Source organism: Diplotaxodon limnothrissa, linkage group LG17 (assembly GCF_057381915.1).
Source record: "Diplotaxodon limnothrissa isolate DT_005_m linkage group LG17, D_limnothrissa_male_GT1.1, whole genome shotgun sequence".
NCBI lineage: Eukaryota > Metazoa > Chordata > Actinopteri > Cichliformes > Cichlidae > Diplotaxodon > Diplotaxodon limnothrissa.
In genome coordinates, this window is record NC_140612.1 from 38,559,633 (window position 1) to 38,668,930 (window position 109,298).

General features: G+C 41.3%; 6 protein-coding genes and 1 pseudogene across 7 annotated transcripts; 2 read left to right on the plus strand and 5 right to left on the minus strand.

The window, feature by feature from the left end:
- Positions 1 to 2,092: 2,092 nt before the first annotated feature.
- bcat1 (branched chain amino-acid transaminase 1, cytosolic) lies at positions 2,093 to 14,895 on the minus strand. Its single transcript, XM_085376229.1, has 10 exons — positions 14,866 to 14,895; positions 12,397 to 12,591; positions 11,948 to 12,058; positions 11,701 to 11,820; positions 11,455 to 11,615; positions 11,126 to 11,268; positions 10,467 to 10,552; positions 10,083 to 10,223; positions 7,253 to 7,324; positions 2,093 to 2,131 (listed from the first exon to the last, which is right to left on the minus strand). Exons 1-10 carry the CDS (start codon positions 14,893 to 14,895, stop codon positions 2,093 to 2,095), a joined length of 1,098 nt encoding a protein of 365 aa, XP_085232355.1.
- Positions 14,896 to 16,845: 1,950 nt separating this feature from the next.
- Positions 16,846 to 43,905, plus strand: irag2 (inositol 1,4,5-triphosphate receptor associated 2). The gene is made up of 38 exons (XM_085376010.1): positions 16,846 to 17,509; positions 18,757 to 18,867; positions 19,693 to 19,873; positions 20,571 to 20,632; positions 20,777 to 20,852; positions 21,004 to 21,162; positions 21,261 to 21,378; positions 21,809 to 21,859; positions 22,020 to 22,097; positions 22,289 to 22,345; positions 22,497 to 22,556; positions 22,890 to 22,954; positions 23,142 to 23,235; positions 24,065 to 24,208; positions 24,358 to 24,453; positions 25,130 to 25,281; positions 26,578 to 26,689; positions 27,633 to 27,912; positions 29,209 to 29,261; positions 31,570 to 31,669; positions 32,289 to 32,469; positions 33,404 to 33,485; positions 36,340 to 36,386; positions 36,499 to 36,587; positions 36,713 to 36,849; positions 37,478 to 37,562; positions 37,652 to 37,694; positions 37,778 to 37,805; positions 38,130 to 38,270; positions 38,607 to 38,741; positions 38,826 to 38,973; positions 39,234 to 39,277; positions 39,387 to 39,452; positions 40,057 to 40,115; positions 40,352 to 40,450; positions 41,444 to 41,569; positions 43,053 to 43,201; positions 43,763 to 43,905. The coding sequence occupies exons 1-38, from the start codon at positions 16,849 to 16,851 to the stop codon at positions 43,903 to 43,905; spliced, it is 4,512 nt and encodes a 1,503-aa protein (XP_085232136.1). The 5' UTR covers positions 16,846 to 16,848.
- A 727-nt stretch (positions 43,906 to 44,632) lies between these two features.
- dnai7 (dynein axonemal intermediate chain 7) lies at positions 44,633 to 55,547 on the minus strand. The gene is made up of 16 exons (XM_085375558.1): positions 55,503 to 55,547; positions 54,175 to 54,192; positions 53,903 to 53,981; positions 52,803 to 52,891; positions 52,588 to 52,692; positions 52,363 to 52,500; positions 51,991 to 52,125; positions 51,783 to 51,886; positions 50,802 to 50,990; positions 50,619 to 50,725; positions 48,654 to 48,814; positions 48,414 to 48,573; positions 48,127 to 48,341; positions 47,874 to 48,032; positions 46,962 to 47,075; positions 44,633 to 44,908 (listed from the first exon to the last, which is right to left on the minus strand). Exons 1-16 carry the CDS (start codon positions 55,545 to 55,547, stop codon positions 44,633 to 44,635), a joined length of 2,094 nt encoding a protein of 697 aa, XP_085231684.1.
- A 30-nt stretch (positions 55,548 to 55,577) lies between these two features.
- Positions 55,578 to 56,628, plus strand: lyrm5a (LYR motif containing 5a). The gene is made up of 3 exons (XM_085376044.1): positions 55,578 to 55,631; positions 55,837 to 55,892; positions 55,980 to 56,628. Exons 2-3 carry the CDS (start codon positions 55,848 to 55,850, stop codon positions 56,190 to 56,192), a joined length of 258 nt encoding a protein of 85 aa, XP_085232170.1. The 5' UTR covers positions 55,578 to 55,631; positions 55,837 to 55,847; the 3' UTR covers positions 56,193 to 56,628.
- A 1,342-nt stretch (positions 56,629 to 57,970) lies between these two features.
- On the minus strand, positions 57,971 to 64,471 carry LOC146615408 (sodium-coupled monocarboxylate transporter 1-like). The gene is made up of 17 exons (XM_085376341.1): positions 64,165 to 64,471; positions 63,683 to 63,802; positions 63,443 to 63,508; positions 63,284 to 63,335; positions 63,124 to 63,191; positions 62,260 to 62,298; positions 61,717 to 61,832; positions 61,449 to 61,589; positions 60,996 to 61,125; positions 60,814 to 60,902; positions 60,578 to 60,687; positions 60,050 to 60,117; positions 59,818 to 59,904; positions 58,781 to 58,995; positions 58,558 to 58,655; positions 58,392 to 58,480; positions 57,971 to 58,309 (listed from the first exon to the last, which is right to left on the minus strand). Exons 1-17 carry the CDS (start codon positions 64,387 to 64,389, stop codon positions 58,205 to 58,207), a joined length of 1,818 nt encoding a protein of 605 aa, XP_085232467.1. The 5' UTR covers positions 64,390 to 64,471; the 3' UTR covers positions 57,971 to 58,204.
- An 8,274-nt stretch (positions 64,472 to 72,745) lies between these two features.
- On the minus strand, positions 72,746 to 81,801 carry LOC146615409 (sodium-coupled monocarboxylate transporter 1-like; annotated as a pseudogene). The gene is made up of 15 exons (XR_014907005.1): positions 81,469 to 81,801; positions 80,986 to 81,105; positions 80,751 to 80,816; positions 80,589 to 80,640; positions 80,429 to 80,496; positions 79,358 to 79,601; positions 76,830 to 76,959; positions 76,649 to 76,737; positions 76,413 to 76,522; positions 76,219 to 76,286; positions 75,962 to 76,048; positions 73,858 to 74,072; positions 73,387 to 73,484; positions 73,166 to 73,254; positions 72,746 to 73,083 (listed from the first exon to the last, which is right to left on the minus strand). The product of XR_014907005.1 is annotated as a sodium-coupled monocarboxylate transporter 1-like (transcript).
- An 8,425-nt stretch (positions 81,802 to 90,226) lies between these two features.
- LOC146615410 (sodium-coupled monocarboxylate transporter 1-like) lies at positions 90,227 to 98,258 on the minus strand. The gene is made up of 17 exons (XM_085376342.1): positions 97,915 to 98,258; positions 97,433 to 97,552; positions 97,242 to 97,307; positions 97,080 to 97,131; positions 96,920 to 96,987; positions 95,985 to 96,023; positions 95,435 to 95,550; positions 95,178 to 95,318; positions 94,724 to 94,853; positions 94,542 to 94,630; positions 94,306 to 94,415; positions 94,107 to 94,174; positions 93,529 to 93,615; positions 91,250 to 91,464; positions 90,770 to 90,867; positions 90,548 to 90,636; positions 90,227 to 90,465 (listed from the first exon to the last, which is right to left on the minus strand). Exons 1-17 carry the CDS (start codon positions 98,137 to 98,139, stop codon positions 90,361 to 90,363), a joined length of 1,818 nt encoding a protein of 605 aa, XP_085232468.1. The 5' UTR covers positions 98,140 to 98,258; the 3' UTR covers positions 90,227 to 90,360.
- Positions 98,259 to 109,298: the final 11,040 nt, after the last annotated feature.

Sequence of the window (109,298 nt, forward strand, 5' to 3'; positions counted from 1 at the left end):
ATGTTGACTTGCATCGGCACCGCAAACGTCTCAGTGAAAAAGAAGTAGTGATTTCCAGCACACACACAGAGTATCATGTGTTCCATTCAAAGGGTCTTTCTTTGTCAAGGACAGGGTCTTTTGAATGGAACATCTTCCTCACATTGAAAATACAGAGGTGAGATGCATGTGGGACTGCATCCTTCTTCTTACACCTCATACGTTTTCCTACATATCTGCCAAACCAAGAGAGCTAGAAAGAGTTCAGTTCATTTATTAGATGTGCAAATAAAAGAAGGAAATAAGTTTTCCTTCCATGATGTGTGGTAAGACCCCATAGAGAATCTTTGAATACAGCTACGTGTTAGGTGCTGTGACGGTGAGAGACTGATGCATTTCTCGTGTTACATTAAGAACTGTGAGGCTACAGCCAGCAGCCAGTAAAACTCAGCAATTAACATATTATATCTAATTTTGATAAAGCTTTATCTTAAGGTACACATATTCACCATTAACTTGTGGCTTATAGGCATGTACATTTGTAGCTTATTTGCCCTTTATTAACCATTAGAAAACATTTATTATTATTATTGACTTATTCTTCCAAAACCAAACTCTGTGTCCTCTGAGACATTAGCTGAGTTTGCCCTTAATAACCTCCTAATCACTGCTTATTGATTATAAGAGTCAAACTGCTAGTAAGCTAGTTATGGACAAGAGCTCAATTTACAAGCTAAGTTTAAAACATGGCTAATTACACAGTATTAACAGTTTCTAGTCAGTTTCATCAGAGTAGTCTATATTTAAGTGGAACCGTTATCATGATTTCCAGTTCCATATTTTTATTTTCTATTTTTTCACCATTCAAAATATTACTCGAGTGATGTCCGCGTACTTAGATCTGTTTCCTAACTCCTATTGGAGGCGTTAATCAAACTGGATGAAACTTGCTATAAAAACTGCTGAATGTTCCAGGATTATCAATATCTATATAGCTTTTGGGAATCATAACTTTTTTTTATAACACTCAAATTTATATATTTATATATATATATATATATATATATATATATTAGATCACATGCATGTTATGAGCATGCGTAGGTGTATGCTGTTGACATATATGTTACGTATACCTGCACATTGGTGCTTCGTAATACATGTTGTTAAACTATTTTTTTAGTGGAATGTGTTGTCATGGTTATTTGCAAACAGGTGTTAATCAAGAGGTGACACTAATAGCGCCTGTAACTGATGTATGCTGCAAAGAAGAAGGACAATAACAATAACTATGTTCTTATTATTTATTATTCATTCTTACAGAGAGGCTGTGTTATTCATCACTGTTTGTTTTATTCAATAATATAATGAAGATAAAAAGAAAAATATCACAATTAACATACATGTCTGTGTTTTTATACATGATCGTAAAAATACGCACTGCAGGCCTGCTAATGACCAATGAAAGGCCTGTAGGTGCTTTTTGGTAGTATTTCTTCATTTTCTTAAAGAGGCCTTGATGCAGTTCATCACCTGAATGGAAAAAGATGTTTCTGCACCCTGTAAGGTCAAAGCTGCTAGTGACCAAAGTAAGTTTTTCATACCACACTGTATACCTTTTTACAACCAGTTTCAATAAGCAACACTAACCAACCAGTCAGGGAAGACACCTTTGTTTCTGTTCTGTTTCTGTTCAGCTTCCTGGTTCATCATACAGAAAATGAAAATTTTACTTCCAACACAACTTTAATATGTTTAAAACATAAGCATCCTTGACAGAAATTGACTTTTAAGTTCATGTTTTTATTTTAGACCTCACGAGTTCAAGACATTTTGTAGCAACTTTGAAATTCTTACGCAGTCATGTGAAACTTATCAACGCTGGGATGCTGGGAAGAAGTTACAGAGCAAGTCCTCATGGCGGGGATAATGTAAGTTATTGTGCAGCATTGCATGAGACGTTATCCTACTTTATTAACTACTTTGGACAGTTCTGTGTTTGTGTTAAATTTAAGTGTAAACCTAAGTAAAGGAGTCACTTATATTGCAGTTAAATTCCAAATATTGCACATACTTTACATTGCTTCACTGTGTCCAGGCTCCTTCGACACTGCTACACCATGAAAGTCCAATCACTAGGTGTGCGTCCGTACTGCAACAGAACCAAGGTCACGAAAAGGTTACGTGAAAATCTGGTCCTTTGGGGCCCGCACAGAAGAAAATTCATGCCACTAAGTACTAAACTTCTCTCGCCTCAATCTGCTTAATTGCGAGCGCAACACAAATCAAAAAATGAACTCAAATATCCGTAAGCGAATCTGCAAACTCAGCCGCCAAACGGAACACAACACAACACAGAGAAAGGAACTATAATAAAAAATCAAAACAAAATGTTCCCCAATCCGTGACAGCTGCGGAGACAAATCCAATTATTTGTGTCTCATGTTGCAAATTTGTTCTAATGGTCGAAGTGAGAAAGTAAATAAACGCCTGCGAAGGGGAAACAAAAGAATGTGATTTCTAATTAACTTGAAAGAGAAACAGCAGGGCGACTTAGTAAACCCATCTTTCATCTGCTGCCTCAGACCACTCGTTTGTTTGTTGCACAATGTTGTCTTCAAGAGGGGCGGGAGGAAGAGCGTGTGTGGGGGGCTAACACTGCACTGCTTCCCTCCAAATGAAATGTCAACAGATTTAACAGCGCTGCGGAAGGAGCGCAGCGTTTTCCAGCGTTTTGTCAATTTTATTGTTCATTAAGCTACGCACCCCCCCACCCTCCAACCCCGTCCCCTCGCCCCTCTTCCCCCAAATCCTCTTCTTCCTCCTCCTCTCGCACTTGTTCGAGGCTTCATTTGCAGCATCTTGGCTTTGAAGATCACAAAAGGCTGAGGCAATAATTGGGTTTGTGCAATTACGACAAGCTTAATGAGAGAATTCGGGAGTTTGTCTTTGCCCCTATCTGCAACTCTCCATTAGGCCAGCGACTGTCTCTACTCTGTCGACGAAGGAGGATGTTATCGCACACAAAGATGGCGGCAGTGCATTTGTCGCACATATCACTTACAAGGCCTGGATGATGGAGAGAGGAGATATGCTAATTGACCAGCGCAGACTTGCAAATACAAACAAAAAAACAAACAGAGAGCAGAGAAAGTAAAGAGAAGAAGACAGACAGAAGGCAAGTTGAAGCGATAAACTAATCAAAGTGCTTAGAGGACATTTAGGAGACCAAGAAGACATAATATCTTTATAACACTGTAATGCAGTAGTGAGGCCTCCAATGCAAATGTAGTCAAAATAACTGATTCTGCTTTGAAAGTCCTTCAGTTTCTGCAGTCCAGAATGTCAGAACACCGAAGGATGTAGGAGATGTGATCAACAGTTAAGGTAACTGACCTTTAAGAATCATAAACCCTTAGATGACTTAATATCTCCCACACAAGTCCAGACAGCTGCCATCTTTTAGTTTGTTTGCAGGAAGTTTCATTCTGATCACTATACTGTGCACTATGTGATTTCATCAGTGGTGATAACGCATATGGGTCTATAGCTATGCAGTTGCATAGGCCAGCACTGGAGCAGTTGAGAGGCACCACCAAAGGCACAGGAGGATCAGTCCGAGTGTACACCAGCACACAGCTCATTGAAAACAAAGTGGGCCCTATGTGACCCTCAGTGTAAAATGAGTACAAGTGCAGAAGTAAAAGTGCAAGAGCACAACAAAGTAGCAGCCACGAGTAGTAGACGTAGTAGTAGACGACGATCTCGAAGGAGAAGTTCAAGTCAGATGCTGGGTGGCTATGGTTCTGGAGGTAAAGCATGTCATCTGCTAAATGGAAGCCTGGTTGCTCCAATCTGAATGCCAAAGTATCCATAGGCAAGAGTAAAGTGCCAAATAAGACCAGTCCATTTAAGATTTTTAATTTATTGGTAGAAGCCACTGAATTTTATAATACCGCCTCCTGTAGTTTCACATCCAGCACACAGAAAACATGCAGAAATGTTTTATTTATTTTGGTTTTTTAATTTATCTGCTGTACCACTGAAGACATTCTCTGTTATGATTACGCCCATGTCTTGTCTGTCCCTGCCTGTTCTGTTTCTTATATTCCATTTTCATTTCTGAAATTGCACATCTTCGACTACTTTCACTTTGCTATAGTGACTCTCACCAGAGATGTGAGTGAAGGAGTTGAGGAAGAGACGGGAGTCAAGTCAACTGGCACTTAATATGAGACATCTGTCCTTTGGAGCCTCTTTTTAAAGCGATGTCAGTCAAATATTATATGTGTCACAACTGCATCATAGATTTTTTTGGTTGGAGCTCAAACAAAACACATTACTGCTGGGATTGGTTTACGGGTCACAGTCAAGAGGATGGAGAACAGAGGAGATGAGGAAGCAAATTAGAGAAGTGAGATAACCTTTTCTCTTTTGTTACTGCTTGATGTCACTTTCTGTTTAACTTGGTAGTGTTGTGTTTATTGGAGCGCTTCCTGTTTTTCTGATTCCCAGACTGTTTCCCCTGTTTCCTATTAGCTACTAATGTGTCAGTTTACCCTCCACCTGCCTGCCTGCTTGTGTCTTGGAGTTGTTCCCAGTTGCTTCCCTTTTGGTTTGCTCTCATTAATTATCACCCATTCGGATCATTGATTTTTCTCTGTTATAAATACTTTGCCTGGACTTTTATTAGACTCATCCTGCTACTTCCCTGCAGGGGCATTAATTGTTTTTTTTCTCTCCATTCAAGCTCATTATAGTTTCATTTGCTACCTGCCTCCCTATTTGCTTTTTCCTTACGAGTGTAAACTGACACATACAACTGGTTCTGAAGCCTATTCATAGATTAATTCAAATATCCTAGACTAAGCCTTATGATTTTAAATGCCTTTTTTAAAGCCTAGTTATCTAAAGTAATGGACAGTGCAGAAGAGAGGAAGAGAGTGCAGACAGGGTGGAGACGAGTGTCAGGAGAAAGATGGCAACAAGAGTGAAAGGGAAGGTTTACATGATGGTAGTGAGACCTGCTATGATGTATAGTTTGGAGATGGTGGCACTAACAAAAAGCCAGGGGGCCAAGCTAGATGTGGAAGAGTTGATTTTCCCTGGGACAGACAAGACAGGACAAGAAATGAGTGCATTAAAGAGACAGCTCAGATTGATTGGTTTGGAGACAAAAAAAAAACCAAGACTGAGATAGTTTGGACATGTGCAGAGGAGGGATAATGGAATACTGGACAAAAGATGTTGAAAATGGAGCTGCCAAGCAAGAGGAAAAGACGAAGAGGAAGATTCATAGGGTGAGATGGAGCAAGATGATACCCTGTGAGAGAGCCAAGAGAGCTTTAGGCCTATTTAGACCTCAAGCTGCATCACATTGTGTATGGAGAATAGCTTTGATACTAAACATACACTATATTACCAAATCATTGAATTCAGGTGTTCCAATCATTCCCACAGGCGTATAAACCTTCCAGTCATGAACTGTCCTCGCTACAAAATGTTCCACAGTGGAAGTGATTGGGAATGACAGCATCTCAGCCAGAAGTGGTAGGACAAGTAAAATCACAGAAGCACATAGTGTGCAGAGGTCGCTGACTTTCTGCAGTCAGTCGCTACAGACCTCCAAACTTCATGTGGCCTTCAGACTAGCTTCATGGAATGGGCTTCCATGGCTGAGCAGCCGCATCCAAGCCTTACCTCACTAAGTGCATTGGAAAGTGATGGATGCAATGGTGTAAAGCAGAGGACTATAGACCAGTGGAGACGTGCTCCCTGGAGCGATGAATCACACTTCTCCTTCAGATAATCTGAGTTTGGCGGCTGCCAGGAGAATGGTACTCACCTGACTGCATTGTGCAAAGTGAAGGGGGACTATGGTGTGGGGCTGTTTTTCGGGAGTTGGGCCTGACTCCTTAGTTGAAATGAACTCTTAATGCTTCAGCATTCCAAGAAATGTTGGACATTTTTTTCCAAGCTTTGTGGGAACAGTTTGGAGATGGTCCAACATGACTGTGGACAATTGCACAAAGCAAGCTCCATAAAGACATGGATGAGCCAGTTTGGGCTGAAAGAACTTGACTGGCTTGCACAGAGTCCTGACCTCAGTCTAACAGAACACTTCTGGGATGAATTAGACTGAAGACTGCAAGCCAGGCTTTCTCGCCTAACTTTAGGGGCTGAGATCAAAAATGTGCTTCTGTAAAAATGGTCAAAAGTTCCCATAAACACACTCAACCGGCTGCAAAGGGTGGGCCAACATCATGTGAAAACTAAGAATAGGATGTTACTTAAGTTCATATGTATGTGAAGGCAGACCAGCAAATACCTTTGGCTATATACTGTACGTCAGTTTGTTTCTATAACATGTAGGATGTTGAGGTCATCTGTTAAGCATGCACAGGTACATTTCAGTTGAAAACACTGTTTGAGGACAAAATGCACTGTGCTGAGAACTAACAAGGAACTAAAGTAAGGATCACACTCAAGCTCATATCGCTGCTAATAGGCTCATTGCACAGCACAATAACAGAAAGAAGGCAATACACAACAGCCTCATTAACACAAATCTAGCCTTCAGCAAAGCATATTATGAATCTCTTTAAACCTGCAGTGCTGAGTAGACTTTAAATGTGACCTGATTATAGGCCATGTACAATATTACCAAGTCATTACTCATTACTTAATGAGATATTTCACTTATTATGTACTTACAGCAAAATAATGGAATCGGTGGGTGTATGATAAATAACGACCGATGGGGGTTTGTTCAAAAAATAACAGTTTAATAGTTTTATCTCAATGACTTACATAATAACCACTCAGATAACCGTTCTGTAATGCAATTATGGAGATGCAAGATAAGTGAATATTTGGAGGGAATATTTGTTTTTAATAGGTCTTGCCTTTCATCAGCCACATTAATCATTTAATTTAGTAACATTTCCATTTATTTGCCTTTTTTCCAGCGAAACCTTTTAGTTGTTGTCTACCAAAAGTGAGTAACTAACAAGCCAGGCCTGTGACAAATTATAACACTGCTGTCATTTAGCCCAGTAAATCCAGCTCCCATCTTTTATTTTGTAGGATACTGCTCAAGTTAGAGTGTTTCGCATTACTGAAGGCTTTATTCAAAGTAATTTAATAATACTTGAGAGAAGAATCCTTGGGGTAAAAGGAGTGTAAAGAACATAAATGTTCAATCAGCTGTTACTAAGCTCGAGCAGGCATCTGTGGGAAAACAGTGTCAGCATATGTGTGGGCATCCACCTACCTGTATATCCGTGAGTTCTTTTGTGAGCCGTGATGTCACTGACTGCTTATCTCGACAGGGGATATGCAAGTTCTAAAACACACAGTTTTAATAATTTTATTGTCTCTGCAAATCAACTTGTTGTAAAATAAGTTTAGAGAAAAGGGTGAACATTAAGTGAGCAGATGGAGTTAACGCAAGAGGCCACAGGGTTCTGGTCACAGGATACCATGAGCCTCATTATTCAAAGCAATCCCTATAAGTATTAAAGTATGCTATTTTCATATTAAACCATTAATCAAATACAGATGGTGGAGCAGGCTTTTTTCCTTACATTATAATTTCTTAAAGGGAAATGTAATCACAAAATGTATATTTCTTTAAGCTGTGATTAAGCAGAATGTGACATGGCAAAACTTTTTGCAAAGTGATGCGCTGTATACTCACTGGCCACTTTATTAGATATACTTATTCAACAGCTCATCCCCACGTTGACATGCTAAAGCTCAAAGTGAGCATCAGGATGGAGGAAAAAAGGCCATTTAAGGAAATTTGCCATCATTATTGGTGCGTTTCAGAGAATGCTGATCTACTGGGATTTTTCCACACAACCAACTCTGGGGTTTACAGGAAATCATCTGAAAAAATGAAAATATCCACTGAGCCGTAGTTCTCTGGGGGTAAATGCCTTGTTGATGTCAGGGGTTGCAGGAGAATGGTCAGATTGCTTTGAGCTGGTACGAAGGCAACAGTGACAAAAACTGCTTGTTCCAACCATGATATGCAAAAGAGCATGTCGAGCCTTGAACCAGATGCTGCAGCAGCAGAAGACCACAGCAGGTGCCAGACTTATCAGTTAAGAAATTACTGGTGACCGCCCGCAGTGCTGGTCAAGTTACTTGAACATAGTAATTACATAGTGAGTAATTACTGATTTCTTTTTCAAGAAAGTAATCCAGTTACTTTGTTCAAATGAAATCAAATTAAAATTCAAACCTATTTTCTGCATATTCCAGCATATAAAATAAAATAATGTTTTGTGTTTACACTCACTCTTTCAAATAGATGCAAGTAAAACACAGCAAACAATAAATAAAATCAAAGACTCAGCGGCACTAAGTCCTGTTGCTCTTAAATCTATTGTCAGCTGTTTAGCAGGAGTGGGATGGGTGGAGGTTTGTGCTGTGCCGCAGTGGTCATGTCAGTGGGGGGGATCCGGGGGTTTCTCTGTGAATGTCACATTCCCGTGGCAGCGTGCTCGGTGCTTGTTCAGATTTAAAGTTTCATTTTTCACTGTCGAAAGACGTTTTCTTCCCACGCAGAGCGTACAGCAGACGTCAGTGTTTTTAGTCACTTTTTACGGAATCAAACTCAAATTAATGTAAGTACGTCCAAGCTTTAAACGCTGCATGGTCGTACTCTCTCCTGCACTCCATAATATCCACTGTTGATCTGCACACGTCTGTTGCTGCCACGGATGTCGCGCTCGGACGTCATTGTCATGAGACACTCTCACACACAAAATCACGGTTTACTGATGCAGTAACGCAGCGTGCTTATGGGAAACTAACAGTAATCTAATTACTTTTTTTTGCAATAGTAATACCTTACTTTACTCATTACTTGAAAAAAGTAATCAGATTACAGTAACGTGTTACTTTTAACACATTACTGGTAGATTCACCAATGGCATCATTTTAGAAATCCTACGTTCCTTCATTCTTGAATTATCAGATTCAAAAGATTTCAGTAAACTTTTGAAAACTTGACCTCTGACCTTGAAGTCACTGAGATTCGAACTCGTTCAAGATTTTTAGTGGCTGCACCGTTGCTCCGGTCTCAAAATTATCTTGTGCAAAGCGTCCTTGGGTTTCTTGAAAACCGCCATACAACCGCCATACAAATCTAAGTTATTATAATTACTTAGATTTATAATTAAAATAAATACCCCATCAAATTTTACAGCTGAGCAGTAAAAGGGAAACTGAGGCTACAATTTGCATGGGCTAAAACAAAAACATAAAACAGAAGACTGGAAAAATGTCGTTAGGTGGTAGAGTCAGAACAAAATGAAACTGTGGATCCATCCTGTCTGTGGTGTAACAGTGTGGAGGATATGTTTTAGAACATACTGAACTCCTTAGTACCAACTAAGCATCATTTAAGTACCACTGCCTACCTGAGCACTGTTGCTGACTGTCTCTTTGCCTTTATGTCCACAGTGTATCCACCAACTAATGGCTGCTTCCATCAGGATAACATTCCCTGTCACAAAACTCAAATCATGTCAAATTGGCTTCTTGAACATGACGATGAGTTCACTGTTCAACCAAGCCTCCACATTCACAGATCTCAGTGCCTTTTCGATGTGGTGATACAGGAGATTCCCATCACAGATGTGCAGCCGACAAATCTGCAACAGCTATGTTATGCTACTTGTTGAATTGTTGAATCTGTGCCAAAAAGAATTAACGCAGTTCTCAAGGTAAACCTGAAGGAAGAACTAGTAAGATGTACCTAATAAAGTGGCTAGTGAGTGTAAGAATACCAAGTTAGCTAAACTTGCTATTTAGCCCAAGATTCCCAGGAGTCCCAGGATTTTATGATCACACTTCACTGGTGGTTATCATTAAATACTGTTAGTATATTCAACTAACATTTTTAAAACTATAGCATTTGCTGCAAAATTTGAATAAAGTGAAATATCTTTAACAAAAACACGTTTCAGTATCTTTAGTGATCCACACTACAGTACATTAAGTGTATATACACTTAATGTATGATTGGATTTAATGTATATAAATTAGTTTCAGACAGGAAACATGTTGTTTGTCCCTCATGCCTACAGTACCTCTCCCAGGTAGACAATGTGTCCAATAGGGCAGATCATGCAGGCAGTCCCGCTGCCAAACATCTCTTTGACCCGCTGCTGTTTGAGAGCACAGCATAGCTGGCTCATGGTGAGGTAGCGCTCTGTCACTTTAAACTCACCCTGAAAAAAACAGAACAGCAATCTTTTGAAAATGTGTTCATGCACTGTAACCTTTGAGATATGTCATCAGCATCTGTTGTGCTGCTGTTGTTAAAAGTGTGTTCATCTGTCCATCAAACAATAGAGAGTCAGGCATGCAGCTACTGATATCAAACCAACTTCACAGATTACATGAAATTTTACACAGGAAATCTCATTTTCTTTTAAAAATATGCACATCTGGACTCTATGTGTGTCTGTTACCCATTTCCTGGTTAGTTCGAGGATGCTCCGTCGAGTAATGCCTGGGAGAATGATGCCATCCAGAGGTGGAGTTGCAAGCTCCTCCTCTATTAGAAAAAGAAAAACATTATTTGATATAATAAAAAATAAAAGAAATATGAGGTTTTTTGGCAATATTTTCTCACTGTTGTTATGGATAGACTGTATATTAAAAGATAACCTTGTACCCTTTGATGTAAAACCTGGTTTTGTGGACTGTTATGAAGCCTCAACCTAAGAGCAGTTCCACTTCCTGTTAGACCCACTGTACAAAAATGGTTGAAATTGAGCAATTTACAAAATGGACACATTAGTAAAGAAGGTTTAAAACTAGCAACAAAAACCATAAACACATCAGAAAAGTGTTTACTGAGGCAATAAATCAAGTGACTAGCAGTGTAGTTTCCTCACAGCCATCCAAAGAGCTTTAAGTTCTTTCTTTGACTAGAAAGGTCACCACTTCCTGCTTATTAGACAGACGTAGGTTTATGTCCATCGTTTCTATACAGTGCTTTAAACCTACATTATTTCTAATGACCAGCAGGGGGTGACTTTTGTGTGTAATTCTCCCATACCAAACATACGGAGCCCTTGAAAGTAGCGTCATCGTTATTAAGATACAGTCTCTGCAACTGACCAACCTCCATCCTGATTGATCCAGTGCAGGAAAATATTCATAGTTCCTGCCTCAGTTATCTGGTGGTCCTGTCCATACAGCCAGAGCACCTGCTGACACCCGTAATCATCTGCTTCGTACTGGGCAAACAGGGAGCATCCATAGTTCCTGTGGAAATCCAAAGTAAGATCATTAGGATACACCTGTAAAAAAAAGACTTGATCGTTCTGCGTGTTATACATACCCACACTGTAAAATCTTAATTACCAAATCAAACTAAGTCTTATATCAGAGTGCCATGGCTGATATCTTAGGAAATTTAAGCAAGCTTTCATGCAGTATGCATCTACCCACCCTCCCATCTTGCAGTCTCCAGTTCCTCCTTTCCAGGCCCGTGTGTATTTTGGGTCAGCCCACAGGGAGATGGCATCTGCCTCAGAGTTGAAATAAGAGCCAGCTTGACACAAGATCACATACAGCAAGGCACGGCCAGGCCGCTTTACGCCCAGAGAAGGCTGCCATAAACACATTAAGGAAATTAAATTGTTTTTCAGTTTTAGAAAACATTCGCCCCCACAAGAACGTCACCATCCTCCTCACCTCAGTGCTAATAAATGTTGGCCTTATGTACAGACTTGCTGAGTCTGATTGAGGAACCCAGTCCTGGTCAATCTCTACCAATCTCCTGATACACTCCAGCAACTCTGTCTGATCAAAGGCCTGGAGGAGTGAGACAACAAAAGACAGAGGGCGATAGCAAAAACCTATTCATCATTGTTTTTCCCCAGCTCATTCGTTCATTTATTCCCACATTAAGCCCCTTTGTTTTTCTCTACATCCATCTTACAGGCAGACAAGCTCTCTTGGCAGAGTCAGCCATGCGGCTCATGTTGAGCATCGGTCGGAAGAGACGCAGTCGGCTGTCATCTCCGCGGTATACCTTGAAGCCTTCAAACAGCTATTGAGAATACAGAGAACATTGAAAATACTGAATTCTCTTTAACCCTGATGGCTTTTTAACCACACATTCAAACTGTAAACTGAAATAATGCCAACAGCTTTATTCTGTTAGTATATGCATTTATTTTACTGCAGTACAGATTAATTGTTTATTCCATTAAAGCTCAGTGTGCTATTGTCCATTAGTCAGAATTTTACAAATTTTGTCTTTACTCAGTACCAAATTAAAATAGGTGTTAAAAACAGCCTGGTATAACATAAATAAGAATTTGAAATGTGAATCATGCAAAGCTACTCTAGTAAGCTACTCTTAAAATAAGGAGGGGTTTGGTGTACCTGAATGCCATAATGTAGTGAGGAACAGGCTGGGTGGAGGGAAAGATTTGTGAACGGCCTGATGAACGGGGCTTGCCAGCCCTCAGTCACGCTCCACTCGACAGTCAGCATGTGGTCAGTGAAGACAGTCCCGAAGTCAACCACATGTGGCTTGGTTTTTAGAGCTGGGGACAGCTGAACAGCCAGGTCAACTGCCTGGTTAAAAACACAGAGCAGAATTATTATTATTTCTTTTTTAAAATAAAGGGATGCATGAATCTGAATCCAAGCTGTGTTAACATTTACGTTTGCGATCACATTTCACCAACTGATCCACTAATCAGGGAAAAGCGCTCCCTGCAAAGTCTCATGAGCGCACTTTCTGATCATAAGCATATAATCTGCATGCTGTGGCTTTCTTTGCAATCCTCACCTCTCCTCACAGACAAATGCAGCACATTAAATCATGTTATATAGAAAATAAAGTACTCCTTGTGTCATGCTTCATTAGTGATACAAAACAACAGGACGATGCAGTATCTAGCACACAGCTGCACCATTTTTGCACTGTTCATTTTGAAGTTGACCTTTGTGACCCTGCCCACAACAACTGGTGCTCCTACCTAAATGCTGGCTCTCATTTGGCTATTAAAGTATTTTCAGTGGCTTTGAAGCATTTATGTCACGACACTGGAATGCAGGTGCCGTCATCAGTGCACCGCATCTGGAATAGCCCGATTTTGGTAACAGACATTGATTGTCTCTGAGACCCACTGTGTTCATAAACAGGCCGTGGCTATGCTTTGCTACCATGCTAGACCATATTACCCCATCCATGTTTGGCCACCAGGGGTTGTTGTAACACCAACATCGATACAAGGTAATTCAAGAACTGGACAGTTAACCTCCAGTGATATGGCTTTATAATTAAATCAGTGGGACTGGAACACACAAATGAGAACTGCATTCAAAAGCAAAGCAATATTTATCCCCCTAGAAGCTCTCTGTCTCAACTAGACCACCCAGAGGTCAAAGATCAGTGGGTTAAGTATGAAACAGAACAGCATCAAATTAACACTGACGCCTTGAATATGAGTCATCCAGTCTCTGAGTCCGTGATGTCACCAAGCTACCTCTGTGTTGCTGCAGTGACAGCAGGTTGAGAGAGATGTGAAAGATTTATCAAGAACTATGTGAAAAAAAGGAACAGTTGGGAGTGCTGTCCTTTCCTGCTGTTCAGCAAGACGGAATAATGTGATCCTTCTTTTGAAGAGACACTTCCTGCTGGCCAGCAGTCAGTTGTGTGTTGGAATTGGCCAGGATTAGATCGGCACTTTATCCACTCCCTTCTGGTGCAGACGGTTACTTGCGCCATAATCCCAGATTACAGTTCCGGTGGCTAGTGGTGAGTGACCGCAGTACGAGCACTGCGTGAAATTGATTAGAGGAGTGCAGTTATTCTGTTTTTCAATCATTCTGAACATAAATACACAAATGTGATGCACGTCTTCTCTGCAGACAAACCAAAGTATTAGCTCCTATGTCGCACACCTTCACAGAACAGCACCGGAACGCAGTGGTAGTTTTAGAATGTGACAGCATGCACCGTCCTCAGAATGAGCCATAATCCTTCTTCGCTGCTATCTGCATCCAGCCAGTGTTCGGCTGGGATTAAATGGCTATAAATATGAATGTAGCTGAGTGTCTACAATGTGCAAGAAGAAGAAAGAAGGCAGCACAGGGCGTCTGACCTGGGTACTCCCACTACAAGGCAAATTGAGTCCCTTCCTGTGAGGTGCCTTTCAAATATCTGACCTGTCAGAAAATAAGAGGTTTCAGGATAGAACCGATGGAGACGCTCAGGTACCAAACATACAGGTCAAACTGCAACACATAACTCCAACTTTACATTTCTTTCAATGGAAGTGAAAGTTGGCAGACATCTCCAAGCCCGGGCCAGTGTGCGTCTGCACATGTCCACCCTAATCGCTACCTGAGCCTGCTATCTACTGCTCAGGTGGTCAGGGTCAGAAAACAAGCAAAGCCCCAGCTACTTAGCGTGAGCTGGGAAAGTGGATTCTGCTGAGCAGGCTGCACTTGTGACAAGAACCAGAATGCACTACATATCCCCCCTCCCTCCTCTTTCTCCCTTCTCTAAAAATGGCAGCATCATCAAAAGAAAAGGCTTACTCGGGTTGACAACAAATGGACTTCTTTAAGTGCTGGGATTTGTTGGGATTCGTTTTTCAAGTGTTCGTCGTCACAATATGAACGCCGGTTCATGACTGACTCTCAAGGCCTTTCGGCGCTGCCCTTGGCAACATGAAGAAAAGCAGCGGAACCGGAGTATCTACTCTGTAGGGGAACGGGGAAGATTTTTAGGTGCTGAGAAGCCGAGGAATCACCAAGATGCTACACCTGGAGCTGCTACTGAGGGTAGGTGTCTTTAAGACATTGATAGAATTCAGACACATGAATTTGATTCATTACCTTGAAGCTCTGAGTACTGTCGTCAGCCATTCGGGTGGTGGCTCGGTCGCAGATGCGTCCCTGAAAACAGTGACAACAATCTAAACAATATCAAGATGGCAATAAAAATCAACAGCATACAAATGTGTCTGGATTGTACAAGTTTTTATTCATATAACCTGGGAAAGTTGCTTTAGTCAGGGGGAGCAATAAACCCCCTTTCACATTACTAATTAAAGTGGCTTGTTTTGATATATAATGTACTGGACTCTTATTTCTACTGAACAACATCATCAGAGCTGCTGACTGTGTGAGTTTGTGTTATACTGTATATTGCGACATTTCTCTTTAAAATAATTAGCTGAGTGTGAAATGCTGATATTGTCACTGCAACTCTTTGTGTTTGTCACACTTGGTTAAGAGGTGGGATTACAGGAAATAGAGATGAGATAGGAAATGTGCTTACTACCAGACTAAAGAACAAACATGGTCACTGACATTTAACAGTGCTTTAATAGTGATACGTTACCTTGAGAGAGGAGACGTCACACCTGAGGTCGCTGTGATGGCAGTGAAGCCGGCACTAGACCTCCAAGTTGTACTTGTTAAACCGCTTACACTTAATCTCTCGAATTGAAACCAGTCCCATAACTGAGTTGTACTGGCAACAAAAATCAAATGAACCCACCTTGTGTTACAGGCAGGAAATAAGTCTCTTTCTCTCTTTCTATTCTCTTTATTTGACCTGTTCTATTTTATTGTATTGGTAATGGAAATAAGGTTATAGGACTGTGTCTGAGTGTGGAGGGGAGTAGGCTTGTGGGACACAATTAAAGGAATGACTATAAAGCGAGACTAACGTACTGTTAGCCTGCTACACTGAGTGCTGTGTCCCCTTGAAACCACAGGGAGGGGGTGCTGACTCACTTTTTAGAGTCAGAAACACCCACCGACGTTTTAACTCCTTCTGCCTCGAGCTTCCAACTACCTGTGCGCGTGCTCAGCTTGAGCATCTGGACAGTTGGCCAAACATTTTGTGGCGGATTCGATCATACGAGATTAAAAAGGTAACAAATATCTGCATATGTATGAATATTGAACAAGGATATTTAAAGAGGTTTGCATGTGCATGACTGACTTTAAATGTTCCTATAGCACAGTTTTTTTGCGTAGATATGCGTACAATTAGTAGCTCGTTCTGTACATTTAGTATAATTAAATGACGCCCACTTTTAAACTTAAATGAAACGGGGTGTATTAAAAGAACAAAACAAACAAACCTGAAAGCTTTGCTAAAAACACACACAGAGACAAAAAAAAAAAACGCTTTTGTGTATTTTTTTTAAATCTCAAGCTAACTCTGGAATTAATTGGCTCGTTCTCACACCTGTGCGCCAAAGTAGGTGAATCATCGAATCTGAACACATTTGTTTGAATCTGTTAGCATCATGAGATGCTACCGTTTTACAGCCTTGTAGACTGGTTGGTATATAACACTGTATATCCTCCTGTTACATTCATGCCTTATTAAACTATTTGGGCTTTTAGTTAATTTTAATAGATTACTCTTTCCTTTTAAAAGATATCTTCCTGCTTATTTACCCTTCCTAACACTGAACCTCTAAATATTTGGATAACTTGAATGATCACATAGCTCATTTTTGTTATTTGGTTCCTCCAAAAAACAAGAAAAAAAAAAATCCCCAGTCGTTCTTATATAACACTATTCACGCTGTAGTTCTATTTGCCCATTATCTGCTTCTAACCTTGGAGTTAGTCCAACCAAAGATAAGCTGTCATATACGTGGTGAATGTGCTATTTATCCAGTGCTTCATGGTGTTATGCTGCTCAGTGTTTGTGGTTTCCCTGCTGAAAAACCTGTTTGATATTGCAAGGTTCTATTTTAATTCATTTTTATCAAAACGGTACTTTCTTGTCCTTTTTTCAGACTTCAGCCTCTCCTCTAGCCAGGAAACCAACATCACACCCTCGCCATCAGCAGCATGGACTATTGCACACCTCAGCCGTCGCGCCGGCACAATCCCGTGGACAGCATCTGCCGCAAACTGCAGACGATTCAGTGGCGCGGTGACCGAGAGCCCAATTCACCTTTCCAGATTCCCAAACTGTCCTCCAACAGTTACGACAGCCCTCAGTGTGGCCTCAGGCACAACTTGGAAGCCATCCTGAAGAAAGGGACCCTCCATAGAGACAACAGGGAGAAGGAGAAAACGAGAGAGATGGGGATGCCGAGCAGAGCAGCTTCCCAGCATTCCTCTGTCCTTCTGACCACACCTTCCACTCCTACATGCAACCGCTCCACACCAGCTAATGTCACATACACTATCACTAGTACTTTGGGGGAGCGGCGATGTGCTGATGGAAGTGATTTAAGACAAGTTAAAACGTGGCAGGGGTATTGTTCGACCCCCACGGGCCAGTCCAAGGACTCCCCTTACTTTACATTCACACGAGGACCTCAGTCAGCACAGCCTGATAGCGAGAGGCCGAGCAGGAGCCCACCTTTGTCTCGTAACTTCACCCAAAGTCGCAGCACCCTCTCCTACAACGTCAACTTCAGTTCTGCAGACAATACAAACCCTGCTGAGTGTGAGCTACCCTACCCAGCTCTGGTTGTGAAAAGACTGTCTATGGGAGATGGAGGTAGGGTGCAGAAGTAGCTTCACTGATCATTAAAACTGTCAGTTGACAAAAATTATCTTTGCACAAAAACTGTTACATCAGCAATAGATCCTCGAAAATGATTGTAGTCACGAAGCTGTGGATTAGAAAAGCATGGAGATGTCAAACTGCAGATTTACTTCTGAATTAAAAGTCTGAATTAAAACCGCTTGTGAACAAACGACCTCAGCAAGGCATGCTTACCAATCGAGCAAAGCAGACTGCCCCAGGGCTTCAGAAGCCTTGCCATGCTTCAGGTATAATATAATAGTTGTGGACTCCTATTGTGCAGGATACACAATGGGGGCAAATGTTAAACTGGATTCTGATTTATTAACCCATCTTTAAAAATAGGTTAAAATATGCAGTACAGTGTTTACAGTACATTAACATTACCTAATCCTTAGTTTCAAAGTAAGCATAAAAAAAGTGATTTTTAAGTGGCAGGCATCAACATGAAAGCTTCAGTGCAAAAATATGTCTTAGAGCCGAGGCTGGCTTTGTTACTCAAAGCGGTACCTCTAGAGGTTAATGTGTTTTACTTCACAATGCCCTCTTTATGCCATCACAGACAGGGTTTGAACAACTAGCACTTTGGAAGTGTGTAATGTCATGTACTGGAGCATCTCTACCTTGTCCTCTGCTGGCACAGTGCTTTTTGTCAGAGAAGGAGCACTCTGGATTTTCCTGCCCAGCATTGGTCCTCTGCAGTCGGGATGAACAGCAGGAGTGACTACAAGAAAATCATGAACTATTTCTTTAAGTCCTTGTCTTGAGGAGGGTGTCACTGTTTTTGTTTGGACTTTCTTCCTCCGCACTGGAACTAAATCAATCAGTAAATCTTGCCACATATCAAACATCGGGCCAGTTAGAATTCCTGGATGGAAGCGGCTGTAAGAGTGAGAGGAAAGAGTGGCAGAAATTTGGCCCAAGAGCTTTTGTTTAGTCACTGGTGCTGGTTCAGAACTAGTTTTCAGACAGAAACTATGTAACATTTTCAGATTTTTGCTTCCAGACGGTTTAATTTAAATTCAAGACTGTAGATTATTAATTAAAAGCAATAATTACTAGCTGTAGTTCTGAAGTGACTTTCCTTTTGTGACTCTGTAATGGATAATGTTTCCTCGTTATACTGTCACACACTCCGTGCTGTACCTGCAGGAAAATGTATCATGTGCTTTCTTTGCTACACAGCTGAATATTCTCTGTGTTTGGTGTGTTTTCTTCAGGGCCTTCAGTTGCCTCCGAAAAAGGGAAGGAGAATATGGCTGAAGTCAGTCTTATCTGTGAAGAGAATCTGCTCGACACCATCTTCCATGCTTGTGATACCCAGCGCAGAGGTACGGCCGTATGTGCTCGCACAGTAATCAGTCAGTCAGGCACTAGCCATTAGCTCAATACAGAAGCCTAACAATGAATTTTAAGTCGCTACTTAGCGTAGTGCAACAGTGCCTCTTTTGTACAGACTGCAGAAGTCATTTCTTCAGCTTAAAACATTTGCATAGTATCAGTCCTCTCTGCGCCTTCCTCTTGTGCCTGCTTTTGCTCACAGCCACTCTCACATCTCAGAATGTGAAAATGTTTCTTCTGCTTTTTTACAGAAGCTTCTGTGTTTTCTGACATGTTAGTGATTTTCTGCTGTGACTCATGGTGCTGCATGGATGGCATATTAATAGACAGAGAGAGGGGTTTTTGTTTTTTGCCTCTTTCTTCTGTTTATAAAACCATTTTTAAACAGTTAGACAAACCTAAAAAATATCTTTTTTTTATAACCACCAAATCTGATTAAATCCAAGGTTGCAGTCTCTTCTTGTGTTCGGGCTACTCAGGTGATTTTCAGAAAAATGGTGCGCAGACCTTTTTTCTGATTACTGTCTGAAGCTTGTTGAGTAAAGTCGGCACTGAGAAATGTGTGAAACCAACCACCAAAAAGTTAACTGTGGCTCAGTCACTATGGTTACTGCTTTTGCTGCCTACACCTATAACCACAATCTGTCACAATGTATCTGGGGGTGTTTAACTGTGCAAAGAAAGAAAATCTCAACTTGAAATGAACAAGAATATAAAAAGTGTCTTCAGCTTTATGATCGGATAAAGTTCTTTTATATCTTGAACATCAAAGTGTATCTAACGGGTCTTTTTTCTCCCCCCTATTATTTTTCTAGGGAAAGTGTATGTGTCCCATATTGTGGACTATCTGCGTCACACCACCAGTCGCAGCTCTGAAGATAGCGGATTGGAGGAACTTTGCAACATGCTGGATCCAGAACACAAAGACGTGTCAATTGATCTGGACACATACCATGCTGTCATGAGAGAGTGGATCGATGACTGCCGCAACAATGGGTACTAGAAAATGTTACAGTTATATTTCAGAAATATGTATGTCGAAAGCTTTTCAGTTTAAAAAGGAAAAAAAAAGCTAAGGATTTGTTAGGTCTGCAATTTTATGGTGAAACCAATCAGACATTGTGAGATTTGCAGTATGAATGTGAACATCCTGGAGCATCTGATAAGGTGTCCTAATGGCAGTAGGCTTCACATCTACTTGATGCTTAATATTTCCATATATAAAAAAGAAATCACCTTTAAGGCATTCTTGTAGGATGAGCTAAACTAAATATCCACTCACAAGTGGATTTCAGAAAAAAATATTTAGTTTGTTTTAGGTGAAGCCATGGAAAATTAACGTTTTGCATCTTAGTCTGATGTGTGGGCTGGTTAAAGTGACATTGCATGAAGTGAGAGTAACTGCTGCATGACGTATCTTTTTACTGGTGCGTCTTGTTACTGAGTAGAAAAGAAGGGTGTCTTCATCATCATCATCTGACAACGAAGGTTGCTTAGATATAGATAGAGAATCTATCGATCTAGTTGCCTGCTTATAATATTAATATTGACTGTGTGCCAGTCGGAGAGCTCTCTCTAAAATGCTGTCAGTATGTTTGTGGATAAAGTAAAGAGTAGTTAGTGCCTTCCAAATTCTGGCGAAGATCATAAAACTACCTTATCTTAATGTGTTGTCCTCTCTGGTTTATCTCAGGGAACGGCCAACAGAAGATGACATCACCCAGGAATCAGTAAAACTCAGAGACAGCCTGTGTGGTGAATTTCCATATGATCACATACATGATTGTTTTTTTATACCCTTTATGTTGTGTGTATGGGTCCAGTGTTGGTGACACCAGGAGCTTAATTGATGTAATATATGTTGGATTGTGATTTTTATTTATTTATTATTTTCCCCAGCCAGGAGGTCGATGTTGTTTAATGTGACCTCAGGAAGCTTGGAGGCATTTGGAGGGGAGGCATCCAGAGTTGAATTGTAAGAGATTTTTTGTGCAATACCGAGTGTTTGTTTATAATGTGACCTGTTACTGCCTATATTTGTCTGTGACCACCTACGCATGCCCTTGATCTATAAAGCTAAGATACATTATGCCTGCATGTGTGTATTTGTGTGTTTTCTTCCTCAGTGAAACATCAGAGCTGGTGTACTGTGTTGCTGACCTCCAGATGAGCAACCAAAAGCTGCAGGAGGAGGTAAAAAAGCTCAAGCAGGTGGTGGAGAGCATGGAGGAGAGTAACCAGAAGCTTGCGGAGGAAAACGAGGAGCTACACAATCAAGCAAAAATGTAAGATGCTTTTATGCGCATGTAAACATACAGAACACAGACACGGTATTAGAGCAGTCACAGTAGTAATGTCCATTTGTACTTGTCGTCTTTGACAGTAACCAGCAGCTGGCACAGAAGGAGAAGATGTTGAAGGAGGAGGTGGAAGAGATGAAGGCCACTCTGAGCTGTACGGAGGAAGGCAGAGCCCGTGCCTCCGCACACAGCAAACATGTGGTGAGTCAAAAGTGTTGAAATAGAATCGTCTTATTATTTTCTTTTCCGCTGCCTTGCAGCAGTTTTCAGTCAGTTATGGTAGTTTTATGAAACTTGTGAGTTTTTTCTTTTGTTTTAAACTGAGCACTTTCTTGTTTGAGATCTTTTTAAATGTCTTATTTGAAATCAGTTTCTCTTTAGCAAACAGGTGGTTGAAATATGGACAGCTGGTGTTAATATTCAGAATGAGATCTTTTCTGATTGGATGATGAGATTTATTTGCTATGTGCAGGTTTGTATACAGTATGTACCATAACTTGTGAGGACGCATTTATAATAGTAATCTGTAGTTTAGGGCAAACACTCAGAATATATAACAGAGCCAAACGCAATAATGGCCTATGTCTTTTTAATGTTTATTATATTGATTTTATTTTATTTTTTTATCCAGGAGAGAGAGAACCAGAGTCTCATCGCTAAGATTGCTTCTCTTCAGGAAGAGGTGATGATTATAGCACAGTTCACAGTGAAACGAATGACCTTACTGCACGCACACCAGTAGCACTCAGCAATTCCTAGCCCTCTTGCGTAGTATAATGTCACAAGTTTGTTCATGAAAGGATGTGTCCAGCTGCTCTAACTCCCCTCTGATGGTTCCTCAGAACTTTAAGGTCACTATGGAGACAGATGAGCTTCAGAGGAGAATAACGGAGCTGTGTGATATTAACGCTGACCTTCAGGTACCTTTACTGTAAAATATACTTTTATATTTTGAACTGTTATTTTATCTCTCTCTCTCTGTGCTTCACTCAAATATGCCCTCAGTTCTGTATTTGACGATATCTGCAGCGCTCATTGTATTTCTGTTTCTGCCATGTTTAACTTGCTGTGCTTTCTTTATATTATGTAACTGCTCTTTTCTTGTCCTCAGATGCAGATTCACTCTTTTGACGCAGTCATTAGTGAAAAGGATGCAGTGATAGTAGAGGTCAGTACCTAATCTTGTTGAATTTTTATTTTATTGTTGCTGATTATCTTTAGAATCTTGCATAATGATATAAAATGAGTGTTTTTGGGGTTTTTTTGTTTTGTTTTTTCAAAAAACTCCCACATTTTGTGTCATTTGCATTCTTATACAGAAAAGCAGACAGATAGATGAGCTGAAGGCAGCAGTGGAGGAATACTCTTCCATTACAGAGGTTGGTGTGCTCAACATCCTATCAGCTCTTGAGTTTCTACCTTGCTTGATTTTTTTTTTTTTGTTGTTGTTATTTATAGACAGAAATATGTCACTGAAGACAAAAAGCCTTCAGCGACATATTCCTGTCCTCTGTATTAGTCATCAGTGACACGCTAGCAGTTTGGTGTGTTGGGTTCAGATGTGGGAATGAAATCACCTGCCCTCTATCCAAACACGCGCCTCATGGCCCGCATGTTTATTGTAGTGTAGAAAGGGTAGACTGCACGGACTGCCTTTAACTATCTAATGGGTTGGGATGACTCATGATTGCGTTATCTGTTGTTGACTCCAGCTGCTGAGGGTGGACAAGAACAAGCTGGAGAGGCAGATGCAGATGATTCTCCCAGACTTGGCTGGGTGAGTGAACCACAAATAACCTGAAAATAGAAATTTGAGTTTAAATGTTTAGACTGAGGATTGAGGGACAACTAAGACAAAATGGATTGAAAAGTTTTATTTTGTGTGCACATTTCATCGTCACTTTTTCTATTAAGTGTCTTTTTCTTAACCTGAACATCAATTCCCTTTCTCCTGTCTCTTGCAGGGCTAGTCTTTCTTTGTCAGTGGCTTATCGGATGAACCAGAGCAGCTCGGGATCCTTGCAAACAGAGCTCGCTCTGGCACAGTCACCACTGGAGGTCAGCACTCTCATGCTCTGTCTCATTTATTCATCTTTCTTTTATGCCTTGTATTACTGCCACTTCTACCTGCTTTCTGCTGCTGCTTCATTAATGTATCCATCTAGTGTTGTTTTAGCTTGAAGTTTGATGTTTACTCTTATTTCTTTGCACAATGTTTTCAGTATCTGGTCTTTTGCTTCTGATGGTGAATGAACTGTTCTTTGATGATTAGTCTTTTCCAGAGTGTCTCACATAATCGGTACACATTGCAAAGCAACACAAACCGCTGTCCTAACATCTGATGCAGCCATTCACAGGCCGCATACTTAAGAGACCACCTTCTTTAATCCGTAAGGCCAGCAATGTTGTGGGGATGGAGCTGGACTACCTCAAGGTGGTGTCGGAGAGGCGGATGCTGTCCAAGATAAAGACAATGTTGGATAACACCTCCCACCCACTCCATGACATGCTGGTCAGTCACAGGAGCTCGTTCAGTGAGAGACTGAGATTACCGAAAAGCACCACTGAACGACACAGGAAATCTTTCCTGCCTGTGGCCATCTCCCTGTACAACGCATCCACTTAACACACTGGTTACTGCTACAACTACACATGTTTCTTTTCCAGCTATTTATTTATGAGTGACTTATGTATGTATATATATGTATATATTGTACTATTCTTAGTTAGCATGTTGTCTGTCTTGTCTTAATGTTGGTTTATAATGGAGCACTGTAACAAAAAATAATTTCCCCCAGGGATCAATAAAGTATTCTGATTCTCTGCAATAATTATTTTTAAGAAAGCCTTTGACTTGTTCATATAAATCTATTGCCCCTGTCTACAGGCTCCCCATGGAGTTGACTATTTGTCCACTACAAGCTTTGCCTCCCCACTGGATGAGACTCTGGACAGGGAGGTGCTGCTGATGCTGCAGGGACCCAGCCCTGAACACATGGCACTGGAGTTCAAAAACCTCATAAATAAACTGGTAAACCAGTCTCTCTTATGTTGTATAACATTCAGCGTTTTCATTTCTAACTGCACCTATTTGGAATTTGAGGTGTAGAGATGAAGTTGAGTTGCTGAGGGTTGTGTGATCCTGTCTTGAAGTATTCCTCTTTCACTTTTGTCTCTCAGAAAAGGGACTTCAGAAAAGAAACCGACTCTGTCTTAACTTCAGTTAGAGTTTTGTTAGATGACCACACACAGACAGAAGGCGACACCAGTCTTCAGGTGAGATACACTTTTACATTCACATTTTGAACTTTACAGTCAGCATCAGCCTAGCTAATAATGCTGTCAGTGTTGACCACAGAATAAGTGTCTGTGTACATTTCTGGGTCTGAGTAATTCAAGTCTGCAGATGGCTATACTTTTTAAAATATGAGTCATAAAATTATATAAATTATTCTTCCTCCACCTGTTGCTCTCTTTTTTTCCATTTATCACAGCCTATCTGCTCTTTCTATCCTTCCCACCCACCATTTCTGGTCTCGAGAGCTCTCACTTATATAACTCTCCAACAGGCCCCATCCAAGCAGTGCTGTTTAGTCAGTGTTTTACTGTGAGCACAACCCACTTCCCCCTCCTCTTTCACTCTTTCTGTGTCTCTCTCGCTCACTCTCTCTCTGTTTCTCTTCCCCCCTCCTCCTGCATTGTTGCCACTCTGCATTCATTAGCCACGTTCTGCCATAAAGCAGTAAACATGCCAAATGAGACAGAAATCATTAGTGTACCTGAGCTGTGCCAGTGTGTGTTTTGCTGGTTCTTCAGCGTGCTAGCTGTCACGGAAAGAGTTTGTGTCAGTTAGGTGTCACAACTTTTGGGGGCGTAAAAGACACCCAGCTATTAAATCTGCGGCCTTTTTACTCGAGCGAGAGGCTCACCCCTCAGCCTCATCTTCCTACAGACTGTGCAGGCCGAGCTGGATGCACGTAGGGCAGACTGGGTCCTCAGCCTGGACCAGCTGGCCCAGTACACTGACTCACTGGAGAAAGAGCTGATCAAAATGGCCGGAAACATGAGGAGGTCCCGCACTGAGATCCTCCACCTTTCTGTCAGGTGAGTACATCTTTGCTGTATGCGCTGCCTGTTCATGTGTAGCTGTGCATGTGAAAAAAGGTGGGCAGTCAGAACCGAGCGATCCGTTAAACACTAACGGCAGTTCTCGTTTTGAGTCTGGTATGAGAGAGGAGGTGGATGAAAGATTAATGCCAGGGGAAATCGATGTAAGAGAGCAGAATTCCAGTGGATCTTGTGGCGGCTAATCAAAGACGACTTGCTTTTAAGGTAGGGAAACTTTTTTTTTTTTTGAGGCGGAGTTGTTTTGAGTAGCCGTGATCTCATTGGTTGAATTAAACACTTATAGGCAGAGCTAAAAGGGAAATATCCTGCTAAAGTAATACTGGCACCACTGAAGATAATGAAGACTACAAGCTGGTTAAGCATAGCAGCGTAATCACTGATTTAAATGCAGTCTAGACATAATGAGTTCCCAAGGTTAGCTGATTAGACTAGCTGACCTTTCAAGTCCATACACTATCTGCATAGGCTTGTTAGGATGCTTACAAGACTTCAGGTTTTGTTTGCTTCATGGTGCTTTCCTGGTAACATGTCAATTTTAGCTAAGCTCTACTTTTGGGTCATCTGAGCAGTGTTTCTAAAACCTTGATTAGTCTAGATAAATAACCGCTGCAGGTGTCACTGAGGGGGGGCTCTGCTTGTCCAGGCTCTGTTTCAGTTGGGCAGTCAGTTGTTGTAGTGAATGGAGGAAAGACCCGTTAATCATCCTGACCTCAGTGACCATAGAGGGCCTGCCTCACTAAGTTGGGTCTGGGCCATTCCTGGATTGTATTCTGACTCTGGATGGATTTGTCTTGCATTCTACGCGTGTCTGTTGATGTGTGTTCATAGAAACGGCCGTCCCCTTTGGATATATATAACAGGGTTTGGTCTGGTGCACCACAAGACCAGAGGGAGAGAGCTGGTCAGACTGTCCACCTGGGATTTAGAAGCTCAGCTGTCAGGGTGATCTTGTTTGGGGGTGGGGGGGAAGAAACTGCAGAGGGCTCACTGTAGGTTTAGTTCTGGATCACTTGAAAGTCTAGACTGTTACAGACTGAAGGAAGCATTACTGGGCCAGTCGGAGAACTGGCGCTGGTCACCCTGGGCAACAGAATGGGACACTGCATGGGCCTGCGGATTGGGTACAGTATGTCCGCTGTACTTTCTACTAGGATCTGCTTGCATGGGCTTGGATAAGTCTTCAGACAGTTTAGATGTAGCTACCCCATCTTTTCTTGTTAAACTAATAATGCTTGAGCTGTTATTAATGTGGCACCGTGTAATTGCATACAGGGTGCAGGAGCAGGAGAACCAGAAGCGGCAGCTGTGTGAGGAGCTCGAGCAGCTAAAGACCCCTCAGGATAGCAGAGAGGCCTCATGCCAGACACCTGCACTAGAAGAGGAGGTCAGAAAACAGGGGATGGGGCTCATTATGCTTTATTTTATTAAGTTTTATGCCATAAACGATTGCAGACCCTTGCTTTCACCATTCCTAGAAAAAATCTTCATCTATAGTCTGTGTGCATAATTATTTGCATATTCAATGAGTAAGACTGAAGTGTGATGTACACCATCTGACAGATCACTTTGCACTTTTTAAATCCTCTCTCAGCTGGGGTTAGAAAATAATCAGATGTAATAATATATATGTATGCTCTTTTTACATTATTACCAGTAACCACAATGTGTGTGCATCACTGGAGAGACAGCTCGCACTGTATTCAGACAGATGGAGTAGAGATAGTAGAGGAGAGCTTACTGCGAGCTGGCGACTGAAGTGGACATGTGCACCCCCGCACATAAATACACATGCACGCAGAATCAGATGCAAGCACACACCTACGCACTGCTAATAACACGCTGACGCATACTTGAACATTTCCATTCCAACACCATTGTTTTACTCTAAAAAGGAATATGTGAGGTGCTGATGTACCTCACACAAATGCATATGTGTATATGTTTATACAGCAACCATATACATGCATACAGTAACCAGGCTGTCCATAACAAATAAGCTTTAAGTTTTAGATATTTTACAGGATAGCCCTGAATTAAACCAGGCTGCTGTGGACGTCTTCTACATCAAGCTGGCATGTTTGAGAGCTTTTCTTACTGTAAATACTGTATTTTGTTTTATGGTGATAGTTCTCATAATACCTAAGTGTGTAGTTTGTTTGACCAGAAGCAGCAATAGCTGTACAGAAACTTGGCATCAAAAAGATATTTTTTTGTAACTGTAACTATGCCACCTTCAGTCCTCCAGATGTTTTTTTTTTTTTTCTTTTTTTACTAGAGTGGGTTTTGAAATGCTTCTGCAAATTTCACTTTTGCATTTTTATTTTTAGGTTGGAGATGACTTGGACTGGGACGAGGAATTTGCTATTCAAGATTTCCTTAAGAATGAGCTAGCAGAGAGAAATTGCCAAGTACATGACGGGCAAAGAGAAGAGAGGCTCGAGGAAACGGGAGATAAAATAACAGACAGAGGTGAAGAGGAGGACGCAGAGGAGAGGTGGACAGTGGTGGATAGCGGCGGGGAGGGAGACGTGAGGGACACATCAACTCCGCTGTCTGTTGTCACAGTGGAGGCCCAATCTGGGCAGGGCACAGTGGGAGAAGGTCGAGGTGAGTGAGGACAAGAGTTAGGCATAACGACAACTGCTCACGCTTTAAAGACTCACAGGGTGTTGATTTTGAGTTGGCTTTAAACAAGAACAAATATTCCTCGTTATCTCAAGGAAAGTTGAGACCTTTGAGGAGTTTTCCTTGAGCCCTTAATATCCAGTGTTCAGCATAACTGGCCCAGAGCTAACTGGAACCTCTTGGCCAAGCCAAATAGAGCTAAATATAGTTCAGTATTTTTCTAGCCTTGCTGTGACCCATGTGTTCTCCCTCTTCCTAGCTCTGGATTAAATGCAGGAGAATCGACTGTTTAAAAATGAAATATGAGCTAGCGTCATGGAGCACGAATGTGATCTGATACATCCTGTAAATGTTTAGCAAGAAAGTATTGAAGCAATTGTTTGAATGGGAACTTTTCCAATCTAAAATTATAGCTAATGATTTGTTAATTTGCAAAACTCTAACTGAAGTGTTCTTCCAAGCAGAAGTTGTTATAGACAGCATATTTTATCTACACGGAGGTTGTTTAACCAGGTTATTGATTTGAGAACATTTACAGACAATGCCAATTTTTTTCAGTGACCTTGAATTCACATATACCTCCAGTGACGAATCAGTCTACGCTGTATATGATAAACTCTTAACAGATTACCATTGTCTTTGAGTGCTGATTTATTTGTGCGTGTGTGTGAGATAAACTGGATTATTCCCCAGTAATTCATGGGAGTCAGCTACCTTTAGAACCAGTACAGTACTCGCTCACTGTCTTACTGTAAGGATGCTCAATCTCTGAGGCCATTCTAAGCAGACCCCTGCCTTCTATGGTTGTTGTGGCCCTGGGCTTCTAAAGGTTCAGTGAGGGAATGTGTGTGTGTGTGTGTGTGCGTATGTCAACACAGCACGAGAAATCCTCTCTTCCTCAAGATCCTTCTATGGCCAGGTGTGTGACTGGTCTGAGGCCATGAAGTGAGCACAGTAATCCCCATTCCTCTGTCTGCATGAGCGGTTGGCAGGCCGAGAAACAGAAAACAAGTGTGCAAGTGTGGTCATTAATGCCACCTTAGCCATGGATGGTATTTTAACCCCTTTGCCCCTCCCTCGGCTCAGTTCTTTACATAATAGACTGTCTGACCTTTTATGGCGACAGTGCAGTTGGTTTGTGAATTAACCCCAGGATGGATTTGACAGGGCTCTGGGTTCTCAGCGATCAGCCTCGTTGTTTTGTCATTTTTCTCAGCCTCCTCCTTTCTCCTCTCATTTCTTTGTTTCATTTTTTTTCTCATCTTCCCTCTGTCCCAGGTTCTGCAGCCTGTAGTGAGTCAGAGCCAGAGGTGACCTGTCAACCTTTGCAGGTACATTGAAATTAGGTGCTCACTACATTTGAATTTGAAGGTCATTTTTTAACTTTTGCTCTTATTATGCTTGATCAAAAGATTCACTTGAAATGACACAACTTGGTTAACAGGCTCTAATGTTAAGTTATGCTGAAGCCAAATAAGAATACATCTTGGTGGGATGTTGCAGAATGAAACCCCATTTAAAAAAAAAAAAATAACAGGTTTTCTTTCCTTGAAACATATTTTTAATCAAGATTCTCAAATGTATTTTTAATTAAAATCAACATGGCCAAATTCATATTTGATGGCACATGTGACAAATGGGTACATAAGTATGTCCTATATCATTAGATGTAGCTGTTAAAAGAGATCTAAAAGCATTGCCGTGGAATTTGGGATCGCCTTAGCTGACTAGCTAAAACTGAGACTGTTGCTAACACTTTAGCATCTGAAACCTTTGATTACCTAGAGCAGGGGTGTCCAACTCCAGGCCTCGAGTGCCAGTGTCCTGCAGGTTTTAGATCGCACCCTGGGTTAACACACCTGAATCGAATGATTAGTTCATTACCAGGCCTCTGGAGAACTTCGGAAATGCTGAGGAGTCATTAAATCAGCTGTGATGGATCATGGACACATCTAAAACCTGCAGGACACCAGCACTCGAGGCTTGGAATTGCCTACCCCTGACCTAGAGTAATGTGACCTGTCTGAATACCTGCTCAGATTTTGCTGTTAAGAATACATGTCCGCCATTCAATAGATGGCTTTCTTTAAAGGGGGTAAACTAAAAAGATTTTTTTTTTTCTAAACCATCTATCTGAAGAATGTGGATTGTGAAATCAATTTACTCTGGCTGTCTTTCCTCTATGACTCCCCACTCCACTCTCAACTATTACTGATGTTGATCTCTTGAGCAAGACACTGAATCATCAGCAACTCTGCCAACAGTAGATGAGACTTCAGCAGCACGGTTCCATTAAGCTGATTTGATGCTTATTGCACCTTCCACGGTTCATTTAAGTCAGGGGTGCCCAATCCCGGTCCTCGAGAGCTACCGTCCTGCAGCTTTTAGATGCATCCCTACTCCAACACAGCTGAATCAAATGGTTTGATCTCTTCAGCATGCCATCATGTTTGGCAAAGGCCTGATAACAAGCCATTCATTTGATTCAGGTGTGTGGGAACAAGGATGCATCTGAAAGCTGCAGGACGGTAGCTCTCGAGGACCGGGATTGGGCACCCCTGATTTAAGTTGTTAATATTTAATTTGGCTGCAGTTGAAAATATAACCATATCTGTCACATGCGACTGCAATGAAGTAATATAATGCTTCATATTATTAACAAACTCAGTTTGGATGACCCAGCATCAGTTGGCAGTGGTCAACGGCAATAATAATTACGCAACTAGCATTTGTGACAATCTGTGGTGTTTGAAGTTTTGCAGAGGTCATTGTCGGCATATTTCTGTCATATTAACTGTACGGAAGTAACTTTCTGTTAAGAGCAGTGACTCTTTCATTGAAGTCTACCTATTCAGGGATCCTTTTGACTTATTAAATTTCAAGGTCTTTAGCTGCAAATAACTGCTTTGAATGTGCTGAAATCTCAGTTTCTTCTGCCTGTCATTGACGGCTGTCTCTAGTTTTTTACTCCACTAAATAAGAATTTATGATGTAAGATATTAAACAGTGTCTGTCTTCCTTTCCCTGTCCTCTTCTGTCATTTGCCTACCAAATTGCTCGTCACATATTATTCACAGCCTCTACATACAGTCAGCAGTCTGCATGCTTGTACAGAAACTGCTTTTTTAAATTTTATTTTTTTAATAAATATAGGTTGTCACTGATGAAACGCTACGATCACACTGATGTGAAAGGGAAAAGTAGCTATAATCTTGGTGTCTTGCACTTGCTTATCTTGCATGTTATGAATTCTTCCCACTTGCTCACTGTTTAATTAATTTCATGCCTGTGAGGTTGATAAAACCAATTTAATCACTCATCAATGCTAGCATTATGAAAGTGATGTTTGCTTTTGAATTTCTATGATGATGACAGTAATTGGGGGTCTTTCCAGCAGCCCATCAACGATGGGGCAGACTCTTTGTGCTTTCTGTCATCTGTAAGATTTTGTTGACTTATGTAATGTCTCCTCATTTGACAGAGATTTGTTTCTATTGACTGTGTGCCTGCTGTTTTAGTATATGGTGTGTGCTGTTTAGTGTGCTGCTTATTTGATCTTTTCACTCCTTTTCTCTTTTTTTGAATATTTGTCAATATTTCTGTGTGCGTGTGTGCACTTTTTTTTTTCCTTCCTTCCAGGAAGACGCAGTGGTACCACTGAGCTCCCACTCACAAGCTGTCAGCGTTACACAGCCAGAGGCGGATGCTCTCCCCGATCTGCCCCACTCAGAAAATAACGGTAAGACCTCCTCCTCTGTCTCTGTATTACACTTGAAGTGCTGATTACTTGCTATCTTTCTGTTTCACTTTCCTCTCCCCCTGCTGTCAGCTAGACTCCAGTTCAACTGTTTGCATTTACACCTTAACCAGAGTGAGTCATTTCCTGAATGGCTTGGTATGCTGTTTGTTTAGACAAGACAAGGCTTTACTAAATCGTGCAAGATGATCACATGCTACTAAGTAGTCACATCACTTATGTTTTTAATGACCTTATGCTGTGTTTATTTTGGTTGAACTTGTATTTGGTAAGCAAACCCTGCATTACTGTTTCTTGTTATCTTTGTCCTATCCTATTTTATTTACTGGATAAGGAAGTTGCAAAATTAACTTTTTTATGATGATTATTGTGGTTAAGTATGACCTAGAGAGGGGAAATGTGGTACTAATGCGTTAAAATGGTTTCTCTGTATATGTGTAATTATAACTAATGCTCATGTACTGTAAACTACACGCAGTTTGAACTGAATTAAGTGCAAAATATTACAAAAGAGAAACTCGTAATTGTGAAATATCCTATTATATTCACATTACTTCATACTGATAGTCTATAAATAAACTAACTTTGGCTCTTGTATCAGCAGGTGCAGAGGCTTGTGAAAATGGACAGTCTGACTCCTGTGGTCCAGCTGAAACTTTGAGAAACTCACCTGATCAGAACCAAACTATAACTCCTGTTAGCACCCCTCCCACAGCAGCTGATATGGTTTCTCCCAACAGCACCTCACCTGGATCAGATGAGACCATTAGCCAGACTGAGAGGTGACTGACAAACATTTGACTTTGCTACCAGGAAAAAAGAAAAAAAAAAGACTCTTGGATTGCTGTCATTGACTTTTTTATCATTGCCACTAGGGGGTGCCAAATAATAGAATTTTGAAGTTGTTTGCAAGAAAGACAGTTGTAATAGCTTACATTAAATTGTGAGGCTAGTTTGTTGCAATCAGTTCACAAGACTTGATAGAGCTGCAAAACAAAGATACTTTGTGTTTATTTGTGCTGATAGAGTGAGAGTCATCAATGTGCAAATGGGAATTTCCAAAAGACAGAATATGATAATGAAATTGAAGAGAACCAGAGGATTACTTATCACTGATGATCAACTAGTGATGTGGTAATTTGAATATATTGTGAATTGCAACCACATCTAGTGTGAAAGTTGGTATGAAATGGAGATGAACATTTCCTGGTCAGCCTTTTCCTTCAGTGCCACTGAAAAGGATCATTGTGTGAGGTCTGAACTGGTAAACCTCACCTGGGGCACAGAAAACACGTCTCTTTAGTACACAATATAATTTTGTCACTCAGTCTCACATGGTTATTCTTGCATAGCAGCATAAACGGCCTCTTTTGAATTGGAACTTGAAAGGAATTATCAGTAGTCACAATAGTCATAACTGAAGCAGTCTTTCATGAAGTTTGAACATTTCCCTGCGACTTGGGCAACATTTGCTAGTCAAATGGGCGTTTTCATTGCTGTGGGAGGAGTGCAAAGGCTAATTGGTATCTCTGTGCCCATGCTTTGCATAGGCACAGTCTACCTCCACAGAGATGAAGTCTGTTCCTCATCTCTCTTGCTGCCTTTCACTGTGTCAGTTATTAGCTAGCTAGAAAGTTTATCAGGCATATCAATAAAGAATCCAAAAATGGACAGTACCTAAAAGTTGATCTCTGATCTTTCAACTGTTGTCGGCAGCCAGCCAACCAGTGTGGACCACGAAGGAGAAGAGAAGAGAGGCAAGGTGGACTCAACTGCCGGAGACATGAGCTATATTAAGGTTAGTAGCAGAAGAGAAGTGCTTTAATGCATAAATGAAAACAATTTCCTCTCATCTTTTCAGCGCCCACTCATGACTACTTCCCCTTCCTCTTTTTGACACACTTTTTCTGTTTGCAACTTTGTGTGTGTTGAGTCAGTGAAGGTGTATTATAAAGGGAGGTGGAGTTCAACAGGCTGGGCAGGGGCTGGGTTTTCCTTAGAAAAGTGAAAAGGTATGTGATCAGACTGATCAAGCTAGTTACATCAGGAGTTATGGGCTTGACTGTCAGCTTCCCTCAGCTCTGTTAACATACAAGGCAAGTGTGTTATACCTCATACTGCTCATCAAAGTCTGTGTTAAAGTTCTTTACTTCAAGATGTCTCAGGTTTGTGTAGTTCATAAAAAACGATGAAAAATCTAATATCTGTCAGAGCATGTTGAAATCGGTAAAGTTTACAGGCAAAGAAGTTTATACATAGTAGCTTAATCAAAACAAAATTAAGTTTTGTATTCATTGAAAAAGTATTAGATATGAGATCTCAACACAGTCTTTAATTTTTTAAACAAGAATTTAACTCAAATATAATTAATCACAATCTGAACGTGTGTGTTCTTTAGCATTTTTGCTCAACAAGTTAGTTACACAGTTACTTGACTGCTATTTATTAGTTATTTTTACCTCTTAATTTATTGGTTGGTCTTGAATGACTTCTGTGTCCAGATGAATGGGTTTTAAAAGTACATTTTTGCAAATTACATTCCTTTGTTTGGAGATTTGGAACCATAGATGTCTGAGTTGTTTCACCACGGCTATTGTACGTCCTGCTCTCTGCCAGATCTGTCGGTTTGTTTTTAGTCTCCTACTTGATGTTAACTTTATGGCCTGCCACCCTACTGAGAGATAGTGATTGTTTTTATTTTTATGGCCAGGTCAGTGTTTATAACTAAGAATTGGGGCCTTTTATCTTTTTTAAAGTTGAGTATTCTATTTGAACCCTATTATTCAAATATATTCAAACTGTAATTTTACTTGTAAATGAATCCATTTTCATAGGACTTCGTTCATATTGACAACAAGAATATAAATAAAGTCAACCATATTATTTATCCCAATAGTGGCACTTTTTATTTAGTTTCAATTGGATGTGACACAGCATGCGAAAACCTGACTAGTCTAAAATTTCCCAGATTAATATGAAAAAAACAAACAAATGAATAAACACATTTATTTTGTTGATCAATCATTGTTTATTTTTTTAGGACTTTTTGACTTGACAATGTCAAACTGTTCATTCTTTGATTAATAACTGCAAAAAGATACTCACAGCATGTTTAGAAATGATAAAATTTAACTGAATTTAAAAACTTGTTTTGTACTAAGTTTACAAGAAATTGTTCATCGATCCCAATGTCGACACCGTCACCGTCCTAGGCCAAAGAAGCAAAAGTTGCCAGCATCATCAAGGGTGCAGATTTTGCTTGCGGATTGTCCAGGTTTCACCCCTAAGCCCGTGTCGCTGCACTGAGCAGGGGCTCCTGTCTCGCAACCGAAAGGTTTTCTCAATGATGAGAATGGTGTGCTGCAGCTTGTGCATCAGAAACTGTTCGGTACTCTACATTTTCAGGCATTGTTTTTAGAGATATTTGTAGACTGCTGCAAGATGATAAGCATTGCAGATCCTGGAAAGTCCAGGTCTAAAGTCTAAATGCAGCATTACAAATTGGAAATCTAGCACCACAAGAAGAACGTTTAATCAGATTAATGTATTCACAATGTGTGGTGCTGTAGTGGTTTTTCACCTCACAGCACGAGAGTAATTTGAGAAGCCCTGTGATAGACCAGAGTGTCCAGAGTGCACACTTCCTGTCACTCAGTGGCAGTGTAAATGATGCGTGACAGACCCGACCACATTTTCAACGCCTTTCTGCACTTTTATTCTCCGGTTGTCGTAACTTTACACTCTAAGCTGCAGCTTCCCAGCAGCTAGCCGCGCACATCAACAACAACATCGGGACCCAGTTCATTCTCCTTTTATGCCGGGGAGGTGTGATGAGCTGTTTGAGCTCAGATGTATCGCCTCCCCTGCAGCCACGCCTCAAACCTTTCCACCTTTTGCTTTGGGTGTAAAATGGTGTTGAGAGTCCAAATAAAAGGAGACTGTTGCATCAGGAAGGGATTCTGATGTAAAAGCTTGAAAACATCCGCATGTTTCATGATGTGGACCACCTCCAGTGCTGTTGGTCAACAGGATGTCGGTGAAAACTGTGCTACAGTTGGCCGAAGACAAAGGAAGAGGAGAGGAGTAAGGCCTCTTTGGAGGAAGCCAGAGTAGAAAAGACAGGAACATGGTGGTGAGAGTAGGGCTCAAATTTGGCTGTTGTCACCGAGGAGGATGCTGCGCTGGGATTATTCGCTCTGGCGACCCCTAAAGCAGCAGCCAAATAAAGAAGCAGTTGTGTCAGAAGTCATATTATCTACACTTATTACACAATATCCTACTGCTTTGGTCTGAGCTCTCACCTTGCTACGTTGTATGAGTGTATTCATACAACTGTGTGCACACAGTCCGCCTCCACTACTTAGCACTGTGCCAGTGTTAACTGTGCACTCTTCTCGGCAACACACACTCATAAAACAGCAGAGCTCTCCATGTAGCTCCACATTATATAAGGAATCAATCCAGTCTTTCTGTTCCACACGCTGTACAGCTTAGATAGCATTTCACTGCCATGGGACAGGTACGCTACATGTACACGAACATTTATGTGCATGCAGCTTTTAACAATTTCTTGGGACCGAAAATGTGCTTCAAGGCCACCTTGTGTTTTTTCTCATCCTTTTCTTTGTCGCTTTTAATTCGGTCCATCTTAGAGCCTAAGCCAGGACCAGTCGGCCAGCAGATCACCAGCTGAGGACAGGTGAGTGGTTCAACGTCAGCTTGGAGAAAACTTTGTTTCAAAAAATACCATAAATAGACGTAAAAGTGTAGGTTGCTATAATACTGTGTAAGTAAAAGTATATATTTTCAAGCACAAGCCTGCTACCTGTGCTGGTGGAAGAAGAGGAGACTGTGCAGGACGGTGCAGCTGGGGTTCCAAAAGCAGAGCCCAGCATGGCAGGTAAAGAACTATTTACAGATATGCGTGCTGGAACAAGAAATGAACCACAACCAGAAATGGCTATGCTTTTTGTTCGTGCGTCTGTGTGTAACTTTAACCACCCACACAGCAAGTCTTCTTTCCAGGGACAGGCCGGCTCATCAGCAGCAAGCTAACCACCCTCTCTGACAGCAGTCCTCCTCAGTCGGCATCATCTGTCACACACACCAGTCAATCAGGGAGTGGCATGGCCAGTACGGTCTCTGGTCCAAGCCATTCAGAGGTTAGTGAAGGAAAAAAGGACAAAAATAGGCGAGAACTAGTAAGACCTGCACACTGACTTTGCTCTTAACTGCTTAACTCCACTTATAAATATTACTTTTAAAGTAATTTGAACTTTAGTTTTCTTCTTAAGGCCTTGGAGAAAGGTAGTGGATATCTTAAATTTTTAGCTTTCCCACCACATGTAGTCAGATTCTATCTTTAAAAAAACAAAAAAAAAACAAAAAACAAATTAAAATGTATAAAATAAAAATCTTACAGCATTTTGAAATACAAAGCTGTAAGATGGCACCATTAAGGTGACATTTGACTGGACCGTGAAGAGAAATGCAGCTTTTCTTGCTGAGTGAGTGTGTGCGTGTAATCATGTGAACACTTGTCTATGACCACGAGAGAGGGAGGAAGAGAGTTTGAGTTTTACCTCTACTCAGGATCGGATCATTCAGAATCTAGAGCCAAGTGCACAACCAGCTGTGTTGACTCTTCAGCTCCAATTCATTATGTAAAAAGTAGTGAAATCCATGAGAAATACTGGTGTTGAAGAGAATTTGAGTATGGAAGAATCGGACTCTGAAGCAAAGCGGGACGAGAAAGAAACTGAGACTGGAATGTTTGTACCGATCTTGCAGGAGCTGACTCGCACCGTGGAGGCCGTTAAGGAGCACAAGGTTCAGGAGGACCAAAATGTAGCCAGCATGGCCACGGACACGGAAAGTATGTTTAAAATATTTCTTGTATTAAAATGCATTTTTAATATTCATGGACTTGAATGACTGCATGCACGCTTTTTGGTTTCCTTATAGCTGAGATGTTAGTCATTCCTGACACTTTCAAAGATAAGAACAAGTAAGACAACTTATCATTCCAACATAATCTGTAAATCATTCGTATGCACATGAAGTTTTCTGATCTTGTCTTTCTGTCTACAGCCTGTCACCTAGTGATAAGGAGATTGAGGTATGTATACCACTGGATCCTGCACGTGTTTGCCTTTTAACCTTGTAAAAAAATGGTGTGTCCATGTAGAATGCTAGTAAGTTTTACTTTATAGTACTTTATTGCTTACTTTATAACTATTTTTTTTCATCAAGTCTATTAAATTCTCTTGAAATATGAAGTGTGTGCATGTGGAAGTTTCACAACTTCAATGGTGTAACTTTTCTGCTGGTCCAGAACCGCTGTCGATGTTAAGGTAGAACGTATGGAAATGTACTTTATACTATTTTGAGGTGGTGTTTGGGTACTTCTTTTCAGACTAAAGTGCCTCTCTTCTGTTTTCAGGCAGAGTTCCAGCGTCTGGCACTGGGGTTTAAGTGTGACATGTTCACTTTGGAGAAGAGGCTCAGGCTAGAGGAGAGGTCACGTGACCTAGCCGAGGAGAACGTCCGCAAAGAAGTGTCCAGCTGTCAGGGCTTACTGCAGGTGTGTGTGTGCAGCTGTTGAGCGCACACTCTTTTTTTTTTTTTTTTTTTTTTTTCCCTTTGTGTGTGATTGAAGTTGCAATATATTGTGTAATTATTGGTTTCACTGAGTAAAAGGGCTGACAGGTGCAAAGGTCACGAGAGCTTCGAAGTGTAGTGGAGTGAATGTGGACAATGGTTTTAATGTATTTTGTACGATTTATTTAATATATGTTAATAATAATATAAATAAGAAAATGTATATGTTGAAATAAAAAAATAAACTGAGGAAATTGTATGATATTTTCTCGCTGGTTCTTCAGCTCTCTCTTTTCACTTTTCCTTTTTTTCTGCTTAGGCTCTTAGTCCTCTTTGTGACAATGACAACCAATCAATGGAGATCATCCAGAGGCTCCAGAAAAACCTGGATATTCTCATCCAGTCCATGACTAGGGTGTCCAGTCGCTCTGAGATGCTAGGAGCGATTCATCAGGTAAGTGGAGAATTTAAACATGTTTTCTGCATAACAAGGAAACTTTTTCATTATTCAATGGTTTCCTTTGTTTGGGATTTGCAGGAGAGTCGTATTGGAAAGGCTGTGGAGGTAATGATTCAGCACGTGGAGAACCTCAGGAGATTGTACACCAAAGAGCATGCTGAGCTGCTGGAACTGCGGGAGACGCTCATGCAGAATGAGAGGTCGTTTGGATCACAAACAGAAAAAGGTTGTACCCTTTTTCTGTTAGACATACAAAGTCTGACCGTAGCATACAATAGGTTGTAAACTCCTGCAAACTCATAATTACTTTTTATATACCAAGTTAAATGCCAAATATGCACTGGGCCTTGCAATGAATGCTTTTGTAGCTGTCCTCACATGAACCACTATACTCACTAGAGTAGAGACTCAGGAATCAGGTCTGTGTAGATTGTGATACATGTGATATTTTGCATGCAAGGGTAACCTATATGTTCCTCTTTCCAGATGACTTCCGTGAAAGAAGGAAACAGTCATCACAGTACAACAAGGTGGATTACACACAATTTCATCATGATCATTTATTCAAATTTCTGTTGACTGTTTTTTAATCCTGTAAATTACAATATTTATTTACCACCACCGCGCGTGCTCTCATAGACAGCCCGGCGGAGCAGCATGATAACAATTTCTCGTGCTGGCCCAGGCAACATGCATTTTGACACAGTGAGTATCAGTTGCAAGACTCTACATCATCACATTGGAAATATGTTACATTATGTTTTTGTTTCTCCACTGTATGTATAATTTCCAAAGATGCAGCTTTCCTTATATTTTAAAGTCTGAACTCAATATTTCAGCTTGAAAATCATTCATTCTTAAGTAATTATTGAAACTGAGAACTTTGGATCAAGTGGAATGCAGCTAGCTAGCTCATTGGATGACGGTATCCTGCAAAGGCTGGCATTTTGTAGTTTGTAATTGTAGTTTTTCTGTAGTCCACAAGTTATTTAAAATGTAAATAAAATAAATTTCAAAGGTGTTTGTGAAGCAGTCTTCTCTTAGGTGTGCTTTTTCTATAAAATGACAGGAGGTATAATAGTGTAAAGTGAAAACTGAAATTACATTTTCACACTGTACTTGGACTGTATTTGTAGTTAGACAAACTGCAGTTGTCCTTGACATGTAAAACGTAGGGAAAGTTAAATGAACTAAGAGCAACAAGCAGAGCATTGATACAGAAAATGTATTCAGACAAAATATGATTGTGGTTAAGTTTTATTTAAGAGTATGGTTTTCATGATGGCTTGATTTGTCCCCCCCAACACAGTCCAAAACACAAGATGGCTCAGAGGTTGAATCGGAACGACTGACCAGACGGTCCCCATGGTGGGTGGGTGTGTGTGTGTGTGTGTGTGTGTGTGTTAAATTATCTTCAAGTTAAGTTACAACAAAATGTATACTCTGTATATAAAGGCAGTGTGGGTTTTTTTTTTTTTTTTTTGGGACTCCTTTTACAGCAAGATTTGAGGGTTCTGGTTGGTTATTAATTCCACCAAGGCTTGTTGCATCATGACTTGAGGGTTGTTGTTGTTATGCCCCTATGTGATAACGTTGGTTTACAGGAATGTGGCAGGGAAGATCACAGCGCGTCCCCCACTCAAACGTTTTAGTAGCTCTGTGCCCTGGGTCGACACTGAAGAGCCCTCGCTTGTGATGAAGGGGTAAGACGTGTGAGGAGGAGGATACTGCACTGGCTGCATCACCAAAGTTCTTTTAGCGCAGACCCTGATGCATAAAAATGGCGGCTCTTAGGTGCAATATTGGTTACAGTATAAGTTTATGCAGAAATAATTTTGATTGTCAACAGCAGATGTTATTGAGAACAAAACAAGAGAATTTTGTTAGTGAGAGAGTGCTGACTGACTTTGTGGGTATTAAAAAGAGAATAGTGAAGCTAGTTAGCAGAAACAAAGTCGAAAGCACAAACCGCAGAGACAGCAAACCACACAGCAGCCATCTTTCATGCATCTGGTCCATCCACATTTGCTTGGGAAAGTATTTGTCTGAAGCCTCTTTTCTATATGATTCAAGATTCAAAGTGTTTATTGTCATGTGTCCAAAGAAAAAAAGGCATTTCTTTGTGCAATGAAGTTCTTTCTTTGCTGTCCACACACAGATGCCAATTAATATATAAATAGAACAGATAAAATACAAATAGTACTAATAAATAAAAGAAGACAAAAAAAAGACAAAATATTGAAGTGACACATCTTTGCTGTGGACATTTGTGACATGTTTGTTTTTCTTATGGGGCACCGTATGCTTTCACATGTTTGGAAAACTAATGTAAAAGCTAATGCTAAAGATGGTGGAAGTCAAGCGCTGAATAATCTCCAAATAACTGAAAGGTTGTGAAATTGCTTTATGGCTTTGTGCTATATTTAAGCATATACTCTGCATTGCTGGGAATGAACTGATTCATGCAAAACAAATTATAATTTCAAACATGACTTCATGTCTGAGAAATTACTGGTCTGCAGGAGGTGAATATAATTCCATGACTGCTGCAGGGGTGTCTCTCTGCTTGCTTTTGTTAGCTTCATATGCATGACTTTGGCATGTGTGCACACAAAATTGTGGTTTTGTAGCAATGGTCATATGTCATTGTGCAGCTCAAAAGTTTGTTTGAATGCCTAACCCGTGCATGCCCACAGGACAGCCTGCAACAACACAGACTGCCAGTCCGAGGAAGAGCAGAAGGAGGAGACAGTGGTGGAGAGGAGGTCCAGTCTCAGTGAGCTGGGCAGCAAACTCACCTCACTCATTCTGCCCCTTAAGACGTTAGTCCAACTAAATGCCCACCGCTACCGTACGGTAGCACTACTGTCTGCCAACAAACCAAGAGACTGACACATGGTGAAAGAGTTGATCATTTGGTTGTGCTCAGGTTCCAGTAGTTGTAACCTGAACGTCTTGTGATATCAGAGTTCATAAGTGGCATATTAATGTTTTTATTTTAGAATGGAATAACCGCTTCATTGCCACTTATGAACTTTCACTAGTTACTGAAATTTTGTGATTGTATAGAGATATTGCATCATAAATCAATAGTCATGTAACATTTTGGCATTAATGATGATATCAATTTTAAGACACCATCCCCATTTATACTATTTGGTCAACACTGCCCTGCTGCTGTGTATAATGATAACGGAGGCCTGGGTCAAAGTATCATTAATACCAGAAATGTAATGTGTCTTTAACATCTGATGTTCACATCCTTTTGTTTCAAAACTTTGAGGACGTTGTGGGACCTAAGTGATGAAACTCTTTCATGATGTAGATCTGTGCTGGACTAGCTTCTATGCTCAAGGGGCTCAGAGGCTTTTGTTTGAAATTCATCATTTCCTTCAGCTGGAGACTTTGTGTGTTTTTGTTTGTTTTTGGATGTGTTCTTTTTAATGCATGCTTTTTTATGTGTTGTGTTATGACTTGTTTCTGCATTTTTTTTTTTTTGATTCAACGTGATAACCAGTCCAAGTTCTCCAGGCTTGCTTTTGTCATCTACTAACATGCTCGGCCACCTGTTTTATGTGCAAACCTTGGCCTGTTCCTTTGTTTTCGTGAGGTGACAGATCATGCAAACTATGCAGATCAGGTGTTGTTCTGAACTATCCTTTCCTCTTTTCCTCCCTTTACATCTCTCAGGAATCAGGATGAGCTCTTTGTAATGCTGTAAGTGTGTTGGGAGAAAATACAAAGTGGGAAGTGATTGTGGATTCTGACTTTGTCTAAGGGGGGAAAACACTATTAATGCATGCAAAAGGCCTATGTTTATCTGGAAGGAGTGCCAGTCAAAGGCCACTTACGACCTTGCACGGACTCTAAATTGAAGCGGCATTCCTGCTGTTGACAGATCTCAGGCCAAAATTATCTGTTGCCTTTGCCTGATAAGCTAATGCTGAAATCCAGCTCAGTGCCAACTGCTATTAACAACTGCTGACATCTTTCTATGCTAACAGTGATGTGTATGGTTGTGCTTTGATGCAGTTATAAGATGGGTGGTTTAATGCACTTAACTGCATTTAAATTGTAATTTTAGCCAAGTCACAGCTAATTTACTGCCTGCTGTAATTAAGTTACCACAAATGACCAACAGATTTTACTGTGTTCATGACAGTGTCCTGAAATAAGCTAACTACGTCACAAGTATTTTTGGTAACTTAAGTCTTTCGCTTTATCTTTTTAACATTTTATCTTTTTTTTCCCGTAGTAACCATGTCTTACCTAGTTCGTGTCATAACGTTATTTCGTTTTCTTTAGGCCTAGCCCTTCATCCAGCCCTACATCTACAGAACCAGGAGCGGCCCAGTCTCTGTCCCATAGTTTAACCAGTTCCCGGACGGCAGCAGCAGTAGCCAGAGGTGGCAGGGGTCTTTGGCTTTGGCTAGCCATGATGGTGCTCCTAGCGGGTAGGCTCCTTTTGTTACCATTACTGGTTTAAACCTAGGAGAACCACTCCATTGACTGTATATAAAGGACAGACCGTGACATCTTCCACTCGTTTGTCATGCCCCCACCTTGAAGTCTCAACGTTGATGCTTTGGCAACCCCTAAGTTGTGTAATAATGGTAAAGTTATTTTGGCAAATAAACTCCTTTATTGAGGGCCTAAGCATGCTTGGAAATTCATGAAACTTTACATACCTGTTGATAGTTGGTCTAATTGCAAAATCTTCCTCCACCTGCGTTTTTAATATCGCCCCTTGTTCAGTTTTTCTGAAAATGTGCCATCAAAATCAAAACTGCCATATATGCATTTGACACCAATATTGTACTTTGTTCTTGATACCGTGCGTTTTAAATCTTTACCTAGTATTTTTCAGATAAATTGCATCAAGGTACCCAGCAATAGCACAGCTGTAACATTCAAGTAAAACATCAATAATTCAGAGATTGTTATCCATGCAGAAGTGGGGGTGTTTTCTTAATTAAACAAAGGATTCTTATTGTTATCATTGTTTATTTGCATAGGTCTCCTGGCACTGCTGGCCAGCCTGGTGATGCAGCCAGCCGTAGACGCAGCCCCTGTAGGGACCGGGGACTCCTGGATGACCATCCAGCAGCTGCTGTGGCCCTACACAGGGCTCCGGTACAATGGCCAGCCCCCTGTCTAGTCGAAGTCCTGAGGGTCGATGGTGCTAGTGCTCATCAGCCCTCCAGAGATATTTATTGCACTGGGAGAGCAGAGGCTGTTGGGATGTTTACTGTGCCTGCAAATTCCTATAAGACTTGCATCGACAGCACAGGCCTGGCCTCAGGAATAGTTAACCCCATAGAGGAGTTTATGCATCACATTATGTTTGCTAAATAAGATTATCTGTGTGTATGCATGTGTGATAGTGCTGCTCAGCTGTTCAGTGAGCTGCTCCACCTGTGGCTTTTTAAACACATTTTATGTACTTGAGGATGCAGGAGAATACCAGCATTTTTAATGGAATTTTACCTCATCGGTTGCTGAGGACAGTTTATAACTTAACTCTTTAAACACTGGTAATAAAACTCTTAAGTGTTTATGAAGTCTATATTTATGAGTTTGCTAGTTTTGAGTGGAAAATGTGATTATGAGTTTTAACTTGTATTTCTGCATTATTACAGTTTCAACACAAACGTTTTTTTTTGTTTGTTTTTTTTTTTGTATTTTCCATCTTCAAGTTTTTGCTGTGGTTGCCACAACTTCATACACTTTTGTATGTTCCAAAGGAGATGCGTGGATCTTTTCACAAATAAAGTAGCCAATTCTACAATAGAAGATGTGTGTTATGTGTATCCAAGTGTACAATTCAAATTCAGCTCTCTCGTTGTTGTATTTAGTCGTGCATTTTTAAGTTTATTTCACTGGGATTATGAATACATCAGGGGCCTTGTGGCACAAAGCAGGCTCTGCACTGTGTCGACAAACAAATGATGGGAATTTCTGGTCCGAGCGACGCCATCAGGACTCATGGTGTCCTGAAGCAAGTGGATGAAGGTGGAGTGAAACTCGCTGCCAGGATAATGATCTGGAGAAAAAGCTTCACTTGTTTCTGTGATCGCCAGCTTTCGACTCCTCTGAGCTCCCAGAAGGTACAGACTCCATGAGTCCTTGGGCACGGGGGAGGGATTGTGGTGCTCACACACCTGGCAAAGAGAGTTTTGCAAGTTGATGTAACATTAAAGCATATTAAATGTTAGCCAATTTCATCTCTGTTCTGTCTGCTCAACTATGGTCAGTAACCTTTTGGTGAGAATCAGGTAGTCACAAGTTAATATCACTTTTGCTTCTTGGTTTCGTGTTCTATAAAAAGCCTACTGTTTTACCTTTTTCATAGCTCTGGCTGCGTAAAGGTTGATGTTAAGAGAACCCAGGTGGTAGTCTGCTTTAATCTAGAGCTGCACTAGAGAGAATGGTAATTGGAGACTGCAGCCAAACCACAATTGTTGCAACTGTGTGCCGTGTCCTTGACTTTGAAATGGCTGCTTCAGAGACCGGGCCCAGGTCTGAGACCACATGCGGGGGGAGGGTGAATTGACAATTACATAAAATCGGGTTTTCAATAATACCACAATTACCTGTGATAGCTCTCAAATCTACTGCTGTCTGCATCAGACATGTGATTCTATAGCAGAGCCTGGGGCAGAAAACAGAAAGCAATTCAGATAAACAAGACCGGGCCGAAGGAGACTCAATATGTTTGTTTGCCGTCTGTGTTAATGTGCTGTTACTCTGCTACATGTGTAAATGCATGCATCTGTCTGAGCTTCTCTGCAGTGTGTGAAACTGAATTGGTGTTATGCAACAGAGCTGCTGTCACACATCCTGCAGTTAGAAACTGAAGGCATCGCTCAACAAATGTTACGCACACAATTTGTGGTGCAGCTGGTAAGACCAGCTAGACTTCTCAATTAAAAGGTAAACTCTAACCTGACCTTCATTCGCTTCATGATTCTGTAAAACGTGTTCACTTATTTATCAATTCTCAAATTGAACGTCTGCTGTTGGTCTTAGTACATGGAAGAAGATGCCTCCTCCTCTACATGGAGTTTTAAAGTTAAAAAAAAAAAGAAAAATAATGGTAATGAGATACAGATAACATTCACCTCACTTTACTCTACGTACCATAAAGTGGTACAGCTGGCCAAGTAGCACTAAGTAGACACAGGATTTAATTCTGGTAATTTAAAATATTTGAATTGCGTTTGCCAGTTTCTCGAGTAGAGAGGATAACGCTGTTCATACTGCATATTAAACTAACACAGTCCCCAAACAGCTGCATTTTGACAGAGATGTTATGTAAATGCATCTATTAAGGAAGTAAAAGAAAACCTTAAAATTTCCTGTCTTTGCACACTGCTGAGAAAACATTTCTAAAGAGATGTTTCAAATCTCTAAAACCCTGAATACTGAAACCTGCTCTGCCCATTATAATAAAAATGATAGGTTGCCAAAACAAGACACATCCTTGTATGCATCATTTGTCCAACATCTCCCCCGCCTCCCTCCGATGCTTCTTTGAGTTCTGCTGTTTAATTAAATCCCAGTGTTACTGCACAGCAGGAATACACGAGGCTCAGCTCTAAACACTCAGAGGACTGAGTAAAGAATGACAGGACGGAGCCAAAGTTATGTCTCGCTCTCCACTTTGAGCCAATCGGGTGTATTAATTATGCAATCGTTCTGAAAACATGTCCACCTCCCATTCTAAATAACTAAACACGTTTTTTAGTTTTAAAATTCAGCACAGTTTATGCAAAATTTTCTGGCACAAACTTTAGTAATTCACGTTTTCTTGGTTCATTAATTGATCAGGTAGCAGAGTCGTGCTAATTGGTACAGACTGACTCCAGTTGATTACAGCATGTTTGCATTTGTAAAGTGGATGGCGATTAATCGCAAACCTTCACCAATCTCTTTGAGAGGGATTGCAGTCGGTCCGAATCAGGCAGAGACAGGTTACCTCCCACCTGGCAACATGCTGAATCTCCTTGCAACCAAAAGTGGTCCCCACAACTTCTTGTGGTCATTCCCAGGTAGCAAAAATATTTTCAGCACAATCACTCACCAGCCACAGTTTTTTCTCCTGCTCGCACAGAGGTAGCCGTTCTATTTTTACTCTAGTGTGACTGAGGCCTTAAGTAGATAATGGAGTAAAATACTACATTGCATAAAGTGTATCTATGTGTGAGAGAGTACCTGCATGACCAGATGCTCAGCTCCACATTTAGCATTCCACTTGCTCCACGAGAATGCACAGGCAGAGGAAAAGAGGGCCATCTGTTCGTAGGCAGCGTGCTGTGTGAGTGGGTCCTGAAGAGGACAGAAACCCCACAGATCATTTCGTAATTCTTAATACTGCAAAAACACAATAATTAAATTGTTGTTTAAAACTACATATCAGGACCGCTTCAGGCAGCCCTGTGTAAATGCAGACAAACGTATTTATCTTATGATTTCATGGGACACTTACATGCACTGTGTAATACAAACTTTGGTTCAAACCTTTTAACGTAATGCTACCATCAGGTGAAAATCTCACCAACCAAGTCACACGCTAACTGACATTTCCGTCTGTAGTCATTTATATTTGGTGTAGGGCTGTCAATGCTAACGCTAACGCAGTCATCGCAAATAACGCTATTTACTTTTTTTTTTTTTTTTTTTTTTTTAGCGCAATCAACCCATCTGGAGCGCAGAATGACTCAAAATCCCTGAAATGTCTCTGTCAATGCATTTTGGGCAGTTTGTCCAGTCTGCGCTCCAGATGGGTTGATTGCGTTAAAAATTTTAATCGTCATGACGCATTAACGCCTTAATGTTGACAGCCCTAATTGGTGACATGAAAAGCACTTATTCACTTCTTCAGTCAGATGAATGAAAAGATGCACAACAACTGGGGGTAGTCTGAGCTGCTTAAATAGTGGGTACCATGTGAAATATCAGCCGAACCTTGTTTTTCAATCTCCTCATTTAAAGGGGCGTTCAAGTCCATTTTTCCATTCTGAAACCCATTTGACTTCATAAAATGCATTTCAATCTTTGAAGGATTCTTATTAAGCTTCTCATATTAGCGTCTCAAATTTAGCATCTTGGTTTTGTGTTGCAGACCTTGGCAGTGCTGCTGACGTATTTGTGCGCGTATTCATTCACAAAGATGTTGACCCCAGCGTCGACCATGGCCTTCTGCAGGTCCGAGCCACTCATCCACTTTCCGATGAGGTGAGAGAGCCCCCCCTCTTGCTCTGATTGCAGCATACATTTATTATCCTATCAGTGACACAGATGCACAAATTGTAACAGTTAAGCCACATCTCCTGTTTATTTCCTGCGTCTTGCGTCCACAGTGCTCCTGCCGTCTTACCTGAATAGTGATGCTGATGTTTATGAACGCCCCGTTGACAGTGTAGAGAGCAGAGTCCTGGCCCAGTGGCCGGAGCTCCCAGCTCTGAAAAGGAAGGTTGGCGTAGGTTTTCTGCATCAGCGCAAACGCTTGGAAGGAGTCCATCTTGAAAGAGATTTTGGCCTCAGACTCATCATAGGAGATGTCGGTGATACCATCCATCCTCCACTGCTTACCTTTGGGAGTAGACAGTTTCAATATCTTTGACTTTGTGGGGTCTTTCAGATGTATTTCAGAGTGTGGTATACCTGCAGCATCCCAGCGAGCCACTTGTGGAGCTTCCAAGAAGACAACAGAGTCGGGCAGTGTCACAGACACCCCAATAAGAGGACAGGGGAGAGCCTCGTGGCCATCCAAACCAGACTTCTCAGCCTGATAAGAGAAGACCTGCATACCTGTCCTCAACACCTACAAACAAAAACAGGCATGCACTTTGAGTACAAGTGAGGTTTGATCTCATGCTAGCTGGAAGACCCTTATCTCTTCACCTGCACAAATTTCCAGCCATGGGCATATTGAATTTGAGGTGGGAGGTGAAACGCATCATAGTAGAATACTCCACCCAGAGGTGTGTACTCCATCAAGTCTACCACCTGGGCAACAGGGTTGATCACTGTGTGCTCCTCCGGGGGACCAATCGGATCCCTGACTGGTGAACAGACAGACAGAACTGTCATTAAGGCTTTTAGAAGAACCGCTGGTTAATTTGTCTGTGGAAATAAACACATTCTTTCTAAGCTAAGTTTACAATAATCATTGACATAGAGTTAGTTGTGACATAGTGTGATATGTATTTTTAAAACGAGTTTAGTTTATGTGCTTGCTTTTTACAGTGGGGCAAAAAAGTATTTAGTCAGCCACCGATTGTGCAAGTTCCCCCACCTAAAATGATGACAGAGGTCAGTAATTTGCACCAGAGGTACACTTCAACTGTGAGAGACAGAATGTGAAAGAAAAATCCATGAATTCACATGGTAGGATTTGTAAAGAATTTATTCGTAAATCAGGGTGGAAAATAAGTATTTGGTCAATAACAAAAATACAACTCAATACTTTGTAACATAACCTTTGTTGGCAATAACAGAGGTCAAACGTTTACTATAGGTCTTTACCAGGTTTGCACACACAGTAGCTGGTATTTTGGCCCATTCCTCCATGCAGATCTTCTCGAGAGCAGTGATGTTTTGGGGCTGTCGCCGAGCAACACGGACTTTCAACTCCCGCCACAGATTTTCTATGGGGTTGAGGTCTGGAGACTGGCTAGGCCACTCCAGGACTTTCAAATGCTTCTTACGGAGCCACTCCTTTGTTGCCCGGGCGGTGTGTTTTGGATCATTGTCATGTTGGAAGACCCAGCCTCGTTTCATCTTCAAAGTTCTCACTGATGGAAGGAGGTTTTGGCTCAAAATCTCACGATACATGGCCCCATTCATTCTGTCCTTAACACGGATCAGTCGTCCTGTCCCCTTGGCAGAAAAACAGCCCCATAGCATGATGTTTCCACCCCCATGCTTCACAGTAGGTATGGTGTTCTTGGGATGCAACTCAGTATTCTTCTTCCTCCAAACACGACGAGTTGAGTTTATACCAAAAAGTTCTACTTTGGTTTCATCTGACCACATGACATTCTCCCAATCCTCTGCTGTATCATCCATGTGCTCTCTGGCAAACTTCAGACGGGCCTGGACATGCACTGGCTTCAGCAGCGGAACACGTCTGGCACTGCGGGATTTGATTCCCTGCCGTTGTAGTGTGTTACTGATGGTGACCTTTGTTACTTTGGTCCCAGCTCTCTGCAGGTCATTCACCAGGTCCCCCCGTGTGGTTCTGGGATCTTTGCTCACCGTTCTCATGATCATTTTGACCCCACGGGATGAGATCTTGCGTGGAGCCCCAGATCGAGGGAGATTATCAGTGGTCTTGTATGTCTTCCATTTTCTGATGATTGCTCCCACAGTTGATTTCTTCACACCAAGCTGCTTGCCTATTGTAGATTCACTCTTCCCAGTCTGGTGCAGGTCTACAATACTTTTCCTGGTGTCCTTCGAAAGCTCTTTGGTCTTGGCCATGGCGGAGTTTGGAGTCTGACTGTTTGAGGCTGTGGACAGGTGTCTTTTATACAGATGAGTTCAAACAGGTGCCATTCATACAGGTAACGAGTGGGGGACAGAAAAGCTTCTTACAGAAGACGTTACAGGTCTGTGAGAGCCAGAGATTTTCCATGTTTGAGGTGACCAAATACTTATTTTCCACCCTAATTTACGAATAAATTCTTTACAAATCCTACCATGTGGATTCATGGATTTTTTTTCTTTCACATTCTGTCTCTCACAGTTGAAGTGTACCTCTGGTGCAAATTACTGACCTCTGTCATCATTTTAAGTGGGGGAACTTGCACAATCGGTGGCTGACTAAATACTTTTTTGCCCCACTGTATTTAAAGACCATCTTACCATCAAGTGCCTCCATCAGTGTTTGGACGTGGCTCACTTGGCTCTCTTCAGGCTCTGGACTGCTCCTCCTTGACCACAGACTGGCTGCACTCTGTGAGATGTGCATTCTATAGGAAGGAAAAGAACCCAGTAAATGAAGGAACCCACAACAGAAGCTTTCATCTTACCTCCCTCTCGCCTAACCTTTGGGTGGACTGCATCGCCGGGTAGACCCTGTTGCTGAGTGTGTGTGTTCTCAGATGAGTCATCCTGGCTAATGAAGATAGGTGGTCATACCGGGTGTGGAGGATGCGCACAGCAATGTCACTCACAGCCAGCTGCTTGGGAAGCTCAAAGCTGAGGCCTGCCTCACTGAAGCTGACACTCTTAAACCTGGATGGACCAGGTAGAAACACAAAGAGGAATAAAACATCAGCCTGTGTACCTACAGGCAACATTTGTACAAGTCTGTGTTTAGGTACTGTCCACAAATTTCATCTTCATCATAAGGCACAGCTACAAATGATTGACTTTCTTTAACGTTGGAATGATGTTCATTTCTAGCACCATATTTCTATTTTTGGATGGGCAGCATCAGAAGGAAAATGTGGGAGCCAGCGACATTTGGCAGATCATGGTGGTGGTCCCCCTGTTCAAAAGGGGTTTCAGGAGTTCGTGGACAATTAGCCCATTGCTGCTGGATGAGATGATGAGGCGTTTCTGGCATGTCCTACTAGGATACCCTGGGCTGACCTAGAACATGCTGAAAAGATGTCTTTAGTGTCTCTCTGCTGGCTTGGAAATGCCTCAGTGTCCCCCCAGATGAACTGGAGGAGTTGGCAAGGGTCTGGCTGTCTCTGTTTAGACTGCTGCCCCTGCAACCCAAACCTAGATAAGCAGCAGAAGATGGGTGGACAGACGGACAGTTGGTCTGTCTGTCTAACCGCTGTCTGGCTTCCTTCCCGCTCACTTAAACCAACTTTCTTCTGAATGGCTGCTAAAGAGAGGGTTGAGCTTCTGTGCTCACTCCTAGAACTGAAGAGTCTGAAGTGTGAGCGTTGACTCAAAGAGATTCCTTACACATACACTGATTTCACCATGTGAAACTTTAATATGAGCATCCACCACTGTAACAGTGGATATATAACAGAATGAAATTCTAAGATGATAGCTTTATGAACAAACCTTGGAATCTTATTGAGGTTGGCCCAGAGACATAGTGTAATGTTGTCATCTTTGATCACAGTCTGCATGTTGCCTGTCTCAGTGCTGACGTTTTCACTGGCACTCTGAAACCATGGACACGCAGGGTTTTGGACTTATTGCTATATTGTTACTATAAATCAAACTGCATCCTGATGTGTTATCATAGGAATAATCAGGTATCTTGTACCTTAAGGATCTCTTCAGTAGCAAGGTGGTGTTTTGAGTGAATTAGCTCCTGCAAATTTATGAGAACCTTCTGGTACTTCTGGCCCTCCTGGGGATCTGTAACATCTTTGAGGAAATCTTCCAACTCATCTACCAGCTGTAAGAACAGATTTGTTATGTTAGAACACACAGCAGATAACTCACTTGAAGACAAGGCTTTAGTTACCTCTATTTTTAATAGCTCGAGCTACTTTTGTCCTGTGCTTAATTTTTCATCCTGATTATTATCACTTAATTATTGCCAGTTAACATAAAGAAAATTGTTGCTGGTTATTATCTGATAATAGGGAAATAAAATAACCTTACTGTCATTGATCAACAAACACATACAGACCTGCAGAGCAAGATTACACTGCTGGAGCACAAGCGTGATGTTGACCTCAGGGTCATCTCTCCATGAACTCATGTATGTATTCATCTCTTTCTGTACTGCTGGGTCTGGTGCACCGTCGCAACGCATGTATCGCTCCCACTGGACACAAAGCATACACTGCCAGAAATCCATCAGGGAAAAAGAAAATGTCCATATCTACTGGACAGAATGCTTGTGGATCCACACCTTGGCTGTCTCCACAGCTTCAGTTTTCCATTTGGTTACTGCAGTATGATTCTCCTCCAGTAGATGGTGCAGTTCCTTCAACTCGGCCTCTCTGCGCTCTAGGTCCTGTCAGAGAAAGACATCCAAGCACACAAAGCATTCCCAAGTACTCTTCTGTGTATGTACATTTCTTCTTTTATGCTTCATTTAGGGTTAATATTAAACTGGGCTCTTACCTTTAGCTCAAGCCTTTCCACTTCCTTCTGCTTTCTCTCTCTTTCCACTCTCTCCTGTTCTTCTCTTTCTGCCCTGATCCGGGCTTCCTCTACAATGTACATGTTACAGATACAGTGCTAACAGAGAACACATCCACCAACAAGCGCCTATCTCTCCTACTCATAAACAGCTACATAGAGCAGTAGATCAGTTGGGATCCCTCACTTCCTGATACCCTGAACAGTTTCTTCTCCAGATTGACAACACTAATGGAGGTGCAACCGTTGCTCCCCTTCAACTAGAGGAGCAGCATCAGCCCCTGATCCTGCAGCTCCACTAAGTGACTTGTTCTCTGAAGAGAACTAACACTAACAAAGCTGCAAAACCGGAAAAGGTGTCAGGGAGGACATGTGCTGACCAGCTGGCTGGGGTCTTTTTGGACATTTTCAATCTGTCTCTGCAACTTTATACTATCCCTGTCTGCCTTAGGTCCTCCATCATTGTGCCTGTGCCAAAAAAAAAATCAGCTGTGGCCTGCCTAAATGATTACTGCCTAGTCGCACTGACCCCAGTCATCATGAAGTTCTTTGAGAGGATCCTCCAAAGACACATTAAGCAGCTAACAGACCTCAATTCAGTATAAGCTGGCAGACTGCAAAGGAAGGCCAGCCATATTGCTGCTGACCCCACTCACCCGGGACACGAACTGTTCATACCTTTGCCATCTAGGAAATGGTATAGATACATAAAGACCACTACCACCCGGCTGAGGGACAGCTATTTTTCCAAGAGCTGTGAAAGCCATCCGTCCACCTGCCCTTCCCCATGGACCACCTGCACGAACACTCACATCCAGTCACTTTACTCTAAAGACTGCTAAAGGCTTCTGCATTTATCTTTTTTTAAGTAAATCTTATTTATCTTTTCTACATTTTCTTTATTACCGAGAGCACCATTGCAATTTTTGTTACGTTCTAGCAACATAATGACAATGAACAAATCTTGAGAGAAGCTCAAAAAGTGTAACAGATTCATTTTTTTAAAAGTCAATTTCCCTTTAAAGTCTCAGTGCCAGAAACGCCACCTACACTGGAGGTTTAAATTAAGAGAGACTGCTCACCTTCCTCTCGAAGTCTCCTCTCCTCCTCCTCTTGCTGCCGCTTTGTCCTCTGAGCCTTGGACACCTTACCGGCCTTCTTCTGTGGCATCAGAGCATTGCAAGTGTAGTTTAACAGTGACAGTTCAGTGTGTACCTACTAGCAAATGGATATATTGCTGAAGAGAACGAAGCAGCGAGAAAGAGAGTAAGGAAGCTTCCTGTGTGTATCTTGAGCTGAGTTCTGTGTCTAATTGTCAAAGACAGACGATGTACTGACTGCCTGTTGCTCATACCTGTTGTTTCTTGGGAAGCTTTCATTCACAGGAAAAAAAGAGAGAAAGTTACAGAATGTCATGTTTCACAACAGAAATTCAAGAAACTATGTATCTATCTATATCTATATACACTATAGATAGATATAGAGAGGTGGGGAGTAACTAAATACAAATATTTTGTTACAGTACTTATGTAGAAAATCCAGGTACTTTACTTAATTATTTATTTTTCTGACACCCTTTTACTTTTACTGCCTACATTTCCAGAAGTAGTGCAGGTGACCTTTTGTGTTAGTGGAACTTCATAATCTAGCTAGCGCTAAGTGGCAGGTAATTTCAAATTCAACATTTCTATCAGCTAAAACACAGACTGTTTATTTACGGTTTTATTTCACAGGGAGAGAAAAGACTGTGAAATAACTTCACACTTAAGCTGATGATGTTTAGATTAATTCACTGAACTTTATACTGTCTACTGTAAAGACAATCTAATGAGTAGAGGAGTGGTGTCCGTGTCAGTGTAGAGGATGGACATCACCCAGGACATCTTGTGAAAACTGCTGACATCTTGCTAAATTCAGTTGTGTAAATTCACAAAGAGCAGCAGGTCAGCTGACCACAGCATGTACACAAATAAAATCTACTGAATCTCACATTAGACATTATTATGAGGTGTAATTCTTTTCCCTTTGCTGAGCCACTCCACAGATCTTAGTGTCCCCCACCTGCTGAATCTCACTTTAAAATCAAGAGTTAATGTTTAAATGTGGAGGCAACAGAAAACCGCTTCTTTTTTTCTTTTTTTAAATATTCCTTTCCACTGCATTGGGTCCTATATAACACATTCAAACTGGGCATATTCACTGGGATTATAATTTATGTTATTGTATTAATTTAGATTATTGTATTTGTGTTATCATGTACTAATAGTATAATGATATTATATTAATATAGCAGGAGGTTCAGTTTCCTTGTTAGAATTGTCCTACAAAGAGCTACTTTCTTTCTTGGAGTACATTTCAGAGCCTGTACTTTTCCTCTTTTGAGTAAAACAGTTGCTTCAGTGCTTCAACTATTGGTGGAGCATTTTTTTAACCCAGGTATCTGTACTACTTAGTTGTTCTACTTAAGTAAAGAAAGTCTGTACTTTTGCCACCTCTGTATATAAAGAGAGAGAGAGAGAGAGAAAGTGTCGAAGTTAAGAACTACGAAACTGTATTTCGTACAGTAAACTAATAGGTTACTACGTAATTGCGCTAACTGGTAGCCTGTAATCACATAGACCTTTAAAAATAATATTTAAGTTGGTCTATTATAAGGAAATAATAGAGGGGAAAAACCCTCACCATGTTCGTCCGCGCGTCTGGGTAACCGTGGCAACCTATACGCATGCGTACTTGCTATGTTTTTTATTTGCGACAGAACGAAACGACGTGCGACAACGTGCACTACGGAGTTGTCCCTTGCATTCATAGGTAAGGACGCAAGGAAAAGACATTTTTCTCTTCATTGGCGTACATAATATAACACGTGTAAATGTCAATTTGTTGCGCTTGGCATAAATGCGGTGCTCTACATGGTAATTCGTAAGCTAGCTGCTAAGCTAAACTTAATTTTGTGTAATGGTTTCTGTGTGCTCTCTCTCCTGACCTTCCCTTTCTCCTCTTCTCGTTTCAAAAGTGTGAAAGGCCATGTCCAACCCTTTAAAAACTGAAGTTATCAGGCTGTACAAAAATGTAAGTAAACTGGTGTTAAGAGAAACAACGCTGGGTGGTGTGCAATGCTGCAGAGCTTTAAAAATATGTGTCTCCTCTCCAAACAAGCTCCTGTATCTCGGCCGTGAATACCCTCAGGGAGCAGCGTACTTCAAACAGCGCCTGAAGTCAGCATTCATGAAGCATAAAGACGTTACCGACCCGGAGAAGATCAAACAGCTGGTGGCCCGGGGGGATCATGTCATTAAGGAGCTAGAAGCTCTGTATTTCCTCCGAAAATATCGGGCCATGAAAAAAAGATACTATGAACCCGAAAAATAATGGCACACGCTGATAGCTCCAAGTGGTTTTCCTGGATTACAGTGTGGTAATCGGTTATTTCGGATTCACAAACACCTTTTAACACCTACCGGGTCCAAAACAAAGAACAGAATTTACATCAGCTGCTCCTTTATTAAACTCAACTAAGGTTGCCTCTGAAAGGGAAATAAAATCCTCATCTCTGGGTGTTGCAAAGCGATCATCACTGTCATTGATATTTTGTACCTAAGGCCACTCTTTCAATTTCATATACTGTTTGTAAGCCTAGAATATGTTTTATGCATTCTTTGTCCCATTGTCACATTTTAGTGTATTTAAAACAAATGCTTCACCAGATGAGTTACCCAGTGTTTACACCAAGGTGTCCAAATTGTAACATTGATCATTTGTACAAGAGGTTGTGTACTTTTTTTTTTTTAAAGCAGCTGTCTTTAATGTAATACGTGAGTTTTAGAATGTATTTCAGTGTATATATTTGTAAATACATGCTCACATTTTTTGAGAAATAAGTGTACATGGGAATGGATTCATGTGCTGTTACACAAAAGGCAAACATAAATGTTACAGATTTCTTAGAGTGGTGTCTCGTGTCATAATAAACCACAAACACAGCTTAGTGTTACTTATTCCTGCTATTGCAATCAACCTAAACCTTGCAGATCTAGTGTCAGTCTGCATGGATTCTGAAAAAGGAAGTTTTCATGAGACTATGAAATCCTATGACACAGTACTTGGCATGATTCAATGGGTTGTAGACCCACCTTTAGCACCAATAGCTTGAAATAATGTTTTCTTGAGGACTTATTCAGTCTCTCACATTCCTGTGGAGGAATCTTGGCTCCTTCTCTTTTCAGTGTTGCTTCGGTTTATTGAGGTTTGCAGGTATTTGTTCATGCAGCGCTCTGCTAAGATCCTGCTGCAGTGTTTTAATTGAGCTGATGTCTAGACCTTGACTGGACCATTGCAACACCTGTCTCTTCTTTTTAGGCCATTCTGTTATAGATTAGCTGGTGTTATTTCATGATCCAATTTGGTCCAAGCTTTAACTGCCGGGCACACAGAAGGTTTCATATCTTACTCTAAAATGCTTTGGTATACAGAGGAGTTCATTGTGACTCTGAATGCAAGGTGCCCGGGTCCTGTAGCTGGAAAACGAGCCCAAATCATGACCACTGGGCTTGACAATTGTCATGAGGTGGTTGTGTTGAAGTGCTATGTTTCACTTTTTGCAAAATGCGGAGCTGCTGTGTTTCTGAAGGACAATGGTCACGTCGTCTTGTGACATTTGAGTTAATAAACCGAAGCTAAAAAAACTTTATGACTCATAATAAATAGCATCAAAACTACCTTGAATGTATTCATTGCCTGTTTGTGTGGATTGTATCCTGTGGATGTTTCAGACAAGTCTGCGTTGCCCTCCTGGTCAGAGAAATTCAAACATTCCAGAAAGAGAGGAACACTTATGTTTGAACTATTTCGACTATTCCTTCCACAGCATGTCTTTCATCCTGTCTTCCTTCTCTCACCCCAACCGGTCGCAGCAGATGGCCCCGCCCCTCCCTGAGCCTGGTTCTGCTGGAGGTTTCTTCCTGTTAAAAGGGAGTTTTTCCTTCCCACTGTTGCCAAAGCGCTTGCTCATAGGGGGTCATATGACTGTTGGGTTTTTCTCTGTATGTATTATTGTAGGGTCTACCTTACAATATAAAGCACCTTGAGGTGACTGTTGCTGTGATTTGGCGCTGTATAAATAAAATTGAATTGAATTGAAATGTTTATCATGTGGCTTTTTATTAATAACGTGTTAATCTAAACAATACAGACAGAAATCATCATTGTACACAAGTAGATATTTGAGAGAAGTGCTTTCTACTTTTTGCTGAATCACTGGAAAAATAAAAGCACGATTGTCTCGCTGACAACTCAGTTCCTTTGGTCTCATTTCTTATGAAGTAAGGTGATTACAATCCTGGATTTGAGCATTGCAGCAGCTCTGTCTTCAGCTGTATCGGTCGTTAAAAAGATGAGACACGGATATCGTTGTCAATTTTCCCATGTGCAGGTTTATTGATTCCATCCTCCTTGTTTGGCAGACCAACATTGTCTGTTCCTCCCATGACCTAAGGAAGGAAAAGTACAAGGCAGAATTGAGCACCTGTCTTCAGTCTGTTGCTTTTGATACCTTTGCTCTTCAGCACGTACCCCATCTTTGACACGTTTGAACAGGTGATAAGAAAGAGTGTCTTCTTTCATTAGCATAAGTCTTGGGTCCACCGTCTCCCTCAATCCCCCTGAAATGATAAGTGGAAGAAACAATAAGAAAATGATATCACAGTTCCAATGGCAAAATCTTTTCTTTTTTTCTTACCTGTCAAGAGACTGATGATTATTCCAACAATAATAGCTGTTAAACCTCCAATGACACCGAAGTAAAGGTAGGATGGAGAGTGCCACTGAACCGCATGTCTGGTGGTGAGAGAAATTAGTTTTTTCTCATATGTCCTTTATTTATATTATAGGAAAGCTCGGTCATCCCATCTCACCAGGCAATATTATATTAATTGATCTAACACAGACTGAACCACACTTACATGTCATCAGTATTCTGTCCTGGGGTTGTGGTAAAAAGACTTGGTTCTGTTGGCAGTGGGGTAGTCCAATTGAGACTGCCACCAGAAGTAAATTTACAACCCTCAGTGCTCAGCGAGAGAGGTCGGGTCATCTCAGGAGGAGAAGGGGATATCAATTCTCCAATGGTCACAGACACAGCTACAGCCAAACCTGCCACGAGGCCCCATAGGCCTCCCTGTGGACAAATATAAGGAGCTTCATGAAATATATATTACATAGACCAACAGTCAAAAATGTTTGTCAGAGTCGAGTGTCACTCAACGCTCAGGCTCATTTTTCAATATTATTTTCAGTTTGACAGCAGAACTATGTAAGCGAAAACGGATGATTTCTGAGTTCATTTATACAGTTCCAAATCACAACAAAAACTTGGTTGGAGGCACTTTATATTGTAAGGTAAAGGCCCTACAATCCAGAGAGATGGATTAGAACTAGATGATGAATAATAACTAATGATTTGTTACAAAGTGGTGTGTAACCACAGAGAGTGGAAGTGGAAATGCTCAACCAGCAAGCCCCCATCAACGCCGCGCAACCAAGAGACGGCTCAGCACCTGATCCAATCTTAACAATAAGCTCAAAAAGATCAATCTCAACAAATTATAAAATCCTGCGAGTTGGTTCCACTGAACAGGGTCAATTGATGGGGTTTTACAGCTATGCAGTAAAAACAAACAAACAAAAATAAATAAATAAAAAAATATAAAGATTATAGTTGGTTTTTAAAGGTATTTGGTAATTGTTATTTTTTTTCATGCCGTTAACATTTTTTAAACATTGAACATTAATAAGGGTGGCTTTTTATACTGTAAATACCGTATAAGAAAAAAAATGCTCCCTGCACTATGTTATACGATGACAGGTTGATGCAATACAGTTGAAACAATGATACAAATGTCGATTCTTTCATGCTACCAAGGGCTGATTTTGGCCAGATTTTGAGATCCCTGGAGGTAGAAATTTTCAAATGAAAATACCAAAATGAGAATGGACTTACTTTGGAGTTGACAAATGGACAGAGGACACCCAAACTGAACAGACCGAGTAAAGGACCCCCAGTGACCCCACCAATGATGGACACTGCCTGTTTGAAGAGACCTGCAGCTCAAAAAACACTTTAAAAATGGTTGAATTTACTGAGGTGAGGTGCTTTCTAATAAACAACAACAACGTTCCTGAATGTGTTTGCCTGAAAACACTGACAGCTCTGCATTAACAGATCCCTCTACCTGCATCATATGTCCCATGAGTGATGCCAGTCCAGCCATAGCAACGCAGACAATTCCAAAAAACACACCTGCAAAAACATCACATCACAAAATGACATTTTTATCGACTACCAGCCACATCCACAAAACAGAGATTAGTTTAATCTAACATAACATGCAGCTTACACTGGGGCAAAAAAAAGCATTTAGTCAGCCACCAATTTTGCAAGTTCTCCCACTTAAAAACATGAGAGGACTGTAATTTTCATCATAGATTTTTAAAGAATTTATTTGCAAATTATGGTGGAAAATAAGTATTTGGTCAACAACAAAAGTTCATCTCAATACTTTGTTATATACCATTTGTTGGCAATGACAGAGGTCAAACGTTTTCTGTAAATCTTCACAAGGTTTTCTCATTTTGTCTCTCATAGTTGAGATATACCTATGATGAAAATTACAGGCCTCTCTTGCACAATTGGTGGCTGACTAAATACTCTTTTGCCCCACTGTATATCATAAACAAACAACAGGAAACTTGTTATTTACTCAGCCCTTTGGAGATCAAGAGAAGCTTTTTCTCAGATAGTTTAATGCGTGGTTTGATCAGGTCCTCCGTGGTCACTGCAGCCATTGCGTTGATTGAAGTAGAAACTGTGCTGAACATGAAGAAATGAACCATGTTTACTCTGGACTAATGGACATAACTGACACTTCAAATGTGGCACAGCTTTAAATGTTACATGCAACATGAATAAAAATATATCAAATTATGTTGTATGAACCTCAGAGAGGCACTATATACTGCAGCAAAAAATAGTCCTGGAAGCCCTTGGTGATCTGCCAAGATATCCATCACCAAATAAGGCAACAGCTGTAAAGGGAAAAAAAGATTTTTATTTTAAGATCATAAAATAACTTGAATAAAAACAAACATCCTGTGGTTTCTTTGTTTATGTGTATGGACCTGATCAGGTGATGAAACTTGTCCAGCTTTCCATGGGTCACAGTTCTTATAGAACGAATAAAGACACAGCCCTGAAATCACTGACGATGTCAGGGTGCAAGCTAGGCCTAACACGTTGATGAAGAGAGCTCTGAAAAAACACAACACGAAAAAGTGACGTATGCAAACAAAAATCAGTGTAGCATAGCAAACGAGATTATATTTCTTATCACTGTATGCTGATGATGTCATCATTTATCATAGCTATCTTTTCCGAGTTTATGATAAGAACGTGTCATTTGCCAGCAAACCCCACCAATGTTGTGCCTTTGGCTGAATCAGAATTTACATAGATGTGGAAATAGACGTGTCATATATCGTTGTTTATTGGTGTTTTTTTAATTATTAGTATTTTAATTATTAGTTTTGCAAGCTAAACAGGAAGGAAGGAATACATTCCTTTGAATCACTCACAATCTGGCATGTTTAATGCTCTTGCAGGAGTTGTATCTCTGAACTTGAGGTTGGTAGGTCCCATAAACTGCACTCCAACCAAATGTCCCTCCGATGACTAGTGTCCAAAAAGTGTGTCTTCTCAGAGGGTTTATGTCAAAGCTGGGATTACAAAATGAAAGCATGATTTTAGTATAACACACACACACACACACACACACACACACACACACACACACACACACACACACACACACACACACACACACACACACACACATATACTCACTCCACAAAGTTAATTCTTCCTCCTTCTTGGGCATCTGACAAGATAGTGGAGATTCCTCCTTTTAAGATCACACTTTTGATTATAACAGACATGTAGCCTGCAAACATTATTCCAATCTGGAAGAAAAATCAGAGATTTGTTTGGTTGGCAGATCTGTATTCTGTAACTATGTTGACAGATTTTGGTCCCAGTTATCAAATTCTTGCTAATTTACATGAATACTGCAAAGAATCAAGACATGACTCAAACGTGGTTGTGGTGTCGATAAAATTAGACTGAAACCTGATTGCAATTTAATTCAGTTTTACTTACATAGAATATGGAATATATTTATATGGTTCCAAATCATAACAAAAGGACATTATATTGTAAGATAAAGACCCTACAATCCAGAGAAAATGCCAGCAATCAAATGGCAGTGTGAACCAAAAAACTCCCTTTTAACAGGAAGAAACGTGAACGTCAGGAAGGGGCAGCCATCTACCACAACTATTTGGAGGCATTTGTGTATTTTTTTTCGTTTTATTTGATCCAGAACCCTACCTGAACAACATCTGTCCACACCACAGCTTTCAGGCCACCCTGTAACAAACGCCACAAAACAAGAAAAATCTCTGTCAAAAAGGTTAGGAAGCTGTATTTATGAACAGAATGCATAACGTGGAAATATGTGACCGTATTCTGTAGTAGAACATTTTCAGAAAGCACAAGTGATGGGAATAACGGCGTCACTAACGACGTTACTTTTTTCAGTAATAAGTACATTAATAAGGGGGGGACAGGACAAAGGACAAGCTATGGAAAAGTGCCAGAGATTACTAACAACTAATGCATCCACAGGCAGCTGTATACCTCTGTTTAATCTGCAATGGAGCAAAGTGAAAATTTGTCCTGTCTGAAGAGTCACATTTTTTGTGGAGACTGTTGAAAAGCTGAAGTCCTAGATTACCCATGAATGAGAAAACACTGTGCTCTGTAAACTACAGCAACTGGTTTCTAAGCTTTCAAATGTTTGCAGACTTTTAGAAAAAAAAAAACAGGTGACGCAACACATTATGCAATCACGGTTTCAACTTTTGACCCTTAGTGATTGCAGGTGAAAACATCAAATTTTAAAAATGGGCACATATTTTTCATGAAACAAAACAAATCATTTGAATTAAATCATCCAAATGAAAAAGTCAAGAAATCAGAGGTGATGTTACATGAGAGATATTTTGTTTTAAAGGGTAAATGGGAAGGGGACCTCGTGAATTTTAGGAAAATGTAAATATTCTCATTTAATCTCTGCTGAATGTGAAAGTGGGGGTCTCTTAAGGTTCCTGGCTTAGTGATGCTCGATGAGGTTCGACTGACAATGTGATGCACTGCAGTGTGTGTGTCGTATGTAATAAATGTTTTACTAACCAGTGCACAATACAAAGTACAAACAGTGGCTGTCGAAATAATCCCACCCCACAGGTTCATACCAGTCACTGCAAAAAGAAGGGAAATTCATTAACAGGGGAAACACTCTTGTTCAAGATCCCTTCACGAACTTAACTGCTGTGAACTGGAGCTGACATACCTTGGTTCAAAGCCAGAGCTGGAGCATAAATTACAAGTCCAGTGTAGAGCAACTGTGGCAAAAAGTTAGAAAGTCACAACAACATGTCTCTGCTGATACCAACGTAGTTTTATGTGCAGAAGTCAAAGCACTACAAAGATTGAACCACTGGCTTCTTACTGCGTTAAAAAAGAAGATCAGCATTCCCAGGAGACGAGTAGCTCTGCTGAAACGCAGCTCCAGATACTTGGCAGAGACCAGACAGAGAAAAGACGCATATTGATACTGATACATGAAACTCCTAGTTCCCCTCACTCCCTCCAATTCAAAGCTAGTACTTTGTACACTTACTGACAGGTGTAGCCCAGCCAACAGTTTAAAATATAGCTAAAATAATGTTGTAAACAAAACCGCAGTTACCTCATATGTGGTGTTGATGGCCAGTCTGTAGAAAACTGGGAGAAAGACCTCGGATGTGTACACCACTGCTATTACATAGGAAATACTTAAATAGCCAAATATGGCTCCGTAGCGATACACCTACGGACAGGTTGAAAAAGATTTATGGAAACACAAAATAGCAAAACAGCTGGTTGGCTGGTGAAACTTTGCCGGAGATCATTTGAAACGCTGATGCTGCTGATACTGAACGAGCTTTGGAGCAACATATGAACAGTGCTGAACTCTGGTGAGTAACACGAAAACTTTAAATTCGTTATTTGATTTGTTTGAAATTGAAAGCAGTGCACTCAAAGTAATGCTCGGTTAGCTGACTCCAGCCGTCTTCTAATGCACAGAAATCACAGTTTTACGCATTTTATAAAATTCTAATTTAAGCTCTGAATAAATGTTTGTGCGCTGAGGAAGCTGAGTGCAGATCCAGGACAGTCCCGACACGTTACCTCGGCTGGGTTGGAGAGCACAGTGACGGATGACATGTAGCTGGCAGTGAGGGACATGGAGACAGCCAGGGCATTGAGTTTTCGGCCCCCAGTTAAAAAGTCCCTGGAGTTTCCTTGTTTCCTGCTTCTCCAGGCGTAATAAAAACCAACAGCAGCAGACAGGAGCAGAACGACAGCAAACACTACATAGTCTGCTGCCACGAGCAAGTGAGCATCCCCAGACATTTTATCAGTCGGAGCAAAACTGAAATAAAGCTAAAGCGTTTATCAGGCAGTGCTTTGTAGATCACTGGGAAGGCGGTGTCATCACCTCCAGGTAGTCTATTGAACTGTAAGTTAAATTATTCCAGACAGTGCGCGCACGTGTCCTTTCAGGTTAACTTGACACTCAAAGTTAATGAAAAAAGTTTAGAAGTTAGAGTTAGAACAGAAACACATAAAACCCTCTGTGATATTTGAAGGTTTGATAACCAGTTATTGCATTTAAGACACACTGCTATGGCCTCCTAAACGCCTTTATTACACTTGTTTAAGACTCTGCCCCACGTGATATCTTTAGGAAAAGTGAGCAGCATAAACTTTGGACTTTTAACTGTATTTCAATAAGTTTCACAGTTTTCCCAGAGCAAGTCTTGTTAACTTGGGGAGATGTTTCCCAAGTGACTCAACATTTAAGTTGGCTCAATGTTTTGAATGTGGCCTCAACCATGATAGGAGTGCTGCAGACAAATTATCTGATCATACATATGTAATGAAATCAAGGCAGGAGGAAAAAGTCACAGACATATTGTGGAGTTGCAACCCGTTCTCACTACCAGGTCAGCTATAGAAACACACAACACTCCGATACCGCAACCTGCAACAACATCGTGTAACAACTGACATTTTAATCATGAAGATTTATTAACTAATTCAGCTTTAGCCTCAGTCACATACCAGTGCTCAAAGGACAGAGTTCATTATGTACTGTGAACAGATCAGGTACGTACTCAGTGCTCTAGGGATGTAAAGCAATTGACTGTCAGTCAGTGTGACATTTGGCTTGATCATTTGTGTTGGTGATGGATGAGACTGTGCTGAGTTTAATAAAAGTTATTAAAATGTCTGCAAATCATGCACTTAACATTTGACAATTATCATCATTGTTTATTTATCAGTTATCATTTAAGTGATGGAAACAGCTGGGAAACAAGCTGCATTAAGTAAACTATGTGGCCCAGAGGTGGGAAGTAACAAAGTACACTGTTAGACTTTTCATCGCCACTTTACGGTAACATACTGGCGTCACTGTTGCCAGCATCATACCGTGACGCCGTGTTACGGTAGCTTTCCGTTCTGCAGGATGATACCGTTTTTTGCTGGTGTGGTATAATACTCTTGGACAAATTATGGTAACGCACCGTAGCCTTTTTTACGACATAACGACATCACGGCGTCACTGTCGCCAGTGAGATACTGTTATGTCGTTATGTCGTAAATTACGTCAACAAAGTAACATCATACTGTGATTAAGACATTGGTATACTACCGTTTATTCACGGTTTGTCACTGTAAGCCCGCTGCAAGGTAATAAACTGCAATATATTAACCAGTAACTTACCGTTATCACGCATCATTACCAAAAATATTCATCTCTGCTAGAGGATACCGTGTCCCAACAGGCGGTCATTTACTGTTTAACAGGTCGTAATTTACCGTAATTTCAGTTAACAGTAACATACTGTAAGAGACTGGAGGATTCCAAAAAAATGGATGGATGGATAGATAGATAGATAGATAGATAGATAGATAGATAGATAGATAGATAGATAGATAGATAGATAGATAGATAGATAGATAGACACACACAAAATATAATTCATGTGCTTTGCACCACTTTATTTCAATTCTGATTTTTCCCTGCTGAAATACACATTTCCAAAATCAAAAACTGAAAAGAACTGAAAACATATTTTCATTGAGGAAGCACTTGTTTTTACTAAACCATGTAATACATTATTTCCTCAGATGGTTGTACAAACAATAACGATATTATGTCATATCCATATCATGGCAGACAACATATGCTCAAGTGTTGGGTTTTCTTAGTTATATTTTGTAGGGTCTTAAACCTACAATGTGAAGTGCCTTGGCATTCATTTTGTTGGCACCATACAAATAAACTGAATTGTAATGAATATAATATCAAGCCCCACACTTCTGCCTTTTGTCCAAAATACTGGCTCACACCACCAAATCAATGCACAAAACAGGGTCCACAAGGACATGGATAAGGGTGTGTGGTGTGAAGTAACTTGACTGTCCTGCACTGAACCCTGATCTTGCTTTGTGGACTGAGTTCATTGATTTGTAGGGTGAGCCAATACATGTGACAATTAAAGTGTAAGTAGCTGAAATAATTTTTAACAAACGGGTAAAAGAAGGGAAAAAAATCAAAACTGTCGCACTCAAAAAAACCTATTGGACAGAGACAGCGTCTTGCAAGATGGCAAGAGAGCTTGTCTTCATTGTTGTTCGTCTTGTGTAAATGTCCAGAAAGCATGGGCCATGGATCATCTGTGGAAACACGGGTAACAACACATTGGACACTTAAATTATACAAGAAATTCACTAAAAATGGCAAAAACAGTTACCTAATTTGAAGTTCTCCACTCAAATTCAGTAAGCCGCTGGAGGAAAGTTGTGACATGAGGGTTAATGTGAACAACCTTTCGCTTCAGTCCTTCTGCTTGTCCCAACCTTGGAGGTACATTTTGTTCCCTCTTCAATTCAGTTCAATTCAATTTTATTTATATAGCGCCAAATCACAACAAAAGTCGCCTCAAGGCGCTTCATCAGGGTTTATCCTTACAAAAAACCTTGCACACGCTGACTCCTGGTATTCCAGGTTCAATACATAGAATGAACCAAAGAAGACTGACATTGCATCAGCAAAGATGTTCTCTTTGTCCAGCTCAACAATTACACGGCCCTCTGCACTCACCATCCAGCAGGTGGCGGTCATTGAACTTTGTCCTTAAATGTACAGGGGCAACATGTTGTCATTATGCAACATAAAATAATTTCAATACTTCACTTCTTCACACTGTCTAGATAGTCATAAAGCAAATAGCTATGTACAGTTAATTATTAATGGCCTTATGTACATAAGTCCATTTTAACATATTATAATTGTACATAATTGGGAATTATTTTGCACATTAAACACACCTAACAAAGAGTCAGCCCAGTTAAATTACCGGAGATGAATCAACTGTATGGTTATTTTGGAGTTATAGTTTGTGCTGCTGTTAAACTTTACAGTATTGACTTCAGTATTTCTGCTGTTGGTGTAGCTAGACTACTATGTTGATCAGTAATATGTAATGTGAAATTTGATATTGTTACTTTGCTGGATTCACTGAGACACATGTCCAACAACCTTGGTTTATAAAGGAAATTACAGAAATTTGAGCTAACAAAACAGAGGCTGGATACCTGTGTCCACGAAAAGCTCCTGTGCCAAACAGAAATTTTAATATGGTCTAATCAGCTCTATTTCATGAATGACTTCTTACCAAGCATAATCAGCCTTGGGGTGCTTGGCAGGCTTTTAACATGCAAACTGAACAATATAAATTTGCGTGCACTGAAGCCACAAAATTTAGAAATACACATAGTTGCAAAAAGTTCAGTGACCAATTACCTTTCCTAAGTGACATATGCAATGCAAAAAATAAGAGTATTGTCAATAGGGACCAATTCCCAGTTTTTACATGATCAAAATTATTCACAAAAGGCTTCAATAAACAGAAAATGTGTGCCGACAAGAGAACAGTGCAGAAAAATGAAAAGATATTTGAGCTCGACGCTTTAATGGGTTTAACATGACTTAGTCAGCACTCCGCACCATACAGGTAGTACAAGCACACCTGAAAACACTGACCAGCTAACAGCTTTAAGCATTTGGGCGCAACCTAGTTCACCGATTCACCTGCTGGAAACGTCCAAGTTTCTATCAAGTCTCATAAATCCATCGGCAACTATTACCAAACTAGTCTTTTGAGTCTCCACATTCATAGATATTGACATTTTGTCTTAGCATTTGAATGAAAATATCCTGGTAGGGTAGCTTAAAAGTCAAAACAAACAGTAATAAGAACGCATTTCGGACTTCTCTCGAATAAGTGAAAAAACACTTACCTTCAGACTGATTAGCAGGTTCCGATCAAACTTTAATGTGTCCCATGCCAGTCCGTTTTAGGGAAAAAGTGTTAAGTGGTTTCATTTAATTTTGAGATACTCCCGCATGGATGAGCAATTTGGAGTCTAGCAGAGTTATCACGAATAGCATATGATCTTCAGATATAATCCAATCAACCTTGCATTTAACCTGATTGAACATCCAGTTACCTCTGACTACTTCTAAGTTGCACATGTTAACGGTCTCATCATTACTCTGTGCTGCAGCGAACTGGATCTGTAGCACAGAATAGTTGATGGCCATGTTGTTCTCCTGCTTTGCAGCTTTATTTGAGATTTAAAAAGTACCACCTTATACAAAACAAATGAAGGTCCAGTATAAGAAAGAATAAGAAGAGAAAAAAAGGAACACCCTGCTAAATGAAGCCATTTTTAAACATTACTCTAAATGTAGCCATTAGTTTTTGTTGCTGGCCATACAAAAAATAAGTATACTTCAATCATATTCCCCAAGTATACCTTACCTAGTACGTATTCTAATAATGCTTCTTGGGACTATATTGGCTCCCGTTTTAGTATTCTTGAAATTAACTTTTAGATGTACTTTTTGTTCACCATATTGTACTAGTGTAAAGTGTAGAAGTAAATTTAAATCTAATTTGATATACAAAGAGGTGTTTACAAAGGTTATAAAGCTAGTTATGTAGCTATTTGGTGGTTACGTGTTTTGATATTTACATGTTTACATGTTTGAATGTTTAGACATGCATGTTCAAACCAGTAATAAGTATGTGTTATATCTACCTGGTTGTTTTCCCTGTTTTGATCTGAGTAAGATTTCCTGGCTTCTGAGAGGCCAGTGAAGTATTCATGAGGGCGGCACACAGGAAGTGTGGGTTGTTGTTGCCGTGTGCTAAAAGTAAAGAGGCTGCTAAAAAGTTATCCGTCTCCGTCTTGCTGTTCCTAATTATTCAGAGAGATTCCAAACCATCTAGTGAACCCTCACGTTACACTAGCATAATGTCATAATGTCTACAAGAGTATAGTTAAAATATACTCGACTCTATCACAATACTAACCTTACAAGTATACTATTAATTAATAGTATTAATAATGTTTCACATTGTTTGAATAAACAAATACATTTATTAATATATGAGGTTCCATTCAGTTCAAGGAATTAAATTTTAGTGTGGCTGTTAAAAATTGTGATCGTGGCTCAAGAGTTGGGAGTTCGCCTTGTAATCGGAAGGTTGCTGGTTCGAGCCCCGGCTTGGGCAGTCTCGGTCGTTGTGTCCTTGGGCAAGACACTTCACCCGTTGCCTACTGGTGGTGGTCAGAGGGCCCGGTGGCGCCAGTGTCCGGCAGCCTCGCCTCTGTCAGTGCGCCCCAGGGTGGCTGTGGCTGCAATGTAGCTGCCATCACCAGTGTGTGAATGTGTGTGTGAATATAATCTCAGTAACATCACCAATTGTTACATTTGCTGTATTTTACAGCTGTTTCCATGAGTACGGTGAGTTACCGTAAAAATAATGTAATCTCATGGAATTTTCCCACAATTACATGCAAATAACGCGGTTCACCTTTTGCATGCTTTTTTTTTAAACAGCGCATTGTATTCTGCGCTCTGATTGGCTGTAGACCATTGTCAATCAATCTCCTCGTGCGGTGTCATAAAAAAAAACTCTGAAGCGCTGTACTGTATGTTTGTAAGTTTTCTCCCCGACAAACACATCAACATTTTGCACTGTGAAAGGCACCTGCGGGTGCCTTTGGTTTAATCCCATAATACGGGATTTCTTTTTCTACGAAGGTTTGAACTTTGAGTGTTTAAACAAGAGAGAAAAGTTTGAAAATGTTCATGCCTGTCTGAGAAAAGTGTATAAAGGGTGTAGTGGGTGTTTTTACAGCCTTAAAACGTGGATTTCACCTATCGCAGGTTATTTTTAGAACGTAACTTTCGCGATAAACGAGGGATCACGGTATTTCAAAGAAAATGTTTCACCAGATGAGTTACCCCAGTGTTTACACGGAGGTGTCCAGATTGTAACATTCATAATTTGTAAAAGAGGTTGTGTACTTCTTTTTTTTTTAAAGCAGCTATCTTTCTGTCAACTGACTGAAGCTTATTTAATGTAATATTTGAGTTTTGAAATGTATCTCTTTTTTATTTTTTATTTTTTTTTCTTTCTTTCTTTCTTTCTTTCTTTTCTTTTTTTTTATTAGGGGGAGGGCTGTCCCGTTTTGGTTCTTTAGCCGCTTAGAACTGATGTCTAATGGCCAACAAAGATACCCAACGGATTTACTTTACCTTACTTTACATAGTCTTGCCGTATTGGTCCACTTGATCGACCTTTGTTGTTATTATTTATTTTATTTTATTTTATTTTCAGTTGTTACACATGGGACAAACATGGCTGAGGGATAGGAAAGGGACAAAGAAAGATGAAGGAAAAGAAAAACAAAGGGGAACAGGGACAGTGAGAAAGGGCACTTAAAAAGAAAAAAAATCTCCCGGATCACCTGTCAAGGAAAAAAAAGAAAACAAGAGAAAACAAGCAAAAAGAGAGCAACATAATAAACACAGCACCATCGCATTAATCTAGCTAAGTGTAAATAACAGTAAATATTAAATATTGGATGATGTCTTGCAGCACCCAGGACCGACAGCGCACAATGTGCTTTGAGGTGGCAGCCAAGAAAGATGTAGTTTGTGTCTGTGAACAGTGAACACCTGTGTACACAACTGCGTGCACACCTGTGTGGATCAGTGCTGGTGTCAGTCTCACAGCCATTTAAAAGATACAGTTGGATTCTGAAAAGGGGGGTTCTCATAGGGCTATGAAATCTTACACTGCATCTTTCAGTAGGTTGTAGACCCACCTTTAGTAGCAATAACTTGAAATAATGTTTTCTTGAGGACTTATTCAGTCTCTCACATTCCTGTGGAGGAATCTTGGCTCCTTCTCTTTTCAGTATTGCTTCAGTTTGCAGGTATTTGTTCATGCAGAGCTCTGCTAAGATCCTGCCACAGTGTTTTAATTGAGCTGATGTCTGGAGTTTGGACCACTGCAACACCAGACTCTTCTTTTTTGGCCATTCTGTTATAGACTAGCTGGTGTTATTTCATGAAACAATTTGGTCCAAGCTTTAACTGTTGGCCAGAAAGATGGTTTCATATCTTACTATTGAATACTTTGGCATACAGAGGAGTTTGATTGTCTCTGACGGCAAGGTGCCCGGGTCCTGTCGCTGGAAATAGAGCCCAAATTGTAACCTCTCCACCACCGGGCTTGACAATTGTCATGAGGTGGTTGTGTTGAAGTGCTATGTTTAACTTTTGCAAATATGTGGCGCTGTTGTCTTTCTGAAGGATAATGGTCACGTCGTCTTGTGGTTTGTTCAGATTCCGCTTTGTGAGCCTGAACCATGCTGCCATGTTCATTTTTATGAAAAAGAGAGCCTGAGGAGTAGCTCTTGGATTTCTTTTCTTCTTTAAGGTCATTGCTGATGTTCCTCCTCCTTAGCATTGTGTAAAACACATACCTCACTGCTCCAGACCTGTAAGCTTCTGCTTTTATAGAGGTGGTCACACTTGCTGATAATCAGTTAATCAAATGCTTTTAATTAGGAGCACACAGTTGCTACACACCCTGCTAATTCCTACGGATTTAGTATGGGTGTATTTAATTTTTTCGCACATTGAATCTGCATTGTGGATTAGTTTTTGTCAGATATAAAATGATGCAGTATGTGCATCAGATGTCGTTCATCTGATGTTGCACTTTATTAATTTTAAGATACATTAAGCACTAGATTATTTTTTGCTGCTCTAATATGTAAAACCATACCATTAAAGATGGTGTAATTTCTTTTCACCATTACTGTAGCTTTCAGAGTTTCTTGACATTTGGGTTAATAAACCAAAGCTAAAAAAGCTTTGTGACTCATAATAAATAGCATCAAAACTACCTTGAATGTATTCATTGCCTGTTTGTGTGGATTGTATCCTGTGGATGTTTCATTAAAGTCTACGTTTCCCTCCTGGTCAGAGAAATTCAAACATTCCAGAAAGAGAGGAACACTTATGTTTGAACTATTCCGACTATTCCTTCCACAGCATGTCTTTCATCCTGTCTTCCTTCTTTCACTCCATCGCAGCAGATGGCCCCGCCCCTCCTTGAGCCTGGTTCTGCTGGAGGTTTCTTCCTGTTAAAAGGGAGTTTTTCCTTCCCTCTGTCGCCAAAGCGCTTGCACAGGGGTCATATGATTGTTGGGTTTTTCTCTGTATGTATTATTGTAGGGTCTACCTTACAATATAAAGTGCCTTGAAGCTTTTGTTGTGATTTGGCGCTGTATAAATAAAACTGAATTGAATTGAAATGTTTATCATGTGGCTTTTTATTAATAATGTGTTAATCTAAACAATAGAAACATGCAATCATCATGTACACAAGTAGATATTTGAAAGTGCTTTCTACTTTTTACTGAGTCACTGGAAAAATAAAAACATTATTGTCTCACTGACAACTCAGTTCCTTTGGTCTCATTTCTTATGAAGTCAGATGAGTACAATCCTGGATTTGAGCTTTACAGCAGCTTTGTTGTGAAATTCTTCAGCTGTATCAGTCATTAAAAAGATGAGACACGGGTATTGTTGTCAAATTTCCCTACTGCAGGTTTATTGATTCCATCCTCCTTGTTTGGCTGACCAACATTGTCTGTTCCTCCCATGACCTAAGGAAGGAAAAGTATAAGACAGAATTGAGCGCCTGTCATCAGTCGGTTGCTTTTGATACCTTTGCTCTTCAGCACGTACCCCATCTTTGACACGTTTGAACAGGTGATAAGAAAGAGTGTCTTCTTTCATTAGCATAAGTCTTGGGTCCACCGTCTCCCTCAATCCCCCTGAAATGATGAGTGGAAGAACAAAACCAAAACGTCCTTATGAAACAATAAGAAAATGAGATCACAGATCCATTCCCAAGTACAGGTAATTAATGACAAAATCTTTATTTATTTTATTTCATTTTTTTGTACCTGTCAAGAGACTGATGATTATTCCAACAATAACAGATGTTAAACCTCCAATGACACAGAAGTAAAGGTAGGATGGAGAGTGCCACTGAACCGCATGTCTGGTGGTGAGAGATTAGTAGATATCTTGTTAACAAATGTCTTATTAATGTAATTACACCATATTATGAAAGTATTCTGAAGGCTACAAAGGAATTTGTGAAGACAGTTTGCAAATGAAAAATATATTCAACAAGACTACAGTGCCACTGCGAGCTTGGCTAAAAACCAGCAGTAGGATACTTGGCACATTTATGCTTTCCACCAGGTTTATTATCATTATTATTATTATTATTATTATTATTATTAATGACCTCACAACACTTTTTTTTACTTTACTATACTTTCGTTTATTATAGGAAAGCTCGGTCATCCCATCTCACCAGGCAATATTTCATTCATTCATTCATTCAAGACAGACCAGACCACACTTACATGTCATCAGTATTCTGTCCTGGGGTTGTGGTAAAAAGACTTGGTTCTGTTGGCAGTGGGGTAGTCCAATTGAAACTGCTACCAGTAGTAAAGTTACAACCCTCAGTGCTCAGAAAGAGAGGTCGGGTCATCTCAGGAGGAGAAGGGGATATCATCCCTATAATGCTCACAGAGACAGCTGCAGCCAATCCTGTCACGAGACCACATAGACCTCCCTGTGGACAAATATCAGAATCTTTATTGCCATTGCGCTTTTGAACAACAAAAACTGCATGTAAACCCATTCAGTACAAGTGGAAGGGGGCACTGTTAAGAGAAACAAGTATTGTTCTGGCTCCTTAAGAGTCACCACTCATGTTATGTAGTGTTATACAAGTTCATGCAATCTTTATTCGTTTCTGGCACACTGTTCATTTTTTGACATTCTACCGGAAGTGCTACTTCTCATTACTTCCTGTCTAACGGGAGAAGGACAGTTTGCTACTCCTGTGCCTGTCTATGCTGCCTCTTAAGTAGTAATGTTGTGTTTTACCGGTGAATGTTTAGCACTAACTGCCGTGTGTTTTTTGTGATATTTTGAGAAAGTAAATTGACTCAATGATGTGCTTTATTAGTCATTAGCCTAAATGCTAATTAGCGCTAGCTAACCGCTAACGTTAGCTTGTTAGCTTGTTTCGTTCTGCTTTGCTTTGCATAGTAACAGGTCATAGCATCTTCTAATTGTAAGAATGTTTGCTTATATTAGCTCACATGGGATATTTTGTGCTTATTTACAGTTTTACCATTCATGTATTTCAAGAAAGCCATGCTATGCATCCAATCAAATAAATCCACCAGAAAGGAACAACGGGTGTGGTTTTTCTACATGGGATGATGGTTGTCTGTCTGCCTAGTTAAGTGCGAGGGCAGAACAAGTATAGATGTACAATAAATTTTAAACAAAGAAAAAAAAATAGTACGTACAAGTCTGTATACAAGAATGTACAAGTGAGAATACGGTTGCCACACAGTGCTTCAGTCCTCAGAATATTTCACAGTTCCTTCGAAATATTGCACAATTAAAAGACGAACAAGAATATTACACAGTTAAATAGAAAAAAAATATTGCACAGTTGAAGGTTGTGTTTTTGCAGTGGCTTATCTCCCGAGTGTATTTATAAATGCAACAGCCCTGGCGTATGTGCTGTTTCTGTCTGTTTGTTTTGGCCTTAATTGTCCAGTACCGCCTTCCTGAGGGTAACAGCTGGAACAGGTGATGTGTGGGGTGGGATGTGTCCTTCTGGATGCTGTAGGCTTTCCTGTGGCAGCAGGACCTGTACACCTCCTCCAGGGAAGAGTACAGCTCTTGATCACAGCTGATGATCCTCTGTGCTGTGTTGATGACCCTCTGGAGTGATGCTTACTCCTAAGCAATACTGCTGGCAAACCACACTGGGATGCAGTATGTCAGTGTACTTTCAATGGAGCACCTGTAGAAGGACACTAGCAGCTCCTTGGCTAAGGCGTTGTTCTTCAGGACGCTCAGGAAGTGGAGTCGCTGCTGTGCCTACTTGATCATAGCTGTGGTGTTTGTTTTCCAGGACAGGTCACCACCCAGGTGCAGGCCCAGGAGTCAGAGACCCTCTCCAAACAGTCCCCATTAATGTGTATGGGCTGGGGGTCAGATTTGTTCCTTCTGAGGTCAACTACTATTTCTTTGGGGTTTTTTTGGTATTGACGACCAGATTGTTTCAGCTGCACCTTGATGACATATTTTCGACTTCATCCCTGTATGCAGACTCATCTCCCGTCGTGATGAGCCCAATCACAGTTGTGTCATCAGCAAACTTGTTAAAGTTAATATTTACAGCATACGAATGTTGGATGGGTGGGTGGGGGGTGCAGTCGTGAGTGTATAGAGCGTACAGCAGGGGACTCGGCACACATCCCTGAGTTTGGTCATTATTATTTTTATCCTGCTGTTAACATTTTTTTTAAAACATTAAGCATTTAATAAAGTGTTTTTTAATACTGTTAATAAGAAAAATGCTCCCGTACTATGTTATACGATGATAAATTGATGTTAGGTTGATTTAGGAAAATACCAAAATGAGAATGGACTTACTTTGGAGTTGACAAATGGACAGAGGACACCCAAACTGAACAGACCGAGTAAAGGACCCCCAGTGACCCCACCAATGATGGACACTGCCTGTTTGAAGAGACCTGCAGCTCAAAAAACACTTTAAGAATGGTCGTATTTACTGAGGTGAAAAATTTACTTATTTACGTAACTAACATGCTTTCTAATAAACAACAACAACGTTCCTGGATGTGTTTGCCTGAACACATTGACAGCTCTGCATTAACAGATCCCTCTACCTGCATCATATGTCCCATGAGTGATGCCAGTCCAGCCATGGCAACGCATACAATTCCAAAAAACACACCTGCAAAAACATCACATCACAAAATGACATTTTTATCGACTACCAGCCGCATCCATGTAGCAGTAATTAATCTAATATAACATGCAGTCTGTGTTATAAACAAACAACAGGAAACTCGTTATTTACTCAGCCCTTTGGAGATTAAGAGAAGCTTTTTCTCAGATAGTTTAATGCGTGGTTTGATCAGGTCCTCCGTGGTCACTGCAGCCATTGCGTTGATTGAAGTAGAAACTGTGCTGAACATGAAGAAATGAACCATGTTTACTCTGGACTAATGGACATAACTGACACTTCAAATGTGGCACAGCTTTAAATGTTACATGCAACATGAATAAAAATATATCAAATTATGTTGTATGAACCTCAGAGAGGCACTATAGACTGCAGCAAAAAATAGTCCTGGAAGACCTTGGTGATCTGCCAAGATATCCATCACCAAATAAGGCAACAGCTGTAAAGGAAAAAAAGATTTTTATTTTAAGATCATAAAATAACTTGAATAAAAACAAACATCCTGTGGTTTCTTTGTTTATGTGTATGGACCTGATCAGGTGATGAAACTTGTCCAGCTTTCCATGGGTCACAGTTCTTATAGAATGAATAAAGACACAGCCCTGAAATCACTGACGATGTCAGGGTGCAAGCTAGGCCTAACACGTTGATGAAGAGAGCTCTGAAAAAACACAACACGAAAAAGTGACGTATGCAAACAAAAATCAGTGTAGCATAGCAAACGAGATTATATTTCTTATCACTGTATGCTGATGATGTCTAAAACGATAACTCAATATGAAGAATGTGAATGAAGTTGGAGTTAATTGAATAAGGATCCATTATTTTTTGTTTCATTTATTTTATTTACTTATCTTTTCTCCTCGTTACTATGTGGAGTGTAGGGCCGTGCAGAGAGGTTTAAAGGGGCGGGTGCTCAAAGTTAAAAAGGGGCACATTGAACCAGGTTGAATAACAACAACACACATTCATCAAGAATCTAATATGGGAAGGGCAGGGCTGTGTTGATCTGAGACTGTAGAAAAAGTCCATAGGAGAGATGGTAGCTGATTAAACAAGTGTCATGAGATAATAACAAAATGCAAAGATTGGTGACAGCGCTTGGAACCATAAGGCAACAAAAAACTGTGAGAAATAATTTAGGCTCTGCCTGTGATTCACTCTTTGCTTCTCTTCTTCCTTCCATCCCATCATTTCATATATCACTCTCCACTTGCTGTCTATCTGAGAACAAGGCACAACTTGCTATTGCAATAAACTATAATCTAATTATCCACACCTAACAACTCTTGCACTTAATCTATAATAAAATGATGACAGAAAAATGTTATAGCACTGCCTTTAGTAGCCTCACACAGCTCCTGCTGTTTCCTCCTCATGTCCTTACCAGGCATGTCTGGACAATGTTATATCATGAGTAATATTTTTTTTAAAAATCCATCTAAATGAAACACACACATGCACGCACACACAATGACATTTTAGACCTTCTTCAGAATACTGTATATACTATGGGCATCATGGTGCTGATCCAGAATCTTTTTTTTTAAATTTATTTATTACTAGAGCTACAATAATAAAGCAATGAGGAGGGGGAAGTAATAAATATGAAATAATGTCATTATGATGATTCCATTTGTTTCACTATCCACTCTGTGCAGGGGCAAAGCTTATTACATGTTTAAACTGTAGAGATACAATCATTTTACTGCTGTAAAATCCAAATTTTGTCTTATTTAAAATATAAATCTAATATAATCTGCTTCTTAATGTATGTTCTTTAAAATACAGCGTGTGTTTTTTTAATGTATTATAATTATTATAATGCATAATTATGTGGACATGCATATTAGATCGTTTTTTAGTGAAATATAATCCCTCCAGAAAGGCAGGAAAAGCCCGGAAACTTACTTTAAAACTAAATATGTTCCCTAAAACGGTGACAGAGCTACAGACCCATGACAGCCTTACACAGGTAGCCAGCAGCTATGACCAGCACTACCTGTGCAGTTAATAAAAGGACAGGTAATGTTTGTCACGTTGTTGCACACACAGCACGCTCGTTTCAGTTCGTCAGTTGAAACAAGACAACTTACCAACGTGTACGTAATAAGCTAATACTCCTGGGTGCTACACACTACAGTGTACGCTGTACACCTACTTACTGGTTTTGTCGCATCAGTCTGTGTCTCTGAGTTAACTTGTGTTTCTCCTACAGCTCCGGACCGCTAAAAATGCGCGTGCTCTTTGTGAGCTCGTTCCCGTCTCGTAACCAGCGCGTTCTGCCGTCGAGGGCGATCATTGGTTAAATGTGATCATGTGACTGATGCAAGCCAGATCCTTTTATTTAGCAAAACTGTGATTAATAGTTAAATATTATTGTTGAGGGGCACAGACAGGACTCCGCACGCACACACACATAAAAAAAAAAAAAAAAATTTTTTTTTAAAAAGTTGCCTTATCAAAAGGGCACTTTGGGCACCCATCAGGAAAGGGGCGGGTGCTCAAGCCCCTCTAGCCCCTCCTCTGCACGTGCCTGGTGGAGTGGTATATTCTGATTGTAAATTTGTTGTTTGGTTTGAGTTAGGACTGGAAATAAGTGTTAATGTTAGTTTGTTCCTTGACTTTTGGTGCCCACTTGCGAAATAAGTTGGATTGTAGATAGGGGGCAGGGTTTAATAAGAATATATTCTTCTGCCTGCTCCTTTTCACACGTGGTTGCAGTGCTTTACTGACAGAAAGTGTAGTTGGTTTGTTTGAAAGAACTAACTGTGGAAACTGTTGACCAAGTGTGAAATAAATAATTAAATTAAATTAAATTAAATTATGTCATCATTTATAATAGCTTCATAGCTATCTTTTCCGAGTTTATGATAAGAACGTGTCATTTGCCAGCAAACCCCACCAATGTAGTGTCTTTGGCTGAATCAGAATTTACATAGATGTGGAATTAGACGTGTCATATATTGTTGCTTTTTTAAAAAATTTTTTTTATTATTATTATTTTAATTTTGCAAGCTAAACAGGAAGGAAGGAATACATTCCTTTGAATCACTCACAATCTGGCATGTTTAATGCTCTTGCAGGAGTTGTATCTCTGAACTTGAGGTTGGTAGGTCCCATAAACTGCACTCCAACCAACTGAACCAAAAAACTCCCTTTTAACAGGAAGAAACGTGAACGTCAGGAAGGGGCAGCCATCTACCACAACTATTTGGAGGCATTTGTGTATTTTTTTTCGTTTTATTTGATCCAGAACCCTACCTGAACAACATCTGTCCACACCACAGCTTTCAGGCCACCCTGTAACAAACGCCACAAAACAAGAAAAATCTCTGTCAAAAAGGTTAGGAAGCTGTATTTATGAACAGAATGCATAACGTGGAAATATGTGACCGTATTCTGTAGTAGAACATTTTCAGAAAGCACAAGTGATGGGAATAACGGCGTCACTAACGACGTTACTTTTTTCAGTAACAAGTACATTAATAAGGGGGGGACAGGACAATGGACAGGCGAAGGAAAAGTGCCAGAGATTACTAACAACTAATGCATCGACAGACAGCTGTATACCTCTGTTTAATCTGCAGTGGAGCAAAGTGAAAATTTGTCCTGTCTGAAGAGTCACATTTTTTGTGGAGACTGTTGAAAAGCTGAAGTCCTAGATTACCCATGAATGAGAAAACACTGTGCTCTGTAAACTACAACAACTGGTTTCTAAGCTTTCAAATGTTTGCAGACTTTTAGAAAAAAAAAAAAACAGGTGACGCAACACATTATGCAATCACGGTTTCAACTTTTGACCCTTAGTGATTGCAGGTGAAAACATCAAATTTTAAAAATGGGCACATATTTTTCATGAAACAAAACAAATCATTTGAATTAAATCATCCAAATGAAAACGTCAAGAAATCAGAGGTGATGTTACATGAGAGATATTTTGTTTTAAAGGGTAAATGGGAAGGGGACCTCGTGAATTTTAGGAAAATGTAAATATTCTCATTTAATCTCTGCTGAATGTGAAAGTGGGGGTCTCTTAAGGTTCCTGGCTTAGTGATGCTCGATGAGGTTCGACTGACAATGTGATGCACTGCAGTGTGTGTGTCGTATGTAATAAATGTTTTACTAACCAGTGCACAATACAAAGTACAAACAGTGGCTGTCGAAATAATCCCACCCCACAGGTTCATACCAGTCACTGCAAAAAGAAGGGAAATTCATTAACAGGGGAAACACTCTTGTTCAAGATCCCTTCACGAACTTAACTGCTGTGAACTGGAGCTGACATACCTTGGTTCAAAGCCAGAGCTGGAGCATAAATTACAAGTCCAGTGTAGAGCAACTGTGGCAAAAAGTTAGAAAGTCACAGCAACAACATGTCTCTGCTGATACCAACGTAGTTTTATGTGCAGAAGTCAAAGCACTACAAAGATTGAACCACTGGCTTCTTACTGCGTTAAAAAAGAAGATCAGCATTCCCAGGAGACGAGTGGCTCTGCTGAAACGCAGCTCCAGATACTTGGCAGACACCAGACAGAGAAAAGACGCATATTGATACTGATACATGAAACTTCTAGTTCCCCTCACTCCCTCCAAAGCTAGTACTTTGTACACTTACTGACAGGTGTAGCCCAGCTAACAGTTTAAAATATAGCTAAAATAATGTTGAAAACAAAACCACAGTTACCTCATATGTGCTGTTGATGGCCAGTCTGTAGAAAACTGGGAGAAAGACCTCGGATGTGTACACCACTGCTATTACATAGGAAATACTTAAATAGCCAAATATGGCTCCGTAGCGATACACCTACGGAAAAGGTTTAAAAAGATTTATGGAAACACAAAATAGCAAAACAGCTGGTTGGCTGGTGAAACTTTGCCGGAGATCATTTGAAACGCTGATGCTGCTGATACTGAACGAGCTTTGGAGCAACATATGAACAGTGCTGAACTCTGGTGAGTAACACGAAAACTTTAAATTCGTTATTTGATTTGTTTGAAATTGAAAGCGGTGCACTCAAAGTAATGCTCGGTTAGCTGACTCCAGCCGTCTTCTAATGCACAGAAATCACAGTTTTACGCATTTTATAAAATTCTAATTTAAGCTCTGAATAAATGTTTGTGCGCTGAGGAAGCTGAGTGCAGATCCAGGACAGTCCCGACACGTTACCTCGGCTGGGTTGGAGAGCACAGTGACGGATGATATGTAGCTGGCAGTGAGGGACATGGAGACAGCCAGGGCATTGAGTTTTCGGCCCCCAGTTAAAAAGTCCCTGGAGGTTCCTTGTCTCCTGCTTCTCCAGGCGTAATAAAAACCAACAGCAGCAGACAGGAGCAGAACGACAGCAAACACCACATAGTCTGCTGCCACGAGCAAGTGAGCATCCCCAGACATTTTATCAGTCGGAGCAAAACTGAAATAAAGCTAAAGCGTTTATCAGGCAGTGCTTTGTAGATCACTGGGAAGGCGGTGTCATCACCTCCAGGTAGTCTATTAAACTGTAAGATAAATTATTCCAGACGGTGCGCGCACGCGTCCTTTCAGGTTAAGCTCAAAGTTAATGAATAAAGTCTAGAATTTAGAGTTTGAACCCAAACACATAACACTTGGGTAGCAATAGTGCTTTGTGCCACCACCAGAAAACTATCAGAAAACTGGATGCATGTGGCTGGTGGATGTCAGACAGGGACGTGCTCTTTGTCCTGGGATTTGGTTCATTTCTGCAAATTACACTGTGTTTCAATTCAATTCAATTCAATTCAATTTTATTTATATAGCGCCAAATCACAACAAAAGTCGCCTCAAGGCGCTTCATAGATACAGAGAAAAACCCAACAATCATATGACCCCCTATGAGCAAGCACTTTGGCGACAGTGGGAAGGAAAAACTCCCTTTTAACAGGAAGAAACCTCCGGCAGAACCAGGCTCAGGGAGGGGCGGGGCCATCTGCTGCGACCGGTTGGGGTGAGAGAAGGAAGACAGGATAAAAGACATGCTGTGGAAGAGAGACAGAGGTTAATAACAGATATGATTCAATGCAGAGAGGTCTGTTAATACATAGTGAGTGAGAAAGGTGACTGGAAAGGAAAAACTCAATGCATCATGGGAATCCCCGGCAGCCTACGTCTATTGCAGCATAACTAAGGGAGGATTCAGGGTCACCTGGTCCAGCCCTAACTATATGCTTTAGCAAAAAGGAAAGTTTGAAGCCTAATCTTGAAAGTAGAGATAGTGTCTGTCTCCTGAATCCAAACTGGAAGCTGGTTCCACAGAAGAGGGGCCTGAAAACTGAAGGCTCTGCCTCCCATTCTACTTTTAAATAGGAACAACAAGTAGGCCTGCAGAGCGAGAGCGAAGTGCTCTAATAGGGTGATATGGTGATATGGGCCTGATTATTTAAGACCTTGTATGTGAGGAGCAGGATTTTGAATTCAATTCTGGATTTAACAGGAAGCCAATGAAGGGAAGCCAAAACAGGAGAAATCTGCTCTCTCTTTCTAGTCCCTGTCAGGCTTTTCAGGGAGTTTTTAGGACATCCTGATCATAATGAATTACAGTCGTCCAGCCTCAAAGTAATAAATGCATGAACTAGTTTTTCAGCGTCACTCTGAGACAGGATACTTCTAATTTTAGAGATGTTGCGCAAATAGAAGAAAGCAGTCTTACATATTTGTTTAATATGTGCATTAAAGGACATGTCTTGGTAAAAAATGACTCCAAGGTTCCTCATAGCGTTGCTGGAGGCCAAGGTAATGCCATCCAGCGTAAGAATCTGGTTAGATACCATATTTCTAAGATTTTCAGGGCCGAGTACAATAACCTCAGTTTGATCTGAAAGTTAGAGTTCATCCAGGTCTTTATGTCTTTAAGACATTCCTGCAGTTTAACTAACAGGTGTGTGTTATCTGGCTTCACAGATAGAAAGAGTTGTGTGTCATCTGCATAGCAATAAAAATGTATGCTATGTCTTTTAATGATGCTGCCTAGGGGAAGCATGTATAATGTAAACAGAATTGGTCCCAGCACTGAACCCTGTGGAACTCCATTATTAACCTTATCGTGTGAAGAGGACTCTCCATTTACATGCACAAACTGGAGTCTATTAGATAGATATGATACAAACCACTGCAGTACAGTACCTGTAATACCTACAGCATGTTCTAATCGCTCTAATAGGATATTATGGTCGACAGTATCGAACGCTGCACTGAGGTCTAACAGGACAAGCACAGAGATGAGTCCACTGTCAGAGGCCATAAGAAGATCATTTGTAACCTTCACTAAAGCTGTTTCTGTGCTGTGATGAGCTCTGAAACCTGACTGAAACTCTTCAAATAAGCCATTCCTCTGCAGATGATCTGTTAGCTGTTTGACAACTACTCTTTCAAGGAGTTTTGATATGAAAGGAAGGTTGGAGATTGGCCTAAAATTAGCTAAGACAGCTGGGTCTAGAGATGCTTTTTGAGTAAAGGTTTAACTACAGCCAGCTTGAAGGCCTGTGGTACATAGCCGATCATATTTAAGATTGAAGCATTAATTAATGGCAGGACTTCTTTGAGCAGTTTTGTAGGAATGGGACCTAAAAGACACAATGATAGTTTGGAGGAAGTAATTATTGAAGTTAACTCAGAAAGATCAATTGGAGAAAAAGAGTCTAACTTAACATCAATGGTACTGAAAGTAGCTGTAGATAATATTACATCTGTGAGATGATTATGGGTATTTTTTTCCTCTAATGGTTAAGATTTTATTTGTAAAGAAAGTCATGAAGTCATTACTAGTTAACATTAAAGGGATGGTTGGCTCAACAGTACTCTGACTTTTTGTCAGCCTGGCTACAGTGCTGAAGAGAAACCTGGGGTTGTTCTTATTTTCTTCAATCAGTGATGAGTAGTAAGATGTTCTGGCTTTGGCTAGGGCCTTTTGTTTTATAAAGCAGCAAACTATTTCTCCAGTCTAAACGATGATCTTCTAAATTTGTGACACACCATTTCCTCTCCACCTTAAGAATTATCTGCTTTAGGCTATGTGTTTGAGAATTATACCACGAAGTCAGGTACTTCAGATTTGAGGCCTTAGTTTTCACCGGAGCTACAGTATCCAGAGTCGTACGCAGTGAGGAGGTAAAATTATTAACAAGATAATCGACCTCTGTTGGAGTAGCGTTCAGGTAGCTGCTCTGCTCTGTGTTGGTACAGGGCATTGAAGATGATAACAGTGGGTAGATTATATGCTTAAACTTAGTTACAGCGCTTTCAGAAAGACATCTACTGTGATAAAGTCTACTCTCCACTGCTGTGTAATCAATTATTGTAAATTTAAATGTTATCAGGAAATGATCAGTGGGAGAGAGTTTTCAGGAAATACTGCTAAATGTTCAGTTTCTATGCCATATGTTAAAACAAGATCTAGAGTGTGATTAAAGTGGTGGGTGGGTTCTTTTACATTTTGAGAGAAGCCAATTAAGTCTAATAACAGATTAAATGCTGTATTGAAGCTGTCATTTTTAGCATCTACATTGATGTTAAAATCACCCACAATAATTATTTTATTTGAGCTGAGCACTAAATCAGACAGAAAGTCTGAGGAATCAGACAGAAAGTCTGTGTAAGGCCCAGGTGGACGATAAATGATAACAAGACTGGTTTTTGCGTTTTACAGCTGGGGTGGACAAGGCTAAGCATCAGGTTTTCAAATGAATTAACAGTCTATTCTTCATGAAGACTCAGACAAAGACGTGACAAGCCCGGAGAAGATCAAACAGCTGGTGGTCCAGGGGGAATCATGTCATTAAGGAGCTAGAAGCTCTGCATTTCCTTTGAAAATATCGGGCTATGAAAAAAAGACGACCCCCATTGCTGACGCTGAAACGTTTGTGTGGGTTGCCATGACAACGCCACAAGTGCGTCTCAAATTGTTATATTGTTTTCTATTTGTTTTCCTTTATTTAGTACTGATGTTTGTGTACTCACTCACCCCCTCCCTCCTGGCTCACAGCTTCTTCTTCTTGGTTAGCAACCAATGTTAAGGAGCATTACCGCCCTCTGGCACACAGCTCAGTGGACATTTAGATGAGAAAATATATATTTGACATATTTGAGGAAAATACTAATAAAATAAAATATAAATAAAATAAATGTTCCCTTTAAAAAAAAATTTCTCTATAAAAATAGTTGATTTTTTCTTTTTCAATCACTCATCTGAGTGATTTTCAATCTCTACTAGATTGAAAATGTGACGTCATTTCCGGGGTAAAACCCCAAAGGATTGTAGGTACGAGTGGCAAGCGGTACTAGCGCATGCAGGCGTTCACATGAAAACAGTCACACAACGATAAAAAGAAACACAAGAATGGCAAGAAGCTGTTGTATTATTAACTGCAATAGCCTGTCGCATGACAGCCACGGGAAGCCGATGGGTAAAGAGATCGGTTGTTATCGGATTCCGTCATGGAAGAGAAATTGTTCAAGCCATGTTTCCGAAGTAACAAAGAGCCGACGGATGGTCTGGATTGCAGCCATTCCAAGACCAAATATAATGTCTCCGGTAGCGGTTTTAGATACGGGCGGTTGCCCGGGGCGGCATCGTCGTGGGGGGCGGCATCACGGATATCGGCAAAAAAAAAATAAAAAATTGCTCGTACTTATGCTGCCCCGACATCAGCCAGCGCATACTGGGAATGGCATAGGCACCAATCGGTTTTCTATCGCCCATTTGCTGGGAGTAAGGGCGCCCTCCGTTTGCGAGGTGCGCCTGCTGCTTGCGGCACAGGGAGGAGAGGGCAGGGCGGCGGGGGATTCTCTGGCTGGCTGGAGCAGCATCTAATAACCAACTCGCAAAATAAAACAAAAATAAAAACAAAACAACAAACAAGAAAACACCAGACATTATAATACACACTTATAATTTGAAATTCGAAATTCTATACACGAAAAGTGAGCGCGAGAGCCCTCGGTGCGCCTGCTTGCTGCTGAAGTCAAAGTTAACTTTATTGTCATCTCCGCTACATCCAGTCCAGTATATAGAGAGACGAGACGACGAGGCTCCAGTTACAGCAGTGCAAGTAAACAAACAATATATATATAAAAGAGTAAGAAAAAATATACACTTTAGGACTCGGGGTAAAGGGATCAATAACAATTTAAAATTTATAATTTACAGTTTGATGATTTAAAGTCTCACACACAACCCGTCGAAAGGGGAGGGGGCCAGCTGCTTCCAAATAGAGCACATTTCATTCATAATGTTGTAAATCCAAGCCCATTATGTATTCATGATTTGAATCCTGGGTTGTGTGAAATCTCAGAAATAAACCCTAGACAAAGTGAATCTGTGAACCAGGGTGTAGTTCTATTAGGTTATCAAAGGAGCTTGCAAAGAAAAGCGTCTGGACTTCTTTAAGTTGCTTGAAGACGTTTCACCTCTCATCCGAGAAGCTTCTTCAGTTCTAAGGTCAAATGGTGGAGAGTCCCAGATATAAACCTAGTGGGAGTAACCCCCCACAGAGGGACAAAAGGACCCCCTGATGATCCTCTAATCGCCTGAGCCAAGGTGTGAAACTGGGTGTGGGTCCCAATCAGCCAGAGTTTCGGGTGTGTTCATTGTGAAACCTGGCCCCACCTTATCATGCGAATTCCTGAGGTCAGATGGCCCAGGAAGTGAGTGGGCGTTAAGGCGTCTGGGAAGGGATCTCAAAACTGGATTATAGATGGCAGAGAGTTGGTGTCGTAAACCCCGTGTCGGGATACATATTGCAAAATTAAGTCCTTTGGCTAATACTCTCTTTTCAGGTTCAGTGAGAATCCTGTCTGAAAAGTTCTTAACCCATTTCTCCTGACTGACTTCAGGTGTGTTTTCTTCTCTGGGTTGTGTAGGTTCAGGATGAGGAGTGTGTGTTTTTGAAAGCAAGGTGTGAAATTTCCTGCGTTGTCTTTCTTTTCCTTTAGAGTGTTGCGCCCGCTGAGCCTTGTCCACAAACTTGTAAACCTCTTCTAAGATTGGAGAGGGTAGAAGGATTTCCAGTTCCTGCAGGGTCTGGCTGATCTTGATCTAGAGGGCATCTATGGTGAAATGGACCTGTCTTATCCTTTCACTTAAAAGGTGATTTTGTGCTCTCTGTAGAATCAAGTCTGCTCTGTATCCCCTGAGAGTGGATCCAAGGTGCAGGCTCTTAGGAACAACTCTGCTTTGTCTACATCTTAGGTTGAAACGGAGATGGTTCCTATAATCTGCTAGTTTCCTTGTTTCCCTTTCATACTCCCGCACCAGTTGAAGGGTGTTCCTCCCAAAATGTACGGCAATATGTATCCCGACACGGGGTTTACGACACCAACTCTCTGCCATCTATAATCCAGTTTTGAGATCCCTTCCCAGACGCCTTAACGCCCACTCACATCCTGGGCCATCTGACCTCAGGAATTCGCATGATAAGGTGGGGCCAGGTTTCACAATGAACACACCCGAAACTCTGGCTGATTGGGACCCACGCCCAGTTTCACACCTTGGCTCAGGCGATTAGAGGATCATCAAGGGGTCCTTTTGTCCCTCTGTGGGGGGTTACTCCCACTATGTTTATATCTGGGACTCTCCACCATTTGACTTTAGAACTGAAGAAGCTTCTCAGATGAGAGGTGAAACGTCTTCAAGCAACTTAAAGAAGTCCAGACGCTTTTCTTTGCAAGCTCCTTAGACTATGATGACCTGGATGACTGAGAACCTTCACAGACGTCTATTAGGTTATGTTGTGGTGATCCTCGAGTTGGGGGATTTGTGTTCATACTGGAGTGCAAAATTAAAACCAAGATGGACAAGAAAAGTTCAAAGCCATCAGGTCCTCAGTTTAGAAAAAAGAGAAAAGAAGAGGAGGAGAAACGAGCAAAAGATACAGGTAAGCAGATGTGTCATTGGATAATGGCAGGTCATCCTGAAACAATCAGAATCAGAATACTTTATTAATCCCTAAGGAAATTATGCGAATTAGAGCTGCTCCAAGAAGAAATGGTAAAATAGTAACAGTAACAGTAACAGACTAAACTCCAAACAATACAATATGTTACAGATTTTAATATTAATTAGTCATTGTCAGTTGTTGATTTGTCCTGTTCTCATTGTATGAGAAATTATGATGGCTGTTTGGTAGCTGTTTGCATACAATGCATCAATGCATACTCTCTCTCTCTTCATATGTGTGTGTCTGTGTGTGTTTCTCTGGCGAAATTCAGTATAGTTCCAACAACAGTTTTAAGTTAATGTATAATCCTTAATATGTTTTATGTGTGTGTGTGTGTGTGTGGGCGCCAGAGGGAGTGTTCGCCCGGGGCGCCAAACGGGCTGGGACCGCCACTGAACGTCTCAGAACACTCCAGCTCACATGTTAGTCTGCTCCAAGCATTTCCACAAAGGTAAGTCCTCTGTTAGTTATTACGTAATTTATCATAACATAATTGTTGATGTAGGTTACAAATAAATCTTATATTGATTTGAATTGAATTCGTTGTGCTATGCTTTGTTCACTGTGGATTTGCGGGCTAATAATTGTTGTGTTTTGTAGGAAAACCAGCCTGTAAATGGTAAATGGCCTGTATTTGTATAGCGCTTTTACTAGTCCCCCCTAGGGACCCCAAAGCGCTTTACACACCCAGTCATCCACCCATTCACACACACATTCACACACTGGTGGAGGCAAGCTACAGTTGGCCAACACCAGTAGGCGGTAGGTGAAGTGTCTTGCCCAAGGACACAACAACCGAGACTACAAAATGCTGGATCCAGACTGGGCACCCTGTATCAGCCTGGGTCATACGAGTTCAAAGCTGCTACCACAGCGAGATTTGATCGAGAGAGAGAGCGAGGTGCCCAAGGGTTGTATTGAAGCAATCAAGTGATGAATAACTGTTTTCCAGTATGTTGTTTTAAAATGTGTTGTTTTGTTTTTTTGTTTTGTTTTTTGTTTTTTTGCATTGCTGATTTGTTTTTCACCGAAACAGCTAATAAAGCATAATGGAATACAATTTTGCCTCTTTTTTGTAAGATTCTATAATAGAATGAAACAATAATGCCAGTTATAAATAAAGACAATAAATTGAATGAATTAGCCGCAAATACTTTTTGACATCTAAAATGAAAATAACACTGTACACAACATTGTTTTTTACCTTTTTTTTTTTTTTTTTACCATTGTGTGAACAATTAATGTTTGTTGCTTATGAAATCCATGAAGTGCTATAGAGAAAATTACATTTTATTTATGTAATGAACACATTTTGAACTCTTAAAGGAAACAAAAGGAAAGACACCCAGCTGAACTAAAATGATCCATGTAGCTAACAAAAACTGTTGTGAGCCGCCACCCTCATATTGCCTTTGGGCTTTTGGAGCCTTGACCTGACTTCCATCCATTCGCTTCCGCTTATCCTTTTCAGGGTCGCGGGGGGCGCTGGAGCCTATCCCAGCTGTCATAGGGCGACCTGACTTTTAAAAAATAATTGGAAAAAAAGCAATATGCTGCTAAAAAAAATTAAAAATAGAAATTTGCAAAATTCTGCCTAAATATGTATTTTACCACGTTAATGTGTGTTGCGGGGCGTGGTCTGCAATGCCGCTGCAGGGGAGGCGGACGCACCTGAGCGGCACCCGCAATGACGCCTCGCCGCCCTTAGCTTTGTTGACATTTAGGTTTCCTTCCCACTGTAACCAAAGTACTTGGTAATATGGGGGTCATATTGTAGGGTTTACCTTGCAATATAAAGCACCTTGAAGCTGTTAGCTGTTGTTGTGATTTGGCGCTGTACAATAAATTTGAATTGGAATGTTTATCATGTGGCTTTTTATTAATAATTTGTTAATCTAAACAATAGAAACATGCAATCATCATGTACACAAGTAGATATTTGAAAGAAGTGCTTTCTACTTTTTACTGAATCACTGGAAAAATAAAAACATTATTTTCTCGCTGACAACTCAGTTCCTTTGGTCTCATTTCTTATGAAGTCAGATGAGTACAATCCTGGATTTGAGCTTTACAGCAGCTTTGTTGTGAAATTCTTCAGCTGTATCGGTCATTAAAAAGATGAGACACGGGTATTGTTGTCAAATTTCCCTACTGCAGGTTTATTGATTCCATCCTCCTTGTTTGGCTGACCAACATTGTCTGTTCCTCCCATGACCTAAGGAAGGAAAAGTACAAGACAGAATTGAGCGCCTGTCATCAGTCGGTTGCTTTTGATACCTTTGCTCTTCAGCACGTACCCCATCTTTGACACGTTTGAACAGGTGATAAGAAAGAGTGTCTTCTTTCATTAGCATAAGTCTTGGGTCCACCGTCTCCCTCAATCCCCCTGAAATGATAAGTGGAAGAACAAATACAAAAAGTCCTTATGAAATAATAAGAAAATGAGATCACAGATCCATTCCCAAGTACAGGTAATTAATGACAAAATCTTTATTTATTTTATTTCATTTGTTTTTTACCTGTCAAGAGACTGATGATTATTCCAACAATAACAGATGTTAAACCTCCAATGACACCGAAGTAAAGGTAGGATGGAGAGTGCCACTGAACCGCATGTCTGGTGGTGAGAGATTAGTAGATATCTTGTTAACAAATGTCTTATTAATGTAATTACACCATATTATGAAAGTATTCTGAAGGCTACAAAGGAATTTGTGAAGACAGTTTGCAAATGAAAAATATATTCAACAAGACTAGGGCACATTTATGCTTTCCACCAGGTTTATTATTATTATTATTATTATTATTATTATTATTATTATTATTATTATTATTATTATTAATGACCTCACAACATTGCCCCTTACTATATCACTTTTTTTTAAATCATATGGCCTTTTTTTTATTTTACTATACTTTCGTTCATTATAGGAAAGCTCCGTCATCCCATCTCACCAGATAATATTTCATTCATTCAAGACAGACCCGACCACACTTACATGTCATCAGTATTCTGTCCTGGGGTTGTGGTAAAAAGACTTGGTTCTGTTGGCAGTGGGGTAGTCCAATTGAAACTGCTACCAGTAGTAAAGTTACAACCCTCAGTGCTCAGAAAGAGAGGTCGGGTCATCTCAGGAGGAGAAGGGGATATCATCCCTATAATGCTCACAGAGACAGCTGCAGCCAATCCTGTCACGAGACCACATAGACCTCCCTGTGGACAAATATCAGAATCAGAATCTTTATTGCCATTGCGCTTTTGAACAACAAAAACTGCATGTAAACCCATTCAGTACAAGTGGAAGGGGGCACTGTTAAGAGAAACAAGTATAGATGTACGATAAATTTTAAACAAAGAAAAAAAAATAGTATGTACAAGTCTGTCTGTGAAGGTTCTCAGTCATCCAGGTCATCATAGTCAAAGGAGCTTGCAAAGAAAAGCGTCTGGACTTCTTTAAGTTGCTTGAAGACGTTTCACCTCTCATCCGAGAAGCTTCTTCAGTTCTAAGGTCAAATGGTGGGGAGTCCCAGATTTAAACCTAGTGGGAGTATCCCCCCGCAGAGGGACAAAAGGACCCCCTGATGATTCTCTAATCGCCTGAGCCAAGGTGTGAAACTGGGTGTGGGTCCCAATCAGCCAGGGTTTCGGGTGAGCTCGTTGCACCGGCTACATAGGGGATGACAATGTTGTTGCGTCTGTCCTTCTTATCAGAATCTTATCGGTGTATCAGAAAAACTCAGGAGAGTTTTCTCCAAGCATGACATCCCGGTGTATTTCAGACCCAGCAACACGCCCAGACAAAAACTGGTTCACCCCGAAAGACAACACCCCAAAACACAGACTTAACAATGTGGTGTATGCTGTACAGTGCAGCGAGGAATGCCCAGACCTCTACATTGGAGAGACCAAACAGCCACTTCACAAGCGCATGGCACAACATAGAAGAGCCACCTCCACAGGACAAGACTCAGCAGTCCATCTGCATCTTAAGGACAAAGGTCACTCTTTTGAGGATGCCAATGTTCACATTTTGGACAGAGAGGACAGATGGTTTGAGAGAGGAGTGAAAGAAGCCATCTATGTCCACTGTGAGCGACCATCTTTGAACAGAGGCGGTGGTTTACGACACCAACTGTCTGCCATTTATAATCCAGTTTTGAGATCCCTCCCCAGACGCCTTAACGCCCACTTACATCCTGGGCCATCTGACCTCAGGAATTCGCATGATAAGGTGGGGCCAGGTTTCACAATGAACTCACCCGAAACCCTGGCTGATTGGGACCCACACCCAGTTTCACACCTTGGCTCAGGCGATTGGAGGATCATCAGGGGGTCCTTTTGTCCCTCTGCGGGGGGACACTACCACTAGGTTTAAATCTGGGACTCCCCACCATTTGACCTTAGAACTGAAGAAGCTTCTCGGATGAGAGGTGAAACTGTCACGGTGTCCTTCTGGATGCTGTAGGCTTTCCTGTGGCAGCAGGACCTGTACACCTCCTCCAGGGAAGAGTACAGCTCTTGATCACAGCTGATGATCCTCTGTGCTGTGTTGATGACCCTCTGGAGTGATGCTTACTCCTAAGCAATACTGCTGGCAAACCACACTGGGATGCAGTATGTCAGTGTACTTTCAATGGAGCACCTGTAGAAGGACACTAGCAGCTCCTTGGCTAAGGCGTTGTTCTTCAGGACGCTCAGGAAGTGGAGTCGCTGCTGTGCCTTCTTGATCATAGCTGTGGTGTTTGTTTTCCAGGATAGGTCACCACCCAGGTGCAGGCCCAGGAGTCAGAGACCCTCTCCAAACAGTCCCCATTAATGTGTATGGGCTGGGGGTCAGATTTGTTCCTTCTGAGGTCAACTACTATTTCTTTGGGGTTTTTTTGGTATTGACGACCAGATTGTTTCAGCTGCACCTTGATGACATATTTTCGACTTCATCCCTGTATGCAGACTCATCTCCCGTCATGATGAGCCCAATCACAGTTGTGTCATCAGCAAACTTGTTAAAGTTAATATTTACAGCATACGAATGTTGGATGGGTGGGTGGGGGGTGCAGTCGTGAGTGTATAGAGCGTACAGCAGGGGACTCGGCACACATCCCTGAGTTTGGTCATTATTATTTTTATCCTACTGTTAACATTTTTTTTAAAACATTAAGCATTTAATAAAGTGTTTTTTAATACTGTTAATAAGAAAAATGCTCCCGTACTATGTTATACGATGATAAATTGATGTTAGGTTGATTTAGGAAAATACCAAAATGAGAATGGACTTACTTTGGAGTTGACAAATGGACAGAGGACACCCAAACTGAACAGACCGAGTAAAGGACCCCCAGTGACCCCCCAAATGATGGACACTGCCTGTTTGAAGAGACCTGCAGCTCAAAAAACACTTTAAAAATGGTCGTATTTACTGAAGTGAAAGATGTACTTATTTACGTAATTAACATGCTTTCTAATAAACAACAACATTCCTGGATAGGGATGGGTACCAGTACCGGTTCTGACATAAACGGTAGTAACCAGACCGAAAAGCAGCGCACATTTCGGTGCTTTTTTTTCCTGAGATGTCATACACTTTGGATTCTAGCCAATCATTTTACCTTTGCAAAGGTAAAAGGCTAACATTGTTATCTTTTTACAAAAAAAACAGCTAAACATAAGAGGTTTTTGGACAAAGTGTGTGTTCTCCATTCTTTAAGCACCGGTTCGAGCACCGTTTAAGCACCAGCACCGTTTCAAAAGTACCGGTTTGGTACTGGTATTGGATAAAACCTAAACGATACCCATTCCTATTCCTGGATGTGTTTGCCTGAACACATTGACAGCTCTGCATCAACAGATCCCTCTACCTGCATCATATGTCCCATGAGTGATGCCAGTCCAGCCATGGCAACGCATACAATTCCAAAAAACACACCTGCAAAAACATCACATCACAAAATGACATTTTTATCGACTAACAGCCGCATCCACGTAGCAGTGCTCAGTTTAATCTAATATAACATGCAGTCTGTGTTATAAACAAACAACAGAAAACCCGTTATTTACTCAGCCCTTTGGAGATCAAGAGAAGCTTTTTCTCAGATAGTTTAATGCGTGGTTTGATCAGGTCCTCCATGGTCACTGCAGCCATTGCGTTGATTGAAGTAGAAACTGTGCTGAACATGAAGAAATGAACCATGTTTACTCTGGACTAATGGACATAACTGACACTTCAAATGTGGCACAGCTTTAAATGTTACATGCAACATGAATAAAAATATAACAAATTATGTTGTATGAACCTCAGAGAGGCACTATAGACTGCAGCAAAAAATAGTCCTGGAAGCCCTTGGTGATCTGCCAAGATATCCATCACCAAATAAGGCAACAGCTGTAAAGGGGAAAAAAGATTTATATTTTAAGATCATAAAATAACTTGAATAAAAACAAACATCCTGTGGTTTCTTTGTTTATGTGTATGTACCTGATCAGGTGATGAAACTTGTCCAGCTTTCCATGGGTCACAGTTCTTATAGAACGAATAAAGACACAGCCCTGAAATCACTGACGATGTCAGGGTGCAAGCTAGGCCTAACACGTTGATGAAGAGAGCTCTGAAAAAACACAACACGAAAAAGTGACGTATGCAAACAAAAATCAGTGTAGCATAGCAAACGAGATTATATTTCTTATCACTCTATGCTGATGATGTCATCATTTATCATGGTTATCTTTTCCGAGTTTATGATAAGAACGTGTCATTTGCCAGCAAACCCCACCAATGTAGTGCCTTTGGCTGAATCAGAATTTACATAGATGTGGAAATAGACGTGTCATATATCATTGTTTTTTGGGGCTTTTTATTATTATTATTATTTTAATTATTAGTTTTGCAAGCTAAACAGGAAGGAAGGAATACATTCCTTTGAATCACTCACAATCTGGCATGTTTAATGCTCTTGCAGGAGTTGTATCTCTGAACTTGAGGTTGGTAGGTCCCATAAATTGAGCTCCAACCAAATGTCCCTCCAATGACTAGTGTCCAAAAAGTGTGTCTTCTCAGAGGGTTTATGTCAAAGCTGGGATTACACAATGAAAGGATGATTTTAGTATAACACACACACACACACACACACACACACACACACACACACACACACGCACAACACACACACACACAATCACATATACTCACTCCACAAAGTTAATTCTTCCTCCTTCTTGGGCATCTGACAAGATAGTGGAGATTCCTCCTTTTAAGATCACACATTTGATTATAACAGACATGTAGCCTGCAAACATTATTCCAATCTGGAAGAAAAATCAGAGATTTGTTTGGTTGGCAGATCTGTATTCTGTAACTATGTTGACAGATTTTGGTCCCAGTTATCAAATTCTTGCTAATTTACATGAATACTGCAAAGAATCAAGACATGACTCAAACGTGGTTGTGGTGTCGATAAAATTAGACTGAAACCTGATTGCAATTTAATTCAGTTTTACTTACATAGAATATGGAATATATTTATATGGTTCCAAATCATAACAAAAGGACATTATATTGTAAGATAAAGACGCTACAATCCAGAGAAAACGCCAGCAATCAAATGGCAGTGTGAACCAAAAAAACTCCCTTTTAACAGGAAGAAACGTCAACATCAAGGAGGGGCAGCCATCTACCACAACTATTTGGAGGGCATGTTGTATTGTGTATTTTTTTCAATTTATTTGATCCAGAACCCTACCTGAACAACATCTGTCCACACCACAGCTTTCAGGCCACCCTGTAACAAACGCCACAAAACAAGAAAAATTTCTGTCAAAAAGGTTAGGAAGCTGTATTTATGAACAGAATGCATAACGTGGAAATATGTGACCGTATTCTGTAGTAGAACATTTTCAGAAAGCACAAGTGATGGGAATAACGGCGTTACAAGTAACGACGTTACTTTTTTCAGTAATGAGTAATCGAACTAATTACTATTCCTTTTGTTACAACGCCGTTACCGTTACTAACAAGAAAATGCGGTCTGTTACTATTTTTCAACAAACAGACGGCTGAAGCTGTCTTCAGCTTACCGCATCTTATAGAAGTTGCACGGAAGCAGCTGTAATTTGGCACAACACCTGTAGCTAAGGGGCAAAACAATCGCATGAGTGCTGCTGTTTGACTGAGGAAGAATAAAGTGGTCGTGGTAAGCCAATCACATGACCACTTTAAGATGCCAAAGCAACAAGGTGATATATACCAGTTTTTAAATTGTGGTGATAGGCCACGTAAAACCAGAGTCATGATAAACAAGATATACGTGGCGTTTTTTTCCTCAATAGCTTCGTCATGTTAACTGTCTAAGGGCAGCGCAGCGAGACCTCTCTGCTTATGACCATGCAACACATTATGCAATGACGGTTCCAACTTTTGACCCTTAATGATTGCATGTGAAAGCATCAAATTTAAAAAATCAGAGGTGATGTTACATGAGAGATATTTTGTTTTAAAGGGTAAATGGGAAGGGGACCTCGTGAATTTTAGGAAAATGTAAATATTCTCATTTAATCTCTGCTGAATGTGAAAGTGGGGGTCTCTTAAGGTTCCTGGCTTAGTGATGCTCGATGAGGTTCGACTGACAATGTGATGCACTGCAGTGTGTGTGTCGTATGTAATAAATGTTTTACTAACCAGTGCACAATACAAAGTACAAACAGTGGCTGTCGAAATAATCCCACCCCACAGGTTCATACCAGTCACTGCAAAAAGAAGGGAAATTCATTAACAGGGGAAACACTCTTGTTCAAGATCCCTTCACGAACTTAACTGCTGTGAACTGGAGCTGACATACCTTGGTTCAAAGCCAGAGCTGGAGCATAAATTACAAGTCCAGTGTAGAGCAACTGTGGCAAAGAGTTAGAAAGTCACAGCAACAACATGTCTCTGCTGATACCAACGTAGTTTTATGTGCAGAAGTCAAAGCACTACAAAGATTGAACCACTGGCTTCTTACTACGTTAAAAAAGAAGATCAGCATTCCCAGGAGACGAGTGGCTCTGCTGAAACGCAGCTCCAGATACTTGGCAGAGACCAGACAGAGAAAAGACGCATATTGATACTGATACATGAAACTTCTAGTTCCCCTCACTCCCTACAAATCAGAGGCAAAACTAGTAATAATGTTGTAAACAAAACCACAGTTACCTCATATGTGCTGTTGATGGCCAGTCTGTAGAAAACTGGGAGAAAGACCTCGGATGTGTACACCACTGCTATTACATAGGAAATACTTAAATAGCCAAATATGGCTCCGTAGCGATACACCTACGGACAGGTTGAAAAAGATTTATGGAAACACAAAATAGCAAAACAGCTGGTTGGCTGGTGAAACTTTGCCGGAGATCATTTGAAACGCTGATGCTGCTGATACTGAACGAGCTTTGGAGCAACATATGAACAGTGCTGAACTCTGGTGAGTAACACGAAAACTTTAAATTCGTTATTTGATTTGTTTGAAATTGAAAGCGGTGCACTCAAAGTAATGCTCGGTTAGCTGACTCCAGCCGTCTTCTAATGCACAGAAATCACAGTTTTACGCATTTTGTAAAATTCTAATTTAAGCTCTGAATAAATGTTTGTGCGCTGAGGAAGCTGAGTGCAGATCCAGGACAGTCCCGACACGTTACCTCGGCTGGGTTGGAGAGCACAGTGACGGATGACATGTAGCTGGCAGTGAGGGACATGGAGACAGCCAGGGCATTGAGTTTTCGGCCCCCAGTTAAAAAGTCCCTGGAGGTTCCTTGTCTCCTGCTTCTCCAGGCGTAATAAAAACCAACAGCAGCAGACAGGAGCAGAACGACAGCAAACACCACATAGTCTGCTGCCACGAGCAAGTGAGCATCCCCAGACATTTTATCAGTCGGAGCAAAACTGAAATAAAGCTAAAGCGTTTATCAGGCAGTGCTTTGTAGATCACTGGGAAGGCGGTGTCATCACCTCCAGGTACTCTATTGAACTGTAAGATAAATTATTCCAGACGGTGCGCGCACGCGTCCTTTCAGGTTAACTTGACACTCAAAGTTAATGAATAAAGTTTAGAAGTTAGAGTTTGAACCCAAACACATAAAACGTGGGTAACAATAGTACTTTGTGCCACCACCAGAAAACTATCAGAAAACTGGATGCATGTGGCTGGTGGATGTCAGACAGGGACGTGCTCTTTGTCCTGAGATTTGGTTCATTTCTGCAAATTACACTGTGTTTGCATTTGGAACACCATGTGTATTTGTTCTGGGCTCTCTTAATAATCGGTTATTGCATTTAAGACACTGTTATGGCATCCTAAGCACTTGTTTAACCATTGTGCTTCTCCATTAAAAGTAATCCTATAGACTAAAGGTGCCAAACATAGGGCCCGTGGGCCAAAAGACTGCCCCACTGGATATCTTTAGAGCTTAAACTTAGGACTTTTGACTGTATTTTCATAAGTTTCACAGTTTTTCCTGATAAAGATGTTCACCATGACCATTCATATTATACACCAAAGTAAGGGATAAATAATTCAATGACAGAAACCTTCCTCTTTTTGTTTGTTTCTCATTCTCAATGGAAATTTTTCATTAGTATTTTTCATTTGTTGTATTGTCATAATGGGTCCACAGTAATAACAATAAATTGTAAGTGGCTGATAAGAGTTTCATAAACTGCCTCTTCTGTTTAGTGATTAGTCGCTTCCCTGGTGTTGTACCTTTTCACATGTGAAGCGATTGTTTTAGTTTCTCACTGTGCAGGGTATAATGCTGGATGCTCGTACGAATAACAATAAAGTTCACTCTAACATTTCATTTGATGGATTTTATGAATCCCACCTTTCCCTTCCCATCTATGTTCTGATTGTTTAGGGTTTAATAACCCCAGCAGGTGCTAAGAATAATTTAGTCACTTTTTATTTTTACAGTGATCCAATGACAGCGGGAATGGGCTCCAGTCCAACCGTGACCCGGAGTGTATATGTGGAAGAAATGGATGGACTATGAGTCAAATTCATTTTAAATGAGCAAGTCACTTGTTAACTTAGGGAGATGTTTCCCAATTGACTCAACGTTTAAGTTGGCTCAATGTTTTTGAATGCATCTTCAATCTGTGTGCAGCTGTCCTGTCATGGTTATCTGATCATATATATGTAATGAAATCAAAGGAAGAGGAAAAAGTGGCAGAGTTGGCAAATGGACACAGGATACCCAACACAAACAGACCAAACAGTTCTATAACTTCCACTGACCCCACCCATGATGGTTCTTGCCTGTGAGAGACATCTGAAGTGAAACCTTAAATGCTTTATATACACATGCACATGTTTAAAAAGTTCAAGTGTTTGGTAGGCCACATTTAAGATTCATGCATTTTCATGTTGTGACTTGTATCAACAGATTCTCACTACCTGAGCAAGTAGTCCCATAAGTGATGCCAGGCCAGCCATAGAAACACACAACCCTCCGATACCGCAACCTGCAACAACATCGTGTAACAACTGACATTTTAATCATGAAGATTTATTAACTAATTCAGCTTTAGCCTCAGTCACATACCAGTGCTCAAAGGACAGAGTTCACCATGTACTGTGAACAGATCAGGTACGTACTCAGTGCTCTGGAGATGTAAAGCAATTGTCTGTCAGTCAGTGTGACATTTGGCTTGATCAGCTCCTCTAGAGTCACTGCAGCCAATGTGTTGATGATTGATGAGAGACTGTGCTGAGTGTAATGAAAGTTATTAAAATCCTGTACTTCACATTTGACATTTATCATTTAAGTGATGGAAACAGCTAGGAAACAAGCTGCATTAAGTAAACTATGTGGCCCAGAGGTGTTAAGTAACAAAGTACAAATACTTTTTTATATTTCCCCTAAAAGGGTCCAGGCGATGAGGGAATGTAACAAAAAGTGTTGGGTCGGAAAAAGGACACAGGGAGGCAAAAGGGTTAAAAAGTGTTATTAAAGTTTCTATTAATAACTCAACTAAAAGAGACGGACAAGCCGCTATCACCATTTTCAGAAACAAACAAAAACTCAGGCATAGGTCAGTAAACTGAAAAGTAAAAAAAGAGTTTAGTCATTAAACACTCTTCTCCGCAGAGCAGGGGTAAATAACCACCGAACACAGCCACCCACACACACACACACACCCCTCACTAACTGCAACTAACATTGCTCTCTGGCACCAGAGCTCACCTTTCAGCTGTACAAAAGAAAAAGGTGCACCTAAGGCAGGACAGATGGTAGGACACACTGACACAGGCAAATTCAGGAGGCCCTACTAGGGCCTACAACTTTCAGGTATCTGTAGTTCACTTGAGCAGTCGTCAGTCGTCATCCCCCCCCCCCCCCGACTATTTAATTTTACTTTCTACTAGTGATGGCCAAATGAAGCTTCCTGAAGCACTGAAGCTTGTATTGAAAAACGGTTCATTACTCGAAGCTTTTCAACACAGTCCTCTCTGGTGACATCTGGTGGCCAAAAATATGAAGAGCAGCTTGAATCCACAAAATAAAACCAACTGCTTCATTATGATTGCCCACTCTACAGAGTGGAATTCTGTCTGATATTGGGCCGCTGTTGTGTTGCTTTGAACGTGTATTTTTTGGTGGTTAAAAATGTGTTTTATTTGTTTAATAAATAGTTTTGACCAGTAAACTCTCCTTGTTTAAATATGCACCATGGTGTGGTCTTTCTTTGCTTGTGACTTCTTGATGTTGGTAAATACAATAATTGAAAAATACCACGTTTAATATAATATATACATATAATAATGTACAACACATTATGGAATATGCTTCTGCTCTGAGGTCTTGCCTCCATGCACTTATGCAATTAATTGCTAGACGGGTGTATTTATAAATAATATTATATTAGGGAAATTTTCCCAGACATATTTTTGACCTGGGGGTAGAATTGATTGTGAAATGGAAAAGGAAAATGCTTATGAACTTGCAAATTAAAAACATGATGCATTTAAGGTAACCCTTTTTCATTTTTATTTAAAAAGAGAATTTGTTCTAGTGTGCGATGGCCGAACCTGTTCCTTTTCGTGGAGATCATTTCTCCTGCCTTAAGGAAAATCCCTTCACATGGCACAGAGGAGGCTGGAGTGCAGAGAAACTGGTAGATATGCAGTTATACAGTCTACCTGGGCCCCACAAACTATCAACTAAAGAGAATAAATAAATTAAATTGCTGCACATTTGGCAGACTAACATTTTCAGATTAATTAAACAATAAAATATATATTTTTACAACATTACATGTAAAGAGTCAAGTGGAAGTTTTTCTAAAGTTATTTAATGATATTGTAATGGACTGGGTTACAAGTTAGTTGACTGTTGTGTTATCAGTGTTTTGTGTTCAGAATTGCCAGTTACTTATGGCATAGTTGGACCACACCCGCAGCATGGTGATTTACTGAGTGTCCTTGAATGTGCGGTAGTCTAGAGGCCGGTTGGCCTGTCAATCAGATCAGCTACCAATGACAGAGAGTCTGGAGGAGAGCAGGTGTGTGGTTGGCTGAGAGTGTTCGGGGGCGGGGGTTAGAGAGAGTGTGTGTGGTGTGGGGCGGAAGAGAGAGAGTGTCGGGGGTTGTGCTGTTGCTGTAGAGCGCACTTTTTTCCCTGTTGTTTTGGCGTTGGCTACGGCCCACAGTAGCCCGTGTTACTATTCTGAATAAACACCGGTAACCGGAACGCTGATCGTCTGTGTCTTCTGTCGAGGGACGCTACACTGGTGTCAGAAGTAAAAGCGAAGCTTTCACCTCCGGAGTTATCTGCGCTCACGCCGCCCCGACTCACGGCATTGGCTGTGGACGCTGGAGATTTTTGCGGGACTTTGCGGAATGCTTCCGATGGATTACTCCAAGATCAAGCGAAAACCTACAGCGGAAGCTCACGGACACGACTGCTCCGCCGGGGACCGGAGGTTCGCGGAGCACAGAGAGCGGGTGAGCGAGAGAAGCCGGCTTTGCATCCTCTCACCGTTCGAGTGGCTGAAAGAGCTATTTGGGGACTTCTGCAGCGGCTGGGGGTGTGGAGAAAGACATACCGACGCATAGAGGCACTTTCCACGCTTCCATGAAGACCCCCAGGTATGATGGCAAGGCTGACTGGGAAGCTTTTCATGCACAATTTGAACTGTTGGCCAGGGCTGGTGGGTGGTCTGCTGAAGAGAAATCCCTGCAGCTAGCTATGTGCCTTACTGGCGATGCCCTGTCTAGCTTGCTGCTTTTGAGCCCAGAGGGCAGGGGGGATTATGATGCTTTGGTTGGGGCTCTGAAGAGGCGGTTTGGTTCTTGCTCTGCTCCGAACCTGCTGCGCACCGAACTGTGCAGCCGCCGCCGTCGACCAGGAGAATCCATTAGGGACCTAGCTAATGACATTGAAGGGCTGGTCCACCGCACCTATGCCCACATGCCCCCCACCATCCAGGGCGAATTAGCTTGTGACCACTTCCTCCAGGCCCTGCTTCCAGATGAGCTGAGGATCCAGACACTGTTAGCTCACCCTAAATCCCTTCAGGAGGCCCTGGAGCTGGCTACAGAGAGAGAGTTACTGTGTGCTGGGGCTGCTAAACCCCTGACTGAGTTGACCAGGCCACCGCAGACGGGGACTGCAGACGGGGACTACAGGAGGGACTGCACCGGGCGCTGCTGAACCCGCATGGGCGGAGGGATTGACCCAATTGGTGAGAGCTGTCACGCTACGTGGGGAACAAAGGCCGAGAAGAGGGCCGAGGGTCTGCTGGGGATGTGGACGGCCGGGTCACCTAGCCCGAGACTGTCCCCACGCCCGCCAGGATCAGGGAAACGACATGGGGTCTGCATAACCGGGACGATGCAGGACCCTGGGGCTGTGTCCCGACCTCCTGTTCCGAGAGGAACAACCCAGCTCAGGGCCCACGGGGGTGCACAGCGCCCCTGCGGAGCTGTGGATGGACAGGTGGAGCGTCTTGTTTTGTTGGGCAGGACTTGGGTTGGCAGCTGCTGGTATGCTCCATTAGTTGTGAATAGACTATGGTGCTCAGCCCTGGTGGATACCAGGTCTTCAGCGACAGTTTTAAGACCTGATGTGGTGGGAAGGGGGGATCGCATCCTCCCTACCATGGTGAAGCTTCAGACTGTGACGGGAGAGCGGGCCCCCATGCTAGGGGAAGCACTGCTCACCCTGAGTGTGGGGGGGAAGTCAGTCCGCTGCTCTGTATGGGTTGCAGACCTGGAAGACTGTATACTGAGGCTGGATGTACTCAGGGCACTGGACTGCGTTATTGACACAAGGGGGGGGGGACGCTCTCGTTCCCTGACGGTGGTGTTGTTCGGATGTTGAGGTGGCCACCCCAACCTGATCACCCTGAGGCCCACGCCCTTTCTGAGCTGGCAGCCGACTCCTCCCCGGACCTGACTGGTAGTCCGGCCGCCCCCAAGGAACCACTTACACTGACCTCAACTGCACCCCATGCCGCTTCATGCCCTCCCCTTCTCCCCAAGGAACCGCCGGACAAGGGCGGGAGAGTTTCAGCTGTGAGGGGGGTGTGGGAGGAGAATTGCGATGGACTGACTGCTAGCGAGCAGGGCCTGCTCTGGCAGCTGCTGCTGGACTTTAAGGACTGCTTCTCCTTCTCAGAGGATGATATGGGCCACACTGACCTCCTTCAACATGACATCGATACTGGAGATGCACAGCCCATTCAGATGAGGCCTAGACGCCTCCCCCTGGCCAGACAGACTGCAGCGGAGAGGGCTCTGCAAGAGATGCAGCGTGCTGGACTCATTGAACCATCCACCAGCCCCTGGGCCTCCCCAGTTGTTATGGTTCCAAAGAAAGTGAAGGAAGACTGGCGGTTCTGCGTAGATTTCTGGCCTTTGAATAAGGTGACAAAGAAGGACCCATATCCTCTACCACGTATAGATGAGACCCTTGACATTGTGGCGGGATCCTCATGGTTCTCCTCCCTAGACCTACGCAGCGGGTACTGGCAGGTACCCCTCACACCAGATGCCAGACCAAAGACTGCATTTATTACCAGTGGAGGCTCATGACAATTTAAAGTTCATCCTTTCGGCCTCTGCAATGCCCCTGCCACGTTTGAGAGACTCATGGATAAGGTGCTCACTGGAATTCCCCGCGGAGAATGCGTGGTTTACCTGGATGACATCTTGGTCCATGGTGCTTCTTTCCACGCTGCCCTCGGGGCCCTCAGACGGGTCCTGGAGAGGGTATTGGCAGCAGGGCTAAAACTCAACCCAAAGAAATGCTGCTTAATGCGACATGAGGTTGCGTTCCTGGGCCACCCACTGGGGGCCGGGGGGTCAGCACCATGGATGATAAGACCCAAGCTGTTAAGGACTGGCCCACCCCAAAATCTGTGCAGGAGTTAAAGAGCTTCCTGGGCTTGGCATCGTACTACAGACGGTTTGTAAGGGGTTTCTCCTGCATAGCCACGCCACTGTTCCACCTGCTCCAAAAGGGTGTGACCTTCCAGTGGACAGCAGGCTGCCAGGTAGCTTTCACCTCACTGCAGGAAGCCCTAGTGGGGGCCCCAGTGCTCTCTCCGCCTGACCCCACTCTGCCCTTTGTCCTTGACACAGATGCCAGCAGTGTCGGATCTGGTGCAGTGCTAGCCCAGGTGACACCCGGCGGGGAGAAAGTGGTGGCATACCATAGTCGGGCCTTCAACAAACCTGAGCGCCGCTATTGTGTCACAAGGCGGGAGCTGCTGGCAGTGGTATGTGCCATACGCCACTTTAAGTACTACCTCGGGGGCCTCCACTTTACGGTCAGAACTGACCATGCTGCCTTGCAGTGGCTCATGTCTTTCAAGGAGCCAGAGGGGCAGCTAGCACGCTGGATTGAGGACCTGCAGGCTTATGATTTTGCGGTCGTGCAACACAGAAACGCAGATGCGCTTTCCCGCAGACCCTGTGCCCAGGATGGATGCCACTACTGTGAGAGGAAGGAAGCTCAGGAGGAGGACCAATTGGTGCCCGATGTAAAGTGTGCTGTGACGGGGGTGGAGGAATGGCCATCCAGTCAGAGGCTGGTTGCTGTGGATGTAACGGAGTGGAGACGTCAACAGGAGGAGGATGCTGACATCAAGCCAGTGCTTGGGTGGATTAAGGAACAGCGACAACCCCAATGGGAGGAAATCGCCATGTTGTCACGGGCCACAAAGGGACTCTGGTCCATGTTTAATGCCTTGCGGCGGCACGATGGAGTGCTACAAAGGGGCTGGAAGGAACCGGCTACGGGCGAGACGAGGTGGCAGTTGGTTGTCCCGCGGGCCCTGCAGGAGATGGTGCTTCGCGCAGTGCATGGGGCCCCAGGGTCTGGCCACTTTGGTGTCACCAAAACACTCCGCCGCCTCCGGCAGGGGTTCTATTGGGCCCGACATAGATGGGATGTAGAGGACTTTTGCCGCCGCTGTGACAGCTGTACAGCACGGAAGGGACCCACAGCCAAATCCCATGCCCAACTGCAACAGTTTCCTTCAGGGTACCCTATGGGGTATCGTCTGTGTCTTCTGTCGAGGGACGCTACAATATTTATATTATGGAAGCAGATTTTTGACATTTTACCTTTTTCCCGTTTTCAGATAAAAAATAAAAAATAAAAAAAAAGATAAAATAAACACGCACAAACAAAAGCAAACGGCCAGAACACAAAGCTGGAAAATCCACCCGATTGACAAAAATCAACTCAAAATCCTCCCACACAACAGAACCTCCTCTATTCCTCGCTGGCTCCAAATCTCTCAGTGGAATGATCAGTGGTTCGCTATCCGTCACCATCAAAACACTCCACAAATCCCGCGAATTATTCGCTTTCTTATAAACCATTGAATCAGATACCGAAGCAGTTAGGTTCTAAATGAAGCTTCGGACGTCACTAATCACGTGACTCTGGCCAAATGAATCAAGCTTCGATACAGTGCTTCTGAAGCAGTGTGTTGATTTTTTTGACACACGCACCGGAGCTTCAGCTTCAGCGGGCCATTACTACTTTCTACTGTTGTGTAATGGTTTCTGTGTGCTCTCTCTCCTGGCCTTCACTTTCTCCTCTTCTGCTTTGAAAAGTGTGAAAGACCATGGCCAAAAACTGAAGTTCTCAGGCTGTACAAAAATGTAAGTACACTGGTGTTAAAACAGAAAAGGCTGGGTGGTGTGCAATGCTGTAGAGCTTTAAAAATGTGTCTCTCATCTCCAAACAAGCTCCTGTATCTTGGCCGTAAATACCCTTGGGGAGCAGCGTACTACAGACAGTACCTGAAGCCAGCCTTCAATTTTCAATTCAATTTATTTTATTTATATAGCGCCAAACCACAACAACAGTCGCCTATAATATAATAATACATTCAGAGAAAAGGTTTTACTGATGTTACAGTTAGGGTCACCTGGTCCAGCCCTAACTATATGCTTTAGCAAAAAGGAAAGTTTTAAGCCTAATCTTGAAAGTAGAGATACTGTCTGTCCCCCGAATCCAAACTGGAAGCTGGTTCCACAGAAGAGGGGCCTGAAAACTGAAGGCTCCTTCCCCCATTCTACGTTTAACAAGTAAGCCTGCAGTGCAAGAGCAAAGTGCTCTAATGGGGTAATATGGTGATATGGGCCTGATTATTTAAGGCCTTGTATGTGAGGAGCAGGATTTTGAATTCAATTCTGGATTTAACAGGAAGCCAATGAAGGGAAGCCAAAACAGGAGAAATCTGCTCTCTCTTTCTAGTCCCTGTCAGGACTCTTGCTGCATCGTGGTGGGGGGCGGCATCACGGATATCTGCAAAAAAAATAAAAAATTGCTCGTACTTATGCTGCCCCGACATCAGCCAGCGCATACTGGGAATGGCATAGGCACCGATCGGTTTTCTATCGCCCATTTGCTGGGAGTAAGGGCGCCCTCCGTTTGCGAGGTGCACCTGCTGCTTGCGGCACAGGGAGGAGAGGGCGGGGCGGCGGGGGATTCTCTGGCTGGCTGGAGCAGCATCTAATAACCAACTCGCAAAATAAAACAAAAATAAAAACAAAACAACAAACACGAAAACACCAGACATTATAATACACACTTATAATTTGAAATTCGAAATTCTATACACGAAAAGTGAGCGCGAGAGCCCTCGGTGCGCCTGCTCGCTGCTGAAGTCAAAGTAAACTTTATTGTCATCTCCGCTACATCCAGTCCAGTATATAGAGAGACGAGACGACGAGGCTCCAGTTACAGCAGTGCAAGTAAACAAACAATATATATATAAAAGAGTAAGAAAAAATATACACTTTAGGACTAGGGGTAAAGGGATCAATAACAATTTAAAATTTATAATTTACAGTTTGATGATTTAAAGTCTCACACACAACCCGTCGAAAGGGGAGGGGGGCCAGCTGCTTCCAAATAGAGCACATTTCATTCATAATGTTGTAAATCCAAGCCCATTATGTATTCATGATTTGAATCCTGGGTTGTGTGAAATCTCAGAAATAAACCCTAGACAAAGTGAATCTGTGAACCAGGGTGTAGGTCTGTTAGGTTATGTTGTGGTGATCCTCGAGTTGGGGGATTTGTGTTCATACTGGAGTGCAAAATTAAAACCAAGATGGACAAGAAAAGTTCAAAGCCATCAGGTCCTCAGTTTAGAAAAAAGAGAAAAGAAGAGGAGGAGAAACGAGCAAAAGATACAGGTAAGCAGATGTGTCATTGGATAATGGCAGGTCATCCTGAAACAATCAGAATCAGAATACTTTATTAATCCCTAAGGAAATTATGCGAATTAGAGCTGCTCCAAGAAGAAATGGTAAAATAGTAACAGTAACAGACTAAACTCCAAACAATACAATATGTTACAGATTTTAATATTAATTAGTCATTGTCAGTTGTTGATTTGTCCTGTTCTCATTGTATGAGGAATTATGATGGCTGCTTGGTAGCTGTTTGCATACAATGCATCAATGCATACTCTCTCTCTCTTCATATGTGTGTGTCTGTGTGTGTTTCTCTGGCGAAATTCAGTATGGTTCTGACAACAGTTTTATGTTAATGTATAATCCTTAATATGTTTTATGTGTGTGTGTGTGTGTGTCGGGGGGGGGGGGGGGGGGGGCAGAGAGAGTTTTCGCCCAGGGCGCCAATTGGGCTGGGACCGCCAATGAACGTCTCAGAACACTCCAGCTCACATGTTAGTCTGCTCCAAGCATTTCCACAAAGGTAAGTCTTCTGTTAGTTATTACGTAATTTATCATTAGGTGAAGTGTCTTGCCCAAGGACACAACGACCGAGACTACAAAATGCTGGATCCAGACTGGGCACCCTGTATCAGCCTGGGTCATACGAGTCTACCACAGCGAGATTTGATCGAGAGAGAGAGCGAGGTGCCCAAGGGTTGTATTGAAGCAATCAAGTGATGAATAACTGTTTTCCAGTATGTTGGGTTTTTTTTTTTTTTTTTTTGCATTGCTGATTTGTTTTTCACCGAAACAGCTAATAAAGCATAATGGAATACAATTTTGCCTCTTTTTTGTAAGATTCTATAATAGAATGAAACAATAATGCCAGTTATAAATAAAGACAATAAATTGAATGAATTAGCCGCAAATACTTTTTGACATCTAAAATGAAAATAACACTGTACACAACATTGTTTTTTACCTTTTTTTTTTTTTTTACCATTGTGTGAACAACTAATGTTTGTTGCTTATGAAATCCATGAAGTGCTATAGAGAAAATTACATTTTATTTATGTAATGAACACATTTTGAACTCTTAAAGGAAACAAAAGGAAAGACACCCAGCTGAACTAAAATGATCCATGTAGCTAACAAAAACTGTTGTGAGCCGCCACCCTCATATTGCCTTTGGGCTTTTGGAGCCTTGACCCGACTTCCATCCATTGGCTTCCGCTTATCCTTTTCAGGGTCGCGGGGGGCGCTGGAGCCTATCCCAGCTGTCATAGGGCGACCTGACTTTTAAAAAATAATTGGAAAAAAAGCAATATGCTGCTAAAAAAAATTAAAAATAGAAATTTGCAAAATTCTGCCTAAATATGT

Coding starts and splice junctions, on each gene's coding strand:
- LOC146615410 (XM_085376342.1), bottom strand. CDS start 98,139: ATGTCTGGGGATGCTCACTTGCTCGTGGCAGCAGACTATGTGGTGTTT. Junction 97,308..97,432: donor CCATCAACAGCACATATGAG/GTAACTGTGGTT, acceptor GTCTCTGCCAAG/TATCTGGAGCTGCGTTTCAG. Junction 94,854..95,177: donor AGCATTAAACATGCCAGATT/GTGAGTGATTCA, acceptor GTGTTTTTTCAG/AGCTCTCTTCATCAACGTGT.
- bcat1 (XM_085376229.1), bottom strand. CDS start 14,895: ATGGCTGACGACAGTACTCAGAGCTTCAAG. Junction 7,325..10,082: donor ACATTGTCTACCTGGGAGAG/GTACTGTAGGCA, acceptor TGTGTGTTTTAG/AACTTGCATATCCCCTGTCG. Junction 2,132..7,252: donor AAGAACTCACGGATATACAG/GTAGGTGGATGC, acceptor GTTCTGTTGCAG/TACGGACGCACACCTAGTGA.
- dnai7 (XM_085375558.1), bottom strand. CDS start 55,547: ATGCGTATAGGTTGCCACGGTTACCCAGACGCGCGGACGAACATG. Junction 52,126..52,362: donor AGTGTAATCTTGCTCTGCAG/GTCTGTATGTGT, acceptor CTGTTCTTACAG/CTGGTAGATGAGTTGGAAGA. Junction 47,076..47,873: donor ACGTCAGCAGCACTGCCAAG/GTCTGCAACACA, acceptor TGTCCTCTTCAG/GACCCACTCACACAGCACGC.
- lyrm5a (XM_085376044.1), top strand. CDS start 55,848: ATGTCCAACCCTTTAAAAACTGAAGTTATCAGGCTGTACAAAAAT. Junction 55,893..55,979: donor TTATCAGGCTGTACAAAAAT/GTAAGTAAACTG, acceptor TCTCCAAACAAG/CTCCTGTATCTCGGCCGTGA.
- irag2 (XM_085376010.1), top strand. CDS start 16,849: ATGGACTATTGCACACCTCAGCCGTCGCGCCGGCACAATCCCGTGGAC. Junction 21,379..21,808: donor CCGCACACAGCAAACATGTG/GTGAGTCAAAAG, acceptor TTTTTTATCCAG/GAGAGAGAGAACCAGAGTCT. Junction 36,850..37,477: donor CTGGTCCAAGCCATTCAGAG/GTTAGTGAAGGA, acceptor CCGATCTTGCAG/GAGCTGACTCGCACCGTGGA.
- LOC146615408 (XM_085376341.1), bottom strand. CDS start 64,389: ATGTCTGGGGATGCTCACTTGCTCGTGGCAGCAGACTATGTAGTGTTT. Junction 60,118..60,577: donor CTTGATCTCCAAAGGGCTGA/GTAAATAACAAG, acceptor ATGTTTTTGCAG/GTGTGTTTTTTGGAATTGTC. Junction 58,481..58,557: donor AATCATCAGTCTCTTGACAG/GTAAGAAAAAAA, acceptor TTATCATTTCAG/GGGGATTGAGGGAGACGGTG.